The sequence below is a fragment of the Manduca sexta genome, chromosome 7 (genome assembly GCF_014839805.1).
Source record: "Manduca sexta isolate Smith_Timp_Sample1 chromosome 7, JHU_Msex_v1.0, whole genome shotgun sequence".
In the NCBI taxonomy this organism is placed as follows: Eukaryota; Metazoa; Arthropoda; class Insecta; order Lepidoptera; family Sphingidae; genus Manduca; species Manduca sexta.
The window spans coordinates 4,634,747-4,778,925 of record NC_051121.1 but is presented as its reverse complement, the minus strand read 5'-3'; the positions used below and the strand labels follow the sequence as shown (position 1 = coordinate 4,778,925).

The window sequence follows — 144,179 nt, the reverse complement described above, 5'->3', positions numbered from 1 at the left end:
TTAAGTAAACATTTTCACAACTTTAAGTAAGATATGTATATAGCATTACCGGTGAGATATGTGCTTCTTTCGGCCATTAAATCCATGTTTTATGAAATGAATATCCGGTGTATAATGTTCTGTAACATAATTCGATATGAGAGACATGAACGGACAGAAAAGTGAAAGCCGAGATCTTTAGAGAAGATTATCTCGTAGTGTCACGCACGTTAAAAGCCCTTCCCGCTAGAAAAATGCCTAAATAACAATATCTATGCATAGCACTGTCTATTTTATATTCAGATTCACAATTAAAATACTATCCAGGGGATAAAAAGCACCCAGCCTATCTTATATTATTGCAACTTTGTCCGTGTGCCAAATTCGCTTAGCACACATATATTATACACACATTATAAAAATTAAATAAAATTATATTAGTAAGCACTCAGGCTGCTGTTGTGCTGTCGCCTGTACTTTTAGTCCCAACTTACATACTTTTTTAATACGGTGGCATGTAACCACGGCAATATCCCTTTTTTTAGTTACTTTTTCCAATTAACAAAGCTAATAGAAATGTTTCCTCATCTGAATTCACTCTATTACTAACTGTCCAAAATGCGTAGCCAACTGTGAGCCCGCTACGTGAACGCTACGCACCCACGGCTTGTTCGCTGCACGCCCGCCGCGAATTTACAGCGAATTCATTATGCATTTGATATATCAGTGTGATATATCGTATGCCGTCAGTGTGATATATCTAAGGGTACAACATCTAGTCTAAGCACTTTAAGGAGATATATAATATATAAGTATCTGAATCAGTTCAACCTGTAAATTTCTTGGCGCAACATGTGGAAAGCATCTTACCTAGATTCAAAGTGGGAAATGTAGTTCTACATAAAGCACCAATATATAATTTATAACAGCTCTCAAAGTGCTTATGTATATGTGTACCGCAAGTTTTTTTTGTATATTCTTGTCCTCTGTTAAGAGTTTTGTCGAGAACTTTAATTCAAACTTGAAACCTTTTGTCCTGCCAGGATTTCCACCTATAACTAGTTGCTTTAGGGACATAATGTAATGGTCCTGAAAAATAATACAATAATTTATTAAAATATAATAAATAATAAATGATGCCATGTATTTATAACACAATACAAATGCAAGGAATTAGTCCATTAGAGATACAGCTCTGAAATTTGTTTATTCAATAGTCAAACCAAAATAAGTATATTAAACCAAGATGACGTAATAACGACAATCTTGTCTACCAACAGATTTTTCATAGTTTAAAATCAAAAATGAATATCGCATAATTTTAAGGTTCCCACACGTATTTTTAAAAAAAAGACTATTTAAATGAGCAGATTTCGCCATCGCGGTGACTGAGTAAATATTATGTACGATTTTAATGAGTACTATCGATATTATTTTTATAAAAATATAAATGTCATTTACCATCAATCGCACAACCAAGATAACATGAGACATTTTGTCCAAATATTTTATCAGTTCCTTATCGCGTGCAAAACAAATAACAAAGCCCGGGGTGAATTAGTAAGAAGGCAGCGGTGGTCCGTTTGAATAAGCAAAGTTCTTTCATTATTGAGGAAATCGTAATCGAACTTATCGCACACAAACTGCAATGGGAAATTTGAAAATTTTCAACCGGAATTCAAATTACGGAAACAAGGCGATATTGCCACTTAATGCAATAAATATTTTAACATGCTTATGAGAAAATAGATATGTAATTTATTGGAAACTAGAATAAAATTTAAAAAGTATGCGTTGTTTTGTTTATAATTGTATTAATAAAATGGAAAAATTAAATTAAGCTTCAGTTGTCATGTTACAACAAAAGGAGAACTTTAATATTTTACCATTTAATAACAATCATCAGATATTGTGGCAACTCGTTTGAAATTGTGTCAGACGACTTGCCACAATCTCTGTCATTGTGTCAGTCAATTTTTATCGTATTTCGTTCGGAATTTTCAGTAATGCATATTTTTTAATTAATTAAAATAGCCTCTGACATTTGTGTTTATGTTTTTACTTATCTAATTTAATTACGTACATAATTATTTTATAAATAGGGATAAAAGGCATGATTAGTGTTTTGAAAACTTATTCTCCAGTGTCATCTAACTGAAAGTATCTTACAATAAAATTAATTTGAGGTTAGACCAAAAACAAATAGAGTGACTGTTTGAGAGTGACATACCCCTGGGTGGACTGTACGTTTTAGATGGTACTGTAAATGTTTCCGAGAATGTGGCGGATAATTTTTTGACACAAGATGTGCACTCTGGCTGTCAGGATAGTTATCAAATTTGGCATAAGAGGTTAGGACATTTGTGTCGTATAGGCATGAACCAACTGAAAAATCACAAGGTAGGTATAAAGTATACAGGAGTAGATAAAACTAGTTGTATCGCTTGCGTGGAAGGTAAACAAGCAAGAAAACCTTTCAAAAGGTTAGCGTTTAATAGGGCTACTTCCCTTTGGAACTGATCCATATGGATTTGATGGGACCGGTGTCTACAACTTCTTTTCAAGGAAATAGATATATGTTGACAATAGTAGACGATTATACGCGAAAAGTGTTTGCTTATTTTATTTCTTCTAAAACAGAAGTCAAAGATATATTTTGTGTGTTTCAATGTTTTGTTGAAAATCAGTTAGATAAAACAATTAAAGCAATTAGGACTGATGGAGGTAAGGAGTTCGTGAATAAAGAGTTTGTTGATTATCTTGCTTCAAAAGGTATAGAACATCAAACAACGACGCCTTATAGTCCTCAGCAAGTTGGAGTAGCGGAACGCACCCATCGTTCGGTTACAGAAAAGGCAAGAACGTTGCTAGCTGAAAGTTCACTACCGAAAGCATTCTGGCAAGATGCATTCCAAGTTGCCATTTACCTTAAGAATAGGTCTCCTCATCGAGCCTTAGGTGGACAAATTCCTTATGACAAATGGTATGGACGAAAAGGTGATCTTAGCCATCTAAAAGTATTTGGTTGTAGAGCTCTAGTCCATATACCTTCGTGTCACAGGAAGAAATTAGATGTCAAGGCACAGGAAGCAATTTTCGTCGGTTATTCTGAAAATCCAGGCACTTATATTTTTAGGGATCCTGCTAACCCACGAAAAGTTATTATATCCAGAGATGCAACCTTTTTTGAAAATTGCTTTACAGCGCTAAAGCAGAAGCAATCTGTCGCACAGTCAGAATCTATATTGTTATTTGATGAGCAAAAGAGATTGATTCTGAGTTTGATCATGACTGTCAATTCTATGACTGTGATGAGAGTATCAGCCCGGCGGCTGAAGCAACTTTACCAGTAAATCTAGAAAGTGCAAAAGAGTCAGTGACTCTGGAAGAGCGAGAGTCTCTCAGTGACTTAAGGATGCCTAGTGTGGAAAAAGAGACAGCGAATTTGGAACAGGAATCGCACCCTGAGCGCAGATACCCTTCCAGAGACAGAAAACCAACAAATTTTTATAAAGCTTACAATACGTCAATGGTAGATTCTAATGAACCTACGACATATTACAAAGCTACTCATGCCGATGATGCTGATAAGTGGCACCATAATATGGCTGGTGAGTATAGTTCTTTAATGAAACTCCATACATAGAATTTAGTAGATAAGCCTAAAAAAAAGGTTATGCCATGTAAATGGATTTACAAAATTAAACTACCAAACTCTATGGTAAAGAACTTATGATATTGGGAATTTTGTTGATGACATAATAGCAATGATAAACATAATAGTCTTCTTTAAATCTAATTTGACATTTGACACTGTCAAGAATTTGAATTTTGAGAAGATTTGTCGAGATATTTTTCATTAAAAGATCTCTGAATTATATTCTTTCTATATTAGAAAAGTTTAATATGAAGGAGTGTAAGACCGTGGATACTCCATTAGTTTAAAATAATATGGCAAGAAGAACGGATGGTCAAGTCATAAGAATGAAGAACCATTTAAAGGGTTTTTGTGACGCAGACTGGGCAAACTGTACAATCGACAGAAGGTCATACACCGGTTATGTTTACAAGTTAAGTGGAGGTCCAGTATCATGGGAATCCAAGAAGCAACCTACTGTTGCGTTAAGTTCGGCCGAGTCAGAATATATGGCATTAGCGTCTGCCACGAAGGAAGCGTGTTACTTACGTCGGTTTATATACGAGATAACAGGTATACTTTGTTCAGTTAACTTAGCTTCTGACAGCCAAAGTGCCATTAATCTTGTTCGAAATCCTGTACACCACAGCAGGACGAAGCATATAGATACTAGGTTTCACTTTATTAGGAAAAGGTATCTAATAATATTGTTAAGTTAGAATATATAAAAAGTAACGATATGCCTGCTGATGTACTAACGAAGGCCCTCGGACCTCTAGCACACAAACGATGTGTAGTTAACTTAGGTTTAGAAACTTAATTATTTTATTTGTTTTGTTTTCTGTCACAACTGCGATTAAGGGCGGCTGTTGGAGATTGTAACCTTCGTCGTGACTTATTATTTTTATATGTTCTATTTTTAGAACTAATTGTATTTTGTTTGCCATAGTTACTTCTCTTTAGTCCGAAATAAACACTCGTGTCAATAACATCTTTTTACTAACTTTATTTAATTACTAAGAACATATACCATATTTACAACACATGGTTACACTTATAATTCTAAAAAATTATAATAGTGTTAGCATAGAACATTTTAGTGAGGGTATTTGTAACACTTTTTGCTATAAAAACACTGAGCGTTTGACAAGCCGATTTAGTTGGTTGTTGACAGTCGTACCAGTCGGTTGGTTGGTGAGATATTTGCCGAAAGTATTTCTGTAGTCAGTGATATTTCTTTTATTTTAATTAGAATCGTGACAGTTTTCTAACATCAGAAGTGGGATTAGTAATCGATGCCCATAGAATTGGACTGTGTTTACTACATACCTACGCTATGTACCAATGCTACGTTGGAAAGCGGTGCCGCGCATGGAGTGGAAATTCTACGGAGGCGTCATGGGTAAAGTGACTACGCGAGTTTCGAATGGCACTTGATGCTAAGTGTCCTATCGCAGACTATGTCTATCGACGCCTGGAAAGTGTGGTATCGTATGACCCATAACCCTTATTTGAGGGTGCTGGTTTCAATTATTTTTCCTGGATCTCTAAAAATGTTGGAATTTAGTTTTACCATGTGCTAGTAACTGGAAATGAAATCCGATCTACTTTGTAGGTAGATTTGTTTGTGATAGAAATAAAATCACTGTTTAGAAAGTTTTAAACGAATCTGATTAAGGTCAGAATAGGCCGAACGATGTTGCTGTTTTGGTTTTTATTTGCCTGCAGAAATATGTTCGCGATACGACGCGATGACGGAGCGCTGCACAGACGCGTCTCGAGGCGTGTGCAAACGCGCCTCATGAGGTGCGGAGGGCTGCAGGACTGCGCGCTCCGGGTGGTGCGTAGCGCTGCAGATCAACGCGCTCCAGTTTTGGGCCCGAGGCCTTGCCAGGATTCTGTCCGGGAGACACATTTATTAATGTGTGCAGACTTTGGTCTGGTTTAGGCCCGAGGCCTTGCCTGGATTCTGTCCAGGAGACACATTTATTAATGTGTGTAGACTTTGGTCTGGTTTAGGCCCGAGGCCTTGCCTGGATTCTGTCCAGGAGACACATTTATTAATGTGTGCAGACTTTGGTCTGGTTTGGGCCCGAGGCCTTTCACGGACTCTGTCCGGGTGGCACATTATTAATGTGCACGGACCTTCGTCTGATCAGGGCGTTTCTTTGTAAACGTGCACGGACTCTGTCCGGGAGACGCAAAGTAGTTATGCGTGCAGACCTTGGTCCGATAAACACGTTATTTCATCTACTGGTTGAAGGGTTGCATGTAACTCGAGTTCGCTTTTATAACACTGAGTAGATAGATGGTGAAGGTTACATTTTACATATTGCGGTTGGCAAATGCCATGAGTAGCGTATTGCGGTTGGCAAATGCCATGAGTAGCGTATTGCGGTTGGCAAATGCCATGAGTAGCGTATTGCGGTTGGCAAATGCCATGAGTAGCGTATTGCGGTTGGCAAATGCCATGAGTAGCGTATTGCGGTTGGCAAATGCCATGAGTAGCTAATTGCGGTTGGCAAATGCCATGAGTAGCGTATTGCAGTTGGCAAATGCCATGAGTAGCGTATTGCGGTTGGCAAATGCCATGAGTAACGTATTGCGGTTGGCAAACGCAATTAGAAGAGTATTGCGTTGTCGAAGGCCACGTGTAACGCTTTGCGAGTTATTTTGTCAAGTTATTTATGATAGCCACGTTGACATCATGTACAGACGTGAATATCTGGCGTGAGCTGGTATCCTTGACGGGTTTATTTTGGACGAATGAAGTCCGATCCCGATGTTCAATATCCTTCTTTGGTTATTGCTCATGAAAGCTTGAGTGCACGCTTGCTTTCGTGAGTTATAGGCTTTTGCCCGAATGAAATTTCATGTGCTCTTTTGAATGAAGATCCCTGCAGATTGTCAATGGAGGTGATGGCCGAAGGACGTGCGCAGACGCGCCTCAGGGCGTGCGCAGCCGCGCTCCAGGGCGTGTTGGGCGTTGCGGAATAGCGCCCTCCAGGCTACGCGGGAGCAAAACTACATGCTCCAGGCTGCGCTGGTGCGAAACGACGCGCACCAGCCTGCGCGGGTGTGATACGACGCGCACCAGCCTGCTCGGGTGCGATACAACGCGCACCAACCTGCGCGGGTGCGATACGACGCGCACCAGATTAAGCAGATACGTAACGAGTCCAAATTATTGTAGTCCAGTAGATTATGAAGACCTACTCATAGTGAGGTCTCTCTAATGTTGCAAAACCAAAGTTTGTATTTGGGTGCTGTATATTTTGTGAAAAAAATGCGTGATCGAGGACGATCATATTGTCAGAAGAGGCCGTGTTAGCATAGAACATTTTAGGGAGGGTATTTGTAACACTTTTTGCTATAAAAACACTGAGCGTTTGACAAGCCGATTTAGTTGGTTGTTGACAGTCGTACCAGTCGGTTGGTTGGTGAGATATTTGCCGAAAGTATTTCTGTAGTCAGTGATATTTCTTTTATTTTAATTAGAATCGTGACAGTTTTCTAACAATAGAAATAAGTGGCGAAGGGTTCATAACCCGATTCATGACTTCCCTTTATTTATAATTGATTTAAAACCTAATTATTATCAGAACGATTTGCAGACATATATGCATATCTATCTGTATATATAAAAATGAATCCCTATTTCCCTTGGTCACGCCATCACGCGTGAACGGCTGGACCGATTTCACTATTTTTTTGTTGTGTTTATTATCAGGAAAAGGATCTTATGTAAGAAAAAATTAAGGAAGTTGAGCGGAACGGTAGAAAATTTAAGAAAAGTTAATTTCAGCGATTGACAGAATGCGCGCTGCAAATTCATAGTTAAGACGGGACAACATCTGTCGGGTCAGCTAGTTACTGATAGAAATCTTTTCCGTATTGGAGTACGGAACCTTCCCTGTGAGAGTGCGATTCGGTTTCCCATACATTTCACTCGAATTTAATACACAAAACCAATATTATTCTATGTAAAACATGTTTCAAACCAATCTACATTTTAATAACAAGAAGAATAAAGTAACATCATTGAAATAATGAAAAATATTTTTCTTTGTATCATTTGGAAACAGAAATACATTTATATCCAAATTTCAAATATCTTAAACAAATACTGAGATGTTGAATACGGTCGAACGGACATTGAGAATTTATCAATGTTTCGAAATTCGTTTCGGAATTACGAACTTCTAAAAATAGAAGAAGAAGGCTAGATTGCTCCTGCTATGCTCCATTTTTAAGTACGTAATTCTAATAAAAGGTTGACATCAAAGAGTATACGATAGTATACAGGTCATTGTGACATTACGTTACTAAATGAAACCACATGCTTATCTACTTGAAAATAACACTTTATAATAAGTTACTTGAGCCGTAAAAAAATAAAAAAGTATATAGTCTGTTCAGAACAAGAACCGTCGTGGGATTTGAGGTCGCTACTGTGCTTAAATGCCTCTTTTGTTTAGTTTCGGTATGTTTCTACACAAAAATCCCTTAAAAAAAACACGCAAGATCATTTATAACAAAGCAATAGTACATGACAAATAAGTTTAACATTTACCAAATGGCGGGGAACGGTAACTATGTAAAATTCGAAAGTTAGTTCACTTTTCGGCCACGACGGCTCTCTTTTTGAACACATTATAAGTATGTAAAGAGATACGAACATTTTCGTTTATAATATTATTAAGTGTTGTTCGTGGCTCCGTCCGCGTGGAAGAGCCTTTCCGCTCGAAAAGGCACTGCGTTTTATTTTTAATAAACAATCCCGAACACAGAAAGTAGTATATAATAGACTATTTTTAATACCACAATGTTAAGTACAATAAAATGTGGCCTGTAGTCATATTAAAACTGTGATGTGTGCCAAATTTCATCCAAATCCGTTTAGCAGTTTCATTTTTAAACAGAAATCTACACATCTTATAACTTTTTAATAAAAATAAGATCAGCCAATTAATACGATTTTCACGAACCAAGGAACTTCCTTAATTGATTTCGCTTTCGGTTTTCTGTTGCCAAGTTCAGCTACACTGACCTATTTACACAATCGAAGGACGCGTCTCTCAATATCATTCTATTTTTAGAACAATGTACACAGACGTCTTTAACGTGAGTCGCGGTTAGTGCTGCACGAATAAACTATCGATATTGTCGATGATAATTGACTTGGTCAAAACCATTATGTCTAAAAGTGTTTGTCTATCATATAATTATTTAATACTGGGTTTTTTAATTTAGACAACGGACAGAAGGTTCAAAATCTCTTTTATGGGTGGTTTTTAAAGGTAAACTTGGAACTAGTATTGACTTTGTATGTACCATATTTGGGCGCAAATTACAATCTCTATTTTCAAAATATCACATATTGAAAACACAGATAAATTTTATCGTGAATTAGAAACCGAACCGAGAATAGATTTCAGAACCAACTACGTGATACAAAAACATTATAAATTTTTCATACATAAAATGTATTATGTGGGTATTTGTTTATTTCCAAAACTTTGTGTAATCAAAACTATGCACGTGACTGACGTGTACATATTAACATTAAAATCATAAACATTCATCAAACAATTTTGAAACATTTTTCCATGATAAAACGAGACCTCTAAATTATAATTAAACTACACTTAATTTGCCTAACAGGCACTAATTAAAACTCAATAGGCTCGCCTTCAAAGTAAAAATAAGCTTTATTTGTCTCTGTATAAAATGTAATTTGACTCATAAAAGCAAAGCTAATTATTGCTTTTAAAATACAAATTAAGGAAAGCCTTTGTATTCAGGTATCCTTGAAGAATTTTTTGTCTACTAAACTACAGTTTAGTCACCATTTTCACTCAATGTCATGACACTTTTTTGTTTTTTTTTAACGGCCAAGGCTAAGTTACTCCACAGTGCTTGATCGTAAGTAGAGTAATGTCCATAGGTCATAGAGGAGACGCCTATCTGCAATAATTAACGCCAATAGAAATCAAAAATATGTATGGAAAATAAATATCTTAGCGACAGACTTGTTAGAATATGTAATTACCATATATTTTTTGTATTCTGTTAGCGTAAATAATTGCAGAAAGGCATTAAACTACACATCCCCTGATATAGCACCGACCGGCAAGAGATTACCTCTCAGTAGACAACACAATTAGGTCTGCCTATTTGAAACATTGAACATTAGTTTATTTTGAAATTGTGATGTCGCATTGCTTTAATTTTTATTGTTTTAGTGGTACCTACTTTTGCTTAAACGAGATGTGACACATAATAGTACTGATTTGACGAGAAGTCAAAAATAATGGATTGATAATAATTACAAGCTAAAAAAAAATGTTGCTCAACCTAGTATTAAATAAACTTAGGAATTCTCAAACCATAGCACAAGAACCGTGCTACAAGATAAAGCAGGCTTTAAAATACCATAAAACATACTTGCAATAATTTTATACATGTCGGGATAGCTAATAGGATATTAGAAGATTTAAAAAAATAAATCTCCTTGCATCCTTTCATTAGCTGTCAAAGTCATATTTTGTTGTCATGTCAGTAAGTTGTCAAAGTCACTGTGGAATGATCGAAAACGAAAAGATTTTTGTTTGGTACGATTGTTGGTTATTATCTTTAAAAATAAAGTACATCGGAAGAAAGGTATGTTTGGTGCTTGCGGCTGGCAAATTCCCTACATAACTATATTTTGCAAGAAGAGTACCAAAGTTGAAAAGACGTAGATTTAAGATTTTAGAATTAAAAATACATGATTTAAGCTTTTATAGTTATTATACGGAACCCATATAAATTTTATCGATAAATAGACATCACTATGCAGATTTGAGGTAACGTATTATAAGGCAGCCTTTATAGTTTGACCTCGCACAGCAACAGTATCCTAGAAAGTTTCAAAGGAAATTGTAGTGTTTTTTCCTGTTACAAAGATAATGAAAACTAAAAGACAAATTAGTATTGTATAATATGAGCTTTTATATACATTTTGATATTTTTATATCCTTTTGAGAAACAATTTAGTTGCTCATGATTAGGGTTAGTCCGTGGTATGGAGTGTTCACCATGGAACGGATATCTGTTTTTATGTATCTTTAGCGTTTTTTATGGCCAGTATCTATATTCAGTATATTTAGGACAAAACCAATACAAATACTTATGTCCAATGTTTTAATTTGAATTAAAAAACAACAAATAATTATAATACCTCTTTTTAAAAAAAAAATCCTCTTGTATAACCCTCCCCCCCCTGCTGGTGGTAAGCAGAATAGGTCGGATTTTACGGGCAAAAACCCCATGTTGGTGTCCATCAGCACCTTGGTGAAGCTCCGGGACCTCAAAATGAACACACCAGAACTCCACCAGTAGGTCGCTAAAAGCATTGTCTCGGTGGAGGAGTAAGAGCTCTTGCTATCACCTCGCACCCTCTCTATCTCAGGGCGATGGATACGAACGCCTTGGCGTCTTCGTCTTCGAACGGGGTCGGTCCTCTCCCGATCCCGCCCTGCGGCCTTCTTCGTAATCATGACAGTTTCCCAGAAGGAGGCCACGGCAAACAATTATCCAACCTAAGTATAGAACATAACACGTTCACACCCAAAATATTCTACAAAACCTTGGAAAAAGTAATCAAAAAATTGCTTTCCTCGCTTCTCCGTAGATCTTCAGGGACAAGTTATCGTAGAGATGATTGATAACTGTACGTTGATAACATTACTTACGACATTTCTTCATAATATTTTCAAGAAGTCTGTTTTCGTTGTGGTTTTGATGTATCTTTCACTCATTTTCCACAGGTGTTATTTTATTCCTTGTTGGCTTTTGTAAAAATAATTTGGCTTAATAAAAATGAAGATGGTAATCAATTATACAAGCATGTAAATTATGAATTAAAGTAAGAATACACAATATTAAATATGAATAATTCGCCATAGGCGAAATTTAAGCAAAACTGTGAAAGTTAAATTTCTTAATTTTATTATTAAGTAATAAAATAATTAACAACAATAATGTTAATTAAACCCTTTATTTTCTGTAAACACTTACAACAACAACAAAAAATTAAAGATACACACGGTTAACAATATTAGGTATACATTGAATTTATTGCAATATATCAGGTAGAAGGGTATACTATTAAAAAACACATTATTTATTGTACCCCTTAAAATATAATATTGAATTCTAAATAGTAAAGATTCAATACATTAAATCGTATATTGACAATTAAGCGAAAATTTATTTCTTACATCAGATTTCAAAATATCCTCTACTTTGGCCTAAAAAGAGTATCAAATAATTGGGATCCCTATTCCTAAACTAATATACTAGAACTCGAAACACAAACTTAACTAAAATTAAAGGATATTGAAAAAGTTTTTTATTAGGTTTGGGTTGGATGAAGAATTGTAATGTCTAGTCCTATTACCATTTTCCATCAACTATTTTTTATTAATACTTTATAAGGCGGATGCAGCGATAGCCTAGTTGGTTGTGGAACGTACTGCCGAGACGAATGTCCGCAGGTTCAAATCCCAAAGGCACACACCTCTGACTTTTCTAAAAAAATGTGTGTTATTCTTTGCAAATTATCGCTTGCTTTAACGGTGAAGGAAAACATCGTGAGGAAACCTGTATACCCGAGAAGTTCTCTATAGAAATTTCGAGTGTGTATGAAGTCTACCCATCCGCACTAGGCCAGCGTGGTGGTCTGAGGCCTAATCCCTCTCAGTAGTAGAGCAGGACCGTACCAGACAGTATATAATACAAAGCTGATATTATATTATTATTTTTTATTAATAGACAAAGTTTATAAATCAGCCCTGTGAGTATTTTTAGATCATTCCTAAAAAAGACTATCGGAATAAACGTTACCGCCAAACTGCTTTCTGATTGGTTCTGTCATTTAAATTAAATCGGCAGTTAAAAAAGCTGATAATTATATCTCCTCTCATCTGATTGGAATCATCGTCACTCGTCACGGATCAGTGTAATATTTTATATATTCATTTTTTATAGCGCAATATACATAGCAAATTATAATTCAATTTATCTGACTAGAATTTTGAACACCGCGCAAACGCTCTGTCGACAACTCTTTGTCTCTACTATTTATCGCAGCACTCCGATTAATACTCAATTAAGGTCCCTAGTTGCCACTTATTTTGATCAATCATCCTCACTATGAGTTGCATCATGATCACCTTTTTCTATTCAGGCAAAGTGACCCCACTGTTCCTGAAAGTAAGTGGAGTGGGGTCCAATAGAATGTCGACTGACGAAATGATTACCCCTCGACTATTGACACAGTTATGCCGGCCTGTTAGAACAAGATATACACAGGCTGATCGCGGAACGCGACACACTTTAATACTATATTTTAATTGAATAAAAAATCTTAGGATGAAATCCTAGTATAAACAGCTGTGTAATTCGAAATTCAAGATATAAATCCATCTTGTCGTCTCCCATAAGATCAGTATTCAGAATTTATTTGCAATAAACATTTATATGCTTGCAAGACGCAATAACCACCGCATAGGTGGAACTCGCATATCCGGGAAGTAATATAATAGGCACAAAGGCATTGTAGGCGAATCATTCCAGTTGAATGTACGTCGCCTGCACAGCGTGCATATTAGATCATGCGACAAACCACGTTCCTCTGTAGACATTAGTTCTGAAGACTTACATAACTTATAGTTTAATATGTTCATGCATCATACAATAAATAATCTTTAGCAAGGAATGACATTTTAAAAATAATAATGAACGGCACCTAAGATGTATTTGGCTTTACATGGTTAAATTAAGAACATAGACTATATGATAGTTTCTTGGAAAGGTTACCAAATTATATTACGAAATTTTGCCGCTGTATCTGACGGTCCATTTTTCGCCTTATTCTAAAAAATATCTTGAGCCACTTCTTCACAGGGATAACACGTTCCGAAGCGATGGAATATCATAACGATTCAAAAAAGCTGGTGAGAGAGAGTTGAATTTGAGTTGAGGTGAAAAAAACCATAGTTCCACACATTGCTTTAAATCAAAACGTTTCGAACCGGCATCAATAATTACAGGATACAGGCATATCAGTTCAATAAACTGCCTGCCTGATAACAAATAATAATAAAAACAAAATCTAGAGACAAGTCACTGTGAGCTCATACTGCGTAAATTGATCCTTCAATAGCTATATATATAATTGTGAAGTGTAAGTATATAGTGAGTGTAACTTTGATTTTTCGGACGACCAACTCCTCACTCCCCCCGTGACTATGAAGGCTGCAAATTCAGGAAAAAAATATATAAAAAACGCAAAAAATTCCGTAAAATACTTACCCCCTTATTCATAAACGTTTTTTATCTAAGGACGGAGTAAAGCTGTGATAACAAGCTTGTTTCTCAGTGCCCAACGCCACTGAGAAACAGACATAGGGCCGTTGTGATTGGCTATTATTGTTGTATCTCAATATTAGCCAATCACAACGGCTCTATGTCAACGCAATGAGAAAACTGCCATGCCGTCAGCACTGAGAAACAGACTTGTTATCACAGCTTTACTCGGTCGTTAGATAAAAAACGTGTATGAATAAGGGGGTTAGTATTTAAAAAAGAAAATCTAGTTAGATATCCTAATATTAATTCTGTATTTATAATGTTTTTTTAAAAATATACAATACAAAAATTATTTTATGTCCATTACGCAAGTTAGTCCATCCCAAAATAAGAGTAAGACATTAAAGAAGGGTTTCCCGAGTGATCTAGGCTGATCCCATATTAACATATATAATGATATGGAAAATAGACCTTTCCGTACCCTTGTTTGTAATGGATATATTTAAAAATAGATAATTTATGCGTCACATAACGAATGGAAGCATATTTGGGAAAGAATTATTCTGAGTACCTAACGAATATCTTAATTTCTATTCCTATGATCACATTTATTCTGTATGAAAATATAAATTTACATACCATTAGGTAACAATAATGTTCACAAAAGCCTAATATTTCTAGTTACACCGTGTTAAGAGTGAAAAAAACAACGAAAGATCCAATATATATTAAAATATCACAAACCCATCAATTAGTGAAAGGTATTTTGTATGCAGGAGTTTGATAGCTATTGCAAAATATAAATCATTGGGTGTTACTACACGCAACGATGTAATAATTATAGTTATACCAACTAACTAATAGTTATGTAAGCTTACTTACACTGTGGACTATAACTGTTAGTCTGAAATAAATAAATTATTATTATTGGGTTACTGTCGGTTTCGCCCGCGTGTATTTTTTTCCCATTACAGAAGTCTCTAAATTCCAGTAGCAATGCATAGCTCCAATTGTAAGACGCCAGTGCCGTCTAATTGAAAATATGATTTAAATAAACAATTACTTCTCATGGAAGCCAAAAACGGCCTATTTGGGAGTGGAACAGACTGCCGAGATGAATGTCTGCAGGTTCAAGACCAAAGAGCATACAACTCTAAGATTTTTCAGGTTATGTGTGTATTATTTGTGAATTATCGCTTGCTTTAACGGTGAAGGAAAACATTGTGAGAAAACTTATATACCTGAGAAATTCTCTATAAGAATTTTGATGGTATGTGAAGTCTGCCAAACTGCCCTAAGCTAGTATGGTGGACTAAGGCCTAATCCCTCTCAGAAGCAGAAGAGACCTGTGCTCAGTACTGAGGCTGTATATAATACAGGGCTGATATTATTATTATATAAGGAAGCCAATTACCGGGATAAAAATAGCGTATGTGTTTATACAGGACATGAACGAGCTTGGATAACATAGTTTATAATATTAGTAACGAAGAATATTATAAAATTATAACTTTTATATCATGTTACGTGTATTAAAAAACAAAATCTAAACGATCCAAACTGAGTCTCGACTTTGCCAAAAGCCGTGACAAATGAGACCTCAAATTTTTCACAATGAAAAACGGCACATATATATTAGAATTGTGTAGTGTTGCCCAAATGCAAGAACAAGACGAGACTTAGCCAGTCTTGGTCTTGGTCTTGCGCCAATACACCTGATCTTGGTCTTGGTCTTGGTCTTGCGCTCCCAGTCTTGGTCTTGGTCTTGGTCTTGCAGCAAGAGTCTTGCAAGTCTTGCAATTACCTATTAGTCTATTACTATTTATTAAAGTTTACTTTAAATCTTAGAAAAACGTATTAGAATTGGAACATTGTGAGCTCGAATTAACATAGCCATAGTAAAGATCAAGCAGATTAATAAATAACTGAAGATTTGATAAGAAATTCGAAAAATCAACTGACCTATATGTCGTTTTCCATGGAAGTAACTGTTTCTTAATAAACATTTATGATTTATAAGCTTACATTTGCTAAAACATGTAAAAAAACAAATTAATTACAATAACTTGACTGTATTTTAAAGAACAATACTTATCTGTCTAGAAAGAGATTGAACCTTCAACTTATAAGAAATTTAATAAAAGAGTTTTACGATTTATCATTGTATCCCAAAGTAAAAATGAAAAATTATTATTAATATTTCCCAATTGGGACCCGAGTGGGGCCAAAGTGGGAAATCACAAAGTAAAAATGAAAAATTATTGTTAACATTTCCTAATTGGGGCTTGAGTGGGATTTAAGTGGGAAATCCCAACGTTGAAATAGTAAATTATTGCTAATAGTTCCGCTTGAATAAATCTAACTAAGATAAACGAAAAAACAGAAACAAATATTAAACATTTAACCGCAATATTAGTAATATCATCTAGTTGATTCGATGTGTACATCAAATAAAGCGACGAATGTAATATTCCCGCTTGGACCAGTGGTAACGTGAACGACTGATGATCAAGAGGACCCGAGTTCGAGCCCAACTGACGACAAGGATGCATTCAACCAATAGTTCACTTTCTAATCGAAATATAAAGTTATAGTACCATCAGAGTCCGTAATTCAAAATTATTTTTGATTTTTTTGAAATTTTAGATTTTTTATAAATTTAGATTGGGATCTGATGGGGATTTTCCCAATTGGGCCCCATTTGGGATTTCCCAATGGGGGCCCATTTGGGATTTCCCAATGGAGGCCCAAGAGGGCTTTGCGTGACATCCCAAAGTGGGCCCCAAGAGGGAAGCCCAAGAGGGGCCCCATTGGTCGCACTTTTAAATTTCTAGTCGGGCTATCCTTACCATTTTATCCCAATCATAATACTACTTGCGTGATCAGTATAATGTATTCATTTTCATTCTAAGCACTCTGAAACTTATTTATTCTTTGGAACACCTGTAGGTACTCTTAAAATTCGAAATTATTTTGCATGAGTATACCTACGCCCTATGGCGGCAATCAAATAGTGTCAAATGTTATGATTTCGGCGTGGCGGCAACGATTGTTTTAGATTTCAAAAGAAGCCGCCGGCGCGTGTATCATAACCATGTACTTCCGAAAAGCGGCAAATTTCTTTGAGAAGTAAGTACAAAACCTTTGATGCCGCATTATCAAAGTGCCGATGGTTAAAACATAGCTATGCATGCACTCAGTTTGATTTTAATAGATATTTTTTATTCGCTATGTTTATGGTATTAGTCGTAATGCGCATAGGTCCAGTTTTTCATATTCTTTGATACAGTTTTTGCGTCTCATAGAATTCCTAAGCGTACCTACCTATACACCGAACTGTTACACCTAACTACTCAGTGAAATAGCGCTAAGTCCTAGCTGCAAGACGCAAGAGTCTTGCAGGCTATGTCTTGTTCTTGCTCAAGTCTTGCACGGTCAGTCTTGGTCTTGGTCTTGCTAAAAATACGCGGTCTTGTTCTTGGTCTTGGTCTTGCAAAAATGCAAGAACAAGACCAAGACTGCAAGACCAAGACTGAATTTGGGCAACACTAGAATTGTGCGAAATTTACAGGGTCTAAGCCCACCCCGGTTTGTTTAAGATAAGAACATAATAAGGTATAACGTCCTCGCTCCAAGATATAACATAGTTAAAACGTTAATTCCACAATAAGTTTCACTAGCAGTTTTAGTTAGTTAATTTTTAAGTTAAAACTGCCTTTGTAGATACAATTTTCAGGTTTTTTTTTATTGCTTTGAATGACGAGACGAGCTTGCCGTTCGCCTGATAGTAAGCGATACGACCGCCTATAAACAGTAAAAACACCATCCAACACCTTGAATTAGAAAGTATTGTTTGGCATTCCACTGCGCTCACCATCCTGAGACATAAGCTGTTAAGTAACATTAAATTGTCGGAAAGTAAAATCTATTCTCATGAAGACCATCGCTAATTCAAATTAATTTTCACATGATGTACATACTAGTAATAATTGGAGTCGTGGTCGTATGCCGATAAAATACATAAAATATATCTGACAATCATAGTGTTGAATCCCATATAACAAATACAAGTTGCATCATACAATTTTTGTGTGCTGAACATTAAGTACAATGCGACTGCCTCGGCAGCATAGTAATGCCTACATGATACGAGTATGACCACCGCGCTAATGTTTCGAATATCGATCGAGCCTAAAATAATAATGGCTGCATTTTTCCATCGTAACAATTACTCAGCCGCAGCTCGGAGTCGGGAAATTGGCGGTGCGATACCCCCGTACCGAAAAAGCAGGTAAAGCCGTTGGTCCTGCGTCTGATTTCTGAGGCCTTATTCTCTATCCCGCACGTTATTTTAACAGTGCGTAACAAGCACGTAACACAACGCATCATGTTTAGGACTATAGAAATTTGGCTTACAGAATACCATTCCACGCACATTTCTCGAAGATAACATGACACGGTCGCGTTACGCGTTTACACTACCATACAGAATAAGGGCCCTGTTATGTCGGATTGCTGTCTCACCCGACTATGAGAGTGAAAGAACCAAAAGTGTACCTGTGTTACGCACACACTTGTGCACTATAAAATCTTCTGCATACCTGGCTGATCTCCGTTAAGTTTAGCCGCCGTGAACAAATTCGGCTACAAGGGATTCATAAATTCATTAAGAATTAGAATGTATTTATTTCCTCAATAATTGGACCTGAAATAAATCATATCACACCCACACATAATATTACTAAACCTTATTATATAAAAACAACCAAACATACAAACTTCTCCCATAGAAACTGGATAACTTTATTTCTGGTAAGGTCCGTTATTAGGACAATTTACCCTTTCACTTCCTCAAGTGAGGTATACGAGTTGATTAGAAAGCCTTTTCCTCAATAAGGTAAAGCATACTTGTATCCTGTTACCAACTGTCCCGGCGGCATAGTTATACGACTAAGATCTTGAGTTCGAATTCCGAGTCGGGCAAACTTACATATATGTGAATTAATTTCCATATTGCTATAGGTTTCCACTCATCACGTGGGAGAAGTGACTAAAGATGGCATTAATTGCACCTCTGTATACCCTACGAGTAAAAAAGACGTGTGTCTGTTTGTTTGTGTGTTAGATCTCTCTCTGTGTGTGTATGTGTGGGTGTTTTCTATTACTAGTTCCTGTGCTTAGTAAACGTGACTAATGTAAAAGAAAATATTTTCCATCCTAGCCGAGTAAAATATACTACACTCGATAGAAAGTTCAGTGTAGAAAATACACTCACCTGGAATAATGTTTGCTTTAAATTATATGACATAAAATATCCAAGTATGCGAGCATGTTTGAATGTTTGTTAGGAATGTATACGGTAATCGCTATATCGATTTGGATGTAGTTTGACAGGTTACTTAAACCGACATATTGCCATTTTCTAGCTTATATGCCGTTATCTAAAAAAAAAACATATTTTTTTTTGATTTTGGGGTAAAAAAAGTAAATAAAATTTAAAAATTATGTTCGTTGAGAACTATCAGCAATGTTTCACATTTTTAGATATCAAAACATAGGCCCGATATCGCATTCGGATCTTTATACTACTATTCATAAAACTTATTTTTCAAAGTCTGCTTACATTACATTATAACAAGCTCAAATCAATATATCCATTTACTTCTAGCTACAAACATCTGGACACAAACATTCTTGCTTATTACTACAATAGAATACCAGGCATACCTTCTCAATCAAATAGCGAAGGAAACTATGGTAATAAATTTCAAATACTTTATTTGCCCATAAATTTTCTTAAATACCTAGAAATTGTTGTAATTTCGTACAGTTTTCGTACTTTGAAAATGTATTATGCCTGTGGTAATGTACTTGAATTAATTCGGCTCACAGTTAAATATTTATATCTTAACTAGTGTGGCTCGCGGCTACGCCCCCCCCCCCCCTCCACGCCCAAGCGTAGATGACCTCCCTTGTTATAAAAAAACAACTATGTCATTTCGGACGTAAAAGTAATGTATTAAGCAAATACAATTGATACATATCAAATTCAGCGTCTGCGCAGCGCCTTAAATGCATAATATCAGAAATAGTGTTATCATAATCAGCCACAGGAAGTTCACTCTTAAATATAAGTCTCCACTTAACATGATAAACAGGAAATCGCTGGATACAGGATGCTTCTATAAATAATTTACTCTCCCAAAATATAAATCATAATTACATATCAAATTGTATAGGAAATCCGTTCTCTATCGACGGAATAAGCAAAGAATTTCTACACAACTAACAAAAATATCGCAGTAAGTAATAGAAAAAAACAACATCATTGGAGTAACGAAATATCGAAAACGTAACACCTGTAAAAACACCAATTTTGTAAACAAAATTCCCAAAAGTTTCCTTATAAAAATAAAATGACACTCTTCATTGAATTTGGATGTAAAGCTGCGTGTTCACGCGCGAATTCCGCATATGTTTATAACAGTAGTATCTATCTATAATTTATAAATATGAATCCCTATTTCCCTTGGTCACGCCATCACGCGTAAACGGCTGGACCGATTTCACTATTTTCTTTTTTGTTGTGTTTGTTATTGTCAGGAGAAGATTCTTATGAAAGAAAAAATTAAAAAAAAATCCGCGGATAATTAGAAAATTTAAGAAAACTTAACGACAATAATTAAATTTTTCATAACTGTCAATTGTTTGAAATAACTGTCAGCAATTGACAGAATGCGCGCTGCAAATTCATAGTTAAGACGGGACAACATCTGTCAGGGAAACGCAAAAAATGACACTTTTGAGATAGTGAAGATTGAAGTTTAAATCGTATTTTTGCTCATTAATATTCTATTTTATATTTTGTTAATAAAAAGTTCAAATTAACATATTTTGACTAAGATGTCTTTACTAATGGAAAATATAGATCTTATAAACTAGAACTAATTTGGATAATCGGCCCATTTTCGACCATACTGTGGATAAGATCCTTTCTACGTCCAATTGTATATTGCCTTATTGCAGTATCTGTTACATTCTCATTTAAATTTTCAGCATTAAAATAAAATTATAGAATGATATCTTGCTAAATGTTATATGTAATATATATAGTTGTCATTTCTCAATAAGTAAATTAATACATAAGTATAACGATAGAACGTAGTCATCAGCCAATGGAATTATAATATTATGTTCTAGCAGGCTGATGCCCGTAATATACGAGTATGTAGGCAGAATGATTCCACTTTCTGAGTGCACTGACAGGTTAAAATAAAATGGCCGCCAGATGGCGAGTCTTTAGAAAAACAGCGCAAGGTGAAAGGGGGCGTCAAAAATATATTTTGTTTAAAAATGGTAAAGGAATTTACTTAATCCTGTTTCCCGATATTAAATATATATTGTTAATACCTTACTCTTCGCCAAACCTTTCTTACCTGATAACTAAAATACCTCTCATACTCCCCGGCACACACGTGCTAAGCCGTTCAACCTCCTACCCTAAACAAACGAATACGTCATAACTTCTTGGTGGAGATAAACAATGTTCACCCATCAAACTCTTCGCATACAGTATGTACGTAGCCTTAGATCCGCTGCCGACGAAGTAAGATGTCTAGTATAAACTCTGGCAAACTACCTTAATGAGTTTCAGACTCTGACTGGTTCCAAAGGATATTGTTAGAAACGGTATCCGCCTTTCAAACACATGTTACAAACGTAAAGCTTTGAGAATTTGATTTTAATCGTAATGTTTTTGTCTGATTTGCTGCTCTGCTGGGCGTTGGTTTCCCTTCTGCTTGATTGTATTCTGTTTTTATTTCTCCTTCCTTATGTTTTATTAAAGCGTAATCGATTTCTTAGGGTTGAGTTTAATTGTAAAATGAATTACAATCTGCAACAAAATAATCTAATCATACAATTGCAATAGTTTTATTTGTTGGTTTTGTGATTTATCTTGATGACTGAATATTCAGGGCATAACGTCTTCTAAGTATATACTACTCATCACCTAAATGTATAAGCCGCAATACAAAAATCACACTCTAATCCATCCCAAATAAATAGTAATGAAATGTATACTATCTACATTACCTATTTAATCCGATGGCTGTTATTATATAAAATTTACTTGAGAATTGTGAATAAGGCTCCTAGGACTTGTAAATTGTAATTTATACAACATCATATTAATTTTGTGTTTGTGAATTATCGCTTGTTTTAACGGTGAAGGAAAATATCGTGAGGAAACCTGTATACCTGAGAAATTCTCTAAAGGAATTTTGAGGGTGTGAAGTCTACTAATCCGCAGTAGGCCAGCGTGGTGGACTAAGGCCTAATGCATCAGTAGTAGAGGAGGCCCGTGCCCAGCAGTGGGGCAGTATATAACACAGGGCTGATATTATAACTCGCTAATGACTGGAACTTCTAGATTTTACAAAATCCATGTATATTTTCCGACACAAACTAGCATTGTTTAAAAATCGCACGTAACAACGAAGGCGTATTGCGGATTAGGATGGAAACATATTGAATCCAAGGATCACAGCATCCGATTTGAATTCAATACATTTAGTAAGACACGCTCTCTGAATATCTTTAGACGTTACCTGGGCCCTTATTCTGTATGATAGTGTAAACGCGTAACGCGGCCGTGTCATATTATTTTCGAGAAATGTGCGTGAAATGGTATTCTGTAAGTCAAATTTCTATAGTCCTAAACATGATGCGTTGTGTTACGTGCTTGTTACGCACTGTTAAAATAACGCGCGGGATAGAGAATAAGGGCCCTGGGTTGCTAACTCATTTCAATGTACAGGTTTCTCGTATGGATAAATGAATTTTGACTTTGTCTGTGATTTGAGTTCGTCGTCAAATTACTTTGTAATTTGTGTCGTTTTGAGACGTATAAAGTGATTAGAGGACTCTGTGAGGTCCCATTCATTTTATCTCATTCCTTTTATATATATTATTTATTATTTTATACATTGCAAAGGGTCCTGTTTCTATTATATTATATCGTTTAGATGATATATTATCTATTTACTTTTTTATATTGTAACTTCTGTTGTGGCTTTTCATGACATTTGTTTTCAACCAAAAAAAAGTCTCCGAAAATGGCATAAGGAGTATAAAAAATGGTGTGAACAGTACACTAACTAAATAAACTGTTTTCACGTTAAACAATGGATTGTAAATATTAAGTAGATTGTCGATTCGTGCTGGGTTTTAGGAAAATCTATAACATTATAGCTATTTTTTATGAAGGTAGCCGTCAAATGCGACGCACGCGTTTACCTCGAAAGTAACGGCTGGTCAATAGGATTATCAAATCTAGGTTTAGACTCCCTTTTCTATAAATAAAAAATATTCAATGAAAGATATACAGAATTAAGAACATTCTATGTTGCATTCTACACACACCCAATATGTACACAATAAAAAGAAGTATAACTATATTTAATACTTTTTGCAGTAGTACTGGGCCCTTATTCTGTATGATAGTGTAAACGCGTAACGCGGCCGTGTCATGTTATCTTCAAGAAATGTGCGTGGAATGGTATTCTGTAAGCCAAATTTCTATAGTCCTAAACATGATGCGTTATGTTATGTGCTAGTTACGCACGGTTAACGTGCGGGATAGAGAATAAAGCCCCTGGCTGTTTTTTTTTTGTCTAGTGTTTTAGTATAATGTCGGAATATTATTTCCCATTTTTATCGAATTCTACACTTTTGTAACTTCATTCCTAATATTTCAAATATTTTAATTTGGGATTTATAATCACTGCTTTAGTGTTCTTAAGAGCCGCGTGTGCACTTTAGTCTGGAAAGTTTTGCACTTTATTTAAAAATCAGTCAAATAAACTCAGGTATCTCTTGAAATTGTTATTTAAAAGAAAGTGGTAAAAGTTTTCAAGTTGAATTGAAATATTTTCATTTAGACCGCTTTTTTTAGTTATACGACAGTAATTGATAGGTGAAAAGTTTTTGCGATAATTTAGATTTATTTTAACAAAATTTACTCAATTAATACTCGTTAATAGATATCTTAACAAGACACAAAAAGTTTAAATAAAATATCACTTAATTTTTTTGGTATAAAATGATCATGTAAAACAATAAATCATAATAAATGCTTTGCATCCACTACTTTTTATTTTAATACTATGGGAATTAATATTATCAAAAAGAAAAACTGACACCATACACATATATAACATAGCCAGAGGAATAAACAACAGCACTCAAAATTGGTTTGAAATGAAAGCCTGGCAAGCCTGTGTCCAATATCTACGAAAATTAATACCTACATAGCATACCTCTCGACCAGCCTTCGCTCTTTGTCAGCACTTTCATTACCGAGGCTCACAAAGTCTGATATTTCATGTGCAATGAAATTTCTTCGTTTAGATAGCACTCTTGTTGTTTCTTGTTTTTGTTGGTGCAATTATTGTTTATGTTATGTAGGATTTTGTGTTTTAATTTTTTATCTTTATTTTAACAATAAACTTCTTTCTTTCTTGCTGCCTTGTTTCTTCTTTCTTTCTTGGTCATAGCTCCGACCTTGTAAATAGTTTCTCTGGGATAAGTCCCAACGCGTATTCTTCCCGGGATAAAGTTTGCCCATGTGCTATTCCAGACTATAAAATATTGAGCCAAATTTCACCCAGAGCCTTTCATCGGTTTCGGCGTGACTAACAAATGTTAATCCGATGTTTCGTATTTATAATAGTAGTCAGATAAAAACTCAGAAGCTAACATTCGGAATAAACACACACACATACAACATCACGCATTTATCCGAAGGGGTATGCAGAGGCCGTAACCAAGGCCCCACTTTTCGCCAAGTATGTTCTGTCCCATGATGTGATAGGGGACGAGCCTATCGTCATGCCTCTATTGTATTAGCAAGTGTTGCAACAAAACATCCAAACCAAATGTTTAAACGTTACAAAAATAGTAACTCCATTTAATCATCCTTTTTTACTATGTTGCAAAGTTAAAAATACTGAGCCTTTAGACAAAATTACCTTGAATCAATAAAACTAACCCATAATGAGGCGGAGAGCTAAAACATAGTACCCAATATATAATTTGAGTTTATATATTAGCGAACTCCGGCACCCAAATGCAATAAATACATAGTAATGTGGTTAAATATAACGCGGTCAAGGTAATATCTACTTAACTTGAGAGTAGATTAGGTCCAGAATATATAGCATCTACCGTACTTACCATGTACACTTAGGCAGTGCTTATTATTGTGTGACAATTGAACTGATTCTAAATATTATGAACTTCAAGTCAGCCCTGAAGCTAATTTATACGTACATCGTATTATGAACTATAAACAACTTTTGCTTAAACAACATCCAAAATCAATTTTTGTAAATCATAAAAATGTGTTTTATCTCTAATAGCGTAGAAAACGAGCGAATGTCAAAGAAAATGTTGAAACAGAGCTCTCACATCTATGTTGTTTATATGTAGATATGTGCATATTACTATATGCACTAGCTTTTATGTGTACACTAACTTTTACCAATGGAAATATATTTTAATATTTTGTTTTAATTGTTGTTTAATGGAATGGCGGAAGAGTCAAAATGGAAACAAATTTATTATTTTTAAAAATGTCAACATTTTATTCATAAATCAGTATAAGTACTTACATTCACTTAAATTTAAACAGTTTACAGTACAAAGACTTAAGTATCGTTTACGCCAAAATATTTCTAATCTCATACAAAAATATTAGCATCTCGTCCAACCTCTTGTACTGTCATTTCTTACTTTGTGTTTAAAACGAAAATTCAATACTAATTTTTAAAATTTAAATGTTTTACAAAACCAAATCGAATTCAGTCGATTGATCATCTTATTTAAAATATAACTAATATTTTAAATGAGGATAAACATTTTGGTAAAGAAAAATACATTCGACTCTTTTATAAACTAATATGAGTATTACAATTTATTAAAGTCCGATCCAAACGTATACAAAAGATAATGATCATAATCAAGGACATAAAATTAAATTAACTAACATAAACGAATATCAACATGAAATTCGAAACAAACAATTGATATTCTTCGCAATATAATTCTTATTTAAAATCCGTCTCATAACCTTATATATTTCTTAACATTTTACTTCTTTAAGCCATCGAATCATCTCATATAAGAAGACTTCTATTACAGACAGACAATTTTAGACATAAACTTTTAGCAGAAAAGTAAGGAAACATTATAAACCTCTAAATCTTAATATAACATCTTATACTTTAGATAATATATGGATAAATACGTCAGTCCAAATGAAGGTTTAAGTAAAAGCAGATTTAAGAAGCTCAAAGGAAAGCAACAGTTATGAATTCATCAAATATTTTATAATTAAACTACTTTCCATATATGCATCGATATGAGAATATATTTTAAATCTACTAATATCTTTATATTAACACCATTTAAAGACTATGAGTAACAAAATGAATTACTCAATTATTCTAAATATTAACGAAAAGCAAATTACGTAACATTATCATTTTATATGTTGAGATAAAATAACCACTGATGTTGATATATGTTTTTTAATTCATTGTAAAATTAAAAATACTATTACAGCTAGTTTAAGGTAACTTAAAATGTAAACTACAGCAAAAGCAGGATAGAATGTTCGTTATTGATAAATAAGGTTGAATATGTGGTAATAGATGTATTAAAATTATCAGAGCATGTTTTAAGACTCTCCCCCGAGCAAACGGCCTTGAGCATTCGTTCCATTCATTTTCTGCGCAGGAGTTAAGGCGAGAGTGTCTTTAAAAAGTCGATAATGCCCATTTTTGATAATGTTAAAGTACAGAAATATTCCTTATTAAATTTTTTATTTAATATTTTTGTGTTGCTAACTAAAATTACGTGTAATTTATGATATGCGCGGAATCAACAATTCTAGTGGTATTTTTATTGTGAATGAATGACACAATATGCACATTATAAAACATTTTAACTACAAAAGTGAAAATAACATATTGTAGAAATATGTTTCATTTTATTCTATACATTTTATAAATTTCGAGTCATTCAAAAACACGGTCAAAGCGTCGTTTTACTGAGAGGGGCACCTTAATATAAAACTCCAATATTACGATAGGAAAGATTATACCTTCGTTTAAACTAGCAAACATAAACCTTATTATAAAACCAAAGCCGATTCAAACAAGCTAACGATACCGCGCAAAATAAACTTAAATGATATTCCGCTTGAAATCAAACAAAACTTCGCAACATCAGCGGAGGCACGAACAAGCAAACTAATTTACTAATAAATCTCTTCAAAGTCCTTTGAGTGCTGGCTTAGTTGCATTTAACAGGATGTCATACAAGTAAAGAGCGGCTTCGAAACGCTTCAAACTAATAAGTTGATACAAACTTCAAGTTATGAGAATTGGAAAATTTATGATTTTATTTAGAATATTTTACCACGAAATTATTGGTAAATTTGAATAAATATATTTGCAATTAGAGTTTTAGATTACTTTTACATTGATATATTTTTGTAAACATCGCTTAATATACATGTCAATTTTGTCACAGACTGCTAAGTAAATCTTATGCGAACGTGTCTAAAGCAATTGGAAAACGAATTCTCTATTTCCTTTTTAAAGGAAGTTTCGAATCAAGTTGCTTCATGTAAATGATATTACTATAAAATACAAAGTCTGCTAAATATTTAACATATTACATCGACAACTTTGATTATAAGTTCAGCATAAATCTACATATCCATAAATAATATAATGAGATACAGAATTACCTTTTTAATTTCAAAACGAATTTCCTTTATAGTCATTTATTTTATAACATATCCATATTTAATTAAAGACGTTAAATCTACACACGTAATAAATAAAATATTAATAAAACATCCTACATTTTATATACTTTCTTCAATTGATATGATTACAAATACACATTTATATATAATTAATATAAATAATCTCCATGAGTATACTCTTTGAAATACATTTTTTTATGTATTATATTTTAATTACGATTTAAAGCTTCGTTTTCACCTTAAATTTTTGTAAATAACGAATACAATATTTGAGAGGTGAGAAAATATTTTTAATCCATTTATTAAATCCATTATTGTCCTATACAGAGAGCTAGAAACATAGATTCGCAGGTAGGCAGATTTCAAATTACATGTTTAAATATTTTTATAGACAACAACATTCATATAATATATGTACACAATGAACAAGTCTTGTATTTGAAATGTGCGTTATAGTTCAGGACAAAGTGGTTAAGGAGAACTGACATGAATTATTTGGATATTTTCAAAACTACGCCTACAACTAATAAACAATCATATACGGGTTAAATTCATTTTCTACTTCAACGGATATATCTATTCTATACCTACTCATATCACTGAACATTGATTTTAGTATATTTTCTTGTCTACAGTAAATGGACATACAACCGTTTTGATCTAATCACATTTACTTACAATAATCTTTGGCAACGCGAGAAGTCCTCATTGGGTTTTCGCCGCTAAACGTGGTTTTGCCGTGGGTCGACGCCGCGTCTCCATTAAATTCAGTCCTTGATCCTTTGTCTCTTCATCTGTGAAGCAATGTTATCGATTAAAAAACATTCAAAATTTCTAAAGCCTCTTATTTCGGTGTACAACTATTTTTTATTGAGTTAAATGACTAGACGAGCTTGCCGTTCACCTGATGGTAAGAGATACGACCGTCCATAAACAATAGAAACACTATCCAACACCTTGAATTACAAAGTATTATGTCCAGTAATTACACTGTCTATTTTACGTATATTATTACTAATAGTAAGGCTTTATTTAAAATCACACACCAAATGATTGATAACAAATTAGTGGCCTAATTAACCTTAAAATGTTACGCAATTTCATCGTATGACCCACGTTTTATATCATGGCACCTTTTGTTACCAATAAAATATGTTTCGTTTATAAACTGTCGTATCATTTTAGAATATCCAGCCTTTTATATTTTTAAAGTTACTACTTTCAGTTTTTATATGAATGGCTTTTAAACATCGAAGATTCGAAGGTCTGGCATTGTCAGAAGACAATGGCCCTCGTCTTCTTTCAGCCTTAGAGCGACTTAGCCTGGATAGCGAGGGAATAATGCCTCCACGCCACTATAGAAAACTTTGACACGTTTCACTTACAGTTTTAAAGATTTGAAGTTATCAACGAGAAAGTTCCGAAATGGTTATTCATTTTATTTAATTACATAACTATTAAAGAGAAAAAAATATTATTGGCCTTATTTTTTAATTTCGGACATAATATTCAGCTACATAAGGTATAAAGGTTTTAAAATAAATATTCCTTTTTGGTCATATCTAGAAAAACACTTATGCAATACTTTAAAGTTTACCATAATCATTTATCATTACTATATTTTTTTTTATTTTTATTTTATTTATTTGAACAGCCAACAAAACATACACCTTACATAGCTTTTTTAATAATTCAGTAAGTAATTGCTAGAGTGCTGTTATAATTACAGGCTGTCACAGCATGAACGTATTATTACATAACAATAACCAATTGGCTGCACCATATTAATATTTTAACTAACAATCATAAGAAAATTAAAGCCCCATAAAAGATACGTACATACCTCCCATTTAAACAGCTCAGACCAGCATTCTGTTGATCGTTCGAGGGCAGAGGGATGTTGGTGGGCAGGCTCTTGTTCAGCGGGTACCACTGCGCCACCGGCTTGCGAGGGTTGTCCAGCATCTCTAGCCAGTGGTCGCGGCCAATCCCGATCAACGAGGATCCGATCGCCGTGCAGCCTATCAGCTCATTCGGGCTGAGTCTGGGTGAAATAAAATTGTGAATTGATTTCTTTTCGCAAAACCGATTAGGTTAGGTTAGGTTAGCAAATTAGCTCTCGCAAAACCCTGAAAAGAGATCACTGATGAAAGTGATCTATGTTTTTCAAGCAGTAGCTATTTGTATTAATTTCTTTTGAAATTTTAATACTTCGTTAAATCATTTTACGATTCCTATACTTCAAGATATTTTATACATTAGTGCTAATTACTTTTAATTTTGATAATTACTAGATCAGTTTGTATTATACAATTTTTTAGGTCATTAATATAATGTTCCGCTATGACCACTATTTGAATTTATCAACTCATCTCGACCTGATTTACTTTTTTTATATCGGCACAGATCGATGACTGGTGAAACTCACAAACAGAAAAATGGAAACAGAATGTTTGCTAGTTCATGGTACAGCGATTTAAGGCTTCCGAATTTTAGGTGTCACAGAGAGATATTTGCAAGGACCGAAATAGATAGAAATCTGTTTGAAAGATGTGTTTGCCCAAGCCGGTGTTGGGAACGAGCTCCAGGAAGTGGAACGTGTGGGTACTGACGCGATACTTCAAATAGTTGCAATAGTTTACAATCGTACATAGATAGCAAATTTTTTTAAAATCTATATTTTCCTATGATATTTATGATTGTAACTTATTTAATACATTAGCTAATAATATAAGAACTATTAATATTGCACTTTAAATTGTATTAAACTATTCGAATGAATATTTAATTTAAATAATATGCCAATTTGGGTGCAGTATGGATTGAACAATATTATTAAAAGGGAGATCAATATCCCTTTCGTTCCTTCAACCATTCTTTTTTCTTCATTAGTTTTCAAAACATGTTTGATTTTTCTGATATAGTATTCGGCGGTCACACACGGGATCATTTACAAGCCTTCAATAAACACCATGTAATAAAAAAATGGTAAAAAAAACACACAAAAAAAATTCTAACCTGTCATAATCAATGACTTTGATGAGCAGCGTGACGTCAAACACGTTCTCCGATGGAAGGTCGAAGACCAGGGCCTCGTTGTAGACCGGGCACAGCGTGTTCTTCTTAACTGTCGTCTTCTTCTTCTTGATACGCTTGCCTTGGCAGATCAGGCAGATCTTTACATAGGGATCTGTGAAAAAATATTGTTTAAAGAATCTTGGAGTTTTCGTTACTTGATTTACTTTTATCATCGTTATTCCAAAAGTATAGATTTGCCATTAGCACACACATAATGATTTTTTATGTTTACGTGAATGTTAGACATTAAAATTAAACAATTTTTCGGATTTTATCGCCATTTTAATATTTTAGTTTTCTCCCGACGTTTCGAAGAGTTTGTAGCCTTCGTGGTCACGGGGGCGAACTGAGGTGCTGTTCACCCGCAAAGTCAAAGTTACAATAACTACCTACATTTTACAAATATACAACTTTTTAAATTTTATCTGTTGGTGGTCCGATCTACGCGGAATGAAACAAAGTCAACGTGCAAAGTCTTCGAAACGTCGAGAGGAAACTAAAATATGAAAACCGCGACAAAATCCGAAAAATAATTTAATTTTATTTAGCACATACAGTGTGAATATTCTTGAATGAAATTCTCCCAATTCGGATGTTCAAATAACATTCACTATACGAAAATGAGAAATACTAGTTGATGATGATTCGTACTGGTATACGTCATCTCTTTCCCACAACTTATTAATATCAAAAAATGTTAATTGCGTACGGACATTTTTTGTATGATATTTAGGGTGTGGTATATCAATTATTTTTTAATATCATTGGTTTTGATATATTAAGTAATTAATACAAACAGATAAATTAATAAACTCAGTATCAAGTCGGAGTCTCAAATCGTGCCTGGTATATGGCAAGAGGACCTACTGTTGGTCTATATGAATCAAAATACAATAATCAGCGAAGTACTGGTGTGATATATCTGCCTACCTTAGAATAAAATAAAGGTCGAGCATCATTTTTTTTTAATTTGAGAAACCATAAGATATAACATACCGTACGTTTTATAATACAAAATTATTAAATATAAAAGCGTATGATAACCTTTTTAAGGTATCTACAACTTACATAAAAGTTCATCAAAATATCATTACTTTTTAATTCATAAACGTACAGAAATTATCTGAATAATAAAAGTACTACATGAAAAACTACTTCTGAAATAATAAATTACTTTTATACTAGTAACAGACTAGTATCTATTTCATATACAAAATAAAAAATAAATTCGTACACGAAGCTAAGTTTTATTTTAATAAAACTTTAGCTTCCAGTAATGACATTCACTACTTTATTAATATAAAATGAACAGAAGCTTCCAGTGGAAAATATTTTAAATACATTGTCATGAAATGCAGTGAGCCTTCGGTTGTTTTGTTTTTACAAAACGTCTACGCTAGACCTATTTAGCTATCATTATTCTTTCAACGTTGAACATGTAAAGAGCTTTTCTGAGTTTTTTAAATTAAATTCGTCTGTGGAGTAACAAAAACAGAGGCATCACGCCTTTGTTCCTGAAAGAGTACGCTGGGCACCCACTTTTTGCCGTATATATCATATGATGTGATATGGGTGAGCCTATTACCATATCGAACATTATAGAGTCCAGGCTAATACTGAATAGAAAATATATATCTATGGTCTAATGGGTATGAAAAATCTGTTGTATCATTTTTTATATCCTTCTTTGTATACGTGTACCGAAATGTGAGTCCAATGCACCCAATAGTGTCATTGTGGTGTGGGATCAATAGAATGTCGACTGATAAGAGGTGATTATCCCTCGACAGTCGACACAACTATGCCGGCCTGTTGGAATCGGATATACATAGGCTGATCCCGGGACGCGACACTTACGTGAGTCACTATGGCGAGTTTTAACACCTTGTGTACGGTGATCGCTATCCGAGAGGTTATAACATATTAAAATAAAATAATAAATTATAACCTGACCATCAGCAAAAATAAAAAAAATCCTATGCATTCATTGTCTGTCAGTCGGCCATTATAAACATTTAAATCACGGAATCCACATTTTTCGGACAAATCCCCAATCTCCCGTTCCATCGAACAAAAAAATATTTGGAACTTTCTTTATCCAAGAATACGATTGTCAGCGTCTTAACAGACTTCGGTAACATTTTATTAAGGTTAAAAGAATAGTGTGTCACGTAATCCGAATGAATTGAGTTATATTGTCTTTGTTCTCGATTGTTCGGTTTGATCGTATTTTCGTTGTCACGTTTGGTGATGGATTTTGAGGGTTTTGATAAAAAATGGTATTAACTTTGCTTTAACCAAGTTCCAATCCAAGCAATTCACGAATATACTACTAATTAAAATAAAAACACAGGCTTTTGACGCGCGCTAGTCTAATGCGGATTTCCGATGTCATATTCACTTACAATTAAGATTAATATTTAAATAATCGTTAATATCGATGGCTCCTACGTAAACCATCGTATCTGGAAAAATTACGGTATTCACTGTTTTAGCGCTGTTACCTAGATAGCTTTACTACCAAACCCGTCTAATTGAAAAGTGAATAAACGAAAAAAAACTTCTTTTACTAACTTCTAAATAAACAGTAAATAGATAACGAAACGATCAAAAAGTTTGTATCGCTATTTATTCACATACGATAGTTTACTTAAGAGCCATCGATATAGTACAAAACTCTCGTCAAATATTATTAGCAAATAAAGCAATAAGGGGTGAAAATAAATTGGTATAAGTCACATTTAAGTATGAAAATGGCTTGTTTGTTATTTAGTCATGCATAAATCAGAATATAAAAGATATCCGTCTGTTTGGAATCTGTGACCGGTGTTTTCGGACCGCGGATCAAAGTATCGGATGCCTATTGAGCGTCTCTCGTAGAGATGTATTTCGTAACGTGTTAGAATCGATTTCAAAAATGTAACAATCGATATGTAAAATCGGTGTGGTTTTCTGTTTTCGAATTTTTATTTAAAATTTTGTACGACTTTTTTTATAGAGCTAGTAAATCAATATAAATTTCATTTATATACCATATGTTTTACTTATTACATTAATGGAGTACTTTAGTACTCTATTAATATAATATAAGTTTATAGTTGTATATATTATAGTTATTTTGACCAAATCCTTAAGTCTTAAAGATAAGACCCATAATCGATAAATTAATTTCCCCTTTAACAATCGATTTCTCGTATTGCCTACTCTTCGAGTTATAACTTGTGTAAGTCAAGCTCTATGTGTTCGCCGTCTGGCGCCCTTAAATTCACCCTCTATTTGATCCCGAATGTACCTTTTGGGATAAGTCACAAGTTAAACTTGTAATTTGAATATTAACTTGGTTCTATTTTATATTTCTTATATAGTAAAGAAAACTTCAACACGTAATTTTATCCTCATATTATTATGGAATAAAAAGTAGCTTATAGGTCTGAAAAGTAGGGTAGCTTCCAATTAGCGAAAAAAAATTGAATCATTAGTTCCTAAAATAAGCGCGTTAATCGTTAATCTTAGGAACTACTGGTTCGAACTGAAAAATTCTTTGAGAGTTGGATAGCCTACCTATCGAGGAAGGCTATAGGCTATAGATTATCATGCTTTGATCAAAAGAAGCGGAAGAGTAATGAAAAGTGTTCCAAGAACGGGAAAAATTTATTGCGTAAGCTGTGTAAACGGTTAAAGTTATACAACATAAATACATGACGAAATTGTTCCTCTTAAAAATTCAAAAATATATGTTATAAAACAAAGTCCCCAGTCATATATGGAGTTTGTTGACCCTGACAAGGTTATAGGCTACTTTCTATCCCGAGAAAATATATATCGGGACTTTTATCCCGGAAAACTCCTACACGCGGGCGAAGCCGCGAGCAAAGCTAGTAAATGATAAATATGGATTTTCTATTGTCAAAATATATGCCTATGATTGCTCATTTTGAGAGGTGAGGGTTGTATGTCGTGTATAATAAGTGCCATCTAAACAAAATCCTATTATATTTTATCTATTGCTTACCTGTCGTGATTACGCGTGGTTAAAATTTGTTTATGGGGTTATTCACCTGTCCTTCAATATATCGGTTATTTCAAAGATAAACAAGTAACAATAAATTAATGTTAATTATATCGCAATTCGCGAAAATTATTATGGACGTAGAGAGTGTCATTATAACGTAATTTTAGACAGATATAATTGTATAAATTTTATTTATTTGTTAAGACATCGTTTTTGATAATATATTCTTAAAATAAATTTCGAAATTTTATCTCAACCAAATAAATGAACTAATTTAATAATCTCTGTAGAGGCTGCGTCAAAGGTCAAGTATTTCAATTTCTACTTTAATTAAACTAACATGTGAGACGGACCCCTCTCAAGAAATGCATTCTTAAAAGTTTGCGTACACAAAGTTTTACGACGCGACAAGATTTTTCTAACTAATCGAATTCTTAGGCAAAATATAGAACAATACTTTTGAAACTTTTTTTTCATCAAATTCTTGGACAGAATAACAAACAATGTTTGTCAAACTTTGTAGGGGAATCTATACTCTGTTTTGTATTAGGTATTTTTACCCTGACAGTGCAACATACGTACCTAATTTACTCCATTAAAATGAATTAAGGGCGGAGAAAGAAGAGTATTTTTTTAAACTAAGTTTTCATATACATTAACTCTTATAATGATTCAGATGGGTCAGCACATATTAATTAACAATATAATCATCCTTATCAAACATCTGTTTGTCATTGAATCTGCCCGCATATTAGTGATTGATTCAATCAGATCTACCACTAGTAAACAGAATGTATACATTATTGCTATAATACTAAGGTATAATTCGGAACAACGATGTACGATGCTGTTTGACTTCAGAAATGAACTACTACTAAAGACGGATTATCACATGTAAGATGTCCATCTCTGTTCGTTCTATACAAGCACGGGAAAGTGACCCTTCTGCACCTGATGGTAAAGGGAGTGGAGTGTACCTAATGTCGAATGATTAGAGATGATTATCCCTCGCCAGTCGATACAATCATACGGGCCTGTTTGAAACCGAATACACATAAGCTGATGCCGGAATAAGACACATTTGCGTAAGCCATTGATCGTGTTAATCGAATATATATAGGCTGATGCCTAAACACCATACATTTACGTATGCTACTATGCGTTTTACACCTTATGTATGTACGGTGCTCATACAAATATCCTGCCACCAGGATTAAGAGAACCCTACATTAAGTGTCTTTAACACAGAAGCGCAGTAATAAAAATGAAAAATTACTATTCGTTTTCCGGTAGTTTATAAAATACGTATGAAAAATACTTCCATTGTAATAAGTTTGGTTACACACCACACACTTACGCATTTTATTCCCGAAGAGGTCGACAGGAGAGCACTAGTGCATCCACTTTCCGCCGCATGTATTCCGTCCCATGATATGTTAGAAAGCGAGCCTATCACCCATATTGAGCACAAATTCCAGACTCCGGGCTGATACTCAGTAGAAAACCCAATGTCACTTTGCCCGACCCAGGAATCGAAACCCAGACCTAGTACTGTAGACCTACCTTAATACAACTACGCTACTGGGGCAATTTTACAAGCTAACATGTTATCTATTTAATCGGTATGCACGAACTTGCAAACGTAAGCTACAAAATTCTTGATGAAAGTAATTTTGTCTTTATCGTGCTAAATTGTTAACAGTCTAGCATGGGTTACGTGACCGCACAACAGCTAAATTGCTTTATTTGCTGAAAGTACAGTCAACTACAAAAGCAGATAAACAAATTCAAATTTTCAAATCGCCTATGCAGTTTTGTGTCCATATCAATAATCGTTTTTTCTTAATGCGATGATTTAGTGAGTTGATTAAATGTGATGTAACATAAAAATAAAATAATATTTCAATTGAAGTTAATATGTAGAAACGCTTTCAGGTTTTAAATTTGTTCAGTTACTTTTATGGTTGACTGTACATACATACATAGATATATACACACATGTATGTACGCATGCTGTAAGTTTGTGACTTTGTTCTAACATAAAAACCTTGTCAAAGGTTTTCATAAGTAGTGTCGGCTTTATAATACAAAAATGGATTATTGTACATTTAGAAATATTTGTCATTATTTTTAGTAATACGTCCGTCATATTACCAAAAAAAAGTATCTTTTTATAACTAAGATACAAAATATTTTTGACTAATCCAAGAGCTTACAAAAGTCGGTTAGTTTTGTAAGAAGCCAATACGTTGAGTCAACATTCTGATATAATAATTATGGTAAATCATTCTGCTGGTGGTAAGATATATATCGACAATTGAAAAGCTAATTGACTTAAACGACATTTTTATTCGAAAATTTTCACTATATAGGTTAAAAAAAAAAACAAAAAAAAATGTGCTGATTTTAAATATGTATCAAACTTAGTGAAAAAATGTCGCTACAGTCAAGTAGACTTTCAACCGTCGAATATCGAAAATTGAAAGCTAAGTAACAATTTTTTTTAAAAAAAATTAACTATATAGGTTAAAAGAAAAACATGGAAAAAAATGCTGATTTTAATAAAATGTGAATTTCAACCACCGGTCGCAAAAAAATATCGCTTAACTCAATTAGACTTTCAACCACCGGTCGCAAAAAAATGTCGCTTAACTCAATTAGACTTTCAACCACCGGTCGCAAAAAAATGTCGCTTAACTCAATTAGACTTTCAACCACCGGTCGCAAAAAAATGTCGCTTAACTCAAGTAGACTTTCAACCACCGGTCGCAAAAAAATGTCGTTTAACTCAATTAGACTTTCAACCACCGGTCGCAAAAAAATGTCGCTTAACTCAATTAGACTTTCAACCGTCGAATATCGACAATTGAAAGCTAATTGACTTAAGCAACATTTTTTTCAAAAATTTTAACTATATAGGTTAAAAAAAACATAGAAAAAAGTGCTGATTTTAAAAAAATGTCGCTTAACTCAATTAGACTTTCAACCGTTGATATGATTGGCGCAAATTGACTTAAACATACTTATGATTCAATTAGGACTCTTATATCAATCTGTATAAGATAAAAAAGCAAAAAAATTTACTTACCAGAAGATCCATTGATGTCCATGGCCTTGAGATTCCTTCCCTTTATGACGGTGACGGTGAGTCGACCTGCAGTCGGCAGGTAGCACAGGGAGAGCATCAGCTCGCCGAGATCTTTCTTCTCCTAGTAACAATAATATTTATTTATGTAACACTTCATATACAGAGAAGTATATAGGCGGACTTAATGCCAAAGGCATTTTCTACCAGTCGACCTTAGGTGCTGCAGAGGTAAACAAGTTAGGTGCATTTGTGAATTAAGAAATGACTACAATAAAACGAATTTCCAGATTTGTTTACCGGTTTTTATATTTTAATTTTCTTATGACTTTCCGAAGACTGCAGCCTTCACGGTTACGGAGGGGACTGAGCTGTATGTCGTCCGAATAGTCAACATTGCAATATCTACCTACGTTTTACAATTACACAAAAATTTAATAATTTGCTAAAGTCGTTCCGTTCTTCGCAAAATGAGCTCATAGTTTTAAAGTCTTGAAAGATTTATATTGCTAACTTAATAAAATACTTAATACTAAGACAACACATAACCTAGACCTCGAGTCGTAAAATTTTGCACACAAGTTCTATTTGATTAAATACTAAGTAAGAAATTTTGATAATTATATCAAGGGGACAAATATCATCGGACATTTACTGAATTAGATACAATTATACCATTAAAATGTCAAGTGAATACCACGACATTTAGACTTCAAAATATATTTCGGATATTATTAGTTATTAATTAATTTTGACCGTTCAAGAACTTGTCTGGAATTCTAATCTTGTTAAGATTAACCTAAATACCAAGTTATCTAAGAGAAGATTTTGCAACTGATTGGTAATTTAATTGTTTCTTATAATTCATTTCTATTTAGCCTAAATTGTAAAGATAAAGGTAGTCTTTGCTAACAATCACAAAATATTTATCCTCAATATACAGTATAACGCAAAAATGTTTGTTTAAAATTCTTCATATTTACACCTTAAAACATATTCGGAATTAAAATCAAATCCACATTGTTTAACAGACGTTCGTGACAGGTTCCCTAGGGACCCACTTTGTTCCATTAAACGCAGGATAGCTCCAGGCCGTTATCACGTGACAAGGCCCCAGATGTCCCTGAAATCTGGTACGAATGGAAATTCTAAGAGCAAAGTAACGTTGCGTTTGACTAATGAGAGCTCTTACTTTAATGAAGTTGCAGCTTTTTGATTGATAGAATTGTAATCTTAATACATTGTTATTATGAACCATTTTTATTTGTTTTAACGTATTGCCTAATATGAAATCATTATTAGCCACAAAATGTCAAATAAACATAGTCCTCTTCTAAAATTTTCAGATCAAACAGTCACAAAATTATCAATCTAATTCTTATACGACTATTTTATTCTTTATACGTAAGTACACGGCAAAGTGACCCCACAGAAACTGACGGTAAATGATATGGGGTCCAATAGAATGTCGACTGTCAAGAGATTATTGCCTCTCGACAGTTAACACCATCACTCCGGCCTAATGGAACCGGGTGTACACAGGCTGATCCCGGAACGCACACATACGTGGGCCACTGTGGCGGGTTTTACCTTGTACCTTGCACCGCACGGTGGTCGCTATTTGGGCGGATATAAAATATATTCTATTACCAGCAATATGCCGACTAAGGTCAAGATTTCTATTCTCAAAAGAGTAAAATTTAGAAATTTTTTTAACACAACTTAATCAGGACTGAATCTCTTATTGAGCGTGGACACTACGCAGATATCTCGTTATAATTATATCTCTTTATTTTTCATATTATTGAACCTTATTGCCAAATGTGACATATTAATTCGAAAATAAGTATTCTTTATCACATTTTATTGTCCTTCCTTAGATATGATTTAGACTATGCTATGCTATCTCACCTGTGGTGCAGCGAGTATGTTCATGGTGTACTCGATCTCTTGATGCAAGTCGGCCGACTCCAGTAGACCTTTCAACACGACGTGTCCGATCAGATCGTGACGACTGAACCGATCGAAATCGTACACCGAGAACTGCAGATAGCGCTGGCGAAGTTCTTCGTAGGGGACACTGAAGGAAAAAAATGGTATTTAAAAAACACTAGCTTTTACCCGCGGCATTGCCCGCGTGATTTTTTTTCCAGAATTAAAGTCCTCATCAGGCGTTATCCTCGAGGGAATAGACAGATGCAACCAAAGCACCCACTTCTCACGACGTTTGTCCGATGATGTGGTTGTGGGCGAACCAATCACCATATCGGAATCAAATTCCAAATTACAATATCACTTTGCCCAACCCGGGATTCGAACTCAGGCAAGTGGTGACGCATCACGGACGCCATACAACTACTCCACCGAAGCAGTTATACCTCTATAACATTTGTGGAATGTTATAAATTTTACAACAGTAAATAATTGGTCATAAAACGTCAAGAAACTTTAGACAAGTCATAAATATTAAAACAAAACAGAAACATAAAACATTGTTCAAAACAAACAAGTTATTGATCAAATGTATTGAAAACTAATGTTTGCACAAAGTTCAATAAAACACGGAGTACTATTTCAAGGTATTTGAACTTCTGCGAAAACTTTCTACAAACGTCTACTTTGCATTCAAACGAAGCTTTTGTGTTATCCGGAAAGCTTTTAAGTGTAGGCGGATTCATTATAAAATTAAGGATTTCTGGCCTCTTAAGGATTTGTTTCTATTTGTAATTTAATAATACATTAACCGAATTATCACGCTTATATTCTCAAAGGTAGACAGGTATAATATTTATCCACTTATGCGAAAATAATTCAACACTTCGAAATTTACTTGTAATATATTATGGAATAAAATATTCTTATAATAGAAATCTTAATAATCTGAACCAAAATACTTTCCAATATTCATGTGAATCGTGAAACATTATTGACTTTAATAACGCGTTCTCAACTAAAATATTTCACATTTAATTAAGTACTTAATTAAATAAATTAATGCCAAGCCAGAATTACCCTACAAAATTATTGAATATGGAAGAATAAGTACCCGAAAACGGAATTTCTGAATATTATTAACAATGATATATTATTAGCTAAGGAATGTTAAACAATTGTTTCTTTATATTTCTAATAATTTATATTAAATCGATAGATCGATAGCTTAGTTGGGTGTGGAACGGACCGCCGAGACGAATGTCCGCGGGTTCAAAGCCCAAGGACACACACCTCTGACTTTTCTAAAATTATGTGTATATTCTTTGTGAATCATCGCTTACTTAACGGTGAAACAAAATATCGTGAGAAAACCTGCATACCTGAGATGTTCTCTATAGGAATTTTGAGAGGGTGTGAAGTCTGCCAATCCGCTCTAGGCTAGCGTGCTGTACTAATGCCTAATCTCTCTCAGTCATAGAGAGGGCCCGTGCCCAGCAGTGGGACAGTATATAATATAGGGCTGGTTTTATTATTTTATTATATGAGTCAGGTGTCTGAAATTTCCGTCTGATACGGTGATAGGCTCGCTCCCTATCCTATCATGAGACGAATTACGCACGGCACAAACTGGATGCACTAGTCGGGCCTCTGCCTATTTCTTCGGGCATAAAAGGCGTGAATATGTGATGTGACTGGATTTAAAAGTGAACTATTAAACTACATATTTTATATTTATCCGTTATAAAAAGTAGCCTATAGCACTCAGAAAGAGTATAGCTTCTTATTAGTGAAAAAAAAATCGGTTTAGTTTCCGAGATTAGCGCGTTCAAGCACTCTTAACCTTTATACATTAATATAGAAAATGCGGATTGCAGACCTAGAACTGAGCTAGTTAGTTGAACTTAACTTGCACAGGAAAGTTATTTTTTCATACTTGTGTGCTCACCACAAACTTTCATATTCTATGTGTAATTTTCTCGACCGTGCGCGCAAAGCTAATCTAATTAAAGTCAGTTTATGAACTGTAACCGACGTTAAGTTAGTATTTATTATTCGTTTATGTTGTTATCCTATAATTAATTATTATTAGACGCTAAAAAAATTTGCGATAAAAAACTTTAAAAATAATCGACAATTAATTCAATTTTTTGATACTGGCTCCATTGTTGACGGGCGATGATTTTGCCAAAGTATATTCGACAATCACTCTTACTAACCTAAATTAATTTCACATTGTAAGCAAGACGTTACGAAAAAGGCAAACTAAAATCTGACAATGATCAACTTTGCGATTGTCAGCTTAATGCCGAAGTAATAAAAATCTTGTTAGAAAGAAATTTGTAAGCGTATTTGTCTTCTAAGCAAAAGTTTTGCTAACAATTCGTATTATAGCAAAGAAATGTTAATTAATTGCTGATCAATGAAAATTCCGTATATTTTAGAGTTTATACTTTTCTTACACATAAGTTGATACGACGTATTAACGACTTTTTTATTTTGATAAATAATATTAATATTACAGGTCCTATATGTATTTTCTAAAATGTTAAAATAATAAACAACTTTTAAATATCATCAATCTTATAAAATACAATTTAATATTTTTACTTTGATATATGGACCTAATACCATTTAAAAAAACAAGACGTTTATCAAAAGCACAAACAAACAACCCACAATGGAAAAATGTTTCAAATAAAACTTTTCAACGGTTTAAAAAATTGCCATGTATTTTCCATATTATTTAATACATCATCATAATAACTCGATTACTTGTTTATTTGTTAGGATTGCAAGCGAAATTAAAAATTATACATGCAAATTTTACAAAGAAAAAATAGTACGGACTAATTTTACAGGTAAGCACAACATTATCTAATTAATATCTGAAGGTATGTACCTGATTTCTAGTGCGATCCTAGATCGGTAATAGGTATAGATATTTTTTCTCTATATTAACGTAAAATTTGCAATTTGTGCCCAATATGGCGATAGACTTGCACCCTGTCACATTATGGAAAAACACACGTAGCGACTACCGAATAGTGGGAGCGCTAGTTTTACCTCTGTCTACCCGTCTGTGTATAAAAAGTTTTGTATGATAATGCCTTATGCTTACGTGAATGTTAGGTATTAAAATTAAACTATTTATTCGTATTTTATCGCATCTAAAGCTAAGTCTTCGAAACGTCGGGAGAAAATTAAAATATAAAAATAGTTTAATTTTAATGTTTAAAGTTTGTATGTACATTGTACATGTACTAACCTGAATAAAAAGGTCTCGTTAAAGACTGGATTCAAGTTCTTGCGATGGACTTTGGTCTGGAATTTCTTCTTGCGATCGGGAAGAAGGAATACCTTGATGTAAGGATCACTGCTTCCAGTAACATCCTTGATGGGCAAGTCGCGGGCTTCGAAGATCTGTTGACAATAGACAAAAATATATACATTTGGCACCAATCAAATATATACAGTTACAGGTTTTGACATGTCCTTTTAAGTATATTATTGTTTATCTATACATATTATAAAACATAGTCTCCTTTTCTGTCTGTTTTTATGTTATCGATTTTCTCTGAATCTACTACGGATTTTTATGAAATTTGGTATGGAGATAGTTTAAGACCCTGGGTAGATCACAGGCTACTTTATATTCCGGGAAAATATATAGCAGGATTTTTATCCTGGAAAAGTCCTTCACACGGGCGTAGCCGCGACAAGGACATGTCCGTTTTGTAACATGAAACGCTTAATGAACTTCTACGAACCACTTCGTGACATTGCGCTCGTCACTCAACCAGTTCTTAAATTTACAAAGTGTGCTAGCTACAATGTCTTTGAAACTAGAACAGAGCAATGCTAGCACGAAGTTATTTGTTAGATATAGGTACCTACCAAGCTGAGCTTTAGCATACAAGAAACGTATCAATAGCTCAAAGAAATTTTAAAAAAGGTTAAGTTTAGAAACTGGCGTAAAATGAAAAGACAACTTGCTAAAGACTAAGACAACTTGAGCTTGAAAATTTACTAATCTTGCTACAAGCACACCTAATTGATATTGAATTGTGCTGTTCTAAAAAACCCTTGCAACATTCAATGGTTTGAAATACTTGGCATTTACAACGATACAAGATTTTCTAAACATCTTTTTTTTTTCCGAGGAAACGCGTCTCAAAATCGTAAATATTAATATCAAACCTAACATACATCATGAAAGAAAACACTCTTGAAAGTCAAAACACAAGAAATTATTCAAGAATGTTCCATAAGGGGCGTAATTAATGCTCCGATACGAAGGCCAAGTAAAAAGATAAAAACACATACGAGCGATGCAGCGGAGCGCGAAAAGCCATTTTGCGTTGATCGATATATTCATGAACATTCTTTTCCCATCCAGAAAGATCGATTTTAAACTAACGCTTCTAACTTGAATGTCGCTTACGATTCTAGAAATATTATAAAACTTGTTACAACGGAACAATATTGATACTTAAGGTTAATTTCAATCACAAATACCTTGATCAGACGAATCATTTCAACATAATACAGAATAATAAAAATATATGGCGGACAGAGTTTAATAAACGAATTGTGCCAGCCCTAAATCTGTCTTTCGCAGTAGTTGGTGATGATGCTGTCAACCATGTAATGCGAAATTCCTTCAAATAAACAAACATCGAAAGCAGAATTAGGTCATGGAAAGATTTGGAACGAATTTTAGACATGACGGATGAGCAGTAATAAAATGTCAACTCTTGATTATGAGCGATCACACACAAACCTAACCTGCTAGATGGCTTTGTTTATTCAAAGCCAAACTTCGGAAGCCGGACTGAATTTAAAAAGGTAATTTGTGTTGAAACTGCGGGACGAGAATTGGCTGTATTCCGATAATTTCTGAACGTTATAAATGGTTCTAGTGGTAGGGAGCATACAAATTAGCATGCAATGGAAAGTATTTATCATTGGCACGATTCTTTTTGAAGTGAAAATTGGTAGTATGCAAAGTAACTGAAATAATCCGACAAAGCTAAAGTCTATATACATATCTATCAACCATACTTTAAATGTAATTTGACTCGGTAAAATATTAAAGGATAAGATTTACAACAATAAAGATACGGGGAATCGCGGATCTTAGACAAAAAGATGTAAGGTTTTGCTCGCGGCTTCAACTGCGTGAAAAGTCCTTCTCGGCACAAAACAACCTAAAACACTAAAGCGCTCCATAGCATAATTTGCAGTCTGCATGATGCCAGCGCCATCTATTTAAATGATGTGATTAAAAAATCCTCTAATTGCCCATGGGAGCAAATTACAGGGATATAAAGTGGCCTATGAACACAGGCTACTTGGCTTACTTTACTTGGCACACGGCTAGACCATGTCTTCGTTTAACAAACGCGTGCCAAATTGTATCCAAATCTGTTCAATTGTTAACATCTTTTTACCCAAGTCTAACAAGCCTTGTGGCCTTCTAAAGCACCGGTTTGAGTTTTGTGTTGTGAGCTAGTCAGTTCCAAGAATTTTAGTAGATACCCTTTGGTACGAAATCTAGATTTCAGGCAAAGTCATAACTAGAACAATCTTAGGGCTTAATTGGAATCAATATAATAGAAGTCTTGAAATTGCAAACAATCGTTTCCAATTAAATTAAAGTATCAAAATTAAAAATACTTGAAGCCCTTTAGAATTTTATAAATCTAAATTTGACCTTACTGATAAAGCCAAAATGTATTCAGCAAACCCGTAAGTGACTCTCAACCTCATACTGAAAATCAATTAATCCCAAACACCCACGTGTTTACGAATAAATAATGAAAAGGCGGAATTCTTTTATCCCAATTTTCACCCGGTTTTTGGCATGAATAGGTATATCCGACGGATCAATCTGGGTAAAACAGGGCATCGTCCGAATAATAGGCTCACCCCGATTGACTTAAGCCTCAAAATTTAATAATTCTTGGACCAGGTGCCGTAAATTTGTATGGATGAACGCTCTATGATCCTTTTGCTGACTAATTGTATTTATTAAGTACCAAACATCTGCGTGTTACAAACAATTGAGTTGAAACAAATGAATTTGATATTAATTTCTCCATCTGTTTTACAAAGAATGCCGCTTTGAGAAATTAAATAAATAAAATGCAGTTTACAGATTAAATGTTCGTCGAATTATTTTAGACGCATTAATATTAATTATTCATAACTGACTAAGTGATATATCGAAAGCCTACAATTTTGCACATGACTTATTATGTAAGGTGAATGAATCGCTTCTAGCAGATCTTCGGCCACAGGACCAATTTCAACGGGAATTAACCAGGTACGCAGGAGATATTATAGTGCACAATGTGTACGCAATACATAAGTGCACTCTATGTTCCTTCTTTCTTCTCGTAGTCCTTTGAGAAAGCAATCTGACATGAACGGAGAGAAATGAGGCGCAGGATCAACTGCTTTACATGCTTTTCGAGGCATGGGGTATCACACCACCAACTTCCTAACTCCAAGCTGCGACTGAGTAAATTTTAAAATGGAAAAACTCAGTCACTATTATTTTTAGCCCAACCCAGGATTCGAAGCCAGGACCTCGTATACGCATTACAACGACGACACCGAGGCAATCAAACGTACTCTAAAAATATTTAGGAATTCATTTCCTTGAGTGCTATTGGACACACGGCTAGTCCCCATAAAGTTACAGACCTATAACATTGCTCAACAGTAGATCTAAACCTTTACTAATGAAATCGCACAAGTAAACACAAGTATTTTAAAGTAGTTTGCAAAATGAATCCAACGAAAGGTCAGAGAACGATTAACGTGCTTCCAAGGTTGCACTAAATTAATAACGCAATTACACCCACGTAGCTGTTTTAATAACATTATTGTTAATGCTGTAGCATGTAAGCCGATAAAACTTTATGAAAATGTAAGCGCATTGACTTCTAAAGGTGCATACGCACTAGCCTCTGCAGCGATGAGGCACGCACTCATGATTCTATTACACACACATCACGCCTCTAAGTCCAAAGGGATAGGTAGAGGTGCAATTAGAGCACCTACTTTTCGCCAAGTGTCTTCCGTATCATGATGCGATAGGAGGCGAGCCTATCGCCATATCGATCACAAATTCCAGTGCTGCTACTAAGCAGAAAACTCCAATATCATTTTGCACGACCTATATTCGAACCGAGTGCTGGCGTACCGCACATGCAAGACAACTACGCTTCGTTATTTCTTTCTTATACGGCCGTAGTAGTGACCACACTGCACCTGCTTGTAAGCGCAGTGGGATCCGGATAGTGAAGACTAACGAGAGATGATTATCCCTCGCCAGTCGATACAATTATGCCGGCCTATTTAAAACTGGATATGCACAGGCATTCCGAAATGCAGCGTACATACGTGGGCCACTATAGCAGATTTGGCAATTTGTATACTATAATCGGTATCCGGGTGGAAATAAATATCCTACCAGCAAATTCCTTGTCCAAGACAAAAGGAATACCAAAAAGTCTATAACGTTTCTTCGTTTATTTCTAACACACATCCAATTATCTTCGCAAACTTTCGCAATTAATACACTAACAAGTAAAAGATATTTGATACGATAAAGGCTTTATAGCCGAATATAATATATAGTCGACTAGTGGCGAAAGAACCCATCCAAAAAGAGCCCGATACAACGTATAATTAAGACTTTCCCGCCCTCACACCCACCACTACAACTCCTGTAAGCCAGGATCAGCAGTGGCATGCATTTTATGGCACCCAGCAGTGAAGCTCGGCCAGTCAACATATTATAGGTTGTTATTATTATTTTTTTGTTTTGAATGACGAGACGAGCTTGCCGTTCGCCTGATAGTAAACAATACGACCGCCCATAAATAGTAGAAACACCATCCAACATCTTGAATAACATAGTATTCTTTGGTACTCCACTGCGCTCGACATCCTGAGACATAAGATGTTAAGTCTCATTATGTCCAGTAATTACATTAGTTACAATGTCCTTCAAACCGGAACACAACAGTGACTACACACTGTTGCTTGACAGCCGCAATAGTCATTGCGGTGGTACCTACCCAGGCGAACTCTCACATATAAGAGACCTACCACCAGTGAGATGCTAATATATGCATAGATGCGGTCTGCCTATCATTATAATGATAATAAGACTATCCATAAGTTAATAAAAGGAAACCGGCGAAAATATCTAAATGGACCCTCCGCCACTAACCTACACCCTCCAACCAGCCAAATTTTATTCATCAAACGCAATATCAATATAAAACTTCTCGACCCATAATTTGTTTATATAATTCATCGATTCAGTCTTTATTTCGAACATGGTATTGCACTTTGATAAGTCAATAAGAGGGGAAAAGTACTAACAAAACCTATAAAGATAAAAATGTCTGGCTTGTTTGTCCTACGGTCTGGTGCCTACTGAGAGTTTCTTTTATTTTCGTTTATATTGTAAGCTCGTATGTATTTTTTACATGAATAAGACGCGGAGGTCAGAGTCAATGCCATCGAACTTTAAATTAAAAGGCGATATATTGCACTGTATCTTGAAATAGGAGATCGTGCCGATAGCATTTCTGAAAGTTTTTATTTGACTTACGTCCGAAGTTGATTGCTGATGGTAGGATATGTTTTATATCCGCTCGGATAGTGACCACCGTACAAGCTGTTAAAACCCGTTATAGTGGCCCACCTAAGTGTGTCGCAGTCCGGGATCCGCCTGTGTATATCCAGTTCCAACAGGTCTGCATAATTGTGTCGACTGTTGAGGAGTAATCATTTCTCGTCAGTCAACATTCTATTGGATCACACTCGACTTACCGTCAGGTGCAATGGATCACTTGGCCGTGCCCGTATTAAAAATATTAAAAAGTACTCTTATTCCTTACGCGTAAGGTATTCATCATATTGTACTGATAAAATGTCTGCTAATAAAAAAACGCTCTGCAAATAAAATTAATCAGAAAGTACACGACTAGTTCAAAACTCTTATATTTAAAAACTTATATCGAATAGGTAGTCAAACATCTGTCAACAAAGTCCTAGAGAGCTGTTTAATTAATAACTCCAGGTATCGAAGTAAACTAAGCCGCAATATGAAGGAAGTTTCAAACATTAAGTCCATGAAACGGTACGTGGAAAATCCTTTACCTCGCAAACTTCAAACACATACTACAGCGATTATGAACATTCAATTTAATACGAAACCAATATAATAATATTAATAATATTAGCTCCGTATTATATACTGTCCCACTGCTGGGCACGGGCTTCCTCAACTGCTAAGAGGGATTAGGCCTTAGTCTACCACGCTGGCCTACCTCGTGAGAAAACCTGCATATTTGAGAAATTCTCTATAGAAATTTTGAGGGTGTGTCAAGTATACCAATCCACACTAGACCAGCGTGGTGAATTAAGGCGTAATCCTACTCAGTAATAGAGGAGGCCCGTGCCTCGTTTAGCCGTGTATACAAATATATGGCTGATATACCATATATATGATATATGATCACCAGTTACTAGCAGAATTACCAGCGTTTTGCTCCTTGGAGCAAAGCATATTACTGAGCTGAGGCCTGATTGCGGCTGCAATATCTCACAAATGGATACGTACTTGTCTATTATCTATGTATATATTAAGTAATACTGTGTCTTAATTGAAGCCTAAATATACTTTTCATCTATCTATATAACAATTATATTTATTTATAAAAAAAATAATAATATCACACCCATACCACCAATCCACTAACTCCAATGAAACTCGAACACCGCATGAAGTTCAACAACCCGGTAACATCTTAATTATGATCACGTGACATCAACCTTGATAGGCAAGGGTTCACAATCCCGAACGAGTTACGTTTTACGGCATATGTTTAGACAAGACGATTAATGTCGATTAAATTAGGGTCTACGTGAATATTACGGTTGTAATTTTCAAGGTTGAATAGTAAAATGAAGACTAGGGTAGTAGAAGTGGCCATGTTTTTCACTAATCAGGAATATTGTTTGCATCAGCCTCGTAAAGTTGGGGATAATATGCTATACACTGGTATTACACTGACCATGATAGTGCTAAAATATCCTTAATAATAAAGGAAGGTGCTAACAAGCCTATACTAAAAAGACCATATAAAAATCCCTTACATACTGTACGGAAGTTACTAGCGATCCCTACAGTAAAATATACTGCGACACATCCCCTTAATACTGCATTGGAAAGCAGCACACCATAAATTTACATAAGAACTCAGTAGAATTGATAGCGCTATCAGAGTATTTACTTCCCATGTGCTATTAAATCAACTTAATAACTTCGACATCTACAATCAGCCTTAGTTCGGTTGGCTTGGCGAATTTTTACGCTTTATCTATATCCTGTGATACAACCCCCGCCCCATTAACCACCAACGTACTCCATGTAATTTTGTGCCTTTGGACAACTTCAAAATATATGTGAAAATTTTCCCCTATATAGAATTCCTCACGATGTTTTCGGTCGTTGCAGCACGGGATAAATAAATCAAATAACTTTGAACTTAAGCCTAAGGTCTTACCTTCACCACCAGTGCCTCCACCTCCTGGTCGTAGCGCAGAGCGAAGTGCAGCTTCCCGCAAAACTCCAGCTCAGCACTGTCAGTAGATGATTGTCGGACCAGCTCGTTCTTGTACAGTTCCGGCTGTGAAAAAATTGTTTACATAGTATATTTTCGACATATAACTTTATTCTAAAGGTTCGGAAGAAAACGGAGCGATGTTGGATTTTCACGCTATGGCATAGAAAGTAAAAAAAAAGTTTTATGGTAGTGTGTGATCCGCTATTGAAAAGCCACAATGACGAAGGCTTTGATAATCAATAAGTAAAGGAATGGGTGTGGTACAACACCAAGAAGTTTAATAGAGTTTTTGAAGAGATAATTCTCCGTATAAGTGGTAAACCAAACTTTGATATTATAAACCTATGCTTAGGAAGCAGGAGCCCATCAGATAAAAATATCTAATTCAATTGGCAAGTGAGGCATTTAAAAGCCGATTCTGATCCGATGCCACTTCTCGTAACATAATCATATCCAAATAATTAAAAAAACACATTACATTAATTCTTAAATCTAACAATATTTAAGTCTACGCAGTTAAAATTCATAACCCTAATTCTCCCAGAAATTAAGCAACATAGTTAATCTATAGTAAACTCCAGGTAGATATCAAAGCTGATCTAGTACTACAAATTCAGATCTCCAACACAGAAACTAATCAAGTATTAAGCAGCGCACTCTAATTAGACGCAAACGGAGCTAATATGAATTTTGCTCTTTGAAACCTATTCGAACTAATCAGAACTGTACTACAGATTGAAAATTTTAATTTAGTTAATTATTTTTCCTAATGTGAGCAGGCTAAACATAATTTTGAATGCGTCTAAACGGAACGATGTGGCAATGCGGTGCAGAGCGAAACTCGAGCACTATTCCATTGCTATGCAAGATCATTACTTCACTGTCGTCAATATTAATTGTCTTCTTGAAGTTATTTTGTACGTGTTGCTAATGGTTTCTAAGACAAAAAGAGTGGTAGGAGACGCACAGGACGAGTAAGGTGAATGACGTGACAAGCCAGCTGCCCGCCTGATAGTAAGCAAGTCCATAAATTTAGAACTTTGAACTGCACTGCAATCGTCACCCTAAGACATAAGGTTTTAAGTCTTATAATTAATAACAATGGCTGCAATGTTCTTTAAACCGAAACACAACAGTGACTTAGCGGTAAAAAATGTATTTCTTTTTACCCAAACCGACTCTAGGGTACAAGAACTTGTCCGTTAGGAACTTAGGGCGATAATGATTAACGTAAAACTCTGATTAATGCATTAATGTCATCAGATTTTCAGGTATTGTTTTTTTCAAATTTATCTAATTATAACTGTAATTATATTCTATATACAGGATACTGTAAAACTATCGTAATTCCTTATTAACATTGATCACAAACCTGTCAATTTACATTTTTGATCTCATTTACTTTTACGAGGCCTGATGGCGGTAAAAATGTAATTTAAATTTAAACCTGACTCCAACACTTCGTGACCTTAAAATTTAACGAGTGACAATAAAAGAGAATTCGGTTCACCTGTTTTGATTTTCAGTTTACATTTCGTTTTATTAGCAGTAATAATAGCTTCTACCTTTATTGCGAAAATGTGTTGTTATTTTATTAGCAGCTATTATTGTTTTGGCGGCGATAGCCTAGTTGGGTGTGGAATGGACTGCCGAGACGAATGTCTGCAGGTTCAAATCCCAAGGGCACAAACCTTTGATTTTCTAAAATGATGTATGTATTCTTTGTGAATTATTGCTCGCTTTAGCGGTTAAGGAAACCTGCATACTTAAGGAGCAATATATAGGATTTTTGAGGGTGTGTAAAGTCTACCAATCCGCACTAGGCCAGCGCGGTGGACTAAGACCTAATCTCTCTCAGTAGTGGAGGAGGCGCATACCCAACAGTGAGATAGTATAAAATACAAGGCAGATAATATTGTTTTGGCCTGAAGAAAAAATGTCTTGGTATTTGCCAATGGCGCAGTTGACTTGTTAATGTAAAATATATAAAGGGTGAACGACAATCTTTTCCTGTATATATTTTCTTGGACTAAAATTAATACTTACCCGAGAATTAGAGGCTTTGCATCTATTCACAACTTAAACTCTGTACCCCAGATGCCATAAAATTCATGCAGCACTTAATAGACCTCGTTAAATTTGCAAATATAATATTATGTGAACAACTTCACCAAATCTCACGTTTATATAAATAGAAAAATATTTCTTAAACATGTTCCTGGATGTATTATATTAATATTCTTATAACATAAGACTGTATTCCATAATTCTCGCCAGTAATAACATGATATTAAAGTAATCAAAAAACCTTCAATTTATTTAATGAAACAAGCATTTCTATAAGATAGAAAACATGTATCGCCCACATTAAACAAAGCTAGTTTCCGAGACTAGTAAAATTACTAAAGGCTTTTTACAAAATATATCTTATGATTTATGAGCTATAAATTATCATGTTTCAAGGTTTAACACAAAGATGGCCAAATATTTAATTTTGGATATTAAATATTAACAATACATATCTTTGATGTTCAGGAAAATTGTTAGATTAAAGCTCTGGATCTAAGAAGCCTGTAAAATTTTCTATGTCAAAGATTATGAAACAAATATTTCCTTTTTAATAATAAATATTTTATTTAACTAGTTTTTAGATTTTATAGCGATTTTTCCGCGGTTTCTGGACTGGGGTGTTAGTCGTCCGAAAAGTCTAAGTAACAATATACAATACATTTTACAATTATCGTTTTTTTTTTTTATTTTAGCTGTCGACGGTCAGATTTAAGCCGAATGAACTCAGTCTCTTAAAAACATTACAGAAGAGACAATTAAAAATAAAAAACCTGCCATAAAACCCGAAAACTAGTTCGATACATTGAAATCCGTTCAGTATTTACGTCTAATAAACATCTAGTAACAACTTCACTAAATTTTACATTTTAACAACTCTTTAAATGATTTTCATTTAAAATGAATTAAGCCGTTGAGGAAATATTCTACAAGGGCGACATGGCGGACAAAGTAAAAAAAAAAAAAAGTAAGACAAGTCTTGCCTCCAGCATGAAGTCCTAAAAGTATTTACGCAGGTAGAATTCATTCGAGAGCGAATATGACATAGGTATTCCTAAAAACGTTTTATGACAAACCATTTGCATGAATACCTTTGCGTAGGTGTCTTGACACCTGTAAACGTAACATATAGGATCAAAAGAATATTTCTTTTATTGTATTCTCACTTTTCAAATCATATAATTTTGTATTTAATATTATGTCTTGATAGAGCTCATAATTTATTAAAATATACAACACTATTTTAGTATATTACAAACCCGAAATTAGTTTGTTGAGAATCAGTAACTCATTCCATTGCATTAATTTTTAACATATTATACATATATTATCTCAAAAACATAATGAAATTTAGTCAAACAGGTTATCTTTTGTATTAATAAAAATTCGACGCATGTCGGTCGCTCCCTGATACCTACTACTACAGCTGACCGTTACAAGCATACCCTTCCCCAACCCGCGGCCCCGCACATGTCCCGCTCGTTCTTAGCGGCGGCGCGGGCGGTGTACTTGATCTATCAATTCCGCGTGAGTTTTCATTGTTATCATTATTTTTGTATTTTTTATGTGATCATTTACAACAAAATCTAATTTGGGTATTTAGTTTTTGTTTACGTAGGTACTGATAAATTACATGCTTTGTTATTTTCTAAGTTTATAAGGATTATTTTCGAACAGTCCCTAACCATGGGACCAAAAAACCTCCGTTGGTATTTGATTTATTAAAGTCACGTGTCTCTATCAAAAGTAAATAGAATCAAAACACTATCATCTACCCGTCATTGCACAGGGTCAATCTGTTTGCGCGTGTTTTGTAAAGATATTAGTCACATTTGCATTTGAAAATTTGAAGATATTTCTAGAAATTAGTAGTCCTTGCCCGTGGTTCCCTCGTTAATGTTGTTTTTCGAAATGATGGTACCATAGAATACTCTGAAAAATCCTTACCAAATAATTGAAAAAAAAATCAAAATAAAACATTACTTTTATTTATCTGTTTATATTTAATTGTTACATTTTACTTTTTTCAGGTGGAAATTACACTGCCTCCATACTTTACAACAGGAAACAAAACTTGCTATTAAAGGAAGGCTTGATAGAATTTTATATCTTAAGCTGTCGGAAAAGCGAGGAAAATTCATAAGGAAATGTCTCGTTATGAAATTCTTTTCAGTAACTGAATATTCCGTTTCTCATTTTCATGACAAGGAAAAGCTTGTAGCTTCTTTTAAGATTATTTACAAAACATTTCGGTCGACTGATTCCATATCTACTTTACAAGATGTAGTTTTTCAATTAAATAGAGAAATATATCTAAGACCTCAAATGACGTTGATTTAGCCGAAGTGACTATCTACGATGTCTGAATTATATAATAGCAATAAATGATAATATAAAAAAAAAATATGTTCATCATTTTATAATATCAAATTTCAAAGATTTCCGAAATATTTTTAACATATTTCACTGTCACAATTTTCTTATCCGCATAAGAATATACGTCCATAGATAAGGAAAGCACAGTCTATTCTATTCGAACAACATTTAAATTCAGAATAGAATGTTTTTGACAGCGTCATTGATGTCAACGTGTCGAAATCAGTTGCGTAATGAAGGTCCCATTTTAGCTCGCGCGAGGCGTTTCGGAAATCGGGTGGAAATGACGACTGTCTGCTACATGCAAGCGTTGACGCTACAATGTATTGTCACGGTCAATGTCAGAGAAGTGTAGTTAAAACGAGAATGTTCTAGATTTTTAAAAATAGTGATAGTTTTGTTTGAATATTCTCGTAAGATCGAAAAAATATATCATTGTCTTAAATTCTTTTTTAAACATGTAACACTTTAACTCGCTAAAATTAAAAGCAAGAAGTACCTAATAAGGGCAAAAAAAATCAAAAGAGTCTAGAGTCTAACTAATTACTTAACATTTAGATCGAAATATTCTACTATAAAACTTGAAAAATGCATCCAAAACTAAATTTATAACAGCGAAAATATTTTACAAATTCATTCATTTACTTATAGGATAACCAGCAATTGTTACAATATTATGAAAATAACAATAAGTCCCAAAATATATTTATAAGTAACACCTTTAAGATGAATTCAAATCCAGTGCTTTGATTACAACTCGTATAAAACTGACAAACGAAAAAACGCTTCTTCAAAAAACATCTGTTTTACTAATTAAAACTTTCAAAACCCAGAAACTGTATAAAGACTGTTAATTAGAAATCTCAACTCTAAACATAAAGATCGTAAAGATCTGATTCAAACGGCACTCGTCGTGTACACTTTAATTAAGATAAAAAAAATGTAACCGAAAATGTTCTGAACACACAGAACAAAGGCTGTAATTAAAAAGCCGTTCACGCCAAAACAGACTGTTTTTACAGTGAATCTTTGATTTCAACTATTTAGTTCAGTGTTTGCTGATATTTTGCAGTCCCTTGTCGGGTATAATCTATACTTATACTACAGTGGTGATAGATCTCTCATATGTGAGAGTCCGCCTGGGTAGGTACTGCCACAATGTATATTTCTGCCGCCAAGCAGCAGTGTATAATCACTGTTGTGTTCCGGTTTGAAGGACATTGTAACCAAAGTAACTATTGAACATAATAAGACAACAATAGCAACTGAGTATTGTACACAAATGTGTGCGCACCACTCAATTGCACTCTCATAGTCCGTTGAGGCGATAATCCGATATACTGGAGAGAAATACTACAACGTACTCATACCGCGTATGCATTACAACAATCCCACTGAGGCTGTCGAATCAAAATTAGTAATTGTATATAGTCACCTTAGATAATTGTAGATAGGTCGGTAAGCAACGGCTTAGATATGCTGTCATTGTTTAAGTCCATCGGCAGCAAGAGCCACTGCCCACCAGACAGACCGCTTGTTCATTTGTCTATTAAAGCAATTAAGAAGACAGACTGTACCTGACTGAACTCACCTTAATAAGTCCAATGGAAGAATCAGCGCGCTCCAGGCTGCAGATGCTGAACTGGATGGAAGGCAGCTCCAGGCGGTGGGAGAGCTGACGCTGGAATGTCTGGTGGCGCGTCGGCACGATCGGCAGCGTGGTCTGGCGAAGAACCTGCGGGGCCAGTAAGGTAATCAAAAAGCGATATTATTGTGAAGACAAAAGGTTCATTTCTTAAACTATGATATAATTAATAGACTTGTATTATGTTTGTAGAATCTTGTATTCTCTGTCTCTTTTTTTTAAACACTATGTGTATCTTTAACAGTAAAACTAGATGCTACGGAAAAAACGTACAAAATCATAGTGTAATAAAGTTTATTTTTAAACTCTACCCGTTTTCGCACGGATTAAATATGCATTATTATGATTTAATAAAAACCTGCTTGCATACATTAAAAATAAATAGGTATTCTGCATATAAAACATAAACAGTTATTCTTTATACATTACATGTCCACATAATACAAAATAAAAGCACAATTACCTAGTAAACCATAACTAATATCATATTTGTAACAAATTGCATACATAAACGAATATTAACGCAACCCGGACGGTGTTACATTATCGATTTGCAACTAAATATAACTACATTTTATTACCACAATAATGTTGGAAGCAAATTGGATTCTTGGTAATGTACAGTGCAGAGAGATAGGTAAGTTATAGAGGAAACGAATTGATCGCATTCATATTTTTCTGGCGGTAGGATATATTTTATACTCGCGGGATAGGGAACACCGTACACAAGGTGTTAAAACCCGCTATAGTGGCTCGCTAAGTGTTTCGCTTTCCGAGATCAGCCTGAGAATATCCGGTTCCAACATGCCTGCATAATTGTGTCGACTGTAGAGGGATAATCATCTATTACACCCCACTCCACTTACCACAGATTCAAGTACCAAGTTAGTATATAGACTACATATCCCAGAAAATCGACTGCCTTGGTGTATATTGAGTTTTTCTTATCAGCTTGAAAGATTTTGCTTGATATGGCGAAAGGATCGGCCCTATCACATCATGGGACGGAGTACACACAGCGGGAAGTGGATACACCAGTTGCGCTTTTGTTTACCTCTTCGGGGTTAAAAGGCATGAGTGTAGGTATCCTAATCCAATCCAAAATTTACGCATTTAGTAAGCCCCATATACAGAGTAAAAATGTTGCTACGGATATAGAAGCTATTAGATACTAATTTTGAATGACTAAATATGAATAGTCAGGTTCATGTCATATTTTAGATATTGAATCCATCATAACCACCAATTAGCAATATTGGTTTCAACTAAAGGGCATCTTGGCTTTGAACTGCACTCGACAGAGACATTGTAAATTGAATCTTATATATCGCTGCAATTTCTCAAACGGAAATATAACAATGCTTCCACGCTGTTACTTGGATTGTATTTTAAATTCGTTGAAACGTCAGGAGAAATGTTTAATAAAAAAAAAACACGTTAAAACAAAAAAAACTATTCTTATATGGATATCTGGTATATTATTTTGTTTTTGTTGGATAAACCAGAAATCAAACATATTGATTCCTGCCCAACCTAATTTCAGGTAAGGCGGCTAATCTCAACAGAGATCAGCCAAGTACGCCGGAGATATAGTACACAAGTATGTGCGCAAGACACAGGTGCACTCTCTGGTCCTTCACACTCATAGTCCGGTGAGACGGCAATCCGACATGAACGAAGAGAGATCAGGCGCAGAACCAACGGCTTTACGTGCTTTTCGCGGCACAGGGGTATCACACCGCCAACTTACTGACTCTGAGCCGCGAATGAGTATTTTTTATGATGGAACAACCCAGTCACAATTATTTTGGCTCGACCCGGGATTCAAACCCAGGACCTCAGCGCATTAGTCATACTCGAACTAAGTACAATTATAACTACGTCACTGAGGCACTCTTACATACTATCTACTTATAACATAAATACCGCTAAAAGCCGAACAACGAGGACAAACAATACTGCGTGCCAAAACTTTCTGGGGCGTTAACTCTCGTTAACTATAGAAGATTTAATAAAATCGGCCCTCGAAACAAATTGTACACAAATTGAGTGCAAACTTCAAATTCATAAATTCAATCGGCTGCGGTAAATTGAAATGTTTTGAAGTGGAATAATTTCGATTGGAATGTTTGTGATTGATTTTGTGTTACCAGGTTAATGGGTTTATAATAAATAGGTCGGAGATAATCAGTTAAGTTTTAAATGAGGAATTTTTTTGGGACTTAGGTCTCAGAAAGGTTTAACATTTCTTAAGATGCATACTAAAAAAAATAAAAAAATAATAAATGTTGTGGAAGTTAATAAAACCGGAATGTATTCATAGCGAAATAAAATAATTTAGGAAATAAAAACATGTATCATAATTGTGTAAATTTTGTCAACTTTTATCATAACCAAATGGTACCTAAAAAATCTAAGACAAATTTACCATAATGTGGATTTATGTCCATGAAATTAAATGATAATTTATAACGCTTTTTTGCACAATGAAAACAGTCTCATTACAAACTTGTATTTTGTCCCTAGTGAAATTAACGTAGTCTTTGTGTGGTAGTCAGTGACCGCGGGCTACCGTTTGCAAAACGTCAAAGAAATTGTTACAACGTAATGGAAATTATTACTTTTTATTATTTCAATTTTGTTCTAATGTTGGTTGTACGAAAGGGTTTTTTGTACAGGGTTAGATTTATGTTGCTAAATGAAACATAAATACATACTTATTCCTCTATATCTCTGCTAACATTGTGCCAAATCTATGAATAACAAATATTTTCGCCACAAGTCCCGGTTTTAATTCTCTGAATTTTTTTCATTTTGTTGTTTACTGCGTATATAGTGTGTGTAAGTGAATTTCTGACTGAAAGCATGGATGCTGCTCCGGCGAATCCTCTAGAGCAGCAGTAGTGCCCTTAGGGCATAGCAAAATAAAAATTACTTTTATTAATATTTATTTCGTTCGATTCTACTTTTTTATTTTAATAAGTAATGGTCATGCGTTGTTTTCAATAAAACAAGCATAATATTTCATTAATTAACACAATGTCAAAATGGGATGATAAGATATACTATTTACAGAGCTATTCATAACAAAAAACTAGCAAAAAGGTCACGTGGTTTTGACTTTAGTACGTTATCTATAACATTTAAGAGTTTTGTATATTCTGTTAATTATAATTTTCATTAATACAAATCAATAAAATGCCCTTTCTTTGACCACAGGAAAATATTTAAATATACTAATCAATAGGCGATTAATTCAAAATTGTTTAATTTGATAAAATTACCAATACACATACCATTTTAATGAAAACGAAATATTTATGTTTAGTAGCGCGTTGCCGCCATCGCGTCATTTGTTGATTTACTTGACACTCTCATCCTGACCATAGATTCTAACTCGATTATAAAATAAAAAAAAAACATTAGACTACCCCATTTCATTCCCACACGCTGTATGTAAAACTTTTTTGTGCCTTTGTGTGCGACTCAATATACACCGTGATTTTATAGCTGTTTTTGAACCGACAATTTTAAATTCTCTATCAATAATAGAGTTTAAAAAAATACCAATGCAATATTTTTTTTTATAAAAATTAATATTTATGTTTACGAATGATAAATGAAACCTCGTGGTAATGCAACTAAATCTTACGTACTACTACGATCGGTGCCATTAATAAATATGAATAATTGTCGCGACGTTACTAAAATTATCAAACTAGAACGAATGAAAAATATTTCAAAAACTATTTTTTTTATTATCAACAGTAAAATTAATTCACAATATTTTTGGTCCTACAAATTGTTCTAAGTAACAACAATTTGATTTAAAAAAGACTATAAAATCAAGGTTGTACGAATATATGGTTCTTTCTTTCTTTTTAATACGAAGTATAACAATTTCTAAAAATTACGAAATTAAAACAGAATTAAGGAATATTATATTGTTAATCAAAGAGATGAGAAAATTAATTCTTTCATACAATTACTTAAGACTTCAGTCGACGCCGGTTTCATGCCAACGAACGATTGCCATGTGCAAAGAATAATTCACTTAGTAGATTAAAAGATGGGGATTTTTAATTGACTTACCCGGTATACCGTCGCATAAATATTGGCAAGAAAAGATCAGAATGATTTTTATAACTAACAACCTTTTACGTCAAACCTTAGGGTTTTATATTAACGTTTCATATTACATTTATTTTGAAAATAATAACCAAACTTTTCAACCTTCTAAAAAATTCTTGAGTGATATCAAACATTTCAAAAAATACATACGATAATAAATTATATTTTGAAAAAAACGTACAAAACCCGGCGACGGATTTTTAAAAATTATGCCCCGGGTGAGGATCGAACTCACGACCTTAAGATTATGAGACTTACGCGGTGCCTACTGCGCTACCGAGGCGGCAGGAATTAAGACAAAATAACACATCTGTAGATGTTAAACAAAATAATAATTGAAGGTAGATTGAAAAAAAATACATCAGTCGACTATAAAACAAATGATTACCTTATAAATTGTTGGTTTTAATTTGTAGAAAATATAATATACGAATATCCGTCAGTTTGATAAAAAAAAACTCCGAACCCAAAAAAAAAATATGACTTTTTTTAACATTTTTTTTGAAATGAAACTCCGGACCAAAAAAGAAAATATTAAGTATTTATACGATTTTTTTATTAAACAACATTTAATATTTTAACGATATTTTAATCTACGCTTTTTTTTCTTCGATTCCAATTACCTTTTAAACGCAAATACCATCAAAAACCCAAACGAGGTATTGGTGAATGACCTCCATAAATCCACAATACCCATACAAAGGCATTGGCCCCGAACGTTAGTGATTACAATGAAAAAGATGATTTATTTCGGACCTCGGGGACATGGGCGTTGGCGCCCCGACGGAAGGAAACGGGAAACGTTTTCAGACAAATGTAAGGAATATGCAGAACTGAGTTTTATATAAAATATAAAGGTACGATCTTCATAAAAAAGGTTTTACACAAAAAAATTAAGAAAAAGTTAGATAGAATACACAATGCGATGCATTCAAGTTTCGTGTTCATGATTCTAATGTCAGATTAAATTCGACGCACATTTTGGATTTGAAAAAACATCCAAGACTTGGAAATCGACAGTATATATTTTTATACTGGCAGGGGTGTAGCCAGTTTTACATTTAAGTGGGAAGAGAGACAGTTCACATTTGTTTTACCGGAAAAAGCGAAAATTTATGAAGGTTATGCCAACATTGACTGTTATGACAAGGAAACCACAAAATTCTTAATCGTGTAATTTAGATTCTATAAATTTCGAAAAGTAAATCGAGTTCTAAATTCTTTTGACGCGAATCTAGGAACGGTATCCAAAAAAAATAACATTTAGTAATCTAAAATAGTCCAAGCATATATTATAAATCCGATTGAGTTACTTACAACACTGCCACTAAAAATTTATACATTTAAGTTGTTTTTAATAAACCCCTGGAGGGAGACAGTGGATAATAAAATTATTAAGAAATCGACTAAGACGTAATTAACTATGCAAAATAATTTTACAAAATAAAATCGTTAAAATTTGCATTTATTATTAAATTTTTAAATTAAGAATGATTGATTTCATATTAAGCCGTTTAAGCCTCATCCCAGCTTAATTACTTTCGTAATTAGGCGACATGCACAAAAAGTAACCTAATTTTCAACAACAAAAGGATAGCTTTTCAATACACAGTTTTAACGTATCATTAATGTGGAATAAGGCATCACTTTTCTGTAACAGGTATAATTAAATCACGATTCTTGTTATTAGATATTACACTGAAATATTTTTTAAATTGCCACTTTAAATTTCGTGTATTATAAACTAATATTGTTCTAGACTTCCACTCCGAGAAAATTCCGGTATCTAAGTCCATACGATTACAGGGATAGTAAATAGCCTATTTTTTGATCCAAGATTTGGTGTATCTGTGTATCAAAATGTCTATTTTCTATTGAACCCTTTTTTATTTTTTACCATCGGAGCTCATAAATGTGACTTTACTGCACCTGTTAAACTAAATTAAGCTAAGAAAGTGCCGGCAAAAGACACAAGCATCCTTGGACGGTCGACACAGTCATGCCGGCCTGCATAATTGCTTCTTCACGCTTCGCTTGAAAGACCCCAAATTCATTCAAGTTCATTTCAGGTCCATAAATATGCCTTTAAGTTCGTTCAGGTCCATTGTATAAATTTTAGCCTTTACAACATATTATTATGAGATAAATAAAGAAGTATCATTATGTCAACTAAATATCTGCACTCATTTTTCTAGTACAAAACTGTTTGCTCATAAAATGCAAGTATTGGCACAACGCAATATCTTCCGTTTTAATTATACCCGCTCTCCAAGCTTCATTTGCACAATCTGTCTCAAAGAAGTTCCAGATTAAAATATTCTCAACTAGAAACAATAACACGAGACGAATAAAAAATAAATTAGTTGCGACTGTGGCGCCATCTGTATTTGTTGCGACTTATTAAATTTCAAATTAAGTAAATTAGTGTAAATATAAAATATTAATTTTTTTAATTAAGAGTTTTATTCGCGTTATTCGTGTTTTTGCAATTTATTCCACTTCGTGTTGTCTGTTCGTACGGTTAAGTTAATTTGAACGTTTTATGTCTCGTAATATGGTGAGAGCGTTCGTTGGCCACAGCCTAGCCTTACCACCTTTTGGTAATATTATTCTTCGCCCAAGTATTCACCTTGAAATGAAATAGATCTACATATACCGAGTTAATAAAAGTTTAATAAGTCATTTAATTTTATTCTTCGGTCTTATAAAAGTACAGATAGAAAAAACCGCAATCCGAATCGAAAATCTTATTAAAATATTTTTCATTTATTGTTTATTCCAAGAAAAAGATCTTTCCATATAAACACGCATTTGTTATATTATTTCTAACCAAGAATTAAACTTATTTTTCTCTTTAAGCATGGTGTGAACGACACAGATATATTCTGAATAACAGTCACATTGTTTAGCAAACTGCGGCCATGTTTGCGCAGCCATAAGCATTGAAAGCTTTCTAATGTAATCCCTTCAACCCATTAAAAGTGTTTTCTTTGAGGGATTCTTTCTTATTTTGTTGATTTAAGTGAATTATTATATAGGATACTTTGTTTATTAACCCGATTTTGTTACAGAAAATTTAGAGTCTTTGTCCTGATTATTGGGAAGTTGCAAATTCTCAATTTATTAGTCATACGACAAATATGACATGTCCGTCAGAATTTAAAATGACATTTAGTTGTGTGTAACAATTAACAGAGTAACCTTTTTATTAAATAATATAAAGAACTTTAATTAGAACGAACTACATTGTTCTTAATATATATAAACAAATATATTAGTTATACTTTAAACGCTGGATATAGAATATTACGTACTATATCCAATTTATATATCAAAAAATAATATTTAATATTATTAAAAAATATATTGTATCGAACTATCAGCGCCATCTATTAATCTATTCCATGTACATATTGATTGGTATACGTTTTACACAATTAAGTGATAGTTACCTTTTTAGCTGGATCCTTGTGTTCCTGGACGTATTCTTGCTTCAGTGGTTCTGTTTGCAGGTCCGGTAGCGAGTGGCTGATGCGGATAGCGGCCTGGCGTGACAGCGAGTCGCAGTTGCTCTCCTCGGAATCACGGCGAGTCCTGGACACAATGAACCGAGTTTAATTTAAACATACTATCATACCTATATTGCTAAAAGTATGTGTTGTTAGAAAAGTATTCATCGTTTGCCAATTGCCAACGATCGATGTCGGTACACAGATTTCAGAAGATCTGACAGCATTCAATATATTTCAATAGCCTTTAATATCCACCGTCAAATCCAATAGTGGCGAGAAGCTGATCACTTCATCAAATAGCTTGCTGACCAATATTTCACTATCAACTTACTCACAAACTTGTCCTCGCAAGACCTAAGTTATTTTTCAGTCCTTTTCCAAAAAAAAACGAAATACCCACCTTCCCATAAGCCATCGCCATGTCGCAGCGCACTGGTAACCCACAGCAGCAAGAAGTACAGCGGCCATCGCAGCTAACAGCAATGCTGCGGCGTAATCTACCGAACTGCCTCCCACGCTCGACTGACTGCTCTCCAGGCTTTCTGGAGGCCAAGCACCTGGAACAAAAGGATAGATATAGAACTGAATTATTAAATCACAATTCTATGATGGATTTAGATTAACTAATATCATATTATTACTCGGGAGGTTTCTAAGATCAGTCTAAAATGAAACAGGAATAAATGAGGCCATTATTTTCCTGGGATTTATTTCTATATCCGAAATGCCAATAGTAGTAGGTAATATTACATTGTGGGTAGAAAATAGGCAACATGAGGGGATTTAGTAGCAATTATGTCTACGTGTACAACATGTACTACATACAAAACATATTTAAGTCATAATGTAACATCAATGTTGCTGGATAATTTCCTTGTCATAATGATTGCACGAGACAATTTTTAACCGACTTCAAAAAACGAGGTTATCATTTCGACATGCATTTATATTCTCATGTTACCTCAGAATTCAGTAATTTATTAACCGATTTGTAAAATTCTGTTTTATTTGAAAGAATATACTTCTATATTGTTTTATAAATACTTATTTAAGAAGCTTTGTCGTATGTTACTATTTTGCTCGTTACGTCCACTCTGTCCGGCGCACAGTGGACGGAAAAACGGGGCTCCCTTTCATAGGAATTTTGAAAAAAAAATTGCAATTTTCCTTAAATCTAAGTATGTGGTATTGTTACTATCATCTTAACATTTAATATTATTATAATTTTATCGGTTTTTTTGGTCTCAATAAATAAAAAAATGCCCTTTGCAGGTTTTAAATGTATGAAAACGGGTTTTGTTTTCGTCATAACTTTTTATATTAAGATGTAAAGCTGAAACTTCCAGGTATTGTAACTTAGATCCTACCCAAGCTATATGACGTATGACCTTGACCCCAACCGTGCCCGTTTAGAAGATATGAGGGTCAATAAAAATGCATGTTTAGCCCATATTCTGATCAAGGCTAATGTGCCTTAAATAAATTAGTTTCTTGAATTTGTCTATGCAGTAATATTATATGATAACTAAAGACCCCACACCACTTATGGTCTTGACCTTAAAGAACCACGTTCCAAAAATATGAATTAATTAAAAGTGCACATATAATACAGCTAGATTTTTTGCTGATCCTGAAACTACAGCACGGATCACAGTAGATGCAGAATTAATTAAACGCTTTCAAGTCATCCTTCAAGTAATTTCATGTGGAGAATTTGTTGATGTTGAAAAATTTCGACAATATTCTACTACAACCGCTCATAAATATGTCGATCTGTATGCATGGTATCATATGCCATCTAGTGTGCATAAATTATTTATACATGGTGCAGACATAATTGAGCATAATAACTTCATTCCAATAGGCAAACTCTCCGAGGAGGTATCCGAAGCGCGAAACAAAGATTTTAAATATTTCAGAACTTTTCACTCACGGAAAAACAGTAGAATTGCAACGAATGAGGACATTATTCATAATTTATTGATTTCATCTGACCCATATCTCTCTAGTTTTAGACCAAGAATAAGTCAAATTCGTAATTAACCACTTTTAGAAGAAGCCAAATTATTATTAGTGTCACCCTCTAGTGCAAATTAGGAAATTATGTTAAAAGACATCATCTATTATCATTTTTTTTTCAAATAGTTAGATCCATCATTTATTTATAGTTATAAACAAAATACAAAATTTTACTTTTCTTCGATAGTGTATTTTTTTTCAACAAATATTATCTGTTTCTTCACTCTTGAGATGAATTTGCAAAGTTCTTTTCTTGTCTAAAGAAACTTTGTCTCAAATTTAATGATTTTAGCCTAAGTAGTTTAAAAAGGCGATGCATTTATCAGTCAGCGACTCAGTTCTCTAATTTTCATACTTCTTGGGTTGAGTCATTAGGAATTAAGGTCAAAGGTCATATCAAGTATTTACTAATTAAGTATAATACTGTGTCTCAAATCTAGTACGAGACACAGTATTGTTTGAAGTTCATAATCTCGGGTGGTAATATAGACTAAAGATTTTTTGATTTATTCATCCTTTATACGGGTCTCTTCAAGGTCAAGGTCAAAAGTCATATGGGGTCTTCAGTTAATGTATTACAATACCAGAACAATCAATTTAAGACAATAATTTGTTTAATATATTTAGGTATGTCCGTGTAACAATGTGGTCAAAATGTAAACTTTTAATTAATTCATATCTTTAGAACGTGGTTCTTTAAGGTCAAGACCATAAGTGGTGTGGGGTCTTTAGTTATCATATAATATTACTGCATAGACAAATTCAAGAAACTAATTTATTTAAGGCACATTAGCCTTGATCAGAATATGGGCTAAACATGCATTTTTATTGACCTCATATCTTCTAAACGGGCACGGTTGGGGTCAAGGTCATACGTCATATAGCTTGGGTAGGATCTAAGTTACAATACCTGGAAGTTTCAGCTTTACATCTTAATATAAAAAAAAGTTATGACGAAAACAAAACCCGTTTTCATACATTTAAAACCTGCAAAGTGCATTTTTTTATTTATTGAGACCAAAAAACCGATAAAAATTATAATAATATTAAATATTGAGATGATAGTAATAATACCACATACTTAGATTTAAGAAAAATTGCAATTTTTTTTTCAAAATTCCTATGAAAGGGAGCCCCGTTTTTCCGTCCACTGTGCGGCGTCTACTCACTTCCTATACTCCCAAAATAGTTTTTACCAAAATCCTAGCTCCCTCTGACGCAAGAGCTAAGAACACACTTATATTCGCTATATTATAACCAAAAATATGACCTCCTCACATACTTCAACAAAATATGGTGCAAGTTGAATAAATTAAAAACTGCCATTTCAAGAGAAATAAAAATCAACGAGGTGTCCGAAAACAATTAGCTTAGTATGTTATACACCGGTCCTCGTTTGTAGCGTTTAATAGAAATTTGGTCTTTAAACAAAGCCTTTATTTTAACAGCGTATTAGTTTTAATTTTGGTCAAAATTGAAATAAAACTATTTTACGGTTTTTGTTTTCGCATTTTTTAATATTTCAATGTCTAACATTCGCGTAAACATAAGAAATCATTTGGTCAAAATTGTTCTCAGTGGCATTATGTAATCTACAGCTTTTGATAACGGTAAATTTCTTTGATTTTTCGAGGCATATGTTTCAAACACACATCAGGCCTCTAGACCGACGGGGTAGGTAAAGGTGTTATCATTACACCCACTTTCGCCATGTGTGTTGCGTCCCAAGATGTAACAGGAGGCGAGCCTATTGCCATATGGGACAAGAATTCCAAAATCTCATGTTTTAACATAACTTTGTAGGTCGTTTCATTTTAGATAAATAATGATGGCATTACTCATAGTTTACGCCTTTTGCCATCCCTAAATATCAAAATATCTAACTATAGAAATGCGAAAGTTTGTCGAGATATTCAAATATATATCAAAATAAGAAGTCAGCGTAGAAATCACTGAACAGGTCTGGATGAAATTTAGCATTGACATACACCATATTCTAGCTTAACATATAATCTATATTTCAAGCTATAACAGTGGGATTTTTCCACAGGTCTTTCACATATGAAGCTACAGCAATGCCTAGTATAAATCACGTACAAGTAATAACCATTGATACGGAATGACTGCACGGTCGGTTTCGCGCCCAATGACTGTAAACACACTAATCACTGCACACTCGGACAATAGACGCCTTATTGGAGCAGAAAAATAATGCAATACACATTTACAATGCGTCGATGAGGATTTCATTATTTGATGAATTAATAGGGCACAAGCATTGGCGTATATTCTACAACGTCCATATAAACTATTTGTTCAAAATCTTAACTAAAATGACAACCAAAACGTCACTGTTATAACCTATTTATTCACTTAAACAACAAATAATTGTACACTACCGTACACAAGGTGTTAAAACCCGTTATACTGGCCCACCTAAGTGTTGGGATCCGGGATCAGCTTGTGTATACCCGGTTCCAACAGGCCGACATAATTGTATCGACTGCCGAGGAGTATTCATATCTCCTCAGTTTTTATTCTATTGGACCCCACTTCACTTACCATCATGTGCTGTGACGTCATTATGATGTGCCGATATAAAAAAAAGTTAGACTTAAATAAAAATAATAATATATTACCGTTTACGAAGGCTGATAATAAAAACTAAATTGGTGACTAATCGTTCAACTCTCAAATTATATGTTAGCAAGAAAATGAAGCAGTGTTGTTAGTTGGGTTCATGCAATTGTTAGTTTTATAGTGATTGGATTAAAGCTCATTTTCGTTGCTTTTGTCATGTCACCTTAGAATTCGAAAACATAGTATTTATTACTATAGACAAGTCGAGAAAATACATTTCCAATACAACTAACGAAATAACTTGTAAGATAAGGGTGTCAAATATATTTGCTATTAGACTCTCCTAATATTTGTATAAAATACCAATTAGGTTGAAATTACGTTGTTAAATATTTGCCGACCCATATCACTGTAAGTATGCCAAGGACATAACCCTAATTAAAACGTACACTTGAAAATAAACTCTAGTATCGTATTTTATTGATTAATACCTTTCCCCTGAGGTACACACTTGAAACTTTAAACCACATGGGACCTTTGGAATAGCAACTAGTTTCAAATATTTATATTGCCCAACGGACATTCCAAGCAACATAATATTCCGACGTATCTTTAAAACCATGCCTAATGTTTTGACTTTTGAACGTTGGAATCCAATACAATAGTGTCTAGTGGCGGACTTTCTTTAAGGCCGTTGGAGTCCAAAGCTAGAAAGAAAAGAATATATTTTATTTCAACATAAAATTTGGGTTATGTGTCATGGTTTGAAGTGGATATTTCGGCCTTTAAAATTTAATATGACGAAATTTTAAAGGCCGAAATATCCATGATTATTAATTATTTTTACGTTTTTCTTTCAACTGCGAGAACTAATCACTAACTAGACGTGAATTAAAATTCTATACTTGCCAATACTTGTTTAGTTACCCAGATTAAAGGTGAAACAAAATGTATGAAAATGGACGTTGAGGTTTCGCCTTAAGCAAAACTCCAGAACAGTTACACATTTGTTTGTTTAAAGATAAACAACAAAAATGTGTATTTTTTTTATATCCGGGCATGGCAATGTTCATTTGATGGTAAGTGAAGTTGGGTCCAATAGAATGTTGACTGACGAGACATGATTACCCATCGACAATCGACACAATTATGCCGGCCTGTTCGAACCGGATATACGCAGTCTAGTCCTGGAATGCGACATACTCACGTGAGTCGCTAGAGTTTTAACATCTTGAAAACGGTTGTCGCTATCCGGGCGGGACCACTAGCCAAACTACTTTTATTATAACGTACTACGTATTTTCATGCAAACTTCGCAGATGTACACAATATAATTAGATACAGAATATTGGCTAACATTAAAATTCGATAAAAAGCTAACAACGCGTAAGAATTCGCTGACACAACTAGTGATCAATAATACTAATCTATATCTGATAAATAAAATGATCTCTATGGTGGTGCGGTTAAAGCACTGTTCTAGAAAGTTCACTAAGCCCCAGTCTAGGTATGTTGAACTAGGATTAGCGAGGTTCCACGAATCAAACTAATTAGCTATTACTAGGAAACTCTTGATCGTCTCCATAGTTTACTGCAAATGAGCTGTAGAGGAGGTCCTGGGTTTTAATATCAGTTTGATTTGTGTATGTTTTATAACACGTTACCTGGTTTTGGAGTCCTCAGAGAGGATAATGTCAAATAAATGGCTATTCGAAAACCTATGCCAAATTATGCAACATGCTTGTAAAAGTGTGGTGTGCCAACACATGTTTGAATAATAGCCAGTAATATTTGAAATACGTTAATTATTCTTCTTTACCGTCTTGGGCCTTAAACGATTTGAAATAATGTTCAAGGCTGTTAGTTTTCAAGTTATTGGTTCTAAAATTATAATTTGATGTACTAGAAACTCGTGTGAAAAATTTCATAATCCTAGAACAATTGATTTAAAGTTTCAGTATCAAAGTTATGAATTTTATAAAGTAAATATTGAACAATCAAATATAATCACATATAAATCCAATATGAAAAGTAAATATCCCAATTTAAAACAATAAATACCAAAAAAACACATAAATAAAACTGTACTAACCTCAAAGCAAAATCGAAACACGATTCCAAAATATTCCTATTGACACAACAAACTGAAACAAACGAAGAGTCGGAATAATATACCGTGTTGATACTGAATTGACATTGAACGCGCATCCGACGGGAAGCGATAAGCCCACGGGACTCGTGAGCCGACTACACTGCAGTAGTAATCGAGAGCTCAGTAAGTCAAAGGCGGTCAATTTTTTATTACTGATTTGGAATGCACGTTAAACGAACTTTCTTCCTATCTAGGTTTCATACATATACGTAAATTATAAGTGCGTTTTCTTTTTCTTTTTTATTTTTATTGCTTTGAATGACGAGGCTTGCCGTTCTGATGGTAAGCGATACGACCGCCAATAAACAGTAGAAACACCATCCAACACTTTGAATAACAAAGTATTGTTTGATATTCCACTCGCTCGCCATCCTGAGACATCAGATGTTAAGTCTCATTATGTCAAGTAGTTACACTGGCTACAATGTCCTTTAAATCAGAACACAGCAGTGACTACACACTGCTGCTCGGCGGTAGAATTAGACATTGCGATGGTACCTACCCAGGCGGACTCTCACATATGAGAGACCTACCACCAATATATATACCAGTATGTGCAGTCTTGTTTGATAAACAGTAGTAAGAACGATAAGATAATCTAATTAACCATGTAATAAAGCAGAATCGCTTTTCTTAACTTACTGTCCTCTTGATTACCACGGCGGAATACGAACGGAGTTGACGAACTTTGTTTACGAATTATGTAGTTAGCGAATTGATACGTCTTTGTCTGTTCTCAGCGGAAAATATAGAGGTACTTTATTAAAACTGTTTTGAAAACAACTAAAAAGTTTTTGATGCACCAGTAAACACTCTGATATACACTTTTACTTTAAAGTACAATCAGCCACAAAGAACCCAAAATGTGTATTGGCGATTCCATGTTTTGAATTTGTTAGCCACTTTTGAGGCTGACGGTACCATACGAGGCCCTGGCCCTGGCGTTGCTGGAAAACCTAAGCAATGAATATGAATACAAAATCTTATAAAACGCCATGAAAGTTTTACTATCATTATCCAATTTTTTGAAAATGGCTTATTTGGGCTTTTCTGCTCGATAACAACCCGGAGTCTGATTGAGTGTAATGAGTCTGCCCGATATGGAGATACGCTCGCCCCCTATCACACCATTGGACGGAACACACTTGGCAAAAAGGGCTGCCCTGGTTGCGCCTCTGAATATCCCTTGGAGGATAAATGCGTGATGCAATTATTTTTCGGACACTTGGCGAACATTATTAGTGGGTGTCCTGATTGCGCCTCTGCATACCCCTTCGGAGATAAATGCGTGACCTGTGTACTTTATAAATTCCATTACTCAATTTAAATATTAAAATTCACTTCATCGAATTTACCGTACATCGTGGACAGCTTATAGACTCGCTCAGCGGAATTATCGATGTAGAACTCCGGATATGCATTTTCACTGAACTGAAGGAAGCTCTCTACACTTTTAATAAATTATCGCGAACACAGTATTAATTATTACTGCGACGTCAGATTAATCTAATAAGTGCTGTTTTTCTGTGATCAGATAAAATTTAATTCTAGGATAATATATCCAATACAATTTATTTTGTTTGGCTGTATCGTTTATACGACTATTCTGCTAATGTAAAGTTTGAAAAGCAGAAGACTATGATAATATAACACAAACGATTTACAGATGACAGTTTTATGTATAAAATTGACAATTTGTTACACTTTTATATTCAGTCAGATTATAATTTATTTGATTGATACTTTTATCAGCCGTTTGAAAAATTACGCCTAAATTAATTTCACTTAGAATTGTCCTAGGTATCCCCCATTTAAACTTATATGAATAACTAGCTTTTGCTCGCGGCTTCGCCCGCGTGAAGGAGTTTTCCAAGATATTTTTTTCTGACTTACTTGATATGTATCGTAATATTATGACCAAATTACACAAAATCATTAAAAATTGTGGCCTATGTGTTATTCTGATGTATAACCAATATTACTGTAAAGTTTTATCCAACTCCGTTAAGTAGTTTTTTCGTGAAAGAGGAACAACCATACACACATACATACATCCATACATCCATCCTCACAAACTTTCGCATTTATAATATTAGTAGGTTAGCAGGATATAATATATATAAATAAATATGTATATATATGTTCCCTAAAAACAGCTCGAATAATTTTAATGAAAATTTCTGGTGATCTTCAGATTACCCTAATGATCCAGTGAAATTTGGTATCAATCAGGGGCCTTATTCTCTATCCCGCGCGTTATTTTAACAGTGCGTAACAAGCACGTAACACAACGCATCATGTTTAGGACTATAGAAATTCGGCTTACAGAATACCATTCCACGCACATTTCTCGAAGATAACAGGACACGGCCGCGTTACGCGTTTACACTATCATACAGAATAAGGGCCCAGACTACTAACAGTCATTTGGCTGTGGATAATTATTGCCACCCGCGTAAAGTCCAGGCCAGTCGCTAGTTTTATAAATCGTTACTGTTATCTTTCTGAAATATTAACTAATGTGGATTATAAATTGTGATAGTTGTGAGTATTATAAGTCCTTGAGCCTTAAGGCTTAAGACTTAAGCCCCAAAAGAGGTTAATTGGACTCGCATATTTCAAAGTAACGGCGTATATAATATATTGTTAATTAAACCCCAAAGCAAAAACAAAGGTATTACAGTTTAAGATTTGTGTGTGTGTGTGTGTGTGTGTGTGTGTCATCGTAGCTGCCTAACGAATGTCCTGATTTTTGTTTGTTTTTTGATTCAAAAGTAATGTGGCCTAGATTATTCTGAGATATAATTTATAAAGATCAGTTTAGGCGTATGAAGATCTTCAGCTGTTTTCCTACTTTCATGGGGCGGATTGAGTTAAAATCAAAAATCTTCAAAAATTGCGTTACGTATTACTTAAACGTCTTACAACGGATACAGGGTGTTCGGACTCATAACAATAGTCTCAATGTGTTGGTAAAAAATGATAATCAAGACCCATGGAGTAAAAAATTGAAATTTAAAAAGATTTAAATAGAAATAAATCATTAGTTAAATAGAAATTAAATAAGAAAATTTAAAGAATTCTCGACACAAAAAACTCTAAACAGTTATATATCTTTAAACAGATATATCTTTATTCTTTAAGTAACTTCAAATATATTGAGCCAAACTTCGTCGCGTCGCGTCGGGGAACCGAACCCCATACCAGGGGAAAGAGAACACTTTTTAGCGGTCACTTATTTAGCACAATGCTATATCGTACACAGCGTAAAAGGCAAAGTTGCAAACGGTATTGTATTGAGCATAATAGGCAAGACTGCTCCCTATTGTGCGACAACGGAAATATAACTTTGCCACCCTGATGCATTTTAAAAGCCATCGTTCCACACTGGTTGTGAAGTACCGGATACACTTTGTGCGGCATAGCAAGTACGTATGACGATGAACTCGCTTATTTCGACGAATCACGTTCTGTCAGAGGATTAACGTGTCGCGAGAGAGGACGGCAATTAAGCTACCATCATTTGTTATCAGGTTATTATTGGTGGTACGTCTCTCATATGTGAGAGTTTGCCTGGTAGGTACCACCGCAATGTCGTATTTCTGCTAAGCAACAGTTTGTAGTCACTGCTGTTTCGGTTTGAAGGATATATGGCCAGTTTAACTACGGGACATAATAAGACTTAACATGTCATGCCTCAGGATGGCGAGTGCAGTGGAATACCAAAACATACTTCGTAATTCAAGCTGTTGGATGGAGTTTTTACTGTTTATGGGTGATCGTATTGCTTACCACCAGGCGAACGGCAAGCTCGTCTCGTCATTCAAAGCAATAAAAAAAACAAAAATTTTGCCACGACGGTTAAAAATTGTATACCCGGAATTCGTACCTGGGAGTGGGGACACAGTATTATGAGTGAGTCACTTTTATATATCTAGAATTAAATATTATTATAATTATTTGAAAACAGTTGTAGATTTTTATAAACATTTGTGACAAAAAAAACAGTGGTTTTGTATTACCGTAAACCACAACCCGAATACGATCTGCTAGTCAAATCCGAGAAATCAATTTGTACCTTCCTATAATTATATTAATCCAGCGTGAAACGGACACCAAACTAATAGTTTGTAATCATTAACGTATATTATATAGACACGAACGTCCATATAAACTATTTGTTCAAAATCTGAACTAAAATGGCAACCAAAACATCCCTGTGATAACCTATTTATTCACAATGATTTCTTATGTTTACGTGAATGTTAGACATTGAAATTAAACTAATTTTCCGGATTCTACCGATAGACCCATACGGATAATCTGATATCTGCGACTAGACAAGCCACAAATCCTCGCCAAAGAACACCGATTCCTGCCCAAGATGATTCGTGAGGCTATTGAAATTAAAAAACATCCTAATTTCAATAGGGAAGATGGTTGGAAGCTTGCACAAGCCTGGGATCCAGTTCTCCATTTAATTAAATCGGAACCCAAAAGACTGGCTGCCACACTTCAAGACACTGTGAGCTCATTCTGCGTAGATCGGACCACCAACAGCTAAAAAATTTAAAAAGTTGTATATTTGTAAAATGTAGGTAGATATTGTAACTTTGACTTTACGGATGAACAACACCTCAGACCCCCCGTGACCATGAAGGCTGCAAAGTCTTCGAAACGTCGGGAGAAAAATAAAATCCAAAAAACCGCGATAGAATCCGGAAACTTAGTTTAATTTCTATTTATTCACTTGAACAACAAATAATTTTATTTGACTAATATTTTTTATTCACATCCAGGTTTACACTTAGACTCGAGTTATTATATTATGAGCGTCACTCCGTATATAACCACACGCTGTCAATGTTGCATACTAAAATTAAGTGTACGGATTGAAGTACAGTTGAGTCGAACACAATGAGTGTATGGAACTCCAGATCTAGTACGTAGTACATATATATCGCTGTGTGTAATAGTTTGCTCAAGTAAACCAGGAACGGTTCTGGAAAACTAGTAAAAGGCTTGAATGATATACCTACATAATATTATTCTATAGCAAAACATATATGGTTCAATATTATAAGGGTTCTATATTATATTTGACTAACTTTTGCTCACGGCTTCAGCCGCGTCAAGGAGTTACAGTAGAGAGTAAAACATTCCCAGAGTCTTAAACTATCTCCATACCAAATTTCATAGCAATCCGTTTAGTAGATTTTGAGAAAATCGATAACATACGAGTACGGAGAGACAGAAAAAGGACTTTGTTTAATAATAATATGGATAAATATATGTTCAAACAAAATTATATATATCACATAATTCCAAGTTTTTTTCCGTGAAAATGTTCAATAATGCTGAAAGACAAATAAAAGGGGAACCATGAATTATTGTGCTTTATAATTTTTACGAAGATATAGGTATATTAGGTTTATTATCAGTCTTATTTTTAGAAAGTATTGCACTTATGGTTAAGCCATTTGTTTGTTATTTAATAAAATAAAAAAAAAAAAAAAATAAAATACTTTATTTATCACGTAGGCGAACAAAGTTGCACTTATGATACGTCAAAACAAAGAATAAGAATAATTATTATTTCTAAACAACTATTAAAATCACTTATATAACTATGGAGATTTTAAATTAGGGATAAAGTTTATACAAAAGACTAGGTACAAACCGAAGTAACCAGCTCGGGCTGGCAAGTAGGGGAAATAAAAGGATAACGAGTCGCGATCCTCACCGGTGAGGACATGAGCCCTAGCCTAGCTAACCTACCAGCCTTTCACTAGCTACCTAAGTGATGACTACCCGAAGAAGAAAGGCAGAAAGAAACTCCGGGCTTTCTTTTTGTCATCAATTGTTCAGTACTTCTTTTGTATTCTTTCCAAGTCTTTCTTGTACATAGTCACAATAGTTATATAAGCTAATGCACGCACATCACCGTTAACATGGGATAAGATGAAATCCAATCGACTAAACCTGGAGCGGCATAAAATAAAATTAGCGATAGCAAATAAAAGAGAACATAGATTCATACTTAAATAACGGCGTACAGCGTGCATTCGCCTACATTTACAATCATAGTTTTCAATCATGAGAAAAGAAAAAAAATAGTGATATTGAACAGGCAAACACAACATGATCGGGTGGTCGTCTTTCAAAAATTACATTTCATTAAGATATGATATGATTATGTCAAATTAGAACTATAGAAATGTCATTATTATAAAAAAAAAGCATGTGAGACATGTAACAAAAGACATTTTAGGCAGTTAATTAATTACTAATGTGTGCTAACATGGTGGGTCATTGTGTGCAGGACAAACTTTCCAAACCGTCTTATCATTAAGGTAATCAGATACAGTATAGTATCCTTTACACATTAATTCACGCTTAACATAACACTTGAATTTTTGTTCGGTCAAATTGGTAACTTCGAAGGGAAGTTTATTATAGAACTTAATGCTATTAACTAAGAAAGATTTATTGGTTTTACAGAGCCTATGATTAGGGACAACCAATTTATTTTTATTTCTGGTATTTAGACTATGCAAGTCACTGTTTTTAATAAAAGTACTAAGGTTTTTACGTACGTACATTATATTCTGAAAAATATATTCGGCCGGCAAAGTCAGTATATTCACCTCCTTAAACATTTGCCTAAGGGAATCATGAGAGCGAAGGTTGTAAATAGCTCTAATCGCTCGTTTCTGCAAGATAAAAATGGTCTGCAGATCTGCAGCAGAGCCCCACAGAAGAATACAATAGGACATAATGCTGTGGAAGTATGCAAAATACACTAGCCTTGCCGTAGCCACGTCAGTTAATTGTCTAATCTTCCTAATAGCAAACACGGCAGAGCTCAGTTTACTAGAATTTTTTTGAATATGGGGGCCCCATTGCAATTTACTATCGATTGAAACCCCGAGGAAGACCGTTGAGGGAACTAATTCTAATTTATCCCCATCTAAATCAATATTTAGTTCCTTTTTTTATTCAGTAACGAAAATCTGACACATTTCGTTTTTGCGGCATTTAAAAGTAAATTATTAGAAGAGAACCAGTCAGAAATCAAACTAAGTACTTTATGTGGCTCACCGAGATTCTCATCCCTTCTATTTAACTTAAAAATAATCGAAGTGTCGTCAGCGAACAATACTACATCTGCCATATTATCAACCATGTAAGGCAGGTCATTTATGTAAACTAAGAATAGGAATGGACCCAATATGGAACCCTGGGGAACCCCAATTCTAACTGCGGACCCGGCAGAGGAGACGTTGTCGATAAATACTTTTGATTTCGACCTGATAAATATGAAGATATTAGTTTAAGTCCAATTCCTCTAATACCATAATAATGAAGCTTTAAAATGAGGGTTTTGTGATCGACGCAATCGAATGCCTTGGAAAGATCACAAAAGACCCCCAGTGCATCCTGGGATCCCTCCCAAGCATCTAACACAGCTTTGACTAAAGCACGTCCAGCATCTTGCGTGGATCTGCCTTTTGTAAAGCCGAATTGTCTATTATGTAAGATCCCATTTTTATTAAAAAACACCAGCATTTGGTTAAGCATTAGTTTTTCAAATACCTTACTTAAGGCTGGTAAAATAGAAATAGGTCTGAAATTAGAGGGGTGTTAGAACAACCTGCTTTAAAAATTGGTACTACTTTGCTAACCTTCATAAGATCAGGAAATATGCCGTCTCTGACGCAGCAGTTAAAGATTTCCGCAAGAATTGGGGCAATGTTGTCTATTACTGACTGCAACGCTTTAACAGATAAACCCCATAGGTCTTCAGTGCTTTTTATGTTTAAGCTCTTAAATACTTTTATTATATCAGAGTGCGTGACAAACTCAAATTCGAAATTTGGAATCGACAGATCAACATTTTGTTTTAAGAACGACTCAGCTGCCCCTGGTGAGGATGGCAGACATTTTGTCGTTTCAAAAGGTATGTTAGTAAAAAATGTTCAAAGTAATTAGCTATTCTATATTTATCTGAAACTAGCTCGTCATTAATGTTCAATAAAATCTTGTCATTAGTTTTATTTTTGCCAGTTTCAGTATTAATAATTTTCCAAGTAGTTTTAATTCTATTATCTGAGTTTTTAATATGACTACTGATATAGGCAGCTTTAGCATACCTACATACACGTTTAAAAATTTGAGAGTATGTTCTCACATAATTATTAAATTCGACATTGGGTGTAAAGGACCTTCTGTCATATAATTCATAGAGAACATCTCTACTACGTCTAATACCGTTTGTTGCCCAAGCACTGAATGATATTTTATTTTTTAGTGGCACTGATTTTACACTACATGTTTTATTAAATATGTTTGTAATACCATTTAATAATGTTTTAAACATATTATTTGGGTTGTCTGAACCGCAAGTCAGCATAGGCAACACCAAATTAAGCCTAGCACTAAATTTCTGTAGATTATATTGGGTTAGGGGTCTAAATTGTACTATGTTCTTACTTCTATTGCTTTCACAATTCAGTTTGACCATTTGACATGTGTGGTCTGAGCGAACGCCAGCTAATAATTCTTTAGAGTTAATTTTAAAATTTGAAATAACATTATCAATACAGGTAGCTGAAGTTGTAGTTAATCTAGTCGGCTCGAGAAATTGACAGTTTAGATTAAATGATTGAAGTAAATTCAAAAAAAGTCTTTTATCTGTGGAATCCACTAGCAAATCTATATTAAAGTCCCCACAGACTAAAACGTTATTATTCATTTTAAGTTTTTTAAGAATATCCTCCATTTTAGAAATAAATGCCAATATACTTGATGAAGGAGGCCTATATACACACAATATAATAAAACCACTGGTCTCTGCACACGCGACCTCACACACTCGTTCTACAGAAAGTTTTACAATATCCTGCCTATCCTTGTGAGAGACACCATCCTTGATGAGGATCATGGTGCCTCCACCTTCTGCTGATATCCTAAAGAACGAGCTGGCGACTCTGTAGCCACTAACACTAAATGCCATTTTATCTGCTTTTAACCATGTCTCCGTAAAACATAAAATATCAATATTATATTTTTCTGCTAATAATTCTATGTCAAGTATTTTGCCAGAGAAACGATTTATATTTTGATGAGTTAATATTAAGTCACTTTTCTCTGTTGTCATAACTAATTGTTTAAATTATTTACTACACTTATATTAGTAATACTACTAAAACATGTAGTAATGGAGGACTTCGTCATAGTACTTATGACTGAGTTAATATTAAATGCTAACAATGTAGCAATCTTAACTTTAACTAATTTTGACAGATACATAGTATCTCTAGTCAATGAAAATCTACAATTGTCTGTAATATGTTCATGTGGTCACAGCTTGTAAGTAAACCAGCACTGTAACAATTACTTATAACTTGTATCAAATATGTATGGAATAAGTTTTGTTGATTGTCCAAATAAATAAACAAAATTAATGTCTTAGAGTGACGACGGGTCTTCAATTGGTTTGGAAAGACCAACTAAAGTATTGCCCTTCAATCTCTGCGCAACACTATAAAAATTGACGGAATAAATAAATTATAACATTTTATAAAATATTATTTATTTCGGTTTCCGCAAAAACATAATAAAAGTCAAATAACATTTCCACAAAGCGTCGGCACCAGTGAAAAGAGCCGATAAAATCTGTGTGAAAAGTCGATAGACTGTATTCACGCTGTCTGCCAATTTCAATAAATTCAATGAACGTTTGATTCGAATTCAAAATTGGCACTTGTAAACGTTTTAAAACTCCCTGCTTAACGTTATTATTGAATACTAGTATTTGCTCGCGGGTTCGCTCGCGTATCGTTACATGGAATCAAAATCTCACCATGCACTTTCTCGTAGAAATACCTTTTTCAATTGCCGGCATAATTATGTTTACTGGTGCGGGGCAATCATCTCAAGAACCAGATAGTGTTGACCCTATCTGGTCGCTTCTCCACTTACCATTAGATGCAATAGGACGTGGCTAAGGGTCCATATAACCCAATTCTTGCCGGCTTTCCTTTCGTAATTGATGTAAAATGTAATTATCATTAGAACGATTTACACACTGCCCCGATGGCGTAGTTGTACTGCAAGCGCGGTACGACAGCGCTCTTAGGTCCTGGGTACGAATCCCGGATGGGCAAAGTGATATTTGGGATTTTCTGCTCAGTATCCGCCGATATTATATTGCCCGAAGTGTGGAATTTGTGCCCGATATGGCGATAGGCTCGCCTCCTATTACATCATGGGACAGAACACACTTGGCGAAAAGTGAGTGCTCTGGTTACGCGTCAATACCCCTTCGGGAATAAATGCGTGATGTTGTGTGTGTGTGTGTGTGTGTGTGTATGTGTGTGTGTGTATGTGTGTGTGATTTACAGATATCATTTATGCCAGATTCCCTTTCGTTAAATTTGACCCTTCGCCACTGCAAATCACTATAACTATATAAAAACACGGGCTCTCGCATACGTGAAACTACCTACATGATTATAAAGTTGGTTCAGACAAAACCACATTCAAACTCGATAAGGAGAATACACATTATGTATCTGTTACTAGAATTGTAACTATAGCTAAAGCTATCGAAACCCCACATTATGTACATATCTGTTAGTAGAATTGTAACTATTCTCAACGCTATCGAAAACCCACCGAAAGCATACGTATGAAGTAATGTACATCGACCGCACATTCCGGCGAGACCGCAGCCCCGGCGGTTGTGGCAGCGCTGATGTTTAACCTTAAATAAATACAACTTCGAATACGATGGACTCTGATGCATTCGCTTGATGTTACTTTGATTTACACAAGTTTATCTGTAGTATTTCCTATGCAATATTTATTTTTTGCTAGTTGTAGGATATATTTCATATCCGCCTGGAAATCGACCACCGTACACAAGGTGTTAAAGTTTTAATTTACCTGCTATAGTGGTCTATGTAAGTATGTCGCGTTCCGGGATCAGCCTGTGCATATCCGGTTCCAACAGGCCGGCATAATTGTGTCGACTGCCGAGGGGTAATCATCTCTCGTCAGTCGACATTCTACTGGACCCCGCTCCACTTACCATCAGGTACAGTGAGGTCACTTTGGCGTACCATAAGCAAAAAAAAAGAAAAAACTTGTCGACTCGAAAAATAATAATAACATAATATTCAAGAGTGCCTGCGTGGAAGTTTTTTCAGAAGTCTTACTGTATACTTCTTCGGAATGGTTTAACTTATTTCAAGCCTACTGCGTACCTAACTTCACCAAAATCAATGAATTAATTTCTCCGTTAAAGTTGTACACACATATAGACAGAATTACTTTCAATTTATAATATTAGTCTATATATAGGTATTTGACTTACATTTTATATTATAACATAACAATACTCCTACAACAGCATTCCACATTTTTATTGCAATATATTTCAATAAAGCCACAAATAAAAAACAGATAACTCATACAGAAAATATAGAGTTGATTCCACACAATGGTTGATTTGGAGGCAATTCGCAACGATAAAGGCAAAGTTACCAAGGCCATCGATATTGAGACGTAATGCGAAGGACTCGATATTACCTTGAAACGGTAAACTTATTTTGTGGTTGAGTGTTCTACTTAATTAGTATTCAGTTTTGAGGTAACCGATTAAGTCTGTTGAATAGATTGTTTACGGTTTGTTATAAATACAAAACGGATTTGATTAGCGCTGACTAGGTGTATGGTAAAGATGGCGAAATGGCACGCGTGGCAGTGGCCCGTGACAAAATAATTCGGGCTAAAGAGTAATATGCCAATCATTTTATATGTATTTTTCTTTGGGATTCACTTCGCTAACAAGTGCAATGAAAACAGTTTGCCGAGCACTGATTAAAAAAACAAAAACAGTTGGGTCATAAAAAATATTTTACTAACCGAGCAAATTACAAAGATGTTACAACAAACAGATTAAGCTTTAGAAATAAGTTTGAATTATAGTTAAGCAACATGTAGTTAATTTCGTGAATCATATAATGTCACGCAGCTCAGTTTGCCTCATGGCAAGGCCTCCTCTAACTCTTTCCACTGAGTCCTGTCGTCAGTCACTCTTCGCCAGTACGGTCCCGTCGCTCTTTTAATTTCGTCCTCCCATCTACTAGTTTGTCTACCCCTATTTCTTTTTGAGTCTGTGGTACCTATTTGTAACGTCTTTGCTCCACTTTTCATCCTTAGAACTCATCATATGTCAAATCCATTTGGATGTAATAAATCAATAAGAAGCGGCAATAGCCTAGTTGGGTGTGGAACGAACTGCCAAGACGAATGTCCACAGGTTCAAATCCCAAGGGCACACACCACTGACTTTTCTAAAATCGTGTGTGTATTCTTTGTGAATTTATCGTTCGCTTTAACGGTGAAGGAAAAAATCGTGAGGAAACCTGCACAACTGAGAAGTTCTCTATAAGAATTTCGAAGGTGTGTGCAGTCTACCAATCCGCACTAGGCCAGCGTGGTGGACTAAAGCCTAATCCCTCTCAGTAGTAGAGGAGACCCGTGTTCAGCAGTGGGCAAGTATATAGTACAGGGCTGATATTATTATTATTAAATTAAGAAGAAATGGACTGTAATAAATTAAGAAGGTCCAATTCTGCTTAACGTTATGCAGCCTTAGATTTGAAAAATAAAGATATCTCCGTCACGTGCTTACGTGTTGCTATCAAAGCTCCAGCGTTTTGATCTCTATCATCCTGGATTTAAGAGCCTTGCTGCATTATAGCCCGGTAAAGCTGAGTTGAATGCAGCCGAGCGATAACACAAAAGAAGCGAATAATGCTTCAGACAGAATGACAGGTCTGACGAACGATAGTTAATATTATAGAAGTCTAAAAGAAAGTCCTATCTTCCTTTTACGTTCATGAAGGATTTTTATCTCGTTGTCTTTTGAGTCTTCTCGTCCAAGTATTATTATACTAGTTTTATTATTACCGGATATGATTTCTATAAAATGATGTAATATTTTTACCCGTATAACATTATGCAAGATGTTTAATTTTTATAAGTATATAAATAAAAACTAAAATATATAAAACCGCGACAAAATCCGAAAAGTAGTTTAATTTTAAGTATGTAAATAGTTAAATGAAGATTGGATTTGGAAAAAATTTCTAGCAGTCTCGCAAGAAAATACTAGTCAAAATTCAGTATTTACACAATAATATATAAATGTCACTTCGGAAACTGGCAAAAGTCGAACCAGCTTCACACTTCGAATCACATCCAAGTCCCAAATAGGCAATATGCTTAAACATAAATCTTTCCGGCCATTGATCTCAATTCCTCGACTTACAAAAATATATCCCAAATACATCATTATCTAGTACTTTGCATACACTGCAAATATAATGACAAGTCTAGACTTAATAATAAACATAATTTATGCTTTCACACGTTTTGGAATATTAGATGTAACGACTAGACGTATCATACGTTATTTAAAGCCGATATTGAATGAATTAATGATAATACTGGTATAATTTATTATGATTACGCAAAAGTTAGAGATGGAAACCTTTATGGATGCAAAGTCGAAACGTAGTGAGAAAATTATACATAACATACATACATACATAACATCACGCATTTGTCCCCGAAGGGGTATGCAGAGGCGCAACTAGGGCACCCACTTTTCGCCAAGTATGTTCCGTCCCATGATGTGATAGGGGGCGAGCCTATCGCCATATCGGGCACAAATTCCAGACTCCGGGCTGATACTGAGCAGAAAAACCCAAATATCACTTTGCCCGACCCGGGATTCGAACCCAGGGCCTCAGAGCGCTATTGTACCGGACATGCAATACAACTACGCCACCGAGGCAGTCTGAGAAAATTATAATATAAAAAACCGCGGTAAAATTCGTTATATATATGTAAATATAAATATATTTTATTGGTAGGTAGCTCTCTTATATGTGAGAGTCCGCCTGGGTCCACCACCGCAATGTCTATTTCGGACGTCAAGCAGCAGTGTGTACTCACTGTCGTGTTCCGGTTTGAAGAACATTGTAGCCAGTGTAACTACTGGACATAATGAAACTCAACATCTCGTGTCTCAGGACGGCCAGTGCAATGGACTACCAAACCATACTTTGTAATTATATGTGTTGGATGGTTCGACCATCAGGCGAATGGCAAACTCGTCTCGTCATCCTAAACAATAAAAAAAACATTATATATACATATTTTTATTTGAACGATAATACTGGCAATTAAGTAATTAAAATTTCTTATTCATTCATATTACACTCGAATGAATAGCAAAAATAGGCAATAGTAGCTCGTTCAGGCAAATCAAATAGCAAGGTTTATGCGTTATAGAAATTTATGCGTTCATTAAGATATAATTAACACAATTAACGACTATCGTACGATGCAGTATTTCACGTTATTCAACATTACATAAGATGCATGCATGATAACGTAAAACTTTTCACGAAAAATAATTCGTATACAGTTCACATCATCTAAAATGAAAACAAACAAAAAAACAAGTGAATGTTGTATTAGGTACTATAACTTTACCCTAATAAGGTATAAATTCCATGCAAACAAATCAAAAACTAAATTCACACTATCTGAAATTAAGATTCAAAATTAAGTGTATGTAAAATATAACTTTGCCTTTAAACATTTCGAAATATTTACATAAATAAGCAATGGATTCTGAAACATGGTAATTGAAATCAAAGGAATATTTGAGTTTGTTTATCTTGCATTTATTAAAGTTGGAATATTTTTCAAGGAATGCAAAAGAAAATACTTGATTATTTATAGTAACCACGAATTTTATAGCACTAACGATGCTAGTTGCTGTATTAAGATAGCTTTAGATGTATCTCTATCAAATGAGACCTAGTAAATTCAGAATCCAAAATGTAATTGACTAACAATCTTGGAAAACTTTGTTGCAACCACGTTTGATTTAAAATAACATTGCTATACGGTAGTAGTAAAATGAATTCGGCGATAGCCTAGTTGGGTGTGGAACGGACTGCCGAGACGAATGTCCGCAGGTTCAAATCCCAAGGGCACACACCTCTGACTTTTCTAAAAAAAAATCATGTGTGTATTCTTTGTGAATTTATCGTTCGCTTTAACGGTGAAGGAAAACATCGTGAGGAAACCTGCACATCTGAGAAGTTCTCTATAGGAATTTCGAAGGTGTGTGAAGTCTACCAATCCGCACTAGGCCAGCGTCGTGGACTAAGGCCTAAACCCTCTCAGTAGTAGAGGAGGCCCGTGCTCAGCAGTGGGCAAGTATATAATACAGGGCCGATATTATTATATTATCAAAATGAATTCTAGTGGATATATGATTTCTTCTTAACCGAATTTTGGCCACGGCGACCAATCTCAACGGAGATCAGCCAAGTACACAGGAGAATAGTGCAGAGATGTCCGCAATACACAGGTGCATTCTCTGGTCCTTCACTCTCATAGTCCGGTGAGGCAGCAATCTGACTTGACCGGTTCGAGATCAGGCGCAAGACCAAGGGCCTTACGTGGTTTCCGAGGCACGAGTCACAACAAACTTCCTGACTCTGAGCTGCGACTAAGTAATTTTTAAGATGCAAAAAACCCAGTCCCAGCCCAGCCTAATATAAAAAATAAGTTGCATTTCAGGCATAAGACCTTAATTTGAACACTCTCAGACCTTTCTGGCCACATTAAAATATTACGTAAGAAGATACCTTAGATTTTAAATCACTGTGAAATTTTTTTTATACCTCTAACCTTTACCTAACACTGCCCAAAATGAATGTAATATTTACTTTACCACCGGCCATAAAACTGCTTACTTTACAACCCAAAGTTTACTATTGTATTACAAAGTTCGAACACTTTACCACTACTGTAAATTAAAGCCCACCTGGGCGAAGGTCGATGACCCGGAGATTTGGGATATCGAAAAAGTTTTTAACATCAGTGCTATTGGAAGTATACGTTAATCCTTCTTAAAAGTTGGAATCGTACTTCAAATTGAAAGTCGGTGCTTATAAGTAAGGATTGTATAGGGCGATTCAGTATGCTAACGCGACATAGAATTTATTTTATAGATTAACATTATGATTGAAAATTTAATACATCGTATCAGTTGTAATGATGAAAAATAATAGCCTATAATTACCTACCAAATATAAAACTATAAAAGAATATCTTAAAACACTATAATTATATCGACGCGACGGTTGAAACGCTAATTGACTTCAGCGACGTTTTTTTTTTTTTGAATAATTTTAACTACGTTAAAAAAACAGAAAAAAGTGCTAATTTTAAAAATGTATGAGACTTAGTATCGCAATAAAATGTTACTTAAGTCAATTAGCCTTTCAACTAGCGATATAATTATGCCGGAAAATATTTAAAAATTAATAAACAATAACTAATCTTATTTGATGAACTTAAAACTTAAAATCATTCCATATACACGAACAGTTTATACTCTTTACGCAGTTCCATATTTTTCAACTTTTCACCACACACATTTCGCTGCAAAATAGTTGCCATACTACGCCTCTCATAAAGAGTACTTCACGTCAAGTTGCTAAAGTTTTACCGCGAACATACGCCAAGCAAGTTGGAGCTGCAATTTCAGTGTAAAATTTTCATTTATTTACTGAAAAACGATTATGTTGGGTCAGACTGAAAGCCATACTTGGTAAATACTTGGTTACAACATAATTTTGTGGTGTAAGTGTAAACTGAACTGTATTGAAATGGTTTAAGTTTTGGGTTTGGGATGATTTATATCAAAAGACAGTAGAAGATAGACAGGTGACCTTTAATTGGTCCTTGACACTCATGAGAACACTCTCAGAAATCAAAAGTACAAACTGTTAGTATAATTATAAGATAGATATTATAATGTGCAATCCCACGATAGTAAACTGTAACACTATTTTTAATTAGGCTCAAATAAATACCTCTTCGATCTGGCTCATTTATGATATTATAATTCTGGCTTTTGCCAATCAGTAAAATCACTTTTTCATCTATGTGTTGAAACCACGTTATTAAAATTGGGCGGATTTATGCCATAATATTACTTTAATACATTTGTGGATTGTTATTTGTTACAGATGATTTTTTATGGATAAAAAAAGGATCAGTTCAGACATTTTTATATCAGATATAAATAGATCTTAGTGTGTTTTGCTGAACATTAAAGTCCATTTGGATTGATTGCGTGTTAAATATTAATAACATATTTTTAATAAATTTGAGTGCGTACATTTTGACATAACTGGGTTCAATAAGATTCGTGTAATCTGACAGGTATAGACAGTAACTTTAAAAACAAAATCGACTTTATTTTTACAAAAATAGCAACCAAAATCCTGATAAATTTGTTACGTTCTGAATTCTGAAATACAGCATTAAATCAAGGCTAAGCTCGGGACTGTAGGCTGATTTAGACCAGTCACCTGTCAAACTACAGCTTGTAAAAAAAGGAAAAAAATATATAAAGAAAGATTGGTTAAAGTTTTTACTTCTTTATCCGGGACCTAAACTTATTATGCTTTAATACTTATCATAAAAATATGAATCTAATAAAGGTAAAAACTAAATCTATTTTTTTAATCCTAAAAAACTTGATAAATGGTTTATACATAATGATAATTTGGAAATTTTTAGGATCTTCATTATATTTTAAAAAACCCGACTGGAAAAAACACTAGTATATAACATAATAAAACTTTGTATACGGTTTAATAAGAAATTATTATATATTTTTTATATAGTGCACAATAAATACTTTTTTGTTTGATAAATTTCTAACCTTTTTTGTTTTGTTAGTTATAAAATACTTCTAACTGAACCTAACACAAAAATAATAATTTGTGATTGATTAAAAAAAATTACAAATCTTATTTGATTTTGAAGAGTTTCCCTATGCTGTTTCAAAGCCTAAGGTCTATTCCGAAGTTATGCGAAATCCAACGAAAAAGAATAATTTAAATCGCACCATGGGAAAAAAAGCCATCGCCGGAAAAAATAATAAAGGAAAATAAATACGATGAATAAATAGATAACTATCGTATGGTCGGTTAAAAATAACTTATATTTTTTCTGGCGCACATTGTATTAATATTCCATGCTATAATAATTGTAAAAAAAATTGTTTTTACTTTATAAACTAAATATAGCTAGAGTTATAGCTCTAAATTTATTTTAATCATAGGTTTTTAACATAATACATAATTCATCTCAATCAAATATCAATATTTTAATAATCTTTACTCGCACTAACGATCTCTTTAATATTTTTTAACACCTGTGAAAGGGCAGTTTACTCCCAATTGCCAAATTATACAGATCATTAGCTGGAGTAAGAGTAGAGACTATGTGAATCTAGGTGGAAACGCAGGTGCGATATAGACTCTTTGGATGATTGGGTATTTTTAGTTCATAAAAACCGGGATAAATATTTTATAAAAAAATTGCCTTTAGTACTCACGAGCTTCGTAACTTTCTCTTAGTGATAGAATTTTGAAGTTGGTTTAATAATTCCAGAGATTAGCGCAAAACTATCAAACTCAAACTTATTCTCTTTATAATTGAATAGACCATTTTTTTCAGTAATAAAAATAGTTTCTTATAAAGGATTTTCATCCAAAATAAAGCCATTGTCGTATGCGTATGTACTTGCCAATGATGATAATAATTTTATTTAAGATATATCAAATGGAGCTATAGGGTGATATTGATAAATAAATCTCATCTTTGAGTAGTATCTCAAGTAGACGTTCAATGTATTGAACTATTTAATAAACAAAACTTAAGTTGCCATTTAACAAGTTACTCTCAGCTGAGGCTGCACTGTATAATAAATAAAACTCAGGTGTAAAAACCGTTGTATGCTGTGAATTAAAATTTCATTTGACATGTTCTTCATATCTATTTATTAAATAGCGAGGATCTTAAGATGCTGACTTTAATTTGACAACGTCTCAGCTGATATCGCACTCAAGCGAAACAAAGTTACACGTATTGTATATTGCCTTTTGTATCACACAGTAACCTAGAAATACAGTACCTCTTTGTACCTTGCTACCTTTTTGTTATAACACGATATACGTCGGCCACTATGGCGTTCCGGGATCAGCCTGTGTATATCAGTTTCAAACAGGCCGGCATAATTGTGTCGACTGCCGAGGGGTAATCATCTCTCGTCAGTCGACATTATATTGGACCCCACTTATCATCAGGTGCAGTGGAATCAATTTGCTGTGTTCGTATAAAAAGAAAACCTCAATTCTCAGTCTTTGGTTTACAATACCGACATCATACAATATCCGATTGTTCTGATATAGATTCTGAGGACGTGACTTCGCAAACGCCTCACAACTTATAACAATCCAATGTCGTGGTAATAGAGTTTAGAATCGTACTCTCGGAGTAGAGATTCGTATCTCATACAGGATAACTTTGAAGATATTGTACATTAAATATAATTCTGTTCGAAAAAAATTGTAATAAGTTAATTTTTTATAATTATTTTGCTGTAAATTTTATGACAGCGATTTCGTACATTAAATTGCGTTTTACAAGCCTGTAGTTATCTTTAAATTGCAAACTAAAGAATAATTCAAAGATAGTAACTTTGTATTGTTATGCCAGTTACTAATTTTTGTTCCTCTTTGCTAATCATTGCGATTTTCTTGAAGATGGCAAACAGTGACGAAGAGTCCAAATAACCCGATTCCTTCGGACTTCTCTTTATATAAAACTAATATAGAATCTAATTATCATTAAAAAGATTTGCAAACCGCATTCATGCATATTAGTATATTAGTAAATGTTGGGTATATGTTGGGTCACCTCCTCGTGTGCGGCGGGATGGGTGGTCTATGCGGATAAGTCCAAGTAGAATGCCGATCCTTCACCGCCGGTATACCTGGGCAACGGCGAATCACTCCCCGTATAGGGTCTGGCTCACCGTTGGCGAAGTACCCTCCCAACCACCGGAGTTTATCCGAAGAGGCTTAACCAGAGACCTTGCGGCTACGCGGCAAAAAGGACTGGTAGGTTATGACCTGTGGGCGTGTCAGACCGACCTCTCTGTAGTGGAGGGGTATGAGCCCACCTACGTCTTGTACCGTGCGTAGTTGAGCGTCGTACGAGGGGATAATGGAATCCTGGGGGGTTGAGTCTACTGCTGGTCGGCTGTTGATACCGGTGGGGACAACACGCCCCCTTTGGTCCGGCATTCCTTCTAAACGGTAGCCCCAGGAACTAGCCAGCCTGGGGTAACCGGTAAGGGCACCCCTTAAGGGTTGCTGGCGAGGATTACGGGGTCATGGGGTGCGCAGTCGGCGGAGCGCGGGGACCAGAGCTAGCACGAACCAAAATCTCGGTCTCGGCAGCCTTGGCACCCCTCGCACCGTGCGGACTCGCTGCATCACGGATCCTGGGTCCTATACTCCCTGTGGTAGGTCCTGGTGCTCGAATGAGCATCCCCATCTGCGGGCTCCAAGGAGGGTGGGACGCCACGGGGAATGAATGATATATAGTCACTCACTATGCCAAAAGCGAAGAGTATCAACAAAACTAACAAGCCGTCCGCTGGTTCTAACGAAGCGCACGGCAACATAGTCGGAAGGGTCGCTGCTTCCGTGGAAGCGCCCCACAACACACAGGGGCCGGTCGCTGCTTCCTCCGTGGAAGCGCCTAGCCCTAGCACATCGACCGCCACCGCCCCTAATTCATGGTTGGCTGGTGAGCAGGTCTGGCAGGTGGTCCAGCGGAAAAAAACACCCTCCGACATGCGGAAAAAAAATAAACGCACAGAGAGTCTGAGCAACATAGGAGGTAAGATCCTACTCGATACCACCGTCAATAACCCACGCACCTGCATCTACGTACCCAAATCAATTGACGCAGTTATAATTAATGAGTTCTGTTCCAGAGACCTGACCACAGTCAGGCTCCGGAGCAGCTGTCCTAGCATCCCGGAGGTAATACTAGCGTCCGCCTACCTACCGGGCGACGCGGACGTACCGACGGTCGAGCTAGTGAACCTAATTAGACACTGCGAAGACAAGAAGCTTGAGCTGATCATCTCGGCGGACGCGAACGCTCATCATACTATCTGGGGTGGCGGCGCTTCCAATAAAAGAGGTGATGACTTGGTTGAATTTCTATTCTCCACTAATCTTAGGCTCATAAACAGAGGGTCCGAACCCACTTTTGTAACTTCCAGATACCAAACTATTATAGACATAACACTGTCAACGGATAATATTTCGGAAAAATATCAGATTGGCAGGTATCTAACGAACTATCCAACTCGGATCACAGATGGATAAGATATAAACTGAACGTGGACACCAAGAAGCCCGAACCTTGGCGCAACCCTAGAAGAACTGATAGCGTATGGTTCGGAAAGCTGGTGTCAGCAAGCCCGAACCTCAAACATATCCCCGAGGAATATGGCGGGCCGGCTGACATAGAGAAACACGTAAATAAACTGACAGAAACACTAATAGACGCATTTCAAAAAAGCTGTCCGCTCACGGGACACACGCCTAGGACTGCCAATCGCAGCGGCTGGTGGAGTCCTCAACTCGAGAAATTGAGATGCAAACTACGCAAACTGTTTAACAGAGCAAAAAACACAAGGAAAGCAGAAGACTGGGATGCGTACAAGGCAACCCAGGCAGCATACAAAAAATGCATCCGGGTACGGAAGCGCGAATGCTGGCGAACTTTCTGTACTAACATTAAATCAAACACACAGGCAGCTAGGGTGAGAAAAATCCTATCTAAAGACCCAGATCGCAACCTAGGCTCCCTGAAGAAACCAGATAACAGCTATACAACAACCGACACAGAAATGTGCGAGCTGTTACTTAACACACACTTTCCAGGTTGCTCCGTAACGGAGAACACCACATGGGAGGAGGAGTTCAACAAAAATTTAAACTAGCAACTAGCGACGCCATCTCTACTGCCCAGCGAGTAATCACGCTGGAAAAAGTCCTATGGGCAATAAACAGCTTCTCTGCCTATAAAGCGGCTGGTCTTGACGGCATCTTCCCAGGACTTCTACAGTGGAGCAAAAGCACAATTGCTCCACATCTAGTCAAGATCTACCGAGGATGCCTCATACACTGCTACACCCCCCATAAATGGAGAGAAGTAAAAGTAGTATTTATACCTAAACCAGGTAAGAGCGACTATACACGACCAAAATCGTATAGACCAATCAGCCTCACTTCCTTCCTTCTTAAGGCAATGGAGAGATTGTGTGATCGAGATCTCCGAGATGAGGCTCTAACTTACCACCCTCTACATCACCAACAACACGCCTACTCCTCTGGCAAATCAACCGAATCAGCGCTTCACAATGTCATTACGACAATAGAGAGCGCACTATCAACTCAATCTTCAGCGCTTGCAGCCTTCATTGACATCGAAGGAGCTTTTGACAAGACGCAGTTTAACAGCATAAGCCGTGCACTGCTCAACCATGGTGCTGACCCATCCACAGCCAACTGGATAGGTAATATGCTAAGGAAAAGAGCGGTGCAGGTGACAGTCAATGGCAAAGTCCGAGCCATTGTATCGAAAGGCTGCCCACATGGGGGGAGTAATATCGCCACTCCTGTGGAACCTCGTAGTGGATGACCTAATTAGGTCACTAAACGAGGCGGGCTTCCACACTGTAGGCTATGCAGACGATGTAGCGATCCTTGTTAAGGGAAAATTCGAAGGCGTCCTATGCGATCTCATGCAAGGGGCCCTCAAAATCGTCGAACGATGGTGCCTAGAACAAGGACTAACGGCAAACCCATCGAAAACCGAACTCGTATTGTTCACAAGAAAGCGAACTATAGAAAATTTTCGCTTACCTAAATTACAAGGCACCACGTTATCTCTTACAAAAGAGGTGAAATACCTAGGTGTCATTTTGGATGATAAACTGTTATGGAATAAACATCTGGACCACAAACTAGAAAAGGCCTGTATCACATTCTGGCAGTGTAAAAGACTTCTCGGCAAAACTTGGGGCGTACACCCTAAAATTGCCAGATGGCTATATACTGCGGTGGTACGACCAATCACCACCTATGGAGCTGTAGTCTGGTGGCCCAGAACCAAACTATCCACAGCTAGAAACAAACTGCAGCAATTTCAGAGATTAGCGTGTACAGCTACAACGGGCTGCATGAAAACTACACCCACAGCTGCTTTAGAGGTCCTGTTGGGACTGCCGCCCCTGGATCTGTTTATCCAACAAGAGGCAGCCTCAGCAGCAGTCAGGCTAAAGACACTCAAGCTCTGGGGTACAGCAATAGGTGCCCACGCCGAAATTCTGGTAGAGGCCATCAACTATAAACCACTGATGGCCGCTCCCAACGACAGGGTACCCAAACAATATATCTTCGGAAAAAACTACACCGTAAGGCTGACCGAAGAACAGCATGACTGGTCTGGCACACACGAACTGCGAATATACACCGATGGGTCTAAGACCAGAACAGGATCGGGGGCAGGTGTGTTCTTACCAGAAATTAACATCAAGATATCAATGGCCTTAGGCGCACACAGTTCCATCTACCAATGTGAATGTGTCGCCATCACGGAGGCAGCCAGAGCAGTGGAAAAGCGGGGCCTTATAGGCCACAAAATACGCATTGTATCCGATAGCGCTGCTGTATTACGAGCCCTTGATAGCAAGACCATTCAATCAGGGCTCATACTAGAGTGCCACCAAGCACTGGAGGGTATAGGAAAGACTAACTCAGTTACCCTACAGTGGATCAAAGGGCACAGTGGCTCTCTAGGAAATGACGCAGCTGACGAGCTGGCAAAAGAGGATCGGACCAGACTTTACTGGGTCCCGAACCAATCATGGCGCTCCCCTTGACCAGCTGAGAACATGGCTGCGTCACAGAACACATAAACTACACGCGGATCAATGGGCGAGTATCAGTACATGCAGACAATCCCGGGAAGCCGTGCCACACCCGGACTCTCGTCTGACTAAGCGCCTTTTATCTTTGGACAGGGCATCCCTACGCATAGTCGTAGGTACCATTACTGGACATTGCCCACTAAACAAACATTTATATGTTCTAGGTATAACCGACAGCCCCCTATGTAGGGGGATGTCTGTTGGCCGATGAAACAGCTTACCACGTCATCCTGGAATGTGAAGGAGTAGCTGCGCAACGGGCAAAAATCCTCGATTCGCCGGGGTCACTCCGAGAAGCCTGTGGAGACACCAGGAGGATCCTGCGCTTCTGGAAGGAGTTAGGCTGGCTTGCTCTGTAGCCGGCATGCATGTCACGCACAATGGCCCGACTTTTTTTTTACGGGCTAAATGCGGAAAAAGGAGCCCATAACCAATACCAATACCAATACCAAATGTTGAATCGCATTCCCTTTCGGAAAATTGCATCTCACCCCACTGATGGCAAATATACGCAACAGATACGTTTATTTTTTGGACGCGAATTAAGGAGTTTCTCCAGATTACCTTGCATTTTTGTACGATCTCGGAAAAATATTAATTACTCTAAAAACATTCTTAATACTCCACAACGCATCCGCGATCAACAAAAATATTTTTCAATCAACATAACCTTCAAGTTACAATTTAAAAATGTGTGCTCATAAAAGCCAGTCGTTTCTGATTTATGCTCCTGTTTACGCCAGGCCCGTATTCAGTGCGTCTGAATAACGCCCCCATCGAGGCCACCTCGCAACGTGGGCGGTGCGTTGACACATTTGACACCGCATTGTTTGAGTTACTCAATTTCTGTTGTTTATACGATTTAATTAGACGTCGACTAATTTCGTCCAAAGTAACACGTTAGAAGGGAGATTATGGCGTATTGTGTCAGTTTGTGTAAACAATTTCACGTCTTAGACATTAAGCTGTTCATAAATTTAATAAACAATACGTATACTAATATGAAGTAATAATAAACTCAATTATTAGATAGGTGTACGTATACGTTCACTGGTGGTAGGTTTCTCATACCTGAGACTCCGGCTGGGTAGGTTCCTCCGCAATGTCTATTTCTGCCGCCAAGCAGCAGTGTGTAGTCACTGTTGTGTTCCGGTTTAGAAAACATTGTAGCCAGTGTAACTACTGCTCATAATAAGATTTAACATCACATGTTTAAGGATGGCGAGAGCAGTGGAATACCAAATAATACTGTGTAATTCATGGTGTTAGATAGTGTTTCTACTGTTTATGGGCGGTCGTATCGCTTACCATCAGAATGGCAAGCTCGTCTCATAATTCAAAACAATATAAAAAAGTATTTAATAAATTAGCTATTAGTAATTACCCTTTAGAACAAAATTGAACAAAACAAAACTAGCGTACAGCACATACTTAGAACCTATAAACTTCATTATACGTATTATTTATTAGACCATAATATTTAATCGTTTAATCGAATGTCCGCAGGTTCAAATCCCTAGGGCACTCACCTCTGACTTTTCTAAAAAATCATGTGTGCATTCTTTGTGAATTTATCGTTCGCTTTAACGGTGAAGGAAAACATCGTGAGGAAACCTGCACATCTGAGAAGTTCCTCTATAGGAATTTCGAAGGTGTGTGAAGTCTACCAATCCGCACTAGGCCAGCGTGGTGGACTAAGGCCTAAACCCTCTAAGTAGTGGAGGAGGCCCGTGCTCAACAGTGGGCAAGTATATAATACAGGGCTGATATTATTATTATTATTATTATTTAATCGTTTCAACAGATTTTGAAATACGATATTTACGAGTTACCGGTACAGACCCACCACAAAACACTTTAAACCGGCCCTGTTCCCTGCTATAATCATAAAACGTTGTCATTTTTTAAACGCTACGCCTTTATGAAAAAAAGCTCTTAAATTAAGAGACAAAATATTACAAACATTACTATACTGCGCCCTTCATTTTCTTTTGTAATTTATATGCTTAGCTATTTACTAGACGTTTATGTTTTTAGTCGACTTAGTTAAGTAGAAATGGACTAAATATTGCCCAAGGCTGGATAATGCTCGCACAATTCCGAAATACAGTGTAGGCTTTTATATAGTAAAGAAAAAGGTAGAACTGCTTGCCAATTAACAGATGGCGGGAAAGGCCATTAGGGATGACTAAGAGGAGAAATAAACATATTACATCCTTAAAAAACCATAATAAATCATAAATTTAAGTGTTGGGTTTTCTGTAATTCACACAACAAGCAAGTAATAGTATAATCAGGTTCCCGAGACGTATTCTCTGTATTTATAAACTAAAAAATCTGTTTAAAATTTTTCCCACGCTTTTTTTTATATTTGTTGGTCCCATTGCTACTATTGTCGTAAGTAATATCTAGATTCTAGTTAGAAACCTAAAACTACATATAAGGTAGCATAAATCTGTATAAACTATTCAGGATTGTAAGGAACAATATAAATATCTACACCCATTTCAGATCTGTATCATGTGTTACAAAACTGTATACCTGGCGGACTTGGCAAGGAATTTAATTATTTCTTAGTAGACAAACTCTATATGCTCGCCGCTGTTATACGCTTATTAATATCATAGAATAACCATCAAATATTCCCAAAAAAATGAAAAACTGTGTGTTAAATATCCACTACATTCTATATTAACCTACGAAGCGAACGTTAATATCAAAGTAATTATTTTTCTATAATCCATCTTTTGATATAACTGGCAAATTCAATCGAAAAAAGACTCGATATTAATGAAATATCTCCATTCACACATCTCTCAACATCAAGATATCGCTCGATAAAAATACATTAAAACAACAATGAACAATCACTGGATGGAACCCAACACTATTGTTACGAGAGAGACAATTCGAAGCGATTAAGTAAGGCTTTGTTCCCGTCTCAGCTACGTGTTCGACATCCATTCTTTACTTCAAGCGCCTTTCAGACATGTATTGTCTGTATGGGATTACTTTAAAGGTATACAAGTAGAATATAGATTAATACTGGCCTGCAGAAAATGATTTATTTTTTAAAAATATCTTGTCTGATAGTAAGTGTAACATCGACGCATGAAACTGATGCATATCTAAGCGACAATCATAAAAATTTTGAGTAAGCGACTAAAAGAGATATATCGAGTTTATATATTATATGTCATATCGACGTTTGAAACTCATTAATATCAAAGCGACAATCATTAAACTTTTGAATAAGCGACCAAAAGATTTGATTTTAATAAGAATAATCATAACAATTGAACTATTTACTTTATAAAAATAATATAGTCTAACCCCCTTATTCATAAACGTTTTTTATCTAACGACTGAGTAAGGCTGTGATAACAAGTCTGTTTCTCAGTGCTGACGGCATGGCAGTCTTCGCAGTGCGTAGACGTAAGGCCGTTGTGATTGGCTAATATTGAAATACAACAATAATAACCAATCACAACGGCCCTATGTCTATTTCTCGGTGCCGTTGGGCACTGGGAAACAGGCTTGTTATCACAGCTTTACTCCGTCCTTAGATAAAAAACGTTTATGAATAAGGGGGTTAGTCGTCTTTACTGGTGGTAGGTCTCTCAGATGTTACAGTCCGCCTGGGTAGGCACCACTGCAATGTCTATTTCTGCCGCCAAGCAGCAGTGTGTAGTCACTGTTTTGTTCCGGTTTGAAGGACATTGTAACCATAATTACTGGACATACTAAGACTTAACATTTACGTCTGAGGATAGCGAGCGCAGTGGAATACCAAACAATACTTTGTAATTCAAAGTGTTGGGAGGTGTTTCTACTGTTTAATGGGGGCGTTTGGAAAATTCCACCACGGTATCCCCTGCCTGTCGTAAGAGGCGACTAATAGGGGCCACGAAGGGGGTCGTCGGCGGGCAGCAGGGGGCTGTCCGCCCTAGTGCATTTCTGTGCATCTTTGCACATTTGTCGGTTAACCCCCGGGTTGGACGGCAGTGTGTGTAGTTGGCCTCACGCTGCCGTAGACGCCGAGGGCGTCCTTCGGTGCGCGGGAGCTTCTGAGCCCCCCCCCCCCCCCCCATAGGAGACGGGCCGCAAGGCGACACCGCGCAGGGGCGGCTGCGGTCGCAGACTAGACACTCAGTCAGAGGAAGCCCGCGGCCGTCCCTAATGCGCCGAAGAGGGCCACCGTGGAGTTTTAACTGGTAGGCCGTGCATAGGTTATGTTGTATATAGGGTCAGGGACTCGGCCCGACGGTCGCCCGAAGGTCACCATCAAATCCGGGCGGCTTAACGCCGGGCCTTAAGGCACGGTTACCCCAGCATAACCGCTCAGTCGCCCCCCACGAAAGCTGGGCGGTAGTAATAAGCGAACTCATCTCGTTTATACTATAATTTTCTCCCGTTGTTGCAAAGACTTTGTAGTGTTCATGGTCAAGGAGCAGACCGACGTCAAATCTCTAAAATTTAAATTGTAGCAAAAATTTCACCTGTGTAAGCGCTGGAAATAAAACCTATAATAAAACTCAACACAAAACACGACTAAGCTAAATCCCATTCCGACTCAAAAACTATTGGCATCCCGGTCTAGTAATCCTGTCACGCCGCGTTACACATATACATTTTACAGAAAAATACCGGAAAATATTTACTCGGACCGGTAAAAATTCGGCAATAGTTGAACAATGGAACGGAGGATCAAACATGACGTTCCGCTACATTCATCAATACGTTAGTAAATAAAATTGCAAAAAACAGCAGAATTTTTCGGCCGGAATATCAAACGGTATTTTTCCGGTGCATATTGTAAACATTTTATACGAAGGTATTTTATGCATGGAATTTAATTTGTCATTTTTCCGTTAAAAATATCGTGCTTTTGCGATTTAAATATGATATGGCATTACTAATAAAAATGGTCACTTGCGAGTTCGATTTTTATACTTTTAAACTGCATAGGATAATATTAAGTTCAGAGATTTCTGCGTTTACTTCTAACAAATATCCTGGCATAATAACATTTAACAAACTTGTGCAGAAACATTATAGTAAGGTAAACTAGGCGATAGCCTAGTTGGGAATGGAAAGGACTGTCAAGACAAATGTCCACAGGTTCAAAACCCAACGGCACCTCTGACTTTTTTAAAGTCATGTCTGTTCATTATGACTTATTACTGGCTTTAACGGTGAAGGAAAACATCGTGAGGAAACCAGCATCGTCAGAGGTTCTTTATAAGAATTTTCAGGTTATGTGAAGTCTGTCAATCTTGTCAGGTTAGTAGTAGAGGAGACCCGTGCCCAGCATTGGGACAGTACATAATACAGGGCTGTAATACAAGATGAAGTAAGATCCTATATACGTCTTGTGAAATATTTCCTTTTGTAGAGCTTAATTAAATTTCCTTAGTATTCCTAGACACAGAAACTTATCCTTGTAACAATGCGTAACATTAATCCTAACTAAATTTCGTCAGAAGGAACAATTCTATCGTAATTCCATCGCGTAGGATCTTCATTTAGAAATTTAATTACTATACACGTCATATGTGGTTTATAAATTAACTACTGATCCAACGCGTATATTCCTGAATATACTTAGTTTAGTTATTGCAATGACTAGAATGCTAGGACTGTAATCTTTTTATTTCGAGTCGAGTAATCTGATGGGTTTAGGCGTTGTTGCCCCCAGGAAATAGATGCGCTAACCGTATTTTTAGAAGCTGTGTATTCATAATTTATATGGATGTCGCAGGATGACCACTACTGAACATGGGCCTCCTCTAAAGATTTCCAGATCGACTTATTGTAAACGGTCCACATCCAGCGATCTCTTGCGACTGTTATGAGGTCATATGTCCACCTCGTGGATGGACGTCCAACGCTGCGCTTCCCAGTTCGTAGCCTCCACTCCAGAACCTTCTTGCTCCATCGGCCATCAGTTCTGCGAGTTATGCGCCCTGCCCGCTACCACTTCAGCTTGCTAATCCGATGGGCTATGTCCGTGAAATAATTAGAATACATACAGAAAAACAAAAGGGGGGAAGGCCTTTGTGGTAAAAGACACAACCGCCAATAAAAGAATAGCATCAGCCAGAACTTGAGTTTAAAACACTACGTGCACTGTCCTCGTATTCTTTAATATAAAATATTAAATCTAACGCCTAGTAATAGCAATCACTTAGTGTTATTCAAACCGGATACCAAATGTGCGTGCACACTGTTGCTTGGCGGCAGAAATATGCATGGTAATGATATCTTTCAATACGGTACAAGAGGCAATAGACAAGATGATTTGTACAATCGTTAACCATAATAGAAACCAAAAACATATGGGAATGTTATTAGTCACATAGTAACTTACGGATGTAGGAATATAAAAGATCTACATTATCGCTTTCGCGGGCAGCCACCATCTGGCGGTCTTTCGTAAAAAGTAAGTCAATTACTTCCTGCAATAGGGTTCAAAACTATGTACAGTGGATAAGAACTGGTAATGAAGAGAACATATAGAAGTTATCATAAGTAGTTTTACTCTTCCTTGAATAGTCTTGTTAGTTATTTAAAAATAGGAAAATAAATATTAGACACATCCGGACAAAGTTGGGGGAAACTGGGTCAAGGTGCGCATTATCCTTTTCTAACCCACAATCTATCAACTAATGCACACCAATGACAAAATAGAGGTTAATATTTCACCATAACCCCCATAAAAATATCTTTCCGATAAACTTAATGAGGTCCATTTGTTGCGAAAACGTACATCCTTATTCCTTATAATATATCTATAATATGACAAATATTACTGCGTTAGTGACGTAGTTGTATTACGACTGTAGTTGTGGCTTATTGGGCTAAGGTCTTGGGTTCGATCACCGGGTCGGGCAAAATGATAGTGGAATTTGTGCCCAATATAGATACGTTCGCCACCTATCACATTACAGGACGGAATACACACGGCAAAAAGTGGGTGCGCTTGTTGTGCCTATGCCTACCCCTTCGGAGATAAAATGCATGAGTGTGTGTGCATATACCTATAACAATGCCAATATTTATGACAAATTTTGAAGTGAACGAAGTTTGGCTCAAAATTAAATCATATTTCACAGAGAAGTACTCAGCGGTCTACTTTTACTCTGGAAAGAAATTATCAAACGGATGAAACCGCGAGCATAAAAATCCGTTCCTTTTCTAAGTGTTATTAGAAAGACATAATAATATATGTTAGATATTAAGAAAATATACTAAATATGATAGGCTTGATTAAGTTTAAATATTACAGTGCCTGTAAAGAATTTTATTAGAATTTTATAGCAACAAAAACATACAATTTTGTGGTATAACCCTCAAAACTTTTCTCACAGTTTTAAAAAGGGTTATACCACCCACCTCCCCAGGCTCCCCTAATTGCATAACTGGACTTAATTTGAAATTAAATAAACACAAATCCACTGAGTTATTTGCATAGAGACGTTCCATGGCCTCTTTAATATTTTTATTAAAACAAATTTATAACCAGTTTATAAACTCAGCCATTTTATGAACTAGCAGAGATTTATTAATATTTATGTGAGAAACTTTCCTTGCGCTTTAAAAATGACTTCTTTTAAAATGATAACGAACTATTTTGAACTGCTTTGCCGGCATAGTTGTATTGCAAACTACCATGCTGATATCTCGGATTTGATTCTCGGTTTGAGGAAAGAGATATTGGACTCCGCTTATTGTCAGCCCGGAGTAGAATTGTGCCCGATAAATAGGTTCGTTCCCTTATTACATGTAATTTAGCAAAGCTAGCAAATCGTAGATGTGATTAGACCTCTGACACCCTACTTACCCTTGAAATAAGGCGTTTATGAATAACCAAACATTCACTTAGTAATGCATCGAAAGGACATTGTTCTGTGCCCATACATAATTCGCCCTGGAACCAACAGCAATGTAAAAATGTTTGTAATATTTAGAATCATTAAAAAATTCTCATGACATATTATTTATAAAACGGACAAGCTGAGATATCGCATCAATCCAAAAAAACGATGAGATTTTGAGGTTATAATTGATAATAAACATTGAAAGCTTTTCAATGTTCAAGGTAGATTTATAGTCCTATCATTTACGCTTTAAATATGCTTTTTATTGATATAAGTACCTATCTAATATATATAAGCCCTAAAGATTCATCACTATGTAGGTATCTTGATTATTTTTTACCAGGCTATTTTAAGACTTAATTCATATAATTTTTTATAAGTAAAAAGGTACCTAATTATGTAGTTATAGTATTTACATCCTCTAAGAGTACCCTTCAGATTTTATGTATTTTCTATATATACGTACGTCGTACGTATTCCCCGAAGAGACAGACAGAGGTGCACTGTTTCGCATTCACGCTTTATCAGAAGCATGGCATATTTAACACACTTTTGGTAGACTCTTAGGGCATGTAGGATTAAATTAAACAAATAAAAAAATATTTTTAGTTCATATTATTTATTTCCTCATCACCTACATTGTTTTATAAAATATTATCTGAGTATTGTGCAGGAGGGTTGTTGTTATGGTATTATTTATCAATTCAGTTTTGCCAATCACAATCACCGTGTCCGGAGTTCCAACATTCTATTACAGAGCACGCAGCTTCTACTAACATTGTTACAGCTGAAGTATGTATAGGCTCTTGGGCCGTGGTCTAACATGCTGTACATATAAGATCAAGGGCTACAACCTGAAAAAAAACAAACAAACGCATTATGCTCAAATTATAATGGCAATATATTAATATTGTGTCACACGGAAAGCAGATTTATGTATTCAAATCTTCCAGCTGAATTAAATGTTAGAAACCTTCAAGCATATGACACACATTTTTTAATCAACAATATACTTGCTAGTTTGCTCTTAAGTTTGCCACAGCCACATGCTAAAGTGTGTAGTAGGTAGTATACAGACTCTGTTCGCTGTCTCCACGCAGTTACCAAGAACAGGAACTGAGGAGCGAACTAGAAGTTTGGCGGCAGTTAAACTTGTACGATTAAAGAAAAATGTGCTTACCAAACAAGGCGCTGTCCATTGTTGTATACAATGGCGAATCTGCTCGTTCTCCAACACCATGGATCCGCCAGCAGAGCCACAATTAATGCAAAAAGCAATTTCCATTTCGTATCCGTTATCAATGCCAGGTAAATTGTTACATCAGTTCACAAAGTCCAGAAATCACAGCCAGTGTATGTCGATATCGTAATCAATCACACAGAGTCTTTATAATAGCCGAATCGTCAATGATATAGTAATAGTCAGAGAATTATAATATATTATATTATATGGAAAGTGAGAGTCTAGCTTATTTGTCTCTGATGAGTGAAGTGTAAGTGACATTAAATTGAATTCAAAAATGAAGTAAGAATTAGGGATACTACTCGACTAGATTCCGGATCGATTATATCGATCATTTATACAAAAATCGATTTTATTCAACATAGGGTTATTTTATTCGGAAAAATATGTAGCGGGATCCTTATCCCGGAAAATCTTTCACACGGGCGGATCCGATAGTAATTTAATATGGAGAGAGTTTGAGGCCCCCGGATGGAGGGAGAGAGAAGAACGCTACTTTTTACATGTATAATTCATAAATATTTTGTACGACAGAAAAATAAATGTTCGCATAATATATTATGCTCTGCTATCTGTACGAAGCCAGGGCGGATCGCTAATATAGAATCTAAATAAACAAAGTAAATCAATATGAATTAAAAACTAAAAAAAAACGTTTTTCATAGACGACTTGATCTATAATCAATTTAGTCCTAAAACTAACTACTTATTTATTTGAGACGCATCCACTGCTCGATTAAATATTATTATAAAAATTAAAGAACATATCGCCTCACAAATGGAATATATTAAAATGTTTCAATAATTAATTATCGGTAATTAGATTTATCGTTTTGTCGAACCGGTACATCTCTATACACAATTAGTTGTAAACATGTCGGCGACTTTGACTTTAAGTCGTTACAATATTTTTATATATTCATTTTGGATGTAGCAGCTTGTCCGTTTTATACACATATTTGCAAATAGTATAAAAAAATACATAAATAATTATGGTGCTAGTCACACCTTTGTTGGTTCTAGGGCCGTTTTCGACAATGTCCTTTGATTAGAGAATACGCATTAGCAATCGCAGCAATTAGCAAGCAAAAGTTTTTGATTATTTAATAGTTATAGTGTTTGCTGGTGGTAAGATATATTTTATATCCGGATAGTGACTACCGTACACAAAGATCAGCCTGTGTATATCCGGTTTCAACAGAACGGCATAATTGTGTCGACTGCCAAGGGGTAATCATCTTTGGTCAGTCGACAATCTATTGAACCCACTCCACTTACCATCAGGTGTAGTGGGATTACTGTGTCGTGAATATATTAAAAAAAATAGCAGATTCCTCGCAGCCCACATTGTACGAGATTCAAATTTATAATCAACGGATAATTAATTACCTCAATTAGGCCGAAACAGTCTCTAATTTGTCTCTTTTATTTAACTGGTCTCATTTCCAAAATTCATAAACCGCAACATAAATATCTGTAGAAACACAAGAATAATGCTGGCAACAACTTGAACATGCTAGATTTGTTTTTGTACGTAAATAGGTACACTGTAACACTATTTACCGTCTTAGTCTGTTACGCCGCCAAGCAACAGTGTCCAAGCACTGTTTTCTGGTTATTATAAATACTCTATCAATAATCATTTCTTATGTTAACTTTTTCAGACGACTTACGCCTCAACTCGCTCCGTGACCATATAATATCAGCCTTGTATTAAATACTGATCCACTGCGAGGCACAGGCCTTCTTTACTACTGAAAGGGATGCGATTTCAGTCCACCACGCTGGTCTAGTGCGGATGAGTAGACTTTACACACCCTTAACATTCGTAGAGAACTTCTCAGGTATGAAGATTTCCTCACGATGTTTTCCTGCACCGTTACAGCAAGCGATAATTCACAAAAAATACACACATCATTTTAGAAAAGTCAGAGGTGTGTGCCCTTGAATTTAAACCCGCGGACATTCGTCGCAACAGTCCGTTCCACACCCAACTAGGCTATTGCCGTTCTCGCGTCATGACCATGAAGGGTCATCTCAAATAAACAACAAAAACCGCACACTGAATCAAAATAGTAACTTTATTCTAGATTATAACTTTGTGTAAATAAATTCAATTTCGTCTAAAATATTCTAACATGTTCAAAGTTCCATGTTATCTAAATAATAGAGGTTTTATTTCAACGACATGACAGACATGTTGTCTGGAGAGTTATATTTTACATTTTTGTTATCATTGTAGCGTAGCATGAAGTACTTACTTTATTTATATAATATATACTATATTACACATATCATTAGAGGCAAAGACATTCCTTTGACGAAAGAATGTTACTGTTTTTACAGAACTTTTAACTTTAAGTACCTGAGATAAAGTTTTAAATAAATAACATATTTGGCAACGACGTCAAAATAGTGTTGTTGCGCTGGACTTCATCATAGAATAATACATAACTTAATTATTATTTTTGACTGCTACGGTAGCGTAGTTGTACTGCATGCGCGGTACGACAGCGCTCTAAGGTCCTGGGTTCGAATCCCGTGTCGGGCAAAGTGCTATTTGGGTTTTTCTGCTCAGTATCAACCCGAAGTCTAGAATTTGTGTCCTATGCAACGATAGGCTCGCCCCCTATCACATCATGGGACGGAACACACTTGGCGAGAAGTGGGTGCCCTAATTGCGCCCCTGCATACCCCTTCGGGAATAAGTGCGTGATTTGTGTGTGTGTGTGTGTGTGTGTGTGTGTCTGTGTGTGTGTATGTGTATAGTTATTTTACTAAGCCTAATAAATAAAAATAAGTCAACTGCCTTCCATCATTTATAATTTGGGAGACTGTCATATTAACGAAGCACGCACGTGTTTAAGACATAACCTTGTCACAGCAAAATTTAATTTCATACAAAACACGGGAAATAGGGAGAAGGTCAAATAAAACAGGAAAGTGTCCCTCAACAAATTATCAAAATTAACAAAAAGCCGGACTCGTTAAGATTAAAAAGTGAATAAGTGTTAAATTAATTTTGAGATTAGGGTTAAGAAGAAATATTTATGTAATGTTGGGATTCTGTTTTCTTAATTTAAGATGTTTTTAATTATTAAAAAAGCTTTTTATTTATATAAAAAATAAGTGTCATGTTCCCAAAACCATATTCAATGCTAAATTAATCAGACACCTGATGATTGTTTGTCATGCAAGAAAAAAATACAAATCATTAAATAAAATATTTAGATTTGACTTTATATGAATCTTTGACCATTAAAAATTAATTTTTTTTTCATAATATCAAGCTCATTAGATAACAAAGAATTTCAGGAACTCCATTTTAATAATTCAAGCGTGTGGACATTTTTCCAAACAAGTCACGAGGGGGTCTCCAAGGCTCCAACATCCAGTGAGGTACGTGTCATGCCTTCTGATTGTTGACCTCCGTTTTGTCGGAACATTGCCAGACAATGATAATTCATAACATACATATTTCCCTCACGATTTGGGCATTTTCTTTGCAGTTACTCAAAGTTACCTAATACTTTTATGTAACTTATGTCTACTATGAGATGTAAGGTTTTTATTATGTACGAGTAAACTGTCTTTATTTACTTTAAGCGACGATAGCCTAGTTGGGTATGGAACGGTCTGCCGAGACGAATGTCCGCAGGTTCAAATCCCAAGGGCACACACCTCTGACTTTTCTAAAAAATCATGTGTGTATTCTTTGTGAATTTATCGTTCGCTTTAACGGTGAAGGAAAACATCGTGATGAAACCTGCACATCTGAGAAGTTCTCTATAGGAATTCCGATGTGTGAAGTCTACCAACCCGCACTAGGCCAGCGTGGTGGACTAAGGCCTAATCCCTCTGAGTAGTAGAGGAGGCCTGTGCTCAGCAGTGGGCAAGTATATAAAACAGGGCTGATATTATTATTATTAAACTGTATTTTTCTGCGTACACGGCAAATTGATCCTACTGCACCTGGTAAGTGGAGTGGGGTCCAATAGAATGTCGACTGACGAGAGACGATTACCCCTCCGCAGTCGGCACAATTAAGCCGGCTTATAAGAACCGGATATACACAGGCTGATCCCGGAACGCGACGCGCTTACGTGGGCCACTATGGGTTTTAAAACCTTGTGTACGGGGGTCGCTATCCGGGCGGATATAAAATGTATCCTACCACCAGTAGTATGCCGAAGGTCTATATTTCTATTCTCAAATAGGGTGAAATTTTGTGAAGGTTTTTTTAATACAACTTTATGAGAACTGAATCTCCTACTGAGCGTGAACACTACGAAGATGTCTTGTTATAATTATATTAAATCAAATTCTTTCTACAATTTCACTGAAAAAGTACCGATGTTACGCTGGCTTCAGATAGGGAAAGGGAAAGTAAAACAAGTTGCTCATATGATATTAATGTCTCGAATGTCCATGCGTACGGATAAAATCCATTTAATATCATTTACAACTTTAAATTGTGTATAAGCAGGCCTTTATTGACATTTTTTGGGGCACGCTAATTTTCAGAAAGTTGTAAGTCCATCATTTTTGTAACCCCCCCCCCCCCCCCCCCTCCTATACTTTTACTTACTTTTTTAATGGCAATGTTTTCGATATCTTTGAAGCTTCCTTTGGGCCCTTGGTATAAGTCATTCCATTATATTTATCACTCAATGATACAAATTAGTCTGATAATGTTCGTCTAAAAAATCATAAAAAAACCCAAGATTATAAATCGTCGAAACATAAATCCAGCACATTGTATAACATTGCAGACATGAAAAATACGAGGGATGTCCACAGAAGGGTAATAGTGCGTGAGGAAATATATTTTCGTGAACCGGTTGGGATCAACAATGTATCATTCTGTAACTTTGTATAACAATGTTAGGGCCTGAAAATGGGAATTAGAAAACACAAATGTCACACCTTTATACTCAGAGAGGTAGGCAGAGGTGCAACTAGGGCACCCACTGCCACCAAGTGTCTTCCGTCCTATGATGTGATAGGGGCCGAGCCTACCTCCATACCGGGCAAAAATTTCAAACTCAACATCACTTTGCCCAAACGGGATTCGAACTGCACATACAACGCACACAATAATACGCTACTGCGACAGTCGGCCAGATAAAAAACAAAAATATAAATACTACGATTTTTCTCAAACCATTTGTAGATATTTTTATTTTTAAATTGACTCTTTTTCAATCACATCAATTTACATTTCGTTATACAATTATAAATTATTATAAATTAGGTGTTGCTCGCGGCTTTGTCCGCGCCTTTCCGGCTACAAGTCCCTATTGTAGCAACAATCTATGGATCACGCTATTTTTACGATGTCAGAGCCATCTATTTTAAAACAATAATTTACCCTGGAAGCAATTGGTATAAAAAATTGCCCATATGTTAATCAGGGATATGGTCTATCCGTTTGCTAAATTCTATCCAGATCTGTTCAGCGATTTTAGTGTTTACTTCTAACGAACATACAAACTTTAATGTTTCATCCATTTATATGAGTGAGATATTTTTTTTCTATGATATACCGACTGTATGCAATACATTATTTTGACAACAATCTAACCTTAAAACTAATAAATTATTTAAATCTAACCTATACTTGTAATGAGATTATGCTTAAGAATAAGTCCAATAACACTTTTCTTATGGGGAAGACACATTGTTCGCGTGTTCTTTTAAATAGCACTCACTGCACTATGTTGCGCTAAATGTTCAGTTAACTAACTCAAAGGGTTTTGTCCTCTTCAACCTTCTCACTAGACCTGTATTGGCACAGAGCAGGATTAAATAAAACCGAGATCTTAATATAAACAAACATTGTAATTCCAATCCTTCATTAGCAAGAGTAAACTCTTGAATCATGGCGAACCTTCGAGAAAGCTGGCGCATTTATCAATGTCTACATAATTATTGAGAAACCGACGGTGCATCGTGAGAAGACACAAAATGGATACGCTCTACTCAATTTTCATGTATACAAGCAATTTACTTGAGATTTAAACTAATTAATCTTGGTTGTGTATGTTACTCTTAAGTGTTTTGAGTTTTAACTAATCAATGTTTTAGCTTACGTTGGCAATTAATTTAAGAGGGAAAGTGAGAAATGTAATTAAATTCAATATTTAAGATAATTTCAGTATACTACCAAAAGGAAAAAATAGGACATGTATAAAGAGCATATAGAGCTTATTTTCTATTACAAAAACTGGATCTCAACACTGTCTAGGAATGGTAAGTAATTTTTTTTTTTTCATTTAAAAAAACAAATCCGATAGAAAACCCGCAGAAAATATACCTATACTATATCTATTACCTACTATACTATACCTATATATACTACACCAAACCTAGGGATTGAACACGATACCACTCATCCACAGCCTGCAACTAGGCCAAGAGAGATAAACATGAATATAATAAAAGATTCAAAAATAAAATTCCTTTTATTCATTCTAATACGTTTTTACGTAAGCAATATCCGCGAAATGTAACATTACTTTCAAATTATCTCGTGTATACATTTTACAATTCTGGCACCAAAAACAAGAGTTCATTGGCTCATATATCATTTTATTTAGGTTAATGTCTCTGGATGTTAACTAAAATGAAACTCCTCGTATGTGACATTTCTACAAAATTTTGCTAATTAAGTTTGAGTAATGTAACAAAATACTGCTAAGTTGTTCTCGTAGAACATTAGTGTCGGCTCGTTCGTATCATTCTGCTCCATGAATTCCGGAAGGCCCCGTCATTGTGTTTCTGGTTATTAATAACATCAAATATCTTCATCGTTTGTTGGTCTATGCAATAAAAATATATATTTTTATTAGTTGAAATAACCTAGTTGATCGGTTGATGATGTATGCCACTGCCTACAAACAGTTACGCAAAAACTTTTAATAGATCGAAATAAAACTATTTTGTAGATTTTATCACGATTTATATATTATAATTCTCTCCCGACGTTTCGAAGACTTTGCAGCCTTTGTGGGAACGGGGCGGACTGAGGTATTGGTTTACAGTTATAATACATCGGTACTCCGATATAACAAAAATATCCCTCTACAATGACTTTCAAGCAAGAGCATACGATGATAGAGTTGAAATTGCCATTAATTACGTGATGACGCGACATGCTAAAATAGTTTACACACAAATAAATAAAATTCAAATGCACCAAATGTTTAGGTTTTCATTTGCATAATTATAATATTACCAAATTCTAAACATGCGTTTATAAAAAAATTCCATCGCATGTTAAACCTAGATAATCTCCGGAATTTGACTGATTTAGTTAATAGGATTTTTGGGTCAGGGTACATTTTAACTTGTAAAATAATTTTTACGCGTGTATGTTAGTCGCTGTGACCTATAAGTAATTAATTCATAAATTATAATAGACTGAAATTCTTAAAAAGATAATAAAAAAGGAAAGTATTACGTATTACAAATATATTAGAATTCCAATCACAGCTTTCTGCCATTACTCATGTCAACAAAGTCGAAAATGTACAAACATTAGGCATAAATAATTCACAACATCAATTTTCTTAGTTGGAAATGGTTAACAAACAGTTCGTTAAAGCATACCGTGAGAATACGAACGAATTGTAAATGATCTCACGTACAAATAATGGACTCCGCAAATTTTTACGATATTTGGATGAAAAATGGTTTTGTGGTATATGAAAAATATTTGATTTTCTTGTGATATGCTGTATGCGATAAGCAAAGATAGATGCTTAACAGGTTACACGATCAATTCAAACATATGTAAATTTTTTACTGTCTCGTAGTGCGTGCGCGGTACGGCAGCGCTCTGAGGTCCTGGGTTCGAATCCAATTGGCAAAGTGATATTTGGGTTTTTCTGCTCAGTGTCAGCCCGGAGTCTGGAATTTGAGCCCGATATGACGATAGGGTCGGCCCCTATCACATCATGGGACGGAACAAACTTGACAAAAATGGGTGACCTGGTTGCGCCTCTGCATACCCCTTCGGAAATACATGCGTTATGTGTGTTTGTTTCTTTTGTAAATTTTTCATGTAACATCTATATAATTTATTATATCAACTCCTTTTGAAGTTGAAGGAAAACGTTGTGAGGAAACGGATCATATTATATTTTTCCAAAAAACGAAAAGGTTATCAATTCATATGTAACATACATATATTTTTCCGGGCTAAAAAGCAACAAACTACATCCATACCAAATTTCATCAAAATTCGTTAAGTTTTTGACTTCATCGCGTTTAGACAAACAGACGTGACGGTCTTTGTTTTATAATACGTAAGATTCTTGTAAATCATGATGATATTTTACGATCATTTCGGCTCCCGAAACGACTTTTATGATGACCAAGATTGAATGTACACGAAATACTAAGTTATAAAATCTGTACACGATTTAATAGCATTAGAAAAACTTAACGGCACGGAATATCAATCATACTTAAATTGCGATTAAGACTATAATGGAAGGACTACAATGTAAGACCCATAAAAATACTATAAGTCCCTTTTAGGTGCTGTCTGATATTCGTTTTTAGCTATTGGAGGAACGAACTGCCGAGAAGGTCGCGGGATCGAACTTAGAGCACGCACCTCTGACATTTTACTTTTATTAATTTTAAATGTTTATTTTCTTTAAATATAGATTACCAGACATAAAATTACAAAACTAGCTTAAATTTTCTCTCTCCTGTCACTTTGGTTATACATAATAAATGGTACAATGGTATTAAATGTTTCTTCTGAGTTAGTCAGATAAGGAAATCAATAGTACCTTTTAAATCAACCTCAATCAAGCTATTATTAGGTAAAGGGTGACAAAAAGCAATGAGAAGAGGCGTGGTAACGTTCGAAAACAAATACCTATACTTTTCCAATATCTAATGTATTTTTTGGCAACTAAATCAATCAACCTCAGTTCCAATCTTTAATAATATAAAAATATTTAGAAAATTAGAGAATTAGTAGAAAATTCAAACTACAGATATGGTACAATCCATATTTGTAGTTTGACATAATATTTCCACTAAATGTTGTATAAACATAAAAAATAAACACATATGCTGCTTACTAGGAATTAAGGTCAAATATTTTCCATGAATTCACAGAACACGAATATGAAACCAAGTAAATTATAAACCGAAATTACATCCACCAAAATGAATTTTAAGTACACATTGCAGGTTTCAGTGCGTTCCCAATTAAAATGGTAATCAATATTACCGACTACATAACTACCTGGAAAAAAATTCACGTTCATTTGAAAAATAAAGTTTGTATTTATTTTCAAAATGTGTTTATTATATTATTATAAACAATAGGAATTGATATTTTAAAATTCAAGTTGCTTTAAAACCAATTTCAACGAAATGGCTGCCTTTTATTCAATAAATAAGTTTTATAATTTGTACACCTTTTCCACCTCTTCAAGGATACGGGTATAAGGATAAAAACAACAAATATTAATACCCAGTTTATCGCAGACGGATCAAATACAGGTACTCACCGGCACGTTGATCGTGACCTGAAACCGGGTCAAAAGCGCCCGGATGTGATATTGACCCGGGGTTGCGACACTTACCCGGTTGTTACCTTTACGTTCTATAGGAATTTTAATAAGAACATTTTGAATATCGAATTATTTATACGAAAATAGGTATGGGTATTATAGTGTAAATAATATATAGTTCAATCAATTATATTATTACAGCTCAAAATATAACGATGAAATAGAAATAAGAGCCTAATGCCCGTATTAATAAATCAATCTTATCCTAAGTAAAATGTCAAGTAGACATTAATTGTAATGAATTACTTAATAAACCAAGCTTGAGTTGTCATTTGAGAGTTTATTCTCAGCTGAATCGGCGTGATACATAAACAAAAGCTGTCAAAATCCTTCACGTATTATACTTGAGGTGATATTTGAGCTAGTGAGTATGGGTTTTAAATTGCGATTATCTTATCTCATCTGATATCACACTCCAGAGAAAACTGAATTTAAGACTTGTTCTAGTTCTTAATCGTTTTGGTCGCTACAGATAACCTCAAATTAAACTTCCAAAACTATATAACCTAAACGTATGAGACAAATTCTGTTAAGTGTAATCAGAACCGGATATATCCGGATGAAACCCAACCAATCGTTACTAATACCGGGTGATAATGTTATCGAATGACCTTAAACCGGGTCAGCTGCCGTGTGATCTTGACCTGGAGTATACCTGGTTATTAATGTTTGGCGAACTTCTGGGTTCAAATGTTAGTTCCGAAATTGTTACTACATGCAAATGTTTGTGCAAATATTGGCCCAGGCAGGAAAGAGCGCCCATCGGGTAGTGTTTTCTAATTCGTAAAACATTCGTTTTTTGTTTGAAATATTCCTTATAATATCATAATATCAGCCCTGTATTATATACTGTCCCACTGTTGGGCACGGGCCTCCTCTACTACTGAGAGGGAATATTCCTTAGTCCACCACGCTGGCCTAGTACGGGTTGGTAGACTTCACACACCCTCGAAAATTCCTAATAGAGAATTTCTCAGGTATGCAGGTTTCCTCACGATGTTTTCCTTCATCGTTAAAGCAAACGATAATTTACAAAGAATACACACATAATTTTTTAGAAAAATCAGAGGTGTGTGCCCTTGGGATTTGAACCTGCGGATATTCGTCTCGGCAGTCAGTTCCACAACCAACTAGGCTATCGCCGCTAACTATTCCTTACCAACCTATTAATAGTTCAGGTTTTATTTGACCTAAACTTTTAATCTGCAGTAGTAATATAATATTCTCATTTACTTTTACGTAATCCACACATTGACGCCTTATTCTCTGAAAGGGTAGAGGCACCCACTTTTTTTCACTTCAAATAATCGAAAATTCTTTTTTCCTACTATACTGAAGTCACAATTCACATTATTTTCAGCTATATTGTCCACATTTTAAAAAATAAATAAGAATAGAGTTAAATATTACCTTTTGATTTGTTTAGTTTAATTATTCTCAAATAAATTAATAATATATCTAAGTGCCTCCATTCGCCTAAAACTGCCAATCACTGCTTAATTGGGCGAAAAAATCTATCTATCGTAGCCTAAAAAAATGCCAATGAACTGAATTAACAAAATTCAACAATTTTTTGTGCGATGTGTCAATTAATTCCGAATATTGACGAACGTTCTAGAGAGTGACTGTCAATACTTTGTCTGAGAATTTATAGCATTCATACTCATGCCGTTCATCCCTGAAGAGGTAGGCAGAGGCGCAACTGGTGAACACATCTCCCCCATATGTGTTCCGTCCTACGATATGGTCGAGGTCCAGGGAGCCCGCCTATCGCCAGCCATATATGGCCAAGTTCCAGACTTATACCGGGTAGAAAAACCTAATATCATTTTGCCCGCCTCAGGAATCGAACCCTAGACCTCAGCACTGTAGTCGTGCCGTAACACAACTACACTACCAAGGCAGTAAAAATAAATATATATATAAACATAATAAAATATCAATATCCAAGAAACTGACATCAACTAGCAGTGATATGCACATAAATGAATTAGTTTAAGTATAGCTGGATTATTACTACAAAGGATGTGATATTGCATAAATAAATGAAACCACATACTTTTCTTTACCTCTGTTAACATTGTGTCAAAATTCATGAATAACGGATATTTTCATCGAAAATACCATTTTTACTTTCTATTAGTGCGAATATGTGTGCCTGAGTGTATTTCTGACTGAAAGTGTAATGTTGCCGCTGCGACGAATGCTGTTATAGTCGTAGAGGCATTAGAGCGTTTAAATTGAAATCTACTTTATATTTGTATTTCTCGAAACTTGAACATTTTCATTTTACATTACGGTTTCAGTAAATTATTGTAAAGTGTTATTTCCAAAAAGATATGTATGTGGTTTTATTTACTAACGCAATGTCAAAATGACCATGTATATGTATATGTTTATAAGTCCCTAACACCTATGAGTATATTCTTCCTTCATAAAAACTCAATCTTCCAAAGCAAATATTCCACGGAACGGAAAAATTCAATATTATGATCTGAATTCTACGTTATGAAAAATGCAATATCTGTTTATTGAATTCACAATCGCAAAACTTCGACATAATCGAGTTGTACATTTAAAAACTAACTTTATAACAGCATTTTATAGTGTATATTTATTATTAACGATTTCTATACTTGGTAACCAGTATTTATCTGTTATTAGTGGTTGTTGAAGGCAGTTTATTTCTTTTGTTAAAAAGTTTTTATATTCGTTATGCTCTGTAGTAGCTATCTCCATACCCACCACTGCAAGCTGCAATGATAGTTCGGGATTTAATTATATTTTTTTATCGAATATCTAGCCGTGATGGTGACGTTGAAAACGTATTTTGTACACAACACGAAGGGCTCGACTGGGATGGTACCATTATCTTAAATGTGGCGTAATATGCTGAAAATATAAACAGTTTTTTTATAGGGGCTTGAAATATGACTCCACTGTACCTAATGCTAAGTGAAGTAAGGTACAGATAGTGTCGACTGACGAGAAATGATAGTCGCCAGTTAACACAATTATGCCGGTATATTTAAGACCTAATATACCTACACAGTTTGATCTCTTAACGGGACACACTTTCGTGGCCCACTATGGTACTTAACACTTTATTTACGGTAGTCAATATTCGTTTGGATACAAATATCTTACTTCGAACAATAACTATTATAATTATTATGATCAAGCGTTTTAAACTGCTCGCTGATCTCTTTATATAATAGTCTAGTCTATCAAGAACTGCAATAATAATTTCACACTTTTATCTCCATCGAAACCTATTAACTATAGTAGAATAATTTCAGAAATAAATTAAATTCGAAATGAAACAATCTAACTTCACTTGGAGTTGTTACACAACAATTAGATGATACAATGTGTATTACAATTTGGAAAAATAAGATAGGTGACGCTTGAAATTTTATAATTTACAATACAGTTCGTTTGAAAATGAATTTTAATATAATTATATATAGTCCATTGAAAAGTTACATTTGGGGTTGCGTTTTTTAGAGGACGCAATTTTATTTTTTTGAAGTGTAGGGGGGGTCAGTGTAAAGTTTTGTACTCTCATTAATACCCAAATACCCAAGGGACCATTAGGAAACAAAAGAACATCTGCCTGCTATTATTATTATTATTATTTCTAACCTCTCTTATTGTAAGAATAGCTGATAATATTGTGTTGAAGTTGTCGTTCAACTTATATCTTTTAGTTGTGCTACATATTTCTGTACGTGCGGATGTATTTTATTCAGTTTTTAATTGGGAAGACGATTTCGAATGAGTTTAGACACGATTTTAACTGTAGTGAAAACTACTTTTTTTTTATTAGCATTTTGACTTTTAAAAGTAATTAAAAGATATAAGTTGAACGATAACTTCAACACAATATTATCAGCTATTCTTACAATAAGAGAGGTTAGAAATAATAATAATAATAGCAGGCAGATGTTCTTTTGTTTCCTAATGGTCCCTTGGGTATTTGGGTATTAATGAGAGTACAAAAAAAAGTATTATTAACCTTATAAACACACGTTCCGATGACGTTGCAATGGACATTGCTTAACATTGAATTTCTTAACATTTCCGCTTATAACTTTTTTATTTATAGTTCTACGACAAAAAGTCACTAGACCAAAGTTGTAGAGAATTTAATTTGCAACAAAAATGTTTATACATTTTTTTTGTCAGATAAATAGTTTAAGAGATACATCGTAAAAACCATTTCAACCCCTATTTTCAAGATAGCGGCCATGGGACAAGGGTGGCGACCCCACAAACTTGGTTTTAGCTTTACACTGACGGGGGGTCACTACACTTCAAAAAAATAAAATTGCGTCCTCTATAAAACGCAAGGTAAGGCCTAAAAAATGTAACATTTCAATGGACTAATAAGGTTTTGTTCAGATATGTCGTACTTTTGTTATGCCAGTGGAATGAGAGTTGTGATTACACTATTTAATAATGTGATTTGTGTGAATCTTCATATCATACTCTTCATTTTGCGTCGCGCTTGCTTTAGCCAAGAAAAATAGCCAAGAATTTTAAAATATTAACTTGAAAATGTGATGGAACATGTGAAAGACGCGACCAAGCAAGGAGTTTATAAAGCTCTTCAATATAAGAGCACTACACGAAGAATGTATACTCATAATGAGGCACTCGACAACGATTCTTAGCGGAAAAACCTTGAATATTATAAGCAAAAATGTACTTACATTATATTTTCTAACAATGATGAAGCGCTTCCCGTTTGCAAGACGATATGCTTCCATTTTTATAGATTTTATTTTCGTTTAAATCAGACTGACGCTATAGGGTATTTTCCTATTTATTCATTATTCTATATGTAAAACCAAATAGTAAGAAAAGGAAGCCATTCTGTGAAAACTGCATTAAAATTGGTTGAGTAATGAGATAGTAAGTCATATTTCAAATGTGCAGGAGTGGACTCTCAATGGGGATATCAATTCATCTCTTTCTTTCATATGCATCGCAATTCCCGATGACGTCGCATGTCTGCATGGCGTCTCATTTCTTTTTCTTGACAACTTCTACAAGATTCAAGTGCTAGACGACTTATTTGATGGGGTCATTAAAACTATTTTACGGATTTTATCGCGTTTTTTATATTATTTTAATTACTTCTAACGTTTCGATGGCTTTTCAGCCTTCATGGTCAGATATTGGTCGTCAGAAAAGTGAAAGTGACAATATCTATCTACATTTTACAAAAAATTACATTTTAAAAACAAAATTTTAAGTTGTTTGAGCTATTGATATAAAATATAAGAGTATCAACGGCGTGTCTGTGTTCTTGTAATATTATAATGAATTTAATTACCACTCAAATGTACCATATTCCTGACTATACAATACAAGATTACCTTCGTACATGGCTTTTCATTTCGAGTACGTTCAACTGAAAATTGGATGTCGTACGAGCCTATACGAATAAAATTACAATTTACTCGGCAATGTACGCGCTTCGTATGCACGGGGCACACGTATATCGCACGTGTTGGGCCATTTGGTTGTGATGCCATAAATTCTTTCTATTTATTGCATTTTTAAATATATTTTTTATGTTTTGGAACAGTGAGATAGATATAGTTTAAAAAAAATTTAATCCCTATAAAATAGAGGTGATTTTAATTTGAGTGTGCTAGGTGTAACATCTTCTCTTAACTCAGGACTTGAGTAAATTTATATATATCTTTTAGTATAGTAGAAAGGGGGAAACTCCTCTACTACTGAGGGGGATTAAGTCTTAATCCACCACGCTAGCCTACTGCGGATTTGTAGACTTCACACACCCTCAAAATTCCTATACAGAACTTCTCAGGTATGCAGGATTCCTCACGATGTTTTCCTTCACCGTTAAAGCAAGCGATAATCCACAAAGAATACACATATCATTTTAGAAAAGTCAGAGTTGTGTGCCCTTGGGTTTTTAACCTACGGACATTCGTCTAGGCAGTCCTTTCCACACCTAAATAGGATATCGCCGCTTTTTTTTTTCTTTTTCTCCACTACTACAATACAAACATTTCTTATAACACAAAGCTCATATATTTCAGGTGTACTATATAATAATTTCATCTCAGCTTTGACCTAGAGTCTAGACATTTCTATTGACACATGATGGATCGATTCCAAGATACAACACAATATACGCGACAGCCTCTTTTATTGCTGATAAGATAATTTATGTCAAGTAAGATCATCTGTGAAGAAATAGACTTTAAAAATCGAACGGTAAATAAGATTAAAGAACTTTTCATATCTTTACTAAATTAACTAACTACCTGTCTCTTAAAGGATTTTTAGTACATTCGTTCAACTTTCTATCATGTATAGAAAAGTAATTACGACTCTAAATTAAATAAAAAAAAAACCTTTGTTCTTTAGATAACTTCTCAATGAGGAACAAAATTTTATGACCTGTCTGATTGCTAAATCATATTGAAATGTTTTTTGTTAAATATCAGCCCTCTATTAAATACTGCGCCCCTGTTCGGCACAAGCCTCCTCTACTAATGAGAGGGATAAGGTCAAAGTCCACCACGCTGTCTTAATGCGGGTTGGTAGACTTCACACCCCCTGAAAATTCCTATTTAAAACTCTCAGGTGTGCAGGTGTACTCATGACGTTTTCCTTCACCGTTAAAGCAGAGTTAATTCGCAAAGAATAGACACATATTTTTTTAGGTAAGGCAGAAATGTGTGCCCTTGAGTTTTGAACCTGCGGACATCCGTCTCGGCAGTCCGTTCCACTCCCAACTAGGCTAGGCAGTTTCTTTACATAATCATTGCTTTATCTCTTTTAATTAAAATTAAATTATTAACTGAAGAGACAAATAGTGATTACCTAAAACATTGATTAACATTTATTAGTGAGCCTCTAATACAAGTGTATTTAAACACGCATGACCTCATCTATTAATATTAATTAACGATAACCTTCCTACAGGAGTCCTGTGTTTGTACAACATCCATTATCCCTCCACAAACTTTGATAATGGCTCCGGTTATTTATCTCGATTAAACACACGCTTTCCAATCTACGGTTAGCAAACTGCATTGCATTTTAAAAATAAAACTTTAATGGTTGAAGTTTATTTTTCAGTGTGGTTTTCCTCAGATGTTCAAGGTCGTGTATATGATTTATTCTGTTTCAAAAGTTTGATCAATCTTAGTTTATATTAAAAGTATTGCGTTGTAAATTGTAATTTTACTCCAATTTGAAATTGATTTACTTCATATTTTACGTTGCATTTATGGTATTTTTAAAAGAAATGATTCTCAAAGATAACTTATGTGTTAAAAGTCAAAACCTTCTGTACCTATATTTTATACAAGACCCTTCGTTCGCACGGGTAGCACAAAGTATAATTATCTACACCATGATGACTTCTTGTTATTTTTTGCACGTGCACAGCAAAGTGAGCCCAGTGCACCTAATGGTAAGTGGATCGAGGTCGTATAGAATGTCGACTGACGAGAAATGATTACCCCTCGCCAGTCGACACAATTATGCCGGCCTGTTGAAACCGTATATCGCTCCAGCCATTTTAAAGTATATAGAAAGCATACTACACAATTTTAATTATTCATCCAACATTCCTAATTATAATATATCCACTGTAGTCATTCATCAGACATGAAACTACTTAACCAAAGCAAGCGTAACTTAATTTATGCTCTTTGTAAGCTAATGACATCTTGCTCATATATCAACGTCGCACGTGAAAACCAAACAGCCACGCGCTGTTGCACGAAGTACCACGCAGTAATTAAAACATGCTGATGGAAGACCTCTGGGTAAACCACAAAACAACTGAATAGAATGTTTAGTACTAACGGTTGATACAGGTAATATACTTAAACTAAACGACCTCTAGGTTATGACAGATTTAAATACCACTTACTTGTGGTAGGTCTATATGTGAGAGTCCGCCACCGTTATGTGTATTTTTGCCGCCAAGCAGCAGTGTGTAGTCACTGTTGTGTTCCAATTTGAAGGACATTGTAGCCAGTGCAACTACTGCACATAATCAGGCTTAACATATGTCTCAGAATGGCGAGCGCAGTGGAATACCAAACAATACTTTATAATTGTGTTGGATATTTATGGGCGGTCGAATCGCTTACCATCAGGCGAACGGCAAGTCCGTCTCGTCATTCAAAGCAATAAAAAAGATTAGATACTAAACTTCATAACATAAGAACATAACCTAAATGTATGTACTATTGCCTACTCCACGTATACTTATTCACAACATTGGGGTCGATGACTTATAATATGGCTATAACTTAAGCCTTAAAGGCAAAATCGTGTCTCACAGTGGGACGTGAATGACTACTTACCATTATTATAAAATAACATGTTCTAATCCTACTAATATTATAAATGCGAAAGTTTGTGAGGATGGCTTTATGGATGTATAAAAACTACTTAACAGAGTTGGATGAAACTTTACAGTAATATTGGTTATACATCAGAATAACACATAGGCTACAATTTATAATAATTTTGTGCAATTTGGTCATAATATAACGATACATATCAAATAACCGGAAAAAAAATATCCCGGTAAACTCCTTCATTTGGGCGAAGCCTCGAGCAAAAGCTAGTATACTATAAACATCAACAGAAAACTACGTATGAATAAAAGCAAACTTAATTGAAAGCAAAAATCCTAATATGTATATATTTATCTTCTTTTTGTTGCGAAAAAGGTTTATTTATTTTAAATATCTGAAATCGTAAGCCATTGTCGCTAAGACTTTAAAAACATTATTTGAAAGTTTCACATTTCCATATTTTCTTTTGAGTCATAAAGAAAATTCTGAACGTTAACCTTTTGACTAAAAGGTGAACGAGGTCGTCCAAATCAAGTATTTAAAGCAGAAATATCGCAACTGCTATTGTTTGGTGTTTGAAAAGTGCTCAGGGAATTCTTCATTTACAGTAACTATTCTACCTAGTTGATCTTTGTTGGTGGTAAAACATTTGTATCCACCCAGACAACGACCACCGTACACAAGGTGTAAAACCCGCCATAATTACGTAATTGTTGTTCCAGAATAAGCTTGTATATATGTAGGCTGAATGATTCGCCTTCCTTGGTGTACGGGCGGTATAAAAATTAAGCAAGCGGAAGATGGCGCTCTCTTCTAAAAAAAAACGATGTAATGAAAAGGTGTTGAGCAATATATAATTTCTTTTTAAGCAGTAAAGGTGTTTGGTAAAAATTCTGTTCCCCGATCCTACATATATTCGGTTTCAAAAAGCTCCATATAATTGTTGACTGGCGAAAGAAAATCTCCATTGGACTCTATCTAGATCCACTCCGCTCGGGTCACTTTTCTATCGAAGCACTGCAAAGGCTTTACTGCACCTGATGTTAAGTGATGTGATGCCGAAAAAAAAATGTAGTGCTCATGTATAAGAAAGAATCTGAATTGCAACTTTTCATTCAGGCACCTCTTATGTCTTTTACTGCGACTTTTACTACTCTGGTCTTGAATAAAATGACTATAGCTATAGTTTCGAGTTTGATAAGGTTTAAAGATAATAATGGTTATTAATGAAATGGCAAACATTATAAATTTTATGTTCTAATAAGGCCTATGTTCCGAAGTTCTTTTGACATAAATTGTCGATGCTGATGAATAATGAAAATAATGAATTATTTAATGCCAGCAGCGTAGACTGTGGAGTTCAGAAGAAATTTGCAAAAACATATAAAAGTATTAAATATTTTTTACCAAAAAACAGAAAATAAAATTAATACATTTTACCAGCAAGGTACGACGTGATCATAAATGGTTTTGATTGTCGAAATTTAAGATGACGTCATAAGTTTGTAAACATACTTCGTCATCCAAACTAATATGTTTAGTGTTTGCAGACGTATCACACCATATCACTGAATCCACGCCATTTTGCCAGAGCCAGCGTTTTGACAGTTAATTTCTTTAGTATATTTTATAATACATTTCTTTATTGAAATATGCATAATAATGAAAAAGTAAAATTTTTTGAAGTCCATAAACAACACTAAATAATGTGAGATGGTTACCAGAAATTAGTTAAATAACTTATTGTGTTGCGGTTTAAGGAAAGAAAGAGAGATATAAGCTTCGGACAATCTATCTCGAGATATAAAAGGCAATAGACAACCTGTTACTTCAGACAATGGCAACAACACGATCGATATATTGTAATCATATTGCCTACAACGCATCGGTACTGTTATGAAATATTGCCAAATAGTTTTGCATAATTCAACATTCTCTAACATATAAAAAATACGCCTATAAATTTTTTTCGTTTTGAACTCGGTTAAAAGGTACCTTTAAGTGACAGGCCGCTCTTGAGTTTTGTATCTTAAGTGACATTTCCGGAATTCAAACGCTCTCATTGTTAATCCTTTTCCTTTCCTTAAGGCCGGCTGAGTCATAATCTTTCCGGCATTGTAGGTGTTTATGGACGGTGACAATCACTTGAGTTAAGTCACGGGTAATGGATTTCCACACACCCTCACTTCTTTTATTGCCTAAGAGGTAGGCAGAAGCAGAACTGAAATACTTTTAGCTATGCACGCCGTGGCAACTAAAGGTTGTTAGTTTAGTTAGTAGTTAGTAGTAGTAGTTTAGTTAGTAGTAGTTTAAAATATTGTTAGTAATTTGTAAGGTTCAATTGATTTAATGTAATTACTATTTGTCCTTAAAATAAATAAAATAAAATAATAAAATGTGTAGTCCGCCCCATAGAAGCAAACCTATTGCCACATATGACACAAATTACAGAGTAATACTGAGCAAAGTGGACAATTAATATTTCCAACTTCCTTTCATCTTTCTGTTTGATTAAATTCGTTGCGGGATAATGAGAAATTAGTTTTCCCTGAGACTCGCCGAGCTTCACTGCTCGGTGTTATAAAATGCGTGCCACTGCTGATCCTGGCTTCCAGGGGTTGTAGTGGTGTGTGTGAGGGTGAGAAAGTCTCTAATACTGAGCAATACAACGCTGAAAAAAAAACAAATTAAGAACAATTTTTGAAGTTTGAAAAACCTAAAGTAATTGTAGATACTGAATTGAATGCCTCCACATTCGAGATCCAAACTCTATTCGTGATTGCGAAGAATCCTTCTTAATATTTGAGTTGTGAGGCCCTGAAAGTAAAGTTAAAACTCGAGTCTTGTCTTTCTTCCTACTAAGCTCAAGTATGTCAAGGACGGGCCCGGTTCCGCAACCTGGCGTTATATATAAAAAATACAATAATTTAAAAATGACCATACAATTTTATTCAGTAAAAATATTTACATATATTTGTTTATGTTTATGTAATTATAATATGTATTTTATGTATTTTGATAGTTATAATATTACTTATATTGTATTTATAGTTATTATAGGTATTTTATATATTTATCTTCTTTCTCAGTGTCATATTACCGTGATGCACCTACCATGATTATCTCGGCACCACCCTAAGGTTCACTGGTAGAGAATGCCTATGGCATTAAGTTCGCCTGTATACATTTGTATATTAAGTGCAATAAATAAAATAAAAAATAAATTTATAATATAATATAGAGCTCTATATTATATTATAAATTTATTTTTTATAATATAATATAGAACTCTGTAACCATATTTTTTTTTCAGTAATTGACTTAAACAGTGTTATGTCAGTGGGAATTACAATTTATTTAACGTAAAAATGGATCTGGCAATATTTTGTCTCGCAGTATTGTAATATCTATTGGTATTACGATACTTTCATGTAACTTTCATCATAGTAAAAATTGGTTAGGAAATATTAACATAGGAATATATGACAACATAGGAATGAAGCAATCCAAAATATTCCCTATTATAATACAAAATAACTTAATAATTACAATTTGCACGACAGTTTAGGGATTACTTAGAGCAAACCGTCTATCCTGATTCAAAACCTTTCAACATCTAGCAGGGTATTCCCTCCAGTGAAATATTATAAAGCCTTGTGACTTACCGGTCCGATACTTCATCCACAGATATTCGGATATACCGTGAAACATCTAAAAGTGCTAAAACCAAAAAACACCTCCCACGTCATTCGCAAATTCTTTCTATTTTTGTGTCTCTAAAAATAGCGTTCAGCGATAAATCTATTTGTGCCTCATTGATAGTATGTGGGCGCGCATGCGTCACTCCCCGGCACTTCCGTCTGATCTTGAACCCGGAAGTAGGTCATGATCAGGTCCCGCGCAGGCTTTGACCTTGGCTCCCGGCCTCACACCGTCCTCTATCGACATTCGTATCTGCTATTCAAGAGCAACTTTTATTACGATATATATGTTCTCATAATATATTTATATCATGAATTCATATCGTCTGCAGGAAATTGTTCGTTTTCTGACTCGGATCCATTTTGTGTAGATGTCTCTCGTAAACGAATCTCATTGAGTTACTGTATTATACCGCCAAGCATGTGAGCTAGTAATATTGTATTCTGGTTTTGTATCAGTTAGTTTTCAGTTTTTTGTTTTAGAACTAATTTTTATTCCTACATACCAATCGCAGTGAATTGTCATGTAATGCAATTTGAAGTTTAAGAATGTAGTTAACGTTGGTACACATAGCGCGGCAAGACGATAATTTAAATTAGACCAAATCATTTATGCAGTACTGTTGTCTTTTGAATTAGTTACAAACATTAATTTTGTTGGTGGTAGGATATATTTTATATTCCGAATAACCAACAACGTACACAAAGTGTCTAAAAACGCCATAGTGCACCACGTAAGTGTGTCGCGTTCGGATCAGCATGTGTATATCCGGTTCCAACAGGCCAGCATAATTGTGTCGACTATCGACGAGTACTCATCGTCAGACAACATTATAAGTACTAGACCCCAACAAAAAAATAATTAGCGTGGCACATACCACGTGAAAATTGCTTATTGGATACACTAAAATTGAAAATTCGTTAATTGGATTTCTGGACAAAAATAATATTTTGCATTTATTGTAAAGTCAATCAACATGGTAACATAACATTTAATTTATTTCAACATACGTACTAAATTAAAACCTAGCTTCCCTTGAAAATTTAGAGGTGACTTTTGGAAGGTCTACAAATGATAAGTATTAAAAACAATAGTTTCCAAAAACAACTATCAAGAACAATTTACACAATAGAAACTGTGGGATAAATGCCATTTGTTCATTATTAGGGAATCGTTTTATTCAATTCACAAAACAATAGCTGGTTTGATCAGATCTGTAGACTTAGTGCTTCAGAAACGGAGAGTACAAAATTTTATTTAGTTTCGATACGTTCGTACGCTTTTGTTCATACGAATACTCATGTATTCACTTAATACAATTGTGCGCAATTGTTTGAGAACTTTATTAATGTTAGGTTGTGCGAAGACACTTTTAACTTATTGTACACTAGCTTTTGCTCGCAGCTTCGCCCTCGTGAAGAAGTTTTCCAGGATAAAAAATAATCTATAACCTTCCCAGGGTCTTAAACTATCTCTATACCAAATTCCATAAAAATACGCTCTGTAGATTTTGAGATAATCGATAACATACAGACAGACAGAAAAGGGGACTTTGTTTTATAACATATATAGATGAAAACGGCGGAGATGACTTATTAATGGTTCGTCTTTAAACAATTATTTTAAAACAGTTTAAATAAATCGCTAAATTAATAATTGGTACAAGCAACTGTTCACAAATCAACTTTTGATTACCAATTTATTTGTAGCAACAGTTAGTTAATGCCCAGCAGTAAGGCACAGACATGATCAAACTTTCAAAGCAAGTTATAATCTTGTAATATTTTGTTAAAAGGGTCGGAACTATATCCACTACGCCCAATTTTCGTCTTCCTAACACGGATTCAAAAGTATATTAGATAGTAAGTCATAAACGTGGAATTGCCGCTTTACAAAGTAATAAGAAGCGTTGCCATGGTAACGCACACAACAAATTTGGAAGGATAAAGTCGGGGAAGTAATCCGACAATATGAAGTTTGAAGGCCCAAGGACTAGGGGATTGATCTTTACTGTTGTAAGGATCTAAATTATTTATTAATAAACTCGATGGAGCGGTTTGACGACCTTAATGCATGAAGATAAGATGTTTGTTTAATAAAAGGTTAGGGAAATACAAAGGACTTTTTTTTGTTACAACCCAAATAATTTATATGAACATAATTTCAAAATAATCGTTTACAAATTACACAAATCGTTGAGGAACGTTTTCTACCAATATATTTGTAATATAATATACATCGGATGTATTCACACACACGCCTTTTAACTCCAAAATGGTAGACAGAGGGGTAACTAGTGCTCTTACTTTGCGCCGAGCGCATGCCATGATGTGATTAGATGCCAGCTTCTCGCCATATCAGGGAGAAATTCCAGACTCCGAGCTGATACTAAGTAGAAAAACCCAATATCATTTTGGTCGACCCGTGGATCGGACCTGAGACCTCAGCACTGTAGTCATACAGTAATGCAAGTACGCGACCCAGGCAGTACTTTGCTAAATAAATAACAACATGCCTTCTTCTGGGAAGTATTTTACACTTAGCATCGAGTAGGATACTTTTCTCGAAGGCTCGAAAACCTATAAAGCGACGTGCATTATATCATGTGTGTGTAGGTACATAACAAAATATATATTGATTTTTATATACAATATAATAAAATGGTTATCCCCTAGTTGAGAACGGAGCTGAAGACCGCAAACCTTAACGCAGACTCCTCTGACTGTTCGAAATTACGTGTGTATTGATTGTCAAATATCGCTCGCTTTGATGGTTAAAGAGAACATCGTGAGAACATCTACATGCCTGAGAATACTCCATAAGAATTTCGAAGGTGTGTGAAGTCTGCCAATCCGCACTAGGCCAGCGTAGTGGACTAAGGCCTGAGCCTTCTCAGTAGTGGAGGAGGTCCGTGCTCAGCAATGGGCCAATACGTAATACAAGGCTATTTACCTTGAATAATTTTTATGGCTGACATCGATACATAACTATAAGTCAATGGTAGCTGATCAAACTCGCTTTGAAATTCTCCGTGTTTTTACGACAAGGGTAGAACGAATAGGCTTGGTTTTATACGATAATGATGTTCCCGGGGATGGCCATTTAACTTCATTACTCGATGCGGCGCTCAACTCTATTTTATATTCTCACAGGAACATAATACTCTTTCTTGACTGCCTCAGTGGGGTATTTGTAATTGTAGACAGTATGAGTACGGATACAGAACTGAGGTCCTGGCTTCGAATCCCGGGTCGGACCAATCGAAATTCCGTTAGGAAGGAATCATACTCTTTTTCATACCACACCAATGTGGAATCAACGCAAAAACAATTTTTGAAGTAATTTGTCTAAGTATTTATAATCAGACTGCCGAAGATTTTATTAATAGATACCTATTAATCCATCATTGGGCACATACTTCCCCTGCAAAGAGGGACTTAACATGCATTTTTTTAACAAAGTAGGTTGTCTGACTTATATATTCCGTCGGGTTATAATTTATTTAAACTAACGATTGAACAAAAATTGTATCTGTCTGATTACAACCTTCGATTGTTAGGGCACTCAGCTTCGGCACCGGTCTACGCCAAGCCAGGATTAGTCTTTGTTCTAGAAAACGTTTGCTCCTCGTTTCAGTAAATAGTGCGAGCATAATTATATGCTTCGCTAAAGTTAGCTCGGAATATTAGTATGCAAATAGGGGCGAGCATGCAAGGCCCGATTCGCATGCATAAGATTACCTGTCTATAATTATGGGAAAATATTCAAGTATGTTTTCCGATTGCTGCACAGAAATTAGCTTTAAGTCCTAGTAGCATAAACGCGATATATTACGTCACACAGGTACTGTCAACTTGCTCATAGAGTTGATCGGTAACAAACTTGTCAATGAGTCTGCGCAGTGCCTTAAATTGACTATCTTGTAGCTGGCTGTAGGTTATATTTTATATCCGCCCGAATAGCGATTACTGTACATGAGGTGTTAAAACCCGCCATAGTGGCCCACGTATGTGTGCCGCGTTCCGGAATCAGCCTGTGTATATCCAGTTCCAACAAGCCGGCATAATTGTGTCGATTGTCGAGGCGCAATCATCTCTCGTCAGTCGGCATTTTATAAGAATGCGCGGCATTCCACTACGCTCGTTAAAGTGAGATATAAAAGGATAGAAGATGCTCTGTTATTTTAAAAATTATACATTTTATTCGTTTTATACAGAGATTTAGTATCGTGTAAAAAACGAGGTACGTTCAGATCGCACGAACATTATTACAATTATGTACATTATTAGTGAGATAGCAACTAGGCGTAGTGACGTAATCCAGACGGTAGGTGCGCCGGGGTAAGTGAACAAGCTAATATTTGTTTAGGTTAATATTTGTCTTCAGTCTGTATTATGACCGAGACTTTAAAACGTTTTTAGTTGAATTCACCAAATTATTATGCAATATTAGATCTTATAAATATTGTAAATGCAAAAGTTTCTAAAGATATTTGGTTATTGATCAAAAGCTAAAGAAAACCGTCGACGGCTAGACTGATTTGGATGAAATTTAGCACACATTTTTTATTTATGCCGCAAAAACGCTCAACGGGACTTTTCCGCGAGGGATCATTTACTCAAGCGGAGCCGCGAACCCAGGCAGTACCAGGAACAAAACCCAGTATACAAGAACAGAGGTTCGAGGTTGTTGAATTACTTTCGTCGCTGGTGGTCTATGTAAGATATCTGAGGGTCAATTCCTTTCGACATAATTTGGTGTTTGTTCACATTAATTTCTAAGTCTATAGTTATTTAATAATGTTAATATAATTACACACGTAATTAAAATCGTTACGTTCCCGTCGCGTGACATGCGAACTTAGTTTAAAATATATTTTTAGCCTGTTACGTGGGTTGTGCCCTACTTGTGAACTGGGATACCCCAGGACTACGACAGCCACACCCACGCGTTTGTGGGGAAACTCACAAATATTTATGAATTACATTTGGGAGTTGTATTTGCTCGTTACATGTTTCGGAATTGTTGATGTATTTCTTGAGTCATTTTTATATTTAAGAAATCGCCATACAAGTAAGTAGTACATAAGTGAGTAAATTTGTAACGCATTAGCAAAATTTATTCATTTTCCGCATATAAACACCGCAATACCCTATATTTAACCTGAAACGGCAAATATATATATTTTTTAAATACAACACAATCTAAAAATAATAAATAAATCGCTATCTATTTTTATTTATTTAACTACTAAAATGAAGATTTAGTATTTATTAACTCAAGTATCAAACTCTTTCTAAGTATTGTCACAAAGTTTGTAATAGATCAGCGATCTGTTGAATTCTTTTAGAAGTATAATCCTTTAAATCGTATTAATTATGCACCAACAATAAAGTTCAAGACTGTTAAATCGAGATAACTTTGAAAACTAAACGGTGATCGATTTAAAAATGATTCACTTTAAGATTAATGATATGCTACTTTCTAAGTCTGTTGACTAAAACTTTTAAATTTGTGACGTTAATGTTTCCAGACCTTTTTCAGCTTGTCAGCATTGAGATAAATTGTATTTAAATGGTAATACTTCGTATAATACATCGTTTTAAGGTTGGTTTTACTTTAAATTCGACTTTGTTCGGGGTTCACTGGGAATTCGTTTCATCGAACGTATATTCCATTCCTTAGAACTCACGCTTACTTCATAACCGTGGCGAAGGGTCCATATAAACCGATTCGCTGGCCGCTTCCCTAGTAGAATTCATATAGAATCTAATTATTATTAGAACAATTTACAGACAGCATTTATGCATATTAGTACCTATATGTTGTGTCGGATCCTTTTGGAAAATTTCACCTATCCCCTCTGCTCCATAATAAATTTTATCAAAATCGGTTCAGAGTTTAATCATGAAAGCGTAATAAAGTTAATTTCGCATTTTTAATATTAATAAGAACAAATAATTCCTAATTCATTTAAGCATATTGTATTAATATATTACACTTCTAAGTACCTATTTTCATAAAAAGACATAAATAAATCACTGCTTATGAGTTCAAAGAATAACTTTTTAATTGTAAACACGAATAACTTTATATTTATACGACCGATGTTAAAGTATGGTGAGTCGCCTTGGTGGCGTAGTTGTACTGCATGCGCAGTACGACAGCACTCTGAGATCCTGGGTTCGAATCCCGGGTCGGGCAAAGTGATATTTGGATTTTTCTGCTCAGTATTAGCCCGGAGTCTGGAATTTGTGCCCGATATGGCGATATGTTCGTCCCCTATCACATCATGGGACGGCACACACTTGGCGAAAAGCGGATGCCCTGGTTGCGCCTCTGCATACCCTTTCGGGGATAAATGCGTGATTTTATGTGTGTGTGATATTAAAGTACGCAATTTCAATTTTCATATAATCCGCGACAGTAGATTTCGACCGCTCTGTGATCCGGGATTAACGTCCGTTCGTATATGCGCATCCAATTATGGATGTTGTATTGTAGAGATATAAATTTTTGATTATTTCAAATCGATTTTATAAATATCGGAAATATAAAAAGATTTTTGAAACTGACATTAGAGGTTGTGGTAAAATTCTGGATGTGTTGAGTACTACCTATATAAGCTTGCTTTTAAGTCTAAAAGGATTTCAAAAGGTTAGAAACTAGAGAGCATTTGAAACACCATTTATAGGGTTAGTTCAGCGAAAGGGAATATTTTCAACATTGCTAAGTAAAATAAGATATAATACTGTAAATAAAATTATGAAAAATAGTTAAATTTAGAGTTAGAGCAATAAATAACATTAAATACTTATACAGAGGTATTTTTATTAGAAACTGTTTAACGGTAATTAAACTTGCCATCTGTATTCACCCACGTTTTAATTCAAATAACAGTTGCGCGAAGTTTTACACTATTTTAGCAATATTTAGACACGACAATGCGATTCGTGGTTGAGACGTTTCTAATTTATTTATTATTGCCAATAATTGTTATTTTATCACAATAAGAAAGCTTAAAACACAATTAATAATTGAGAAACAAAACAAAACAGCTAAGCTCGGTCCTTTCTTACTCAATAACCTTGATGAAAGCTCTCTTGAGCTTTAAGTGTCGTTAACGTAGTAATAGAACTCCTGTCGAGCTTACCCGCTATTTTATACCTTATGTTATTATTTATTAATATTTTAAAACAACTTAATGAAGAGACGAACGAATCGCTCGCTGACGATAAGCCTCTTATACTCCTATTTCTTAGTGCTTACCTACGTCACATAAAACATTCGTGTGCAAAATTTCACGCTTCTAGGCCCGTCGGCTTAAGCTATGTAGTGTCTGTCAGTGTTAAGAGTTTATTAAATAGATGGAGATAATAATGGCTTTAATTACATGTTTATTAGAGACCACAATCCTTTGTTATTAATTGTTCTCTTTCGATTACCGAAAATCTAAATCTACCATCAAATTAAAAATCGAAATGTAAATATTGTAACTACTTATTTATATTTTATTTCAATGTACATGTGCTTCTAATATTACAAATACGAATGCATAAACTGTAGATAATGTAGTTAGTGGTACAATTATCTCTGATATGTATGTAAAATTACTTTTATATAATTTATTGGACAATTATTATTATTCAAAATAAATAATACAAGATACATTATCGGTTTTCCATAAACGATATCAAGCTTAATCTATGGTCCGATTCCGAGAGTAAACCAATCACATTAAGTAATTTGTTAGCATATCAAAAGAACATCGTTCTGATTGGTAAATTTTTGGGATGTATGGAAAAAAGCGATTAGGATTGCTTATTGAACATTGTGATTAGACCGCGCACTAACATCCCAAATTGTTAAACGGACATAAATTGTTTAATATTTTTGTTATATACTTGAAACTATATGGGCTGTATTAATGAATCAATTTCACTTTTAAGTAAAATTTCAATTAGACATTTAATATATTGAACTCCATATAATTACTTATATTTACTCATTTGTAAAACATTGAATGTTTAATTAACCATTTTTTTAGTTCATCTACGGAACAGGCTATATATAGTCTTTCGACCATACTGCCTAGTCTTACGTATGTTTTAATTAACCGAGCTGAAGCTGTCGTTCAACAGTTTGTTCTCATCAACTCATAAGTAATACTAATGATGGTAATGATACTACTAATGTATGATGTAATCAATACAGAACTTGCGACACATAAGTCGCGGCAGTTAAATAAACAAAACTCAGTTGACAAAATCCGACACACATTGTGACTTGAGATATCATTTAAGCTTTTGTAAACATAGATTTAATAAATAACTTAATTTTAATTTGTCTTAGCTTATATCACAGTTCAAAGTAAACCTGAGGACCTTATTAGTAAGTTAAATCTTAAGTAGGTCTCATCGAAACTCAAGGACCAAGACAATGTAATGTTAAATTACATCGTGATTTTACATTGCCTACAGAGGTTATAAGCATAAAAACTTTATAGTGAAGTCTCGTAATGGTCTATTTAACCTTTAATATAACACCGCTGATACCTAAAAACGCGACGTAATAAGCAAAAATATGCCCAAATTACAGCATCATAAGCTACGAACATTAATCAACGTCATACAAGTCACCTGCGGCCGACCTTGAACAACCGGGTCAAGTTTACCCGGGTACGATTCAACCGGGTCTCCGCTGAACCCGGATATCCCGAAAATATATTAAGACGAACAACGCACCGTGTTAACCGGATCAAAAATGTTTTTATCTCAAGGTTTGAACGTAATTTTTTCCTCAGAGCAAAAGATAATTGTATTCAAAGAACAAAATATGTTTCAATTATAGTAATTGGCGTAATCAACTTAAAGTCTAATTTCCTTTGATAATAAAAGACTGTAATTACTAAAGTTAGAATGTAACTTGCTTATTGTTCCTTTAATTTTCTTCGCACGTGATTATTATCCTATTTCACGTAAGGTTAACGAATCAGCACGAAATAAAAAGCCTTTCACTAATCAACTTAATTGTCTGATTTTCCTTTTAAGATTTTCAGGGATCCGTATCTCTAAAACGACCCTTAAAGGATTACTCTGTTGTCCGTCGATCCGTCTATCAAGACCTATTTTAACAGGAACGCGTAGAGATATCAAGTTGAAAGCTAAGTTGACTTTAAATTTATGTATTTAGATAATTTTACAAGTTTGGTAAGGAACCCTCAGTGCATGAACCCAACCCGCACTTCACCTGTTTTTATATGTTAAATAAGTAAATATTTTTAACCGACAGAATGCCCTTATTAAATCCTTCTAATCGTTAAAATATTCTATATGGCTACTTTTTATCCCAGAAAAAATATAACGGAACTTTTATCCCGGAGAATCTTTTTAATACGAGCCGAGCCGTAAGCAAAAACTTGTTTAAAAATAATTTATTTTATAATAAATAAATATCTCACGTCGCATTATAAGTCCACTAAACATCAAAAACCATAAGTTAGAAAGCTAAAACTATATATACACAAGGTCTGTTTTAAAGAAAAATAAAACGTATTCTATAATATAAATTTCATTTAAAACATGCATATTGCACATGTATTTGTTCTTTAATAACTCCAAGCAAGCTCCATGTTACAGTAATCCACGCACGCTACAAGTTAGAATGACCTCAGTACATCTTTATTATCTTTCCATATCTTTATCTATCGTTAGCAACAAGTTTTACGAGCAGACATTACAAAGTAACCTCAGTATGCGCCCGGGGCATATTATCCCCATCAGGCGGACACCCCCTCTGGGGTAGGGGTGTTGCGCTCCGGCGGAGGCAGTGGGATGTTTTGTTTTCTTTTATTTTCATTGTTAATGTTTTTTCAGACTTTTAACTTTTAAATCGACATGTGTGTAAAATATCTTCGATTTAGTTTTGGTATAGTTTTAGCTGATCCTATCTCAAGTTTGTTGTGTGTTTAATTTTTTTTTGTTAAATTAATTGGATCTTGACAAAAAAGTAATAAAAATGTACACAATTCATATGTTATATAAACATCTACATCAATTCGTGTAACAATAATCACACCTACATATAAGAATATAGCTTTTAATGCTCACGGTAACTCTTCCTTGAGATCAGCTGAAGATTACACAATCTCATTATCTTAAAAGCCTCGCCCAGTCTGGACCCAAATGAATTAAATCACGTCCGCCATAAACCGAATTAAATTTTCTAATATAATTTGTAAATAGCTAATGCCTCGATATTTTGATAAACGTGATCAATATAAAACTTAAATCCCCAATATGCTAATAAATCACATTAAAGTAGAGAAAGTAAAATAGTCTACGATAATAAAAAAGTACGATACGATACGAAACTTATAAGTTCAATGATTTTAATCTTAAAGAAACTGAATTTTGTTTTGTAGCAGACACCTTGTAAATAATATACAGTATTATATCTATCTGTATGATATCGATTTTCTCAAAATCTACTGAAAGGATTTTTATGAAACTAGGTATGGAGGTAGTGTAGGACCCTTAAAAGGTTATAGGATACTTTCTATACCGGGAAAATATATAGCGAGACTTTTATCCCGGAAAACTACATCCCGCGGGCAATCCGCGAGCAAAAGTTAATAATATACAAATATAAAACACGAAACTATTAACGGCTTCACAATAAACTCATTATAATACTCAACAATTATTTGCCGACATAAATTATTCATAACATCTCTAATCCCAGTTTTTATAAGGTAAATTGAGTTAAGAGTATTGAGGTGCCTCGACAAATATATTGAGAATGTGTTGAACGCCGTGACGTCATATCAGATTAAAAAGTGATCATCCGATCTATTTCCCAGTAAGGTATGATATTGCTCTATTCAATGTCCACTTTGTGTAGAGGTAACGTAGACCGCGGTTACCCCTTTGACAGTTTATGAATTTCTAATATTAAACATTGGACAATACCTGATATTTGATATTGGAATATCTTTGTCCATAATCGTATTATTAAATTCCTCCATTTTAAACTGGCCCGCATAGTTATGTTGACTCATCTTTCCGAAGTCGACACTTTCAGTGATGAAGACAGACATTTTCCAAAAGAGAACCCGACACAACATATATGTACTAGTGTGCATAAATGTCTGCAAATTCCAATGATAATTAAATTTTACATAAATAACGAAAGGGAAGCCGATAGGATTCGGGTTACATAGATCCTTCGTTACTGCACTCCATCTATCCACGAAAGTGAAGCCGATAGGAATCAGTTTATATAGATCCTTCGTCACTGCACTCTAATTATCCAACTGTGCTTACGCTAGATGCGATGAAGTCATACCATGTCCATATAAAAAATAACAGCCCATAATAATTTTGGTAAAAGAACGGCGTCATAACAAAATGAAATTGCGCGTAATTTGTTACCATTACAACGATAAACGTTTACATACAACCTCCATTTGTATGTGGATTGCTAATGGGGTGTGAAAAAGTAGATGTTTGTGTACTCTACGCCCCTATTTGATATCATAACTGTGATTCTAGGTATATCGCTGGCTCATATTACAGGGCTGCATGTTAAATCTGTTGTACAAATTGAATGATATATATCACATGATTCTGTCTTTCTGTAAAAAGATCTTATAATCTCGAAAAGTAATTAAAGAAACCATGAATTTTTGTCTCTAATTTTTAACTTCATGAAAATTTTATATTTCATTTATCCAACAAAAATAAAATTTACATAGGACCTTGTAGTAGTAAGCGAGTGATATCTTGAAATTAATCATAATTATAAATATATAGTAAGTAAATTGAGTGTCATTGAAAAATATCTTAATGAAATTATAAACAGGTCTCTTTTAAGAGTAATCATTATACTACATTTATTGTTAAAATATAAAATCGTAAAACAGAAAAAACTATATCGATCTTCTTTTGGCCCGTAATTAATATTTGCCGTGTAAGTTACGAATTTATTAATAAATTATATAATTTAATTAAATAACGTGTCACTGATGAAAATGATTAATTCTTCTCATGTTTAGGTAATAGCCGCACAGTCAGTAGTATCCAAGGAACATTACTTCTAGTGTTTAGTTTTATTATATATATCACAATAAATGTAAAATACATTCGAAACCGCTTAAACTAATTACGTTTTGTTATAAAACTCCGCTCTATATTCTCTCAGTCGTGAAATAGAGCGAGAATTCTCGATCATGTCCATCCAAGCTGTTGTAACAAATAGCTTTGGTAAAACCGTAGAGTTTAATTATTTTCCTAACATAAATAACTATAGTGCTGGCATCCCTCGGGATGGGACGTACGAAAGCTCTTTATTAATTGCTTGGTCTTGTTTTACGTCTCTACACGAAAAAAGTTAAAATAAGTATGTAGAGTTTATAATCATTGATAAATATTTCCATAAAAATTCTTAGAAATACATTCTTTTAAAACTCTATAACGATTTTTAAGGACCCAAGTAGTCTTATTTCGTATTTAGAATTATGATGTAGGTTACACTTCTCTCGTATATCTAAGAGCTTATCCGATAGGAGATATAAACCACAAAATACTTTTTACGACCTATAACATTTTTACGAGCAGCCAGGACGAGGCGTAGAGTTCATAATAAATATTTTATTTCCAGAGAAATATTCTTCTCAAAAACAATATTCATCATTTAGCATTTCATATTTTTAGGTCATATTTTTTAAATTAATTTTTCAATTTTTGTAACACTTGTAAAGTATTTTTTTCTATTACATTATTTTTATTACACCCACTCAACAAAAAATACCTTATTACACATTTATTAGTTAAAAAAAAAAAAAATCCCCACGCAAAAATCTCCTATATTTTTTCTAAATATATCTATTTTTAAATAAATATTCTTTATAGCTATATCTAAAAATAATAACCCAACTACTTTTATAATCAACCACAAATTCACTAAAAATGCCATCAAAACCACTAACCTTCGGAACGCGTCTCCCTCGTATCCTCGACGATCAACAGGTGGGGTAGACGCAGTCGCTCGAGCTCCAGCTCGGCTGAAGGCGCGGTAGTACCGACTCGGGGCACGCCCATCGCGGCCGGTGGTCTGGGCGCGAATGTCGCTCGACTGCCGTCCGGGGGAAAAGCCAGGTGAAAATGCAAGGAGCTATCGACGCGCTGCAATTGTTCCGATGAACTGTACTGAGGCGGGGGGTGAATTTACAAGAGGTTATGATTATGATAGGTATTGCTTAAAGCAAATTACAGTATTATGTATGTACTACGAAAATTCGATATTTCTTAAAGTAGTAACATCATTTTATAACGAATTTATTTTAATAGAGACATCTAAAAATATTTTTATAACATAATTGTATGATGATTCGTAAAATTTTAACAATATATTATCTTGAATTATGAAATAATAGATATATTTCAAAGAAAGCTTCAACACTCGTAGGTGACACGTAGCGTCGTAGCAGTCTACGGTGCGTTACTACGCCGTAGTTCTTTGAGTCGGTTCGTTAACTCAACATTAGAGACGTTGACATTGTATTAGCTTACAAATTATATTCTAATTTATTCACGAATATTAACATTTATTCCTTAAGGAAATAGTTGGTGAAAGTAAAACAGCCAGCCAACAGACTGCCTCGGTGGCGTAGTTGTATTGCACGTCCGGTACAATAGCGCTCTGAGGTCCTGGGTTCGAATCCCGGGTCGGGCAAAGTGATATTTGGGTTTTTCTGCTCAGTATCAGCCCGGAGTCTGGAATTTGTGCCCGATATGGCGATAGGCTCGCCCCCTATCACATCATGGGACGGAACATACTTGGCGAAAAGTGGGTGCCCTAGTTGCGCCTCTGCATACCCCTTCGGGGATAAAATGCGTGATGTTATGTATGTATGTATGTAAGTAAAACAGCTGAAGTGTTTTCTTAAGAAATATAAAGGATTGTAAGCGGCGATAGCCTAGTTGGGTGTGGAACGGACTGCCGAGACGAATGTCCGCAGGTTCAAATCCCAAGGGCACACACCTCTGACTTTTCTAAAAAATCATGTGTGTATTCTTTGTGAATTTATCGTTCGCTTTAACGGTGAAGGAAAACATCGTGAGGGAAACCTGCACATCTGAGAAGTTCTCTATAGGAATTTCGAAGGTGTGTGAAGTCTACCAATCCGCACTAGGCCAGTATGGTTTACTAAGGCCTAATCCCTCTCAGTAGTAGAGGAGGTCCGTGCTCAGCAGTGGGCAAGTATATAATACAGGGCTGATATTATTATTTCTTATATATAAAGGATTGTATTCTTTTGTTGCCAAGAGTACTGTTTTAAATACATTAATAAGAATGTGTAAACTATGATGAGTGTTTATTTTTATTTTTGTGTTGTTAAATTTTTGTAAATACAACCTCAATATAACTAGATAGCATCTTTAGTTTCAAAGTAGTTTCAACTTTAATGGCTTTTAGTAAGTTTTAAGTTTTTTTTTACTCTGAATCTCGGAGAGATCGTAAAAACTAACGAAATATAATTATATTTATGATTGGCATAATCTGCTTTAAAAATAATTTACCATATTATCATATAAATAAATAAGAGTGAATACAAAGATTGTGTTATAATTTTTGGTATTTTTTTATTCCCTTCGATAGGATGTGTTAACTAAGAGTAATATAACGGTTTAACAGTGTTAAAATTGCAGTAATATCCACTAAGTATTCTTGAACTAAAATTTTATTATAAAAATTTAACCTAAATTACTAACATGAGAAGTAAAAGCTACTTTATAAAGCTTTACAAAGCAGTACATGAATACATACTTCCTTAAAATAAAAATATTTTAGGGATGTTATCGCGGTTCTTATATTTTAATTAAATATTGTAAAATAAAGATAGATATTGTAACTTTGACTTTTCGGATGACAAACACCTCAATGCGCCCCGTGATCACGTAGACTGCAGTCTTTGAAATATCAGGAGAAACATATAATACAAAAACCACGATAAATCCGTAAAATAGTTTTACTTTAATGCCCAACATTCACGTTAACATAAGAAATCATTATACAAACTGCCTCCAATGAACATAATTAAAATATTTTACAAATCTTATCCATATTAAGAAATTCCAAGCCCTCATACCACAGTCACCAACTGCAAAATAAACGAAATATAAACGCGGCTCCGAAACATATGTGGCTGGAATCTAAACGATACCGCTTTGTGCAATCAGATATAACAATACAACAATCATAACTTGACCCCCAATTTTTCCTGGTTACCTTCTTTTTTATACCAATGCGAAGGTTGGTGTGAACGGGCGGCGGGTCACAAATACTGGATGCTGTATAGGCTGGGGTTATCGGAAAACGCTGATCATTGATTAACCCCTAACATAATGTAGATAGTGGCAGTATGACAGTGGTGAAAGGTGAAATTTTCCTAAAAGGTACCTGACACAACATATAGGTACTAATGTGCGTGAATCGTTCGTCTGCAAATCGTTCTAGTGATAATTAGATATTCCAAAAAAATCCTAGTTCCTGCCGGCTTCCCTTTATATAGAAAAGAGAAGCCGGCAGGAATCGGGTTATATGGACTCTTCGTCACTGCACTCTAGTTGTCATAAGTTATATGGAGAGATATATTCACGACATTCTGTTATGCAATGAGATTTCTAAAGAAGATTTTTTATAGAAATTCAGTTTATTGATTTGTTTAGACAGAATCGTTTTTGTGGTGAATTGTTATAAATAATGTAAAGCTGACGTTTAGGAAAAAATAAACAATAATTTTACTAACGCGATGCGTTATATATATATATTTCAAAAAAACAAAGCTGTACAGGGTGCTTTAAATACTGACATGCATGGTTCGTGAGGGAAGTTTATTGTAAGAAAATGCTCTCAGGTGAGGGAGCGTTACTTATTACTAGAATTTTAGTCGATGTCATGCGTAAGAGGAGGCATTATGTCAACTAATAAAAGAAATGGTCGCTAAGGTTGGGTATAGGATTTTTTTTAACAATTTATATAAGGCATAAGACAGAACATAAACATATTTATCAAAAGATTTTCAATTGTTCTCATCTAGATTATCTTCCTTAATTTTTACTTACTATTACTAAACTATTAACAAGAGGGTAAAAATAATTTAATTTATATCCAATTTCTAGTGTCTTTATTTAATGGCTTTATATAATTTAGGATGTTACTAAATCGGTTATAATTCTTAATAGAGTCTTGTGAGGATTTTTTTCAGTAAACACCTAATGAATAAAAATAATTTTAACAAAAAATTGAACCGCCTTCAAAAACCACTCAAAACCAAAAAATAATTTCACATAACAATTATATATTGGATACCAATTTTGGAGTCGGTGCCTAATTAAAATTGCTAGTTAGCAAATTTTTTTTGCATAGTCCATCTATGAACTACATTTCTTTCAAATGAATTAAAAGGAGTAGGTTCGCGTTTCTACTAACAAACATACACAGTGAAAGGTGTAATACCAAGCACATGTACGGTGTTTCATCTTTTTCTTTCCTCTTTTTTCGGGGCAGGGAGTGTAATATACCCACATTTGACCAGCTATGTGTAACAGGGGAAGAATTTGGGTAGTGTACAGTTCACAAATTTAAATATTTCCTTAATAGCTTCCATTTGCTGTGCTACGGCGGTGCGTTCATCTCTGGTGACGAGCTGACTTTGTACGCTGGCAGCACATTGTTTTCGTATATTTGTTAATGTATTTATCTAGCTTAACTAGCAATTTTAATTAGGCACCGACTCCAAAATTGGTATCCAATATATAACTGTTATGTGAAATTATTTTTTGGTTTTGAGTGGTTTTTGAAGGCGGTTTAATTTTTTGTTAAAATTATTTTTATTTTTTGCTTTTTTGTGTTAGTTATAAATAGACCGTTTCAATGGCATAGTTGTGTTTCGCTCGCACTACAACTATCGCGCTGAAATGTTACTCTCTCTGCCTACCCCTGAAAAGAGGAAAAGGCGTGATGCTATATATATGTATGTAAGAAATTAGATTCAAGCAAACCTAATGCACAAACACAACTGATATGTTTGGCTCACAGTAAAACTATCGCGCTGTGGTGTAACACCTCTGCCTACCCCTGAAAAGGGTAAAAGGTGTGATGCTATATGTATGTATGTAAGAAGTAGAGTCCATTAAACCCAACACAAAAACACAACTAATGTGTTTCTCACGCAGTACGACTATCGCGCTGAAATGTTACACCTCTGCCTATCCCTGAAAAGGAGAAAAGGTGTGATGCTATATATATGTATGTAAGAAGTAGATTCAAGCAAACCTAACGCAAAAACACAACTGATATATTTAAATCATACTACAACTATCGCGCTGTGGTGTTACATCTCTGCCTACCCCTAAAAAGGGGAAGAGGTGTGTTGCTATATACATATATGTATGAATGTAAGAAGTAGAGTCAATTAAACCCAACCCAAAAACACAACTGATATGTTTCACACACAGTACGACTATCGTGATGAAATGTTACGCCTCTGCCTACCCCTGAAAAGGAGAAAAGGTGTGATGCTATATATATGTATGTAAGAAGTAGATTCAAGCAAACCTAACGCAAAAATACAACTGATATATTTAAATCATACTACAACTATCGTGCTGTGGTGTTACATCTCTGCCTACCCCTAAAAAGGGGAAAAGGTGTGATGCTATATACATATATGTATGTATGTAAGAAGTAGAGTCAATTAAACCCAACCCAAAAACTCAACTGATATGTTTCACACACAGTACGACTATCGTGATGAAATGTTACGCCTCTGCCTACCCCTGACACGGGGAAAAGGTGTTATGCTATATGTATAAGTATGTGAGAAGTATAGTCAACCAAACTCAATGCAAAAACATAACTAAATACGTCACAGGAAAGCTAAATTCGCGATTTCGTTTTCTTGGACGACATAATTATTCTAGTTTTTTTTATTTTAAAAGCAAACTACCGAAGCGATGTTGAAAAAAAATTTATGGGACCAATCTGGAGAGAAATTCTTTCGAATAAAAAAAGAATTTTCTAAATCGGTTCATAAATGAGCGAGTTCTGAGGTAACAAACATACAAAAAAAAAAATTAAAAAAAAATTCACGTCGAATTGATAACCTCCTCCTTTTTTTGAAGTCGGTTAAAAAGTATCTAAGAGTAAAAGGTACTTCAGAGACGAGCATATTACTCTTAAATCAGTTTTTAAAAATGTCATTATCTACTACTCTCCCTGTCTCGCACTACTATAGTCACGTAAAGGGAGCCAATCGAATAAAAAAATATATCCTGGAACGTGACACGGGGCGCTGTACG

The 144,179-nt window shown here is 35.0% G+C and overlaps 2 protein-coding genes and 1 non-coding gene across 5 annotated transcripts; 1 reads left to right on the top strand and 2 right to left on the bottom strand.

Annotated features, from left to right (window-relative positions):
- Positions 1 to 25,601: 25,601 nt before the first annotated feature.
- On the bottom strand, positions 25,602 to 71,102 carry LOC115448033 (synaptotagmin-10). Of its 3 annotated transcripts, none has more exons than XM_030175331.2 (11): positions 70,994 to 71,102; positions 64,703 to 64,859; positions 64,243 to 64,384; positions 56,606 to 56,758; positions 50,512 to 50,634; positions 43,185 to 43,339; positions 39,896 to 40,064; positions 37,988 to 38,108; positions 30,828 to 30,999; positions 29,649 to 29,853; positions 25,602 to 28,603 (listed from the first exon to the last, which is right to left on the bottom strand). In XM_030175331.2, exons 2-11 carry the CDS (start codon positions 64,768 to 64,770, stop codon positions 28,577 to 28,579), a joined length of 1,335 nt encoding a protein of 444 aa, XP_030031191.1. In that variant the 5' UTR covers positions 64,771 to 64,859; positions 70,994 to 71,102; the 3' UTR covers positions 25,602 to 28,576. The 3 variants fall into 3 exon arrangements, with proteins under 3 accessions (XP_030031191.1, XP_030031192.1, XP_030031193.1); XM_030175332.2 differs by having other exon boundaries at positions 56,606 to 56,749; XM_030175333.2 differs by having other exon boundaries at positions 29,653 to 29,853; positions 70,994 to 71,099.
- On the bottom strand, positions 61,001 to 61,073 carry Trnam-cau. The gene has a single exon. It is a non-coding gene; the product is annotated as a tRNA-Met (tRNA).
- Positions 71,103 to 91,629: 20,527 nt separating the features above from the next.
- LOC119188592 lies at positions 91,630 to 93,035 on the top strand. The gene is made up of 2 exons (XM_037436312.1): positions 91,630 to 92,227; positions 92,368 to 93,035. The coding sequence occupies exons 1-2, from the start codon at positions 91,630 to 91,632 to the stop codon at positions 93,033 to 93,035; spliced, it is 1,266 nt and encodes a 421-aa protein (XP_037292209.1).
- Positions 93,036 to 144,179: the final 51,144 nt, after the last annotated feature.

What these genes read in the sequence shown, in the direction of transcription:
- LOC115448033 (XM_030175331.2), bottom strand. Translation starts at nt 64,770, where the DNA reads ATGGCCGCTGTACTTCTTGCTGCTGTGGGTTACCAGTGCGCTGCGACA. An exon ending in ACAAGGATCCAGCTAAAAAG is followed by an intron (nt 56,759 to 64,242) that starts GTAACTATCACT and finishes ATTACCTTACTG; the next exon opens with GCCCCGCAGGTTCTTCGCCA. An exon ending in ACATACTCGCTGCACCACAG is followed by an intron (nt 38,109 to 39,895) that starts GTGAGATAGCAT and finishes TATTGTTACTAG; the next exon opens with GAGAAGAAAGATCTCGGCGA.
- LOC119188592 (XM_037436312.1), top strand. Translation starts at nt 91,630, where the DNA reads ATGCCAAAAGCGAAGAGTATCAACAAAACTAACAAGCCGTCCGCTGGT. An exon ending in CGGCGCTTCCAATAAAAGAG is followed by an intron (nt 92,228 to 92,367) that starts GTGATGACTTGG and finishes GAAAAATATCAG; the next exon opens with ATTGGCAGGTATCTAACGAA.